The following is a 143,303-nucleotide window of genomic DNA, read 5'->3' as shown; positions in this document are numbered from 1 at the left end:
CACAGATGTAGATTTTTAAACCATCAGAATCTGAAGACGACGACCGAGCCGTCGAAACGTCAAAACAACATATTGTGAGTGTCCTTTCTTTGTGTCTCTATGGTTTAAAAATCTACATCTGTGTTTATATATATATATATATATAAACACAGATGTATATATATATATATCTATATATATATATATATATATATATATATATATATATATATATATATATATATATATATATATATATATATATATATATATATATATATATATAGATAGATATATATATATATATACGGCGCGGAACCGTGGTCATTGAAGCAGGAGGATAGACGTAGACTGGAGGCTTTTGAAATGTGGGTGTGGAGAAGAATGGAGAAGGTAAAATGGACCGAGAAGAAAACAAATGAGAAAGTACTTGGTATGGTGGGCGAAGGGATAGATAGATAGATAGATAGTGGTCTTTATTTGGGCGAAATTGAGACCAAATGGTCCCTAGGGAGGGGTTTGTTGGGAGAAATCCTATGGAGGCAGAAAAAATGGATGAAGGGCGTATTGGTCGGCAGTGGGATGTTGAAGACTGTAATAGAGGGGAGAATGCTTGCCAAAAGAGGAAAGGGCAGGAACAGGACAGGGATGTTGGACGCGATGAAGGGAGGAAGGAAGTACTCAGAGATGAAGATGGACCCTGATGTAGACTAGGTTACTGGATTTTGTTTTGTTAGGAGTCACAAAATATTTATTTGGTAGTTGTGTCCATCCAAAAACCTACCTTACTATTAGGTAATCTACCGATTACCTAATAGTAGGGTAGGTTTTTCGATGGATCTACCGATTGCCTAGTAATAATAATTATTAATATGTGTGTTTGAATATATATATATATATATATATATATATATATATATATATATATATATATATATATATATATATATATAGTCTGAAAATAAACAGCTATTTACTTGTTGGATACGTGAGTTATTCCTATCGGTATGACTAGAATGGCATCACATCTCACTTAAATAGAGGTATTTATTACCTCAAAACACTAGCTTCTACATTTTAATGCTGTAAAATGTTAATATGTACTTTGCAATTTAAAATTAATATGGCATTCAAAGTTCCCCTCAGTGCACCGTTAAACCATGATGATAGATATAATAAATAAAACAAAAATAACAACAAAAGGTTTTCGGCTCCCTTACGGCCCAACTTTATAGCAATGAAAAATTATATTCTATTATGTTAGTACAATATACTTTTTGCAAAGATACAAAGGTTATTGTATACATGATTCAGTGCGTAAACTTATGAAGGCAGGGGAAGGTAACTGCTTCAATACACTGATGTGAGAATTTAACGTACCGTAGGAATTAGCACAAGGTAAGCTCTATCAATAGTACTTGTCAATCAATCTTTTCGAGCTGTTCTACTGTGGTATATTTTCTGGTGAACGTTTGAAAATAGATGCGATGAAGAGGAGGTAGTTGGCCGTTCAAGAAGGCTCTAAACATGCAAGTTCGCATTTTATTATTCACAGTTTGTTAATAATATTCCTTTTTTTGGTCTTAATGTTATCATTAGCGGCGAGAGAGAGAGAGAAAAATAAAACAAATCTTTATTGATTCTAAAGTAAAAATCAAGATCATACCTAAGACGTCAAACTAGAATAGAGATCAAATTTGAAGGATCTATGAGACGTTTTATCTTCAAGTCGTGTGTCGAGGTTACTTACAGGTTTTCTAAGGGATGAGCCCTGAGTTCAGCGTGTAAATGCCTATAATAAGTATATATCCAGTTTGATCGCATGCCGGCGTGAAGAGAAAACTATATGCGTCAAGGATTAAAAAATATCGGCTTTGTAGCTATTATTTTTCAACTGCACGAAAATATAAATCTTACGTAACGTAATGCAGAAAGCCTTAAGTGAATGTAAGTATGGATAATCATCGGCTAATCTGATTCCTCGCAAAGCATTAGATTTATTTCTCATCTTTGAAAATATTAATATTTAATCCATCAAAGTTAATGATTTTTTCAAATAGAAGGAAAATTGAAGAAGTATTAACTTAGGGAAAAACGTTTTGTGGAATTTATGGCAGGTCTCAATTTCCTCTTCCAACCAATATCCGAATATTGTTATTAAACATTTAATTGCAAATGATGCCATAAAATTGCGGATATACGTCCTACCAATGAAATAAATAGGTCCCTATCATATTGTGCCCATTTTGGGGTATGAATAAGTGTAATTACCATGATATCTTTCATCAAGTTGTGATGTTTAACCATTCTTTGATTTTTTGAGTCTTAGTTATTACGTTCCAGCTACGAATTTCCGTTCCATTATGTTTTGGAGCCAGATATTTTTTTATTTCGGAATTCTATTTAATGTCCTCTCTTATTTATCGAAATCTTCAGTTTAGTCAGTTAGTTAAGTTTTCTGCAGACCACGAAATTGAGTATCGCCTCAATGTATATTGTAAATATACATTGAGCGCCTCATTTAACCTTCTCTTATCGCATTATCTTTTTTGGTGATGTTCAGTGTCATTGAGAACCCAATAAAATCTCAAAGAATTAGCATTATTTACACTGAGAAATTCCAAAGAAACCGCGGGAGATGCCGCAACAGTAACTTTTAACGGAGTCATCCGCTAATGTGTATTTCAATGCAACAATTTCAGAGTGTAAAAATCATTCGCCTTGACTGGGATCCCAGTCAAGGCGAATGATTTTTACACTCTGAAATTGTTGGATTTACACTGAGTGTCTTCAACAAGCTAATGGCATTTAAAATTGAAATACCCTTATACTTTCAAACTTAATCGATTTAAATAATGATTTCCGAGGCAGCTTCAGTGGAGTATTAATTATTTTTTTGGGAAATATAAGGCGGTTTTCATTATTATTATTTCAACAGAGCTCTTGGATACTCAGAATCCTTATTTTTAACTTAGCCACGAGGAATTGCAAGATTAACTGCAAGATTTCTCTGAAATATAATTATCAAATGAAGGGTTACTCAGATTAAATTTGACAAGTCGACTAACCTTTGAGGCAACTCTGAATTTTTTGGGTAAAAAAAATCAAATACTTATTATATCAGGCAACATTTTTTGACGGAAAATATCGCAAATTTATCAATTATTTTTATCCCTGAATGAGAAAGCATATATCCCGAAAACCCCATATCCCATTGTTCAAGAAAGTAATGAATCAACCAATGTGCGTGTGTGTGTGTATTTATATATATATATATATATATATATATATATATATATATATATATAGAGAGAGAGAGAGAGAGAGTACAATATGTATGCATACAAATTTCTTTCATTCATTCTTTTAAAAATATTTTCCATTGGTCGCGCCCAAATCCGGTCCCTTGGTGGCTCTTGCTACGATTATTCAGATAAAAATAACCTCATTTCACTCATAGGGGAACAGTTAGTCATGGTTCATGTGCCGATCTGTCGACATTGCATGTCGTAACTGAAAACCTCCCCTTCGAAAGACGACGATGGGCGCGGTCAGGACGAACCGCTCTGGGCACGTGGGTGGGTTTAGGGCTTAAGAGGTGTGGGGCCTTCATATGAATGGCTGCAGTCTTTGTTTTGGGTTCATCCAAGCGGCTCGGCGAAGAAACCATAGAGTAAATACCTCAATCCTTGTCTTGGCCATTTGCCTAGGGGTGTAAAGTGATGAGTTCTATTTTACGCATATGATTGACTGGTCCATAAAAATGCTGAAATTTTTATTAGAGACAGGACCCGAGTATTTTTCCCTTTTTGATCTTTGAAGTCACACGAATAGATTCTATTGCTTCCTTCTTGGCTAACGCCTATAACAAATCTGCTATCATAGTTTATCAAACTCCTCTATGCACAAACAGAAATTCATCTCCTAAACGGTATTCAGTTGAAAATAATAATCATCCAATAATTTAAAAACCATTATAATAAGTCATTTAGACCAAGGGTAAAATTGAGTTGGGAAAAAAGGCAATAAATTGTTGCAGTGAAAAATTAAAAATTGTCATACAGCACCCTTCCACTATGTACAAGTATATACAAATTCAAAGAGCAGATTTTTAGAGGAATGCTGCATTAACTCAGGCATATCTCACAGATGCCACATCTTTTATTTTCAACGGAAAACATAAGATAATTGAGGTAGTTCATGACTCCTCACCATCGCCCACGCGAAATCCTTTCACAACAACAATTTTTGTGATCTAAGAATTTTTCTAAAAATAGGCGAAGATGCCGAAGTCAATGACCAACTGAAATCGTTAAATACTTCGATTCACTGATAGATGCAATGCTCGTGATTAAAATTTGATACGCCTTCCCATTTTAGTAATGATTTATTGTATTCATTTTTCAGCAAGTTGCGTCAAGTTTCCTCTGTTCGCGTTGGAGAACTCTCAAAACTTTCTATCATGAGTTTATCATCTGCATCTCTTCATCGTTTCCCTCAGGGAAGGCATTTTTAATTAATTATCAGTTCACGTCAGAACTCGGAATGTGCGATAAAATCCATTCGTAGTGCTTCGGAAATCGCACAATCAGTGTCTACCTATTTCAATGGATTACAGCCGAAGAAATTTTGTTCATAAGATGAAATTTCCCAAGACCGACCTTTTTCCAGCCCAAAGCTCAATAAGCTACACAGTTAACAGGCCAGACTCACCTTTAGAGCTCACGATGACGAACCTTTCAGTCCTTCCTGCGGAAGAAAATCGCTCCCCTTCCACTGAAAACAGTAAAATATAATCCTCTCCGGCCAGGAAGCTCCGGGCGTAACCTTCCAAACCCTTGGTAATCAACTACTGAAACACACGAACTAACACCACCTGTTCACACGGTATGGCGGCTAACGGGGGCTAAAGGGAGCGTATCTCGGTTCAAGAGGCGATTCCTTTCAGGGGTTGGCGAGGCGACCGCGGAGAGTCGGGTACGGTGAGTGAGCGTCTGAGGGAGGGCCTCAAAAGAGTCTCTCTTCGTCGCAGGGAACTGCCGCCAGAGGAAAGTTAACATCTGGGAGGGCTTTGTAGGAGGGGAAGGGGGTAGGCGGAGAGTGGCAAGAAGTGAGCATCGGGCGGCGGCCAGTGAAAGTTTTCATCCCCCACACCCTTCCCTCGGAGGCCTTCTATTGCCTTTCACTAGAACCCCCTCTCGACCCCGTCCCCACGCTACCTTACTGACTGCTTTCTATCGAGAAATGCCTGCGCTGAAGGTCGAAAAACTGCGGAACCTAAGACGAATGGGTTCGTCCAGCCGGCGTCGAGGGCTTCTATGACGCCCGACTGTACTCGAAAAAAATGAAGGTTTTATTCTAATAAAATAAATCTCTTCAAAGATGAGAAACGGAAAAAATCGGCGTGCACATGTTCTCATTCCTTGACCGGAATCATCTGATGGCCCCATACCTCCTTAGCGGCATTCAGGAAAGCCATTTATGGCACGTCATATATCTACGAGCAATTGCTACAATTGCTAGCAGTGAAGGAGATCAAGTCAACCTAAGGTCGTTGACGGTCTTGCATCCAAAGTTAATTTTTACCTGGAAATCTCCACTTTTGAGTCGACAGGGGTGGGAGTGAAGTTTTCTAGACGGAGAGGCGGAGTAAATTCAGGACCATTTACTCATGGGGGAGAACTATTTTAGTAACGGGCTTACTTAGTCAAAACCATTGGCACTTAGATTAGTTAATCACTGATATTGCATTATCACATGATTTCATGTTAACATTCAACAACATGGCCCACTCTCTGAATCATTTTGCTTGACCCGGAAAATCACAGCTTGAGTGAAGCTGAAGGTATTCCGAGTCGTCCCGGGAACTGAAATCGGACCCTCCGGTTGGTACATTCAGCGCCCTACGCACTGAACTACCGCGTCCTTATTTATTGTATACTAGCTGAATACCCAGCTTTGCACGGGTTAGGGAGAAACAATAATATAAATATACTACATAAATAAAAACAACAAATTATAAAGTACAATAGTACAATACTTCATACAAATTTAAAAATCTTTTTTATTTAACACCTGTTTATAAACTACATTTTTTGTTTCATATCCACGAGAAAGAATACATAAATTTTTAGGCGAACCTACTCTGGAGCAAGCAACATAACGTTGCCCGTGGCTAAAACATGGCGATCTTAGATCAACACCACAAAACTTTAAAGACTGTCCCTGTGATTTATTAATGGTAATTGAAAAAGCTAGCCGGACTGGAAACTGTAATCTTTTAAAGTTGAAGGGAAGATCAGTTGGGATTAGAGGTATCCGTGGAATAAAAATTATTTCACCTTTTCCTTTTCCAGTTAAAATGACTGCCTGGATTATATTTTTCATTAATTTTGTCACACACAATCATGTCCCATTGCAGAGTTTTGGTGGATCTAAATTTCGCAATAAAATGATTGGAGATCCTACTTTAAGTATAAGGCGTTGTTGTGGCAATCCAGCTGGATCAAGTGAATTTAGGAATTCCGTTGGATAATGGACGGCTTCGTCAGCATCCACTACGGTATCAACCGATTTATATTCAATCACGTCTCCTGGCAGCATGGCTAGTATCTCCTTGTTAATTTCATTAACATCATCGTTCTTAGGAGCAAGAATGGCTCTTTCTCGCAACCATTCTAAATTTTTATAATTTTGATTAACGTTAGGATAGACTGCTTGTATCATATCGCGGACAGTTTTCACCGATACACATCAATCTGATGACAATTTTATCATACCAGATGCTTCAATAACTAATCTATCTTCTCCAATCTCCAAAAGTTTATTTGCAAAATTTTGAGCATTCCCATCTCTTAAGAGAATTCGCATGTTTTGTTTAAGGCTAATTTCTTGGACATGATTCCATAGAACAGAATGTTTTAAACAGGCATAAATTTCATCGGCTGGGGTCGATTTTGGAATGGCAGGTAGAGTTTGACGGAAGTCTCCACACAGGAGTACCAGAGCTCCTCCCATTAAACTGCAGTTTCCTCTAAGATCTTGAGGTGTTGCGTTGAGGGCCTCAAGAGATTTTTTATGAGCCATCGTGCACTCATCTCATACTATCAATTTACATTCTATAAGAACTTGTGCCTGGCCGCTTGTTTTATTTATATGACATGTGGGATTTTCTTGTCGGGAAATATTAAGTGGCAACTTAAGGGCAGAGTGGGCTGTTCTTCCTCCTTCCATTAATGTCGCTGCAATACCTGAAGATGCAACGGCTAGAGCAATTTCTCCATGAACCCTGATTTCAGCGAGAACTAAATTAAATAAAAATGTTTTTCCCGTGCCACCAGCAGCATCAAGAAAAATGATACCTCCTTCTTGTTTATCTACTTGATCCATTATTGTTTCGTACACGAATTTCTGATCTTCATTAAGAAGTGGCTTTTTATCCGCGATGTATGCTTCTAAGTCTAAGACATTGCAGCTAGTTTCACGTATATAATCTGGATAAAATACACCCTGTTGATCTTGTATAGGTGCAAAAAGACCGAGTTCCACTAAAGTTTTGTTAACCTTGGTGATACACTTTCCCTCCAAAATAATCAAAGTTTTATTAAAAATGTCGGAGTTAAACGTAATATCCAATGATTTTCACTTCGAACTTTAGTCAGTATATCCTCACTCATTGATTCTTTATATTTTTCCCATAATGTTTTTGGGTTAGATGGATTACAGGAGGCTATTATGATGGCAAACAAAATTCGGATTTGTCCTGGAAGAAATCAAACTGGCCTCTCGCAATGAGTCATCCCAGTGTTGATCTCCTTCTAGCAACCCTAAATTCTGGCAAGCTTCTCTGAATGTCTCACATATTTCTCCGTTTACCGTTCTTAATTCTGCAAATGAGCGAGGTCCCCTAATGGTATGTAGAAGCATTCTTAAAAAATAACGTTCGGCGTTGTTAGGATGGACTGTGTAGACTTGGCCCAATGCGTCACATGAATAAATATTATTCTCAGGATCAAAGTTGCCCATTTTTCTTCTACAAAAGACTTTCCTTGATGTATTCCACGTATGATATCTCGGCAATTCTGAATACAATAGTGTTCTTGCAAAAGTATCCTGTGGCATAGTTGGAAAAATGCTGTTAAAGTTGTGTTTGGTGGCTGATCAATCACTCTTGCGGCACTATCAGTTGAGAAGTATACTCGTTGAACGTTTTCTAAATGAATGCTAAGGTGAACTACAGTAGGATACCGTTCATGAATGGAAAATCCGAAGATTTGCCAAACAGCCTCGTTGCTACTGACGTAACTTCCCAACTGATAACGCTTTACTTTATGGTTGGTGTCTTCATTGCCTACACCAAAAACTGCCATATCAGAACCTTTATTAACATATATACTTAATAGATTTGACACTATTGCAGTATTCTACGTTAATATGTGCGCTAAAAGTTTTTGATAATAATGGAGAATATGGTACAATCCAACTGTTATCCACGTCTATTTCCATGTTGCTTCGAGTCTTCAGTATTGCCGTAAAACCTCCATTTTCTCTAGCTCACCGTCTATATAAAGGATAGTCGTCGTTTCCTGTTTGTGTATCTTTAATTAATTTTCGAGGATAGTTTTTGGTGCATTTCCCATCTTTCATACATGGCGAGTTCCGATTTATATTTCCACATGGTCCATGGATCATATTTTTAGTTACCACAGCGTATAAATCAGGATCTTCTTCTTGGTTAGGAAGATCAGCTGATATAATAGCGTCGATTTCTGGTGGTTGAATCTTCCTTTTCAACCAAAATAAATTATGTGAATGTGGTAAACCTCATTTCTGCCATTCAATGGTGAACATCCAGCATCTCACCTCTCCAAAGATGTGACCTTTTGTTATAATATTAATGAGTTTTTGTTGCTTTTGTTTAAAAACTCTCGCGATTAAATCGTGGCGATCACTGGACGACTGACCGTTGATTAGCATTTCTTTAATATCTGACCAAATCGGGTTGCAGGTAAACGTAATAAACAAATCTGGTCTCCCGTATGTCCTTACATAGGTCATTGCATCTTGTGTGTACTCATGCATGTGTCTAGGACTGCCTGTAAACGTCGCTGGCAAAATAACTAAAGTGCCCAGATTCTTAATATTTCCGTCATTTGCTACCGCAAATCTTAGGTGAATATATTGGTCCACTGTTAATTTTTTTTTATTCGAACGAATAAACTGAAGACGTTCACTTTCAATCTTTACATACATATCCACGATAAATTGATGGAATAATTATCTGCAATTTATCACGTGGTTCTGTTTAGTACCTCGTATCATTAGACGGTAAGCATAATAATCCATAGCAGATACCTTTGCACTTGTTGGAATACCTGTTTTTGGATTAACTTGCCTCAGATTGAAATGATACCATCTTCACCATAGGGAAATAAAATAGGATATTGTAGAGCATCATACGACCGGTGAGTTTCGCAAATTCGCTGCAATGATCCACTACTTAATTGAAGCACGATATCTCGCTTTTCAAATTCATTACCCGATATCACAACTGCAACTTCATCCACTACAGGATGTGTGTTCATGCTCTCCTGCTGGTTTTCGATCTGCTTTTATAATAATTTTATATGCATCTGTGGGCATATGATCAATTGAAGTTTCAAACGTTTTAATGTAAATATTGTGTGCATGGAACATTTGTTGTAAATCAGATACAATCTCACGTCTTGTTCCTGAATTGTTGGCGCATCTTTGGTCGGTCTCAACTTGGTCGTTTCCAATAAAATATGATTGTAAAAATTTTGGTTGCTGATTAGGCAACGGCAACAACGATCCTGCTTTATGGTATATCTGCCCTTGTACTGTGAAAGTGGATTGAAATCCAGGCTGATTAATAACAGATGAGGCTCCAAATGAGGTCATTTGAAAACATGAGTTGTATTTTCGGATATTACTTAAAAAATGTCTTGACTGTGGTGTATCACCAGTTGTATATTTTAAGAGTTCTTGTGGTAATGGGTCCAGTTGGTTAAGTTTTAATTTACCATTATTGCAGCAAAGACCGGGAGGTTCTGATTTAAACTTTTTGGCTTGGCAATTGCGGAAAATTAAATCCATTTTTCCTATGTTGATACTGGCGTGATGTGCGTAATCTATGTGAGGATCATAGAATAATGCTTCACACTGTAAATCGGAGTATTCATCAGTTCGTGAACGTCTCGTTCTATCTCTGATTTGTTGCAGCCTGACCTCTCGTTGTTGTTGTGTTTCAGAGGCTCTGGATGTTGTAGCTCGGTTTCGTTGATCGTTTAGTCTGGCCTCACGTTGTTGTTGTGTTTCAGAGGCTCTGGATGTTACAGCTCGGATTCGTAGATCATGAAGCCTGGCCTCACGTTGTTGTTGTGTTTCAGAGGCTCTGGTTTTTGCAGCCCTGTTTCTCATTTCTTGGAGTCTGGCTTCACGGTGTTCTGCTGTTTCTGAATTTCTAGATCTTGTAACTCTTTCACGTATCGTTGCTAATCTTTTATCTCTTTCTTCATTACTTTAATTAGCTTTACGTTTTTTTGGAGGCATTGTTAAGCAATTATAATCTAAAAAATAAAAAGCAAATATAATCAAAAAACAGTTTTTTTATTAATATTGATTTGATTTTCAAATTTTTATTAATATTGATTTGATGTTCAATTGTTTTTGTTTAAAGTGTTAAATTACCAAGTGTCGGTTAAGTGAGAAATTTTTTTTGATGTTCAATTGTTTTTGTTTATAATTCTAAATTATCAAGTGTCGGTTAAGTAAGAAATTTCTTTTTTTTGTTTCTATGACAGCAAAAAAGTAAACAAATTACATACATACAAACAAACACTCTCCTTTATGTATATAGATGTTTGTATGTATGTATGAAGGGATTCAAGATAAAATACGAGATCATGTGTAACCCTATTTATTATTTTATTTTGACGCTGATATTTCATCTTTCACCTAGGTATCCAACGTTCTACCATTAGATTTATAATTTATTGCAAATGTTGGTATGCTACGGAGATGACATTTCGTCTTGGAAAAATCTGGGCGTATCATTCACTTTATCAAACAGTTGTTGACCTTGAAATTTAAAACACTACTTTTCGTGTGTCCTTTACTCTTGCCTAGGAATTCATATACGGTGAAGATATAGAGATCAAGCAACGGAAATGGTTAACAAATGCAAGAATGATCAAGGCCCTGATAGTGATTCTGCAACCTTAGTTTATGGTGGCTAGGGGTTTGTTGGAAATTTTGTGTGCAACTTCTCTCAAATTTCTAATGCTGTAGCAATTGTAATTTGAGTAGAAACAGACTTTAAGCTTTTCTTTTTACTTTGAGTTTAACAAACTTTTAGCGCCACCTCCACGCCTTCCGCATCCTCCACGATACTGGACCGACGTCCTCCGTGTCGTGGAAGCTCCCTCCCTCACTACAGTGAGTTCAGCGAAACTGGAAAGGGCGATTTCTTAGCAGACGCCACACTTTCGCGCACATTGCTTCGTTCTTAGAGATCATTACTGGTTAACCTTCGACATTCACGTTTTCATAAGTTTTACTTCAGTGTTTCCGTTCTGCTCAGATCGATAAATTGTAGCAGGACTTGAATAGAAAGATTTTTCAGGAGCCCTACTTCGACGGTAGCATTGAATAAATAAAAAATTACGACAACCTTAGAACCACAAGGGTAGAGAGGCTAGTTTTGTAAAATGCCCAAATTGTCAATTTATTCCAACTGTTGGCACGCAAAAAACAACTAAATTGTTGCTTTTCTTCGGGGCTTGATATTTAGTACAAGTTATTTCGAGTGATTAACTACAGTGAAGACATGTTTTATAAACCAGATGATGGCGCGTGTTAAGGTTTATTTATTTTTACGTAAACCTAAGCTAATTGACATATTTCTGAGTGCATTCCATGGGCTCACTTTCACTTCCTGGAAGCCTCTCCAGGCATTATTTCTCAAAGGGCTGAGGAAATATTTTTTTAATGATAAGCGTGAGTGAGGAATATTATCAGTTTTTTTCTGTGAAGGAGAAGGATGCTTTTTATTGAGGAAGGCGATCAGCGATTGGTGAGTTTGGAAAATAACGGGTTCAGCCCGGGAGGGTGGAATGACGTTGGAGGAAATGCAGGGGCCCAGCGATGAGTACGGTTATCTCGTAGTGCGTGTAAGAAAGAGATGCCTTCCGGTTTCACTTCCTCGAGCAGGAAGCACTGGAACTGTCCTGAGAATGCGATAGATATTTTGTCAAATTTTCAACAATAAAATGTAGTTTATTGTCGGGATACATATGAAGTGAAATAAAGAACGGTATTTACTGTGAAAAAGAAAATATAGGGAACTGCAAAGTTAAGTTATTGTTCGGGATTCAATATTTCACCAATAAAAGAGTATGTTTGAGTACAATAAGCGGACGAGAAGGAATAAGTAGGTTAAGTAACGGGTTTGATATGGGATTGGTTAACTCGCAAGTAACATAAAACAGTTTCTGACGTCACTTGGTGGAAAATCTTCATGTTGGAATTGAATGTGAACAACGTGGCTTTTCCTCACAGAAATTTTTATATTTACTACCCAGGTTTCGTTATGGTATAACATCATCACACCTGATGATGTTATACCATAATAAAACCTATGTAGTTCATTAAAAAAAATTCTGTGTGGAAAAGCCAAGCCGATCCTATTCCATTTCAATTCACAAGGTACATTTTAATGACTAAGTGTATCGAAGGGGATACTCATCGGAAATGGACCATTACATCGCTCGTTCCTAATGTCATCATTATAATTATTGGTGAGGAAGGCTGATAGTGAACTTAAAGGAGGTGTGGGTTGCGGTAGTCAAGGGGGTAGATCCTTGGACTTCTGACCGGAGGGTCCCAGGTTCGATTCCCGGGCAAGTCTCTGGGCACCTGCAACTCCACCCAAGCTATGTGATTTTTCGGGTACCAGATCTTCCTGAGAAATCATAACCGGCACAGGGAAAGGAACTGGCCCCCTTACCTTGATGTGTGAATTTCAAACGCCGAGGGGATCGAGATGGTGCGGGGGATAACATACTGGCTTCCCACCCTGAGGGCGCGGGTTCAAATCCCGGCGGTGTTGAATATTTTTCAGTGATATCTCGATCCCTACTTGAAGTGCTTTGTGGAGGGCACTTTGAGTGAGTACGCCGTCCGTCGGATGGGACGTTAAACTGCGGACCTCTTGGCGCCTTTCGTAAAGAGTAGGCTAATGCCGACGCCGGGTTTCTCTCCACCCTTCATCCTTTCCTGTCCATCCCCTATGGCGCAAATGACCTCAGCTGTCGGTCGCCTCCCCTAAAAACTACTACTACTCAAACGCCGTGGGGCTAGTGGGTGAACTCTACCGTCACCCACCAAACGACCTTCGGGTTGATTGCTGTGTTTATGATTTTTTATAATTATGATTAAATAAATTCATAAGAGGTTTTGAATAAACAAATCTTACAGTTACCCGGGAAGGAATTTCCAACTTAATGGTCAGAGCTTTCGGCTATTGGCCGGAAGGTCCTGAGTTTGAATCCAGGTAGTTCCTCTGGGAACTTCTGACAATGTGGTTTTCTGGAAAACGGATCTTCATGGTAATGAGGGAGAGGAACTGGTCCACATCTCCTACTGTGTGAATTTCAACTCCATTGTGCATCACAAAAAGTTTCGGATTGGTGGCTGTGATCTATTTATCTAGTGACGGACATCCGATATCCTTTGAGACCAGTAGTGAGGTATAGGCGTTTGGGGTCTATTTGGATTTTAATGGAGTAGAGGAAGTGCGAAGAGAAACTTGGTGTTTGATGTAGCCCACTTCGTAAGGGCACACCCAAAGGGGTCCGCTGTTTGACCTTTCCACCAATTGAACTCCATGCCGGGTGGTAAACTGGACTTGGAAGTGCTCTCGTCGCGTTAACAAAGTTGCGAACAGAAATATGTTGAAAAATCCTTCATCACTGAAATTCAACCCAAGCTCTCGTCGTGGAGCATGATCAAGTGTTAATTATTTATAATATATCATGATTTAATTAAAGACATATATTTAATGCTAATTTCACACACCAAGTTTTTACGGATTAACTAATAGTTTTAGGAAAGAAATTGAAACAAATCATTCGAGAAAATGAAATCTCCTTTTGGTTTTGTAAAGATTAATAACGGAAAGATATTTTTGAAAATCCCAATTACGAGACGTGAGGAGTGCTTACAACACGGTAGGTGTTGGCCGGGGTAGCGGTCGAAAAAGGAGAGCAGGGACGGGAAGTTGGTTTGAGAATGCCGAAGGAGAGGAGAAAGGCTTTCACCCGCCAGCGATAACGGTGGAAAGTGCAAGTGATACGCACGTCGGTTGAATTTTTGGTCGTCCGCCGGTGTCATGTGGGGCTTCTGTCGGGGAGGTTCGTGACGACAAAGAGCTAAAAAATCGTGAGCCATAGCACGTATCGACTATTGCGAAAGAAGCTGTGGCTTGCAGAGGCTTTCGAAGTTTTGTAACGGCTCATTCCGCGTAACTCTATGCTACTGAGAAGAATGAAATTTCCATTCCGTGATGAGGATATTTGATAATAGTACCAAATCATAAAAAATAGTTATAGAGTAAACTAATTCCCTACTGTCTGCCTTTCAAACCTGTTATGAAGTGTTCTCACCTACCCATGCGTCGGGATTAGAGAGAAAGTTTGAATATTTTGTCAAACCCAACCGTGAAAATAGTAAAATGCACAATTATTTATACTAATGGGTTTTTTTAACCTGCAATCGCTCAGATTTTATTTTATTGATAAAGCATTGAACTCAGACAGAGGCATCTTTTGATTTGTGAATGACCTTCGTTCAAGGTAACTTATTGAGATTTTTACTATTCGAAAGCTTAAGGTTTGCAATATTAATTTCCTGCTGACTGTCAAGTATGTTCAAGGAACTTCGTGTCAAGGTAGAAAATTATAATTGAAAGTGATAATATTACAACTTCTCCCAATAATTCGTTTGCCTCCTTCCTGTGGTGGTGATCGGATTGCAGGTTCTCCTAAATGAAACCTACGTAACTTGGCTATAATTTCTCCGATATATATCCGTAATACTAACTTTAGATAATTATAGGTATGCGGAGTGATTTGGGGGTTCATATTAAACTGAAATGGAAAGTTCGTTGAAATTATATTATAAGATAAATCCCTAGATAGGGTACATTTTAATTGATTTATAAATATTGACATATTTTCAAACAAATTCAAAATTATTTTAAAGGTGCCAAGGAGGAGAAATAATGTCTGCTATTATAGATAAAGTTAGAGTTAATCAACCAAACGTATTAATATTTGGATTTCTTGACCGCTGTGTTTTTGAAGATGAAAAATCGGCAATTTTGTTTTACTAAATGAGCATAATTTGTTTTAAAAGGAATCATAGTCACATAAGTATTTATAATTTATGATTTAAAAATTAACAATAATCATTATTACATCCCCGTTGCATATGAATGGGTATTTAAACTAGTTAATGATTGATAATTCAAAACATCAGATGTTGTTGACCAATAAATTCAATCCATCGTTTAAAAATCACCAATCTAACGGTGAATCTCTGGCGTATCCGTTGGAAAACTGGATTTATTTTTGTCGCTTACAATTGCTAAGTGCTCCTTGAACTACACCAATTAGATTATACATATATTTTTCCTACTGGTTTAGTAACATACGATGGTGTAGAAGCATCCTATTTATTTTGAATATCGTGGGTCACAACCAAAGTTTGGGTTGATAACTGTGGAATGGTAAGAATATGCTCCTTCCAGCGTCTTTTTTAATTCACTCGCGTTTGATTAGATATATTTTTTTAGCTGTGTCCTTAGACCACTTCCTTCTATTTGAATGTTACCCATCACGATGTCAGTTCATCAGTGCTTACAATCGGGAAGACTTGTTTATTTCGAGAAAAAAAGATAATCGAGAGAATTGTTTTTTTCTTGCCATTAAACTCTCGAAACAGATGTTTTCATTAAAGTATGATTATTTTCAACACACTCTAGCATCTACGAGTCTATATGTCTAGGACCTAGAAGATGTGTGCATTTTTATTACGACATGTAAATGTGATTAGAATTTCTATTCGTTTGCATTTCCTTCACTATAGTATGCAATAATGCTCGACGATATTTTCATTAGAGTTTAACGACTTTCTCTTTTTAATTTTGATAACTAAGGAAATTATATCAGGCAAACGTTTTAACAAAAAATGCATACCAATAATATTTAGTCATATGATAATATTCGACCAGCATTCTAGCATATAAAGTACTTCAAGCGCTACAGGCGCGTGTAATGTCTTATCAATTTAGAGAATATTCGGTTTGCAATTAATAGTACCCTTTTTCTAATTCGGAGAGAGTGAATGCTTTTTCAATCTCCAATATAATCATAATTTCAAAAAGAAAGTATTTGGGAAAATCCCAACAGTTTTGGTTAATATTGAAATTAAATTTAAAACACTTCGCTTGTCCACATAAAAAACTTTTATTTACGACCTAGGTTTCGCTATGGTATAACATCATCAGGTAAAAATACAAGTCCTGTATTTTTACCTGATGATGTTATACCACAACGAAACCTTGGTCGTAAATAAAAGTTTTTTATGTGGAAAAGTGAAGTGTTTTAAATTTAATTTCAATGTGAAGAATTTCCACCAAGTGACGCCAGAAACTGTTTTATTTAGTTTTGGTTTAGTTGAATTTACCTTTTCAGTTAATCTTTCGACTGAATCTATCAACCATGCCCTGCTGATGTGTTAATTGATTCGTCAAAGCAATCATTAATGACGTATATCGTGCGGTCTCTCTTGGGCTATAAAATTCGAAACAGCATATACCCTCTAAGGAGAAAGATTGCCATGCTTACGAGCTTTATCTATACTGCCACCTATCGACGGAATAGAAATTAATATAAAATTGGTCCGATCGCACCCGTACATAAATAATATTGATTACCCTTAGATGGTGAATGCGCTATCGTGAATACACTATCTATGGATAGTTAAGGCTGGAGTCGAGTCTTGAGATGAAATCCCGCCAAATAGACGTCTGATGTGTTATTTTTATTTGTGATGCTCTTTTTCTTTTGGCTTGGTGAAACCTTTTGAGGATTAAAGCTACCGTGTGCGTCCACTGGGTCGTCGGATATTTCGTCGTTCTTTCTCTATGTAGGTTAGCTACCAAATAAGCGAGTGTGCTCGATGAATAAGCAGTCGTGGACAATGAAGAGCAGCATTCTGAAAGCGTAGTTGTCCCTCGTTGAGTTAGGTGGCCTAAAAATACGACGAAATCCTATGACAGGGTCGTGACTTGGCAGACAACTGACGCGAAACAATAGGTGGTCAAACCCGAGGTAGGGGGTGGAGGCGATCCTTCGTTATGAGTGAAGGTGGAAACCACAATGGTCGGTACGGCAGAGTTTATGTACACTGCATGTATGGTTATCGGATACATTTATATCTGTAATACTACTATAGCGATATGTAATAATTTCTGCTAGGAAACATTACATTGTTATTCTAAGGACTCACCAAATCTTTTTTTATTATTTTTTGAGTGTACAGTAGATGGAATCCTCTCGAGTTATTCCGTAGATTATTCCCATTCGGAAACCCAAGAGGAATTTAGCACTGCAATCTTAGACGTTAGACAGCTTCGTCTCTATGGAAGTATGGTAAAGTCGGCGGTAGAAATGTGTAAAATGGGCTTACATATCTTTAGCACTATTGAAACAAATGGCCCGAAAAAGAGACTTGTGGGACTGTTTCAGTATCATACTTGTACATGTTGGGTCTGTTAATCGTAACGCAATAAAGTGGGGATAATATTCGATAAAATTGCCGGAATTGAAATCTGAAGGGCGTTCTGTGGCTTGCGAAAATACCGCCATGGCATAGGCAGTAAGAAATCCCGCGGACACCATAGTGAAATGACATAATTCGCTGCGACAAACCGCGAAGGTTGGAAAGTAGAAGAAATAAGTAGTCTGTGAAAGTGTCGAGAAAAAAATGTTGAAATAGAAGGGAAGCTAATAATATTATTTGGCTACTCCTCCTTAGTCGGAGAAGTAGAGTAAGTCACTGAAAAATATGAATTGAAAAACCAGAATGAATAAAAGAGAACCAGTGGGCTCCTGTAGAAATGGAAGTACGCATTTTGCAGCACATTGTTTGAAAATGTTTCCCTGTAGAAGATATGTTTTAAGAATTCCAATACACAAGATTTACACTTGACTACGTTCTAATGAGAAGAATTTTCAGGAACCAAGTTAAAAATGCACAAACTGCGAGGTTCAGAATTCGATAATGGCCATAACAGTGACTATAATGGTGTGAACTTAGCCCTTATGTGATGGTAAAGGTGCGGTTGGTAAGTTAAAGTGTCATTGTATATAAGAGCATTTTGTCTTATATCTGTTCTTCTTGTATATATATGTGCATTGTAAGAGTGACCGTTGACCAGGCATGACCGTTGTCACCAGGACAATTGCGTAATTGCAACGATATAAATTCTTAAATAAATACATGAATAATAACTTAGTGTTGATGAAGTGCTAGCTTACATTCAAGAAGTTTAGAGCAAGTAGACAAATTTAGAGGAGCTAAGCAGAGGCTCGCATTCCAATGGACTTCAAAAACATCAGGAAATTAGAATTGAGCATTCATGTTCATGAAATTACATACGAAACCGTTTATTAAAAATGAATACTTGCTATAGGGAAATGCTATGCAATCGTAATGTGTTTTGGCGATTGGAATGTTGAGGTGGCTAACGTACTGGCTTCCCATCTGGAGGCACCTGGCTCGAATCCCGGCGACGATAGATATTTTTAGTGGTGTCCCGATCCCTACTTGAGCTTCTTTGTCGAGGACACTTGGAGTGAGTGCACCGTCCGTCGGATGGGACGTTAAGCTGCGGACCCCTTGGCGCCTTTCGTTAAGAGTAGGCTAATGCAGACGCGGGGTTTCCCTCCACCCTTCATCCTTTTTTATCCATCCCTATGGTGCGGATGACCTCAGCTGTCGGTCGCCTCTCATAAATACTACTACTACTCGTGCTGTGTTATTATTATTATTATCGTTTATGAACGATGACGTGAATGCCTTATCGCTGAATTTCGCACGAAAAGATTTCAATCGCTCCCAATTTTAAAGTTGTCACTGTTTTTCTCTCATGAAAACAATCACCAAAGAAGTATGGTCACCATGTTACGTATACTCATTGTAAATTCCATAAATTAGCATGCTGTATTGCTACCGAGAGTTAAAACATTTGCTGAAATTTAATCGGCTGTAACACAAACTTCATGGCTAAATTTGGGAAACCAAACCCAAGTGTGTTCACGTACAGGTATTTTAATAATAGTCGAAAATTTCAGGATTTTAATAATGTTAACAAAGTTGAGTATAAACAAAGAAAAACAAATAGGCGAGCCCGTAAACTTGATTGGCTCTAGGCTTGTGTAAAGGGGGGGAGGTAAAAACGAAGTTACAAGTAAGGGGAAAGATAGGGAACACACACTAGGTCACTTGGGTGTGTTTGGGAAACAGTGACTCATGTGTACCTCGATCACAAACACACCCCAGTGACCTAGTGTGTCTTCCCTATCTTTTCCCTTATTTGCAACTTTGTTTCCCTCCTCCCTTTATACAAACCTAGTGCCAATCAATTTTATGGTCTCGGCTATTTGGTTTTTCATTGCTTCACGACCGTAGGTACGTTCATTTTAAATTAACCTAATTATAAACACTTTGAAGATGAGGAAATCTCAATTTTCAAAATTCCCAGAACTACGTGATCTAGTAACATAAATTTACCGTGTTTACAAGATAAATTAGGTACGTCTCATGCATTGTAATAACGTACTTGTATATTTTAATCGGGAAATTATTTTTCCCATGCCTTTAAGATTTTCAAGTTATGAAGTACTTTAGTAGCATTGAATGTTTTTCTCAGTTCTCCGCGGTCTGACATAAAATCGCTTATTGGCTCTCTAAAGCATATATTTAATTCTTTGTAAGTCATTATTATTAAAATATTAATAGGTTTGATAGGCAATGAAAGCAGAAGGATAATAGCATGGTTGATTAAATGAATTTAAAGAATCACGTTCTGTAAACTGTGATGGAATTTTGCATGTCTGGTAACGTCTTTGGTATCTAAATATTAATTTTCATTCACGTTTATTTTTCCAATAGAGTGAGCACTTTCCATTTTCCACAACTACGATAAGCTTCCTCTTTCGGGTGCTTCCCATGCCAGGAAAGGTTTCCGCGCTTATAGTCGCGCTCTCCTCTTTGGAATGACCTTTATGTATTTCCCGAGTCGTATTTCTTTGAACCGTTTTCATTTTTTCCGTATACCTTTTTTAAAAGTGATCCCACATGCTTTCAGTCCAGTTCAGCTTTCGCCCTGTTTTTACAAGCTGACGCCTTCACTGGCTCGGTGCTCTATTTAAGTATTTTCATTACAAAATGTACATGATTGCATGATTCACTATGTGATTTTACGCTTAAAAACCCCATGAAAAGTACGAAGCCGTATTTGCAACGATCCCTTTCATAAGCCCTACCCACCCACAAAGGATCAAATGCCCATTTTAGTGTACCACTGTACACTAGGCTGGCATATGATCCCTGAAACATAATATCGATATTTGTTTTCAGTATCTAGTACTCAAACTCTTTATTAGTAGAGGATTTTTCTTTCTGCCGAGAGAAAATAGAGATACACATAAGTCTATCTCAATTTACATTTAAAAGCTGCGGCAGGAAGAGCCATAAAGCTCAGTTGAATAAACGGAAGTACCTGCTTGTGATAGAATGTTTATGTTGTTGAAATGGAGGGCCTCTCTTCTTTATTTATGCGAATATTACGTCAAACTGTTTCTAACCAATGGGAAGAGTACTATCGCTGGAAAGTCGGGTATTTCGCTGGATCATGATGAGGAGTGTGTGTAAGATTTCAAATCATGAACTTAAACGTTTTATAAAGGTGTTGAAAGCCGTCAAAATGTTCAATTTACGTTCTCAACGTAGAGGCTCAGCCAAAAATGGTGGGTAGGGCTTATGCAGTGAAAAACCTTTTGGTGTGTTTCACATTTATTTTGCTAATGATGACGAATTTTTATTAAATTGTGATTATTATTATATTTTTGATGTTGCAGTGGTATATTTGATGCCGTGTGCTACCCCCTTAAATTGTCCTAGTGGAATCACCCCGCTATTAATAAAAAAATTTCACAATCCTTGGGTGTCTAGTTAGTTCTTCTAAATGTGGGTTTACGAAAAGTTTTTATTTAGATTAATGATACTAAAGTACACTTCAGGAAGCATGGTTATCAATGCCTTCTTATGTGACCAATTAGCACGAAAATATTGCATTTAAAAATAACAACTACAATTTTAGCATATTATTTTCTGGTTCGTCCGCATCAAAATATGTTGCTCTTTTTGTAAAACATTATTTTCCCCTGGGAAAGTTTGCTACAGAACGCGATTGATTTCGAATAACAGGTATTGTCATTGCTAGAAATTAAGAAAGAAATATTCCTCACAAAATATTTTATAATGATATTCCACAGTGTTACTGCATCATTAGTAGGTATTAATCATTTACCTGCACTAACGTGTAGCCACTAACTAAACCCTGATTGCATCGTCATTGAGATTGACTGCTTTTTGGACGCCAATTGCATTTTTAAGACATCCATACCCCAAAGGGACAATTTGGGCTGGTCTATCTTTTCGCTCGTGCGAGTTGTGCGTTAGGATTCATATGTGGACACCAATGGTGTGCCCTCTGATTCTCCAAAAGTTTCATTTAGACTAAACTTGCACGTCCAGAAGTAAAGTAGAGTAAATTACGAAGTTTTTCCTCATGAATTCTTTAGTTTCTCTATTAATTTCCGAGCTGTGTTTTGTTGTATTTGAGTTGGTATGCAAAATATTCGAATTTGGTGGTTAAGTGTCCCTTTGCTCGGTATCTGTGAACAATGAAATTATCGCCTCGATTTCGTGTTCATCTTAAAAATATTGTATACAAATTTATTACTCATGGAAATCAAAGTCTCCGTAGTGTGCACCTTTGTCGCTTTGTTCAACCTCTTCTTTTAGAATATTTTATCCCGCCAAAAAATTGACGAATAATTGTGAGTTTTATGTCAAGAAAGTCGTTGTAGTATAGCAGTGGGAAAATGTCAACAAAAATGAGAAAAATTGTTTGGGAAGCGCCATAGCAGAACGGTTCCTTCCGTCAATCATCATTAAGTGTTTGAATGTGTGTCTCTTGATGGTTCATTTATGATGTCGTTTAAAGACTTTCACTAACGAGAATAAGAATGCAGTGGATTGCTTTTTCCGCTGGAATTCTACAACGAGTCATTATTTCCAAAGAAATGAAAGCATAAAAGGAGAAATTAGAGAGAAAGCGGACTTCTTTAACTTTCAAAGATCAGTAATGAGGGAGATTCAAACCGAGAGCAGCATAAGCCCAAAACTATTTTGTTTTTATCTTAAGAACTTCTATTCAAATTGATGACAGGGCTATACTTTCTGCTTCGTCACACTTCTTAATTGAAATTTGATTGAGCATCATCACTGCTCATTGAGATACTCACGGCTCTGCAGAGTTTACCTTTTGAATTATCCCTCACAAATGCGTAATTTCATGCTTTGAAAATCCTCTACTTTTCCCATTCAAATCCACAAGACGATTTTTTGGCGGCCATAGGAACCGCCGTTATATCACATGAGGTGTTTTTGCTCTTTTCTATCCCTTTTCCGCTTTCAAAGGGTTATGATCCCCTCAACCCATTTACGTAACTATCGACGCTATCATGAATACATCAAGCAGGCACTTTCTGCAAAAAAAACGCATTTAGATTTGACGGAAGCGTTTTTCACTAATATTACACATGCTCACATTAGTTGCGTATCTGTACAGAAAAAAGCACACAGCCATGAATGACAACTTCTTTTTTATGCTAGTGGTGTCAAAATATATTCAGAATAATGGAACGAACCTTTTGAAATATTTAATAGGCCCATAAATACTTAAACAATTCATTAGCGACAGTTGCATTAATGATTATTAGCACAACAGATCATTTTCTGGTCAAGGATAATTAAAATTCTTTCTTCGTCAACAATGGCTGAAATAATATAATAATACATCTCACGTAAGGTTGACTCAACTCTCACCCCCGTACCCCATGCTAAAGAAACGCAATGGCACAACCCCCTACCAATCAATAGTTTTTTGTCCGCCTGCTGACCTTAAAGTCGCTTGGTCTAATGTAAACGATGTCGTGGATACTTACCAGCTTAACCAAAGCTTGAGATTTTTAAGAGACAAAAATTGGTGGAAAACCACTGTTTCACAGTGAACTAACGTGATTGCTATCCCTTATGTGCGAATTCTACACGCCACAGGACTGACAAACCAACCTTTGAGCTGACAACTGTGTTTTCCAAAAATCTCTTTGGGCAATTACGTTCATTGACTCTCAAGGAAAATCCCATCATAGTTGGCGTGTCGTGAAAAATCGGTTGGACGAGCTCGGCGTGCGGTTTAATCGCCGAAGCATCATGAATCACATTTACAAAACTTCCTCTCACTTCACTCTCCCGTTTACAAACGTCCCATCCCTAATACAAGCTCAGTAATACTGTTCTTCCTTGCCGTACACTCAGCATTTAATTTACTGCAACGTTTCTCAGGAAATCCACGTAAATCTCACCAGCAAGACCTGTGAATGAACTAGTACAAAATCAGTTTATCGCAAATTTGCTTCTACTTCTGGCCGTGCTCCATATTCTGCGGAACCTCCTCTGCAAATCCTGTTTCGCTATTCCAATTATCTGGCGGCCACCGGTCATACCTATTCTAGAATTCACACTTAGAGAGTTGGCTTGAATCACCATAATTCCCTTATACGAGGGTCATCCGGAAAGTAGTACCCGTTCGTGCCGCATGAAGTGCTGACGACGTGAGTAGCCGCTGGACGAGGTCAGATAGCTTCAGTGGCTTGTCTGCCTTCTCTGAGCCAAGTTGCGTGACGCTAGCATTGCCTGTGTTGTTTCTGTGATTGTTTACAATGTTTAAAAAAATTGAGAACGCCGCCAGTTGTGAAGTGAGGGCAGTGATTAAATTCCTCAATGCAAGAAACGTTCGCCCATGTGATATTCATCGCCAATTAAAGGAGGTGTATGGAGACAATGTAATGGACGAGTCGTCTGTTCGGCGGTGGTGTCGCAACTTCAACATGGGGAGGGGGAACACACACGACGATGAGCGTTCGGGGAGACCGTCTGTCATTACAGACCAACTGGTGAGCTCAGTTGACGAATTCGTGAGGAACGATCGGCGCGTCACAATTGATGACATCTGTGAGCATTTTCCCAATGTTTCTCGAACAATTGTTCATGAAATTGTTAAACACCATCTGCATTATGCAAAAATTTGTGCAAGATGGGTCCCTCGCGTATCTCAATGAGCTGGCGGCGAAGGACTATGCAGCAGGAATACAGAAACTTGTCACACGTTATGACAAATGCCTTAATTTGCTTGGAGATTATGTTGAGAAGTAGTTTAAAGTATCCTCTTTCAAATAAAATTTTTTATGTTTGTTAATATTTACTTTTGTGTCTTTATTTCACGAACGGGTACTACTTTCCGGATGACCCTCGTATGTTAATCGTGAAGTCAAAGTCTTACCTCTAACAGAAAAACGTCTCCAAAACCGAGACCTCTAAAACCGCTGCGGTCATCGATTTCGTTGCATTCGCATCAATTGGCAAGAGCCTGGTTGCCATAAATCATATTAAAGTTTTCCTATTCGTGACACTGTTTCAATCGCATTGTTACCGTTTAGAATTTGATGAAGAATTCTGTTGCAAATGGTGAAGGGTTTTAAGATTTTTAAGTACGGGGGCCTAAATGAATGGCCTAAATTCTTTCTATAAACGGCATGCTTTGTATGTTTCCACTTTTCGCATGTAACCTGTAATTTCAGCATAACTCCAATTTTTGACGCTCAAACCTGTTTAAGCCGTCATATCGTAATTATCTTCCTGAGATCTGCTAGAAACACATATATGCTGAGCATGGTCTTTACCCCAACCACTTCCGGACCGGTCGTACCATTTGGTGAGAAACACTTTCTAATCCACTTTTGTTTTCTCAGCTGAATAATCAATTTCACTCTTATCTCAACGAGTCCCCCGGTCCACAAAAAGTAAATCTTTGGCCCACTTTCCTATCCTTTTATATTTACATAATATATTTTCATTGTTATTTACATTTATTCAAAAATGCACGAAAGTCTCACGGATGTGAATAATACCAGTAGGAACGTAATCCGAAATTTTCAGGGGCTAGACCACACTCTCCGGAAAGAAAGAGACTCCTTTCCGCGGAGGAAGGTGTTCTTGCCACCGAATAAAATATATATATACGTATATATACAAATAAATAAATAAATATATATATATATGTACTTCTATATATACTTCTATATCTTCCGATGAAGACGGAGTGTTTCCGTCGAAATATCAAGAAATAACGTGTGAGTGTTCTTCTTTTTTTGTGTTTCTATATTGTGTGTTGTGTTACTGTGTATTGTACTATTCGGCACTTCCGTGTTACGTCTACAAAAGCATATATATATATATATATATATATATATATATATATATATATAGATGATTTCGTCGAAGTAACACGGAAGTGTTGAATAACAAACTTGGACAGCAACAAACAAATAAGAACGCATAAAAAGATCACTCACACGTCATTTCTTGATCATTTCGACGGAATTCAGCTCCGTATTCATCGGAAGAAATAGAAGTGAAATAGAAATAGAAAAATTGCTGTCAAGGCTAGCTTATATATATATATATATATATATATATATATATATATATAAGCTAGCCATATATATATATGTGTGTACATAACATATATATATGTGTATATATATATATATATATATATATATATATATATCACGATTGTACGGAAAAACTCACACGAGCGGCACAATAATGGGCTGACACAATATAACACACACACACACACTCATATAAAATATATATACACATACAACATAATAAAAACTTACTTGAAAACAGGTTTTTTCCTCCACCTGGATACGGCGGCATGACCGCCAAAACGTTGCATTCTGTATTGTATTTTTTATCTACGTCTTTCTGCTTTTATAACAATCTTGGTTACCGTGAAAGAGCGTAAATTCTCCTGTTGTGCCAGAAATTTAGAGGATTCGATGAACATTCTGCACGGTGCAGTTTGTTACTGCCTTCAATTGGTATTGATGGGGTCTTTATCTAGCCACAGTAAAATAAAAGCATGGCATCGTGCTAAACTAGCCACGTACCTACATATTATTAACACAGGCAAAGAAATAACGGCAGATACCGCAAAAGTAACTTTTAACGGAGTCATCCGCTGATTTGTATTACAATGCAGCAATTTTCAAAGTGCAAAAATCATTCGTCCTCACCGAAATTCGAAGCCTGGCAAAGGATTTTTGCGCTTTGAAAATTGTTTCTCTGCATAAAATTTTACAGATATCAGCATTCTTATCACATCGCTTCTCTATTTATCAACTGGGGTTTTATATAATTTCACAATTCTTAAAAAAATTAATGAGAATGGCCTTTCACCGTGTTCTCAATGTGTGTTTGTTATTTTTTAATGCTGTGTTTGTAATTGGGTAATTGTTCACATCAAGTAAAAACGATAAAATTTGGTTGATAACGAAAATGACGTCTGAAAAAGAATCAGGAGCTTAATTTTAAATGTTCATTATTTGATTCAAACGAAGTATTTGTGATTGAATTAAGAAAGGAGCCAGAAAAACAGTGGAAAAAAGAAAGTAGCACATTATGACATAGAAAAACAGAGTAAATGAGTCGAATCATAGTTTATTATATCATTTTCAATTTCCTCACGCGTTAAATATTAAGTGAATCGAGATGTATAAAAAATTTAAATAAACTTTGAGGAGGCTACCAATCGAAAATACGTATTTATTTCGACTTTCCGGTCGGTTCTTTCTTGGTGTTGGAGTTAGTTCTTTTCATGTATCATCCCGCTCGGCACAGTAATTTTTCATCGTCAGTATTTTCTGTATTGGAATCAGAATTCCTTAACTATGCGGAAAATTTCGTCGGTTATTCTTCCGGAACGTTTCGAATGACCGTTTCACTGCTGTAATATAGCTTTTACATCAGTTGCCACCTAAGCCATCATTACATCGCTCAGATCTTAATTATTTTTAGCTTGCCTGAGGTCTGACCTTTGGAAAGCCGGAAATGAGAAACTTCCTGATTGGGAAGTGATGATCATGTATAATTTTCCTGGCACGATGATGGCGGAAATTGAGACACTTATGTAAAAAACCCAATCAAAGGATTAAAGAGCCAGTTAGTCCACTATGTGTGGCACAGTCATTCCTGAAACCAAAGCTCATCAAGTCGAATGCGCCTTGGGGCTTTCACTTGTGTATGAACTATGTACTTGAACTACCTTTTATGTACTTCTCCTGACTTTTCACTGTGTGAAACTTCGAGCACTATCTGAGAACACAAGCAGCAATTCCATTATTACAAAAACATCCTGACAACCTATGAAGGAAGCATTCACTTTGGCTTGCTCACATGTGATATGGATGCTGAACTAAATATTAAATTTTGTTGTGTTTTTAGTTGCATGACGTCGTTGTTGCAGTTGAGCGTGATTAAAAGATATTCACTTCATGCCAGTGTAAGGACTTGATCCAATCTCGGAAGTTCGAATTGATGCAGTTGTATTCTGTCTATGATTTGGTGCGATTCCCGGAGTTAGAAGAAGTTTTCATGGTACTCATTTCCCCACCTGAATTTTGAAAAGGTAGAAGTATTCTCCCAGCCTTTGTACTCAAATGGTCGTCATCTTAGTAACAACATTAAGCATACAAGAAGTGATATGCGCATTAGTACCATTAACTGTAAACGCTAGCGTTACACGATCGTTCTTTCCATGATTTGGACCTGAATTTATTTTGGAACCATTGACATTTTGAGCTGAAATGCGTTATAATCCGTAGTATTAGTAATATTTAGGGGAGACGACCGACTGCTGAGGCCATTTGCGCTATAGGAGATGGACAGGAAAGGATGAAGGGTGGAGAGAAACCCGGCGTCGGCATTAGCCTACTCTTTACGAAAGGGTCCGCAGCTTAACGTCCCATCCGACGGATGGCGTACTCACTCAAAGTGCCCTCCACAAAGCACCTCAAGTAGGGATCGAGATACATCTGAAATATATTCAACACCGCCGGGATTTGAACCCGGGCTCTCTGGGTGGGAAGCCAGTACGTTAGCCCACGCACCATCTCGATCCCCGTTATAATCCGCATCGTCTACAGAGGGTGCAGAATTTTCGAAATGATACCAATTAGTTTCCTCTCGGTGTCGATGGCACCCTTAATCGAAGAAGTTTCTTTCAACCTCTGTGTGACTTGTGTGGCAAATTAGGGAGTAACCAGGGACGGTGAAATAGATCTCTATGCGCGAATTTTATGAATACCCGGATTTGCCGCTCATTTACGTTTGGCTACGTAGTTTGACTGGAGGCCACTTGGGGAGCTTCCTCTTCTCACCGCCGCCGAATATGACCCACTTAATCATGGAACTACAAGAGCCTCTAGGAAGTTTTTCTCTTAGTTATTGTGATCACGCATTCACTCTCTCCTTGGTTCCTGAGCGGCTACGCACTAGTAAAAACACTCCCGTAACAACCAAGATCTAGTACATGTATTCCAAGGGCTCTCACAGGGGCGGATAACATGAAACCTTCCCTCCCCAGGTATACTGTTCTTCCATAATCAGCAAAAAAGATTTAATTTGCTCAACTATTCATTTAAACAGACCAATAAATTATTATTGGAGAGAATGGTTGCCCTGCAAAAGGAATACGGGAAAATTAGGACAATATTTAATGATGAAGCAAGGTATGTTTTTCGCCTTTCTCCCAAATTTCGACCTACCATCGATATGGATATGAAGTCTTGCCATTGAAAAATGCCCTACATTTACGTGGTCAACATTTGAGTTTTAATGTTCTCGAATAGTTGAGACAATAGCTTACGAAAACTTAATATAAAAAATCTGATGATGCCTACGCGTTACTGCCTCCGTACGACTTCCCTTTTAAGTACTAGAGATAAGAGCAACGTTACTAATGGACGGTAATTTATTACATTAAAAAGTTCTATAAATAGTTTTCCCTAGGACATTTGCGAGTTCTAAAATAAAGGGACAGCCTTAAAATCGTCCCTCTTACGGTTTATTCGTAAAAGCGAAGTTTGATATAAAATTTGATAAATATTTCATGCGAGGTATGACAAATGGGGAACATATTATTCAAATTCAATCTTTTATCCGTCAAATGGATCAAGACCCATGATAAGAACTCAAAATTTCAGTGCTACGCGTTTATTCTTATCAGTTCAATAAAAATATGTCTGAGACTTCTCCTTTAAAAACAGTTATTGTTTTTCAAAAATTGTTTCGTGGCGGCGCCACTGGTCAAAGTTGAAGCAAGGGTGAAATAGTCACTTCTTGTGGCCAAATTTATGCCAATATCTAATCAGCTCATCTGCTTTTGAAAACAATGGCATGTGTTAAATGTGTTGATGCTCACATAAATAGTTTTCCTGTAGTCCCACCGACAAAAACGTATCACCTACCCACGGAGTACTAACTCCATTCGGAAAATGGTCGACCCTTGTTCAAGGGATCACAAAATATATGTTTCTGTTAGAATCCTGAAGTCAACTTTGTTTCATGAAAACATCACTTTTCCCTAAACTACGCATGAGGAAAGTTACAGTAATCGCATGCATAAAATCAGAGAATTCATTGATAGGTAGGCATTAGAGTCTACAACCGTGTTATCTGTAAAGCATGCGTCAGCGGCTTGGTTTCTGATTCACATGAGAAAATAAGAACCAATCATGTGAAAATGTATTATACCGTCTGCATCATGTTAGAAGAAATGTTTCCAAGCACTGTTCACTGAACACTTGAGTTCCCTCGGATGAACGTTTGTATTGATCAAGAAATCACTCCCTCGAATATTTTGGAGCGATGTTGCTTTTTCCAGCAAAAAATAAGAGAAAACATCTCAATGCTTGAGAATGTTTTACTTTCAATGCCAAATGGTGACCTCGTATCGGTAATGATCTTAAAGTATACCCAAAGATTTGCCCACGGCGGCTCCGGTTAGCCCTTCTCTCCAAGAATTAATGGTTTGAAATAAAGAAAAAAGTAAAGTCGTCGCCTGAATTTGCACAAGGTTTACTCTCTTGGATTCCTTTTTTCAAACTTTCCCTTGGATTCTCATTTAAACATACGAGGGTCATCCGGAAAGTAGTACCCGTTCGTGAAATAAAGACACAAAAGTAAATATTAACAAACATAAAAAATTTTATTTGAAAGAGGATACTTTAAACTACTTCTCAACATAATCTCCAAGCAAATTAAGGCATTTGTCATAACGTGTGACAAGTTTCTGTATTCCTGCTGCATAGTCCTTCACCGCCAGCTCATTGAGATACGCGAGGGACCCATCTTGCACAAATTTTTGCATAATGCAGATGGTGTTTAACAATTTCATGAACAATTGTTCGAGAAACATTGGGAAAATGCTCACAGATGTCATCAATTGTGACGCGCCGATCGTTCCTCACGAATTCGTCAACTGAGCTCACCAGTTGGTCTGTAATGACAGACGGTCTCCCCGAACGCTCATCGTCGTGTGTGTTCCCCCTCCCCATGTTGAAGTTGCGACACCACCGCCGAAGAGACGACTCGTCCATTACATTGTCTCCATACACCTCCTTTAATTGGCGATGAATATCACATGGGCGAACGTTTCTTGCATTGAGGAATTTAATCACTGCCCTCACTTCACAACTGGCGGCGTTCTCAATTTTTTTAAACATTGTAAACAATCACAGAAACAACACAGGCAATGCTAGCGTCACGCAACTTGGCTCAGAGAAGGCAGACAAGCCACTGAAGCTATCTGACCTCGTCCAGCGGCTACTCGCGTCGTCAGCACTTCATGCGGCACGAACGGGTACTACTTTCCGGATGACCCTCGTATATCTCAGGATATAAGGTAATGGAATAGCATGAATTAATATGGATTCGAGTAAATGCAGTTACCTTATGAGTAATGTGCAGTGACTTGCGCTCATTCCAGAAATATATGTACTTTCGGTATTGTTTTACTATCACTCAAAATTGATAAAATATTATTTTCGTCATTTTCCTATCAGTTATTTCTTCATTTTTATACTTTTTTGCTACGAATTGCTGGCGTACATTTATCTTGCTTTGCCAACAACCAAATTAAGATTAATGAAAAAGTGGCGAATAAGAAAAAACTTACATCGTAGTTATTTCCTAAGTTATTTGAAGACCAAAATTCCATGCCCTCTGCCGTTCAAATTTGAGAGACTGGAGGTATACTTATGATGATTGCATTTGTCCATTTATCATGGATCCATCTTTGTTTGGCTTCGGGAGATGAGAAAGTTAATTAAGAAAAATGTATGGTTAAAAGTCCGTGACGGATTTTCCTTCGAAACTGTGTTCCCATGAGGATAATTTTGAAGACTTAGTTTCTTATGAGGATTTTGACATATATTTTAGATTCAAGCACTTTTCTGATCGACCTTCGTTTGAATGCGGATGTCCCAGGATTGAATTTCCATTTCACAGCCAATTTCATGTGCTAGAACCGCATGTTCTTCCGCAACTGACTATTATTTTGCTCAGATGACCTCTGGTTTTGACGAAACTCCGTTTGTCTGCGCTCATTCCAGAAATAATTTTATAAACTCTTTTGACTTGTAATAGAATTCCGACCTTCAGGTTTTAAATAAGGTATATCGCGTGTGCGTGCAGCGTTTAGATCGTCATTATTTTCAAATCTTCTGAGGTAATTTTTTATTCTGTCAGTTTTTCGTCAATGCATAGAAGGAATGCTTTCATCATTACGCAGATTTATTAAACCGATATTTCTGTGAATTGATGGGATTGCCTCTCTAAAAAAATGCTCTAAAGAGGTGTTAAGATACGTTCGTTATCAAACCCGATACAGAAAAGTTTCAGAAAATGCCCAGTCTACCCATCGTTCAGTGTTTTCGCTTAATTTTCAGTGAAAGATACGGAGTACTTAGGATAGGGCCAAAATTACATGAGTTGACTTACTACTTTGTTGTCAGCATTAGCAACACCTCGATTTGTATCCATCATCTATCCTATTTCGGCAACATGGTCACAAATTATGTTTCGGAAGTGAAAATTTTGATGCGCGGAATAAAGCGTGCCCCGAATATTTATGAAAGTTTTTAATAATTTGTAGACATAATTTCGGTCGTTTATGATTTTTATTGATTATCCACTTTTCGAAATAAAAACTTTGTGGATTCCAGAAAAACAATTTCATTTTAAAATGAGAGCATCTTTCACGTACATAATTTTCAGGTAAATTTGGATATCTTTTATTTCGAATACTAAAATCAAAAGGGGGCTTTCTTTTTAGAGATACCTTGTTTTTCCATGTCACTTGATTTCTGGCTCAAGTCGTAAGAAGACGTTTTCTACTAAAATGTGAAAAACTGGGGAATGTTCACGACAGTAGAAATGGCCATACGGACTAGTTGATGGAAAAGAAGGATATGAGCGTTGAGAGCACCCTGCAGTGCAACGCATTCATTTGCGACAAAATTGAAGGGAATTTTCTATAAGAAAGCCTTAGGGACAAATGCGTAGATTGAGTAAAGAGAAATCCGAGGGAAATTAGCTATCGTTTTGTGTATTTTAGGTATGTGAGAAATAGAGAACTCCATCCAACTAAATTTCTGATTGAAAGGCCAATGAAGTGATGTAGTAGAAAACTAGAGACGCTCTGTAGTTTAAAACCGTTACAGTTGTAAATATTGGTATGCTGGAGTATCACTTCAATCAGGAGAGTATATAGAGGGGCCTTGGGAGACGATTCTGTTCCCCATAAAAATATCCTCCAATGGAAATACTTAGCGCACGCTGCGGCCGGCGCGCTGTCTAGATAGATTAGACAGAACTGGAGCCCGTTTTGTAATTTTACTCTCGTATGTGATGTCTCTGGGAAACAGCAAATGAGAATTTTGTTTTGAAACGTCTGCAATTTTTTACTTGTAAATTCTCTCACCCTTCTGATTTGCAGTATATTTTCCCTTTTCTCCCAAATTGGTAGTCGAAATTCGTGACCGCCAGTATTTTATGTGATAAATACCAACCACATCCGCTCTTAGATGCTCTCAGGGAAGACTTCTCAATTGAAAAAGTGCTTCATTAGTAATTTTTACAGCCGGTTCACTGAGACACTTTCGCTTTCCAAATTCCCTTCCGAGCATTCAAATTATAATTAGATTACAATTTCGTCCGATATGCACAATGATCCTAAATGTGGTGCAGTACATTCTTACTAACAGTTTCTTATTCTTATTAGAGTGATCCATTGGTTGTACTATTTCAATCATTTGGTACTATTTTATCAATCACTCTTATCGTTTTGTAAATTAGAATTACAGTAATTATACTTATACATATTAAATTTTTTTACTCATTCAAAAACCCAAAGTAATCCAGTTAGCGTTATGTTTTGGCTGTTTCCCCTTTTCAGATCTTGATTTTAGCAAGTCGATGATTCTTGACGGTCCCCTTTTGACGATGCCTTCACCTCTCAATCATCTTCTTGAAAGCTGGCATTAATACGTGTGCTCCAGAGTTACTTCTTGAGTAACTTCTACCATTTCAGTCATCTTCAATCTGAAAACCCAGTTTGTGAGAGACACTTTCCAATCCGCTTTTGTTTCTTTAGCTGAATAACCAATTTCACTATTATCGAAATGAGGTCGAGTATATTTTGTTGCAAGATTTAGTACTTGCATATATTCGATATTGTGACATGTTCTAATTAACTTCGATTGGCGTTAATTCTCGATGGTCTCAAATACTTACCCTACATGGAAGAAAAACTCAGGAATTGTTTCGGATATATGAGGCTCCGGCAAGAACTTACTCTTGGTTGACCAATTTTCCCCAATGCTCGTAATCCGCCTGGACTGTCTTTTTAATCAGGAACAGAGATCATTTAAAAGGATTAGGTGAACCTTGTTGTACCTAAATTATTTAAAAAAGAAGGTGTACGATTAGTAATTACGGCACTTAATAAATGCGATGGCTACAGATAATCATTATGCTGTTGATAAGGAACCGCCTTGTTGATATTCATGCCTAAATATGCCCGTTAACAACTGAAAAATTCTTTTCACTCATGCAGTTTTGAATTTTCGAATGGATTTCCTCTTTCGCCGGCTTCCTTTTGCTCTAAAATTCATCGTTTATTCATATCTAAATCACTATTATTTAATAGGGAAATTGATATTGATTGAATTTATTAGCCAAAATAAAACAAGATCCACAGAGTTTTATTCTTCGTTATAATATATAGTTTTCAGTTTTAATCAAAATGTGACCTACTCTGAATATTTTCCATATCCGCGATTCTCATGATATGAAGTATGATATGACTAAATAGCTTGCTAACAAACACCTCCGACAGCGGAATTCTACGCTGTTTTTAAAATATAACGGCTTAATCAGAAACAATTTCTTATAATGCCTGGCATTTTATTGCTTCAGTTGACTGACGTTGCATTGTTGCAATTCAACGCGGAATTCTGCCATAGTCATGCGTGATGTTATTTTTTATTATCATCATGAGTGGCACATTGTTATAATACCGTCGTGTCGTTCGTGAATATAAGAACTTAAGAGGCCGTGACATCCATCCCAGTGTTGTAGTTTTTACATCTGACTGCGAAAGGAGAGATGATTGGTTGTGTAGGGGAATGGAAATCCCTTTCGTTAGGATGTCGTTCTTGACGTGGGACGTCGAAAGGAATTCTTTCGAAATGAGAGTCAGCTCGACTCTTACTTTCATTTCACGTTTGGTTCGACAAAAATCTCCCCTTGTCGGTGAACTTTTTCATCGTAGTCATGCGCTCATCCTTCAGGGAAAACCAATTCGCAATAGAACGTGGGACGCGACCCACGCTCCCTCTCGTGCTATTCACCCCATTCGATCCCCTAGCCTGAGATTACCAAAGGCAGCAGCGAGAACTTCGTGCGTTTAAGCGGGAGGTGAATGCAAATCTAAACGCTCTTCCGCATTGCGGCACTTGGGAACTCTCTCAAGAATGTGTGGCTAACCGGACTACAGTGCATTCAATAATCAGCGTCCGGTATTGGTCAATCGCAACAATATGACCTGCTATCGGAACGTTTACGTAGAACCTGGCTAACTGTAAAGCGTAGAGGTAAACGGGAAGTCATACTTTTAAGTTCGTTTGAAAACCAATGTTAACTGGTGGCTATAAAATTATTTTAATATATTTCCTGCGTGAGACCTGCAAGGACTTGTGAAAGGAAGCTAAGGTATTGTGAACGATTTTGTTACGTTAATTGTTAGGCATTATTTACGTTGAAATGTAATGAAATAATTGACTTTGTAATTCCACACAAGTGTGTGGAATTACAAAGTCAATTATTTCATTACATTTCAATATGTTATGCAAATTCCACAAAGTTACGCCTGAGACAACAAAAAAAAAAATTATTTACGTTATTGTTGGCAATGAGTTTGAGGTCATCCTCGATTCTTATAAAGCGTATGTAAGTGACGTTTTTCGTGAATCGAGTTCCTTCCTTATCGATGGCTTACCTCCTACCGTTTAGGAGGTAAGATTTTATGCCTTTGCGTAGTACGATCACCATGCAGTGGATGTGTGTGACTTGAAATGGAAGGCATCAGCATATTATTAGATTTTAAACCTAGACCACGCAGCTCGATATTTTGATGAAACATTTCATATCAATACGTTATTTTTCGAATTATTGCTGTCTTCAATTTTCCTTCCGTCTTGTCTCCCATTTCTGTGTGCAACACATTTTGTGGAGGCACTCGTAGTCCTTTCTGAAATGATGCTTAATACAGTGAAAACTCCCAAAGATAGAATAGTTATTAGGCTTAAACCTCTCAAAAGTTGAGATATTGGAATCGTAATGTATGATGTCTTTACCCTCAAGTTACTCTTCCTGATAGGCAGAAACTTACGAGGACGGGAATAAGATTTTCAGGCTGAAATTTTTTAGAGGATCCGCCTCGAACTTAGAACTGATCACACGCCACCCGGGGCGATAGATCATTTTCCTTTAAAATGTTTGCATTCTCTTTTTGTGACGTTTTGTGAAGTTTTTTACGGAATTTATTCTTTTGCAACGAACATAGTTTTTGTTTTTCACGAAAACTTCAATGCCTATTCTTTTAACTTATACCTACGAGGTGGATAACTTCCTATTCTATATATACTTGTACATCACTTAGCCCCCTGTGACTCCATCTGTCATAGGTTTTACCGTACCTCTATGCGAAATCCCAATTCGCGGAAGGAGTTGCTCGAGCGAGAATGTGTGAGTGAAATCGGTTGCTCGCTCCGGTGACGTCACTCGGCTCATAGTTACTCTTTCCCGAGCGAAGCAAGTCCTTGGACGGTCGCAGGCGAGTGCGTGTGAATCTGCCCACGCACCACCGATCACGCACGCGTCGTTCGCACTTTCTCCCGCCTTCCTCCCTCTCGCTTAGCGGTCAACTACCTTCGGAAGGACGCTGCCGGTTGATGTTGTCCTCATCTCCTGGAAACTCAAGTCATTCCTTCCGCGACTAAAATTTTCCACCCTCGATTTCCATCAAAATTAGTGAACGAAGAATTGGAGCGAGCGGAAGAAATTTTCTTGATGCAATTCAGTATCACCGGCGACGGAAGACACAGGTGATCGATGAAACACCAAACACCGAATTTCATTAGTGAAAAAGGCTCACTACCAAAATAAATGCTAGCAACAAATAGGAAATGGATTAATATCTGGGAACAGCTTGTAAAAAATTGTAAATGGAGTTCACTTTTTCAATGTCAAGGGGTTTAGAAATAGACATGGAAATTGTCTGTGGATGGGACGGGGTTGACTCTTAATTTATCAAAATGAGCTGAAAAATTATAATTTACAAAAGTGGTTGTCAGCCGGTCATTTTTAATATCTACAAAATAATGAGAAACATGCAAATTAGCAGCAGGTCTGTGAAAAGATGATCTTCCCGAAAATTGATGAAGTTCTGCTTCATTCATTTAATAATATGTGAAAACTCTTTAAAAATGTTTCAACCGAATGTCTAATTTTGAAATCCTTTCACTAGATACTGTCGTGTTGCTACTGACCGAATTTTCATTCTTTTTTCATCAGATTACCACAGAAGAGTCCTCCCCACGATTGTATCTAATTAATTGAATATTCGGTTGAAGTTGACTTCACTCTGCCTTTCTTTGTGAAGGAGAAAGCTGGCATTAAATGTTGGAAACATTTACTTTTATGCTAAGACTATTCTATTAGACGCGAAAACTACTTGGTCAAGTCTGAGTACAGATGTTAATTTACGACTTTATACCGTGGCAGCATTTTGGAAGAGATAAGTTAATTTGATGTAAAATCTGTAGGATATATCGTTTCGGAAAGCTATGTGTTTTTCAATTTATTTAAACACTGCTTATACAAATTTTTGATCAACCGACATCTGGAATTTCTAGCCATCAACCTTGTGCAGGCACCCCCAAATGATCTGAGATTTTGTATGATTATGTGTCGTTTAATGAAAATTACTGAAAAACTTGGTTACATGTTAATTTTAATGCTCTAAATAAATATTTACATGGTTTTTAAATATACTGTCACTGAAGAATCCACAATAAATTCCGTAGAATTAGCTAGGAAACCTAGATTTATCTTCTATATTAATGCGTCATCCATTCTTGCATTATAACCAATGAGAAAATGATAGTAATTAATGTTACTTACTTGTTTGTCTATGTATGGAAAAGTGGGTAAATATTATTATAATTTTGATTTTCAAGTGAATTAAGTGTGATAACGAAAAATCTAACCACAAATTGCATTTGCTTGTATTGCATTCGTTTTCAATTTCCAGAGATACGAGGTTCGTCGCAACTAATGTAATGAAAAAATAATAATTTTTATTTGTTGTTAGTGTTGTCATCCGCTTAATTAGCCGGAAGTGTCTGGTATAAGATCCGTATATGGTTCTGCAGGCTAACTTTTCATCAAACTGTCATTGGCTATGAGCATCCCTTGACGTATTCACCTGCAGATTCACATGATTAGATTGCTCACCACATCTCAGTACTCCGATAACCAAATACATTTTCTTAGTCTTCTTACCTGCAATCCTAGTTGAATGGTCAAACCTCATTGGGCAGTTACAGTTCACACCTGAGGACCTTCTCCCATAAAATTATAATTTTTAGGTAATATTAGTTTCAAAGTCTCCTTCGGTTTCACTTATTGGAATTCCTTCATGATTCAATTTATAAGTAACACAAAATTCCAGTTTAAAATTTTATTTTTCACGACAATGGTTTCAGTCATCGTCGGGTGAAATGTACAATTCCAGAATTATTTAGGAATTTGTCCAGCCTTCCTCTCATTGGACAGAAATTACTGCGTGTATTCCTAACTTTTAAGGTAGGCTGAATATAACATCACCTTGTACGATTCTCAAAATTGAGGCCATGGCTGTAGGAAATGAAGTAAAAATAAATTGTATTACCTTTTCTAATCGATTTAGCATCTAATTCGAAGCTTCTGCTATTTCACGTTTATGCGAGAACATTTCGGAGTTTTTTATGGCCCCGCGGTGATTTTCTATGTAAGTAGGATGAGTATTTCTAGCGTTCTGAATTAACTGGGTCGCAGGGGCTGATTCCAGGGGGAAATCTCTCCACCCACCGATGTTACGTTCTGGGTCAAACCATTGGTTGCCATGCTAGAATACAAGTAATTATGTTATCAAAGTCTTTTCCCTATGGTTAAATATTTAAGAGACAAGGAATACTCTCTTTACAAAAATATTTTGAGCAAATATAAGGTATATTATTCCCCTTTCTTGAGGTTGCAGTTCATTAACTTAATCCAAGAGGAGTTTCTAATTCCGCTTCTCCTGAGTCGATAGTATCGGTACAATTAATATTTATACCTTATCGACTGGCGTCATTGTTAATTTAGTTTATTTATACGTTCAATTTATCTTTCCATCAAAAACATGTATAATTGCAATGAAAACAACGAATTTGTTATTTGAAGATAAATGTATAATTTTATCGTAGAACTCGCCTGGTGTTGAGCCATACGGCTTATCTATCAAGAAAGGAGGCCACTTCGTTTCTAACCTGTAGTTTCTGGTACAGTTCTAGCACTCAGAAAAGCACATACTTTGGCTTTTTCTGAAGGTTTCCAGGGGCTTCAACCGGATGAACCCAGGACCCTCCGGGCAATCGTAAAACATCCCGAGTCCATATCCATAAATAAGATAGCATCGATAAACTTCAAAGTCATTAATGTTGGCCAAGTGGACTAGTACTTTCTCCTCAGAGTGAATTGATAAACTCAACTTGCTATAATATTTAACACGTGTATTTGAACCCAATTTTTGGGTTACAAGGAAAGAATGGGAAATTGAAACATAAAGAGACTAAATAGAGAAGTACATACCTAGTTATTATTTACCTTTAGCTATTGAACTATTATTTTTATTATATATTCCCCCTCCGCCTCGACATTTCAGGGCCATTCCACCATCTTTAGAAGTTAAGCTGCAGTGAGTATACGGTTATAGAAATCTATTTTTCAAATGGATTCAAAGTTTAATTTCCTTAGCTGTTTATAAGAGAGAAACTTTAGAATTTCACCAACTACGGGCAACATAACTTACCATGACATATGGCGTTCGACAAATCGACTTATTTGAACTTCACGGCTGAGGGACGTTATAACTCCTTCAGCTCCTCTTCCTCGGTGACTTTTTGTGCGAAAGTGGTTCGCTCAACTTTCGTGTGACCTAATTTAGTCGTTATATGATCTTCAATATGTTTTAGTTATATGTGGTCACAGTAGGAAGATCGACCCAGATTCGGACAAAAGTTTGCAATTCGATGAAAATTTATCCATATTATCCTGAGATTGACTCCACCATTTTCTACAGAATACATTTATTTATGTAATGTTCATGAAAATACTGGCGATGTACTTTTTGAATGCGTGATATTTTAACGGTCAAAATTTTCTGCCATCTTCCTGAGCGTCTCGGGTTAAAATATGGATTTTAGCCTCTGCAAACCCTTAATTAAAATAAAAGCCTTTTCGCTGAGTTCTAGGATTTCGTGAGAAACCGCATGCACCACGAGGAAAGGAACTGAACCCCCAACCCCCGCCTTCCCTGAATTTGTATATTTATTACGTTTTAAGGCTTAGTGCGAGGTGAACTCTGTCCACACTTAATAAAAAACTATTGATTCCTATGTTGTGTTACTAATCTCATTAATGTGATTACGCATCATTTCGCATGGATTTCATGGACTGCGTGAAAGTGTGAACGAGAAATGAAGGCATCAGGCTTTATTTGGCTATGTGGTCATTTAATGTCATCTAGTCTGAGTCGCGAGTGATATTGCGCTGGGTAATTTTCACTGCAGCGTGATTAAATTAAATTATACGTTTCGTATTAAAATTTAAATAAAATTATAATGTAATATAGAGGAAAAGTTAATGAAGCCATGGAAACTCCTCGTACACGTCTCGTGTATTGAAAACATGAATGAGACAGGTTCCTGTATTTTATGTATACATATTATTCCTCGATACACGGATCGGATACAGATCATTTATTATACAGATTTTGGCATGAGTTAGATATAAAGGAAAACTTTACTTTGAGACTAAACCTTACAAAATAAGAATATTATTTTGTCTATCTGGAAATTACTTATAAGCGAATTTTTAGGAACGCATTCGAGGTCCCGCGGGCAATTTTAAAAACGTTTTTGGGGTCGTACGCAAACTACAGGTTACGTATGACTGTAGTTAGCAGACCAATGAGCTATGCACCGTGACGTGCAACTTTAGTTGGGGTAGTGAATCGTGAACCACTTCTTTCGTCGTGATTATCCTACGTCTTTAAGAAGACTTTTCCCCTGGTACTCGCTCTAACCGTTTGATGATGCAAGTTGACCTAAGCATTCGAGGCTCCTGTAAAGGGCTTTTCTCATGACCTGGCATTGGTGATTGCCGGGACATCCCATGTGCGCAGCGCTAATTCATTCTTGCTGATATTTCTTTGCGAAATATGCCACATTTTAGCCCTTTTTTCTTTGCCAATGAACTCAATTCGATGGCTACCATCCTCCTGTATATACTTGCCACTTACAAATTTAACAAAAGAAATAAATCAATTTAAGGAAAATCTTCTCCTTTGAGCATTAATCCTCGAGTTTGCTAACCTTGGGGCATTGAAAGGGCACGCGTTTAAATGTAATTTGAAATAGATACATTAGAATAGATTTGAATTAAATTTACGTATCGCCATTAAAGTCTTCGGAATCACAATAAGATGAAGGCTAGAAACTGAAATAAAATGTGATTTTAAAATACCCCATGAAAATGTTTTCTGTTGATTCGATAATTTTAAGAGAATGAGTATAACATGCAAATGACCAGCCAATCCTAATAGTAAAGTTATTTTCATTTTTTTAGGGGAGTCCAAATTAAATCTCATTTCCCGATCAGATTTCAAGGACTGATTATTCTGTTATATATATATATATATATATATATATATATATATATATATATATATATATATATATATATATATATATATTTATATTTATATATTATTGTTAGATTCTTAAAAATGTTTGTTTGTAATATTGCCCCCTGCTTCACAAGTAAGTATCAGAGTATCTTAAGCGTCTACTATTGTACCGAGGCCTTGAAGTTCTGCAGCAAAACTGGAGAAATGTGAAGTAATACAGACCGCCCTAACAAAAAAAAACGATTTTCGAATGAGAAACGTTTTTTAAACGGTGTGATATATAAGATGTTTTGACTTTTGTAAATGTAAATAGGATGGAATTGCCTCTGGTAATGTGATAGCTAAACGTATGGCATGTTGTTTGCTGAGGGAAAACGGCAAATTTAACTAATTTTATGAGACCTTTCTTGAAATGTTATTTGCTTTTTAAAAGTTCTTTTACCGATCTCGCATCTTTTTGGCCGGATTATTTAAAGATTTCAAATCTTCATTTGAAGCCAAGTACAGTATATTTGCCTATACTTTTCTAATATTATTTCATCTTATTTTCAGTTTAACAACAGTGATGATGTGCTGTGGTAATTTATCTACATAATTTTCCCTTATCGAAACGGAAATGAGATTAATTATTTTTTATCATAGAGTATTCCGGTAAAACAGCACACAATTTCTGTCCTTTTATTATCATAGTTGTTGGAATACCCCGAATTGAAGACGGAAGGAAAGATCATAAACTGCGAAAGTTTGTAGATTTTCCTTCCATGCTCCATAACTTCTTTTTCTGAAACGCTTTATGTAAATAATCATCTTCACTATTGTATTGTTCTTTGAGAATAATGTCTTTTTTTATGTTACGAAACATCGTAATAGTTGACTGTTACATTTCCAGTTATTTGATTTACCAATTGGATTGAAGGATTCACATAAAAAGTGATTGCTTTCAAATGCAAAGGTTCGTAATGATGAATGGTTAATCATGGGATTAACTCACCCTCTCGCCCTAAGAGGATGCGGAAAAAGATCTCTTTGGCATAATTCGGCCCAAAAGAGCCTGTAGATCAAGTACAGCAATGGATTGATCAAAGGAAAATTTCCTTGGGCTGCTAAAACTTAAGGTACAGAATCTCTTCAACACCTGGCATGAAATACTTTCCATGTCCAAAAGAATTAAGCATAATATCGAATTATCGTTTAGGCCACAAAGCGGTTAAGGATAAAAACATAACGAACCTTGTTATAGTGAATGAATATTAAGAACGACCGTTTCGTGTCAATATGTAGGTTTGCCATTCTTCATTGAAATTCATTGCACTTATTTGGTTTCCTTGGTCATCTTAGGGGCAGATGTTGTCAGATCGGTGAATTTTTTGTCTTGATGAATTTTGGCGTATCCCATTTCCTTGTGGTGGGAGATGCCCTCAATAATGACAGCACTAAAAATCGATAGTTTTCACACTGATTATCAACATGCAATAGAAGCAAAGGGGTATTAAGGAAACCTACATACGATACTACTGACCTACTCCATAAGGGATAATTCCAGCTCTCGCGCTCGAGCCATCTACGTGTGTAGACAGGTAACGGTGTCGGGCGTAAAGCAAGAATATTTGTCTTGCTGGGAGTCAAACCGGGGGCGTCTTGGTGCAGTTTACAATGAGTCATCTCATTGTGCTATTTCCCGAAAAAGTCAACAACCTCTCTTTCGCTTCGGCGTCCTCGATGACGGATTCCGTCGTCGGGATCCTGCGTCGAAGTCGCGTGGGTCCAGGATGTGAGGGGCCTGCTGCGTCACAAAGAGGTCTTCGACGTCTCCCGAACGATTTCTGCCTCGCGGCGAGAGGGGGGCGAGCAGGGGACAGGTGGGACGAGAGGGAGCCGGGGAGGCCTACATTTCCGCGCGAGGGGGCGGACTCCCAATCTCCTGGGAGGAGATACTTTTCACCCGGGTGGAGGACGCCCACCTCGATCGACGCCCACGCACCCACGACGAAGGGGCCGACGCACCCAACAGCACCACAAAGCGCTAACTCTCCCCACCACGTAGAAACTGTTCTGACGCCGGTGAAAACAGTCGTCGATCCCTGTACTAGTGCTCGCGACGACGACGCCCTTCCACGGACGAACGGGCCCGTCACGCGCCCGCCCTCACGCTAGGAGACCTGGGCTGCGGAAGTGTCTTCTTCGCCAAGACGAAAACGTGCCGGCTCAATCGGGCTCTTTCCGTCTTCCGAGTCCTCACGAGACGGAGACCCTCCATCAGACCGTCGAAATCATATCGAAGGTAGTCGCAGATTCAGCTCTTTAGGCATTGCTGCATCAAAAGACGGCTTTGTCCCCCTGGAGGACGGGCGTGTGCCCAGCGAGAAGGAACTGTTTTTCGATACGGAATCGCTGAGGTGCGTATCTGCAACCAGTTAACTCTACTGTATCGCATGGCGAATGCAGTTTTGGCTTCCGATCTATCTCATGCACGAAATTCTGTTTGTTTCCAGTACATTAAAATCATTGCGAATCGCCAAAGAGAATTAGGGGATGTGAAGCGGGCCAATGTCTATCATAGAGCGGCATAAATATTGACGTATCCTTGAACTTATAGGATGTGAGGGGTACCTAGAAATATTATCCATTGAATTCAATTTGTGCAATCTCTAATTCAATGTGGTCAATGGTTTAAATTAATTTTTTGTCTATTTCCATTGCAAAATATTTTTATTTTTGCATTAATTTCTTCCACTATTTTCACTTCCTGTGTTTACTTGGAAATCTTAATCCGGACATCAAATGTTGCAACCATTGCTCTCGGTGACTTAGTTGTCCTAGTCATTTGAATGGGTACCCGCAGTTATGTAGGTACTTACGTGAAATAAATTTTAACTTGTGCTATCTTAAAATAAATCTGTTGCTACAGCATTATTATTCGAGAAAATATATTGTTTTATGCTTTAGTCACGTAAGCATCAACTATTCATCTTACCTGGTAATTGAATGACTTAGCTTACAAGGTATTGCATATCTGAAGAGTATATAGGAACTCATTACTAGTCTTTGACATGACTTCTTAAATTTACCAGATTCCATCGAATCCTCCGAGCATTCAATGTGAACTTTATCTTTTATGAATGCATATTGATTCCCTTTTCAATAGCCAAAATAGGTAAAATTTTTCTGGAAGAGTTAATTTAGATTTGCTTTTGTAATAAAAAAAGAGATTTATATAGTATATGCTAAGCATTAGTTCTCTTTCCATTAAACGCTAGACCCTTTGGGAATGTGATCATAAATTATATTCAATCGACCCCTGAAAGCTCTGATGATTTTATCCTTTTAAACATGACGATAAAACTAGCCATTCAAACAGTTTAAATTTAATTTTGTTTCAATCCAAAAACAAAATCTGGAGTATATTGAAAGGGATTACAATTGCTATCTTCCTCAAGTTATGCTGCTTATTAATGTATTCAAAGTATTCTTCTCTCTAGAGGTTATAGTTTTAAAATTGCCTTAGCAATCACCAGATATCGTAATGTATATTTAGTTGATGTTCGAGGTCAAGATTCTTAATGCATTAAATCGAAATCGAAAAGAAAAGACTTTTTCCCCATGTATAGTTCGATTCAGAAAATGTTTTTATGAATTTAATTTCCTCTCCTTTGCTCTAATTCGTGATGCCTCATCCAATTTCCATTTTATATTAATTTTAAATTTAGTATTTGACGAAATAAACTATTTACGACTCAGATACTTATTCTTAATTGTCTCTAGTTAAAATAAGTCTTCTATTCCATTTCTCGCTTTTTAACTTCTTAATTCTTACGTACGTGTACTAATATGTGATTTTTGATTATGCTAGTGATTCACTTATGAGGACCTCCAATGAGAATCACTAGGGCGCGAAAATTCTCTCCAATTTGTAGGTTTATTATGCAATAATGTTTTGCTATATCAAAATTAGATTTTAAATGATGAATTTTTTAGCCTACACCACAGCTGTCAACCCGAAGTTTGGTTTGACAGGTGAGGGTAGAACTCACCTAATACTAAACCCAACGGTGTGTGAGATTCACACATCAGGGTAGGGGTTCGCCATATCTTTTCCTTCTGCCTTCCCAGGAGTAGTTGGTACCCGATAAATGAACCAGCTTTGGTAAAGCTAAGGGTTCACCGAGGCGTTAGCCGAAAGCGAACCTGCGCCCTCCGGTCCGAAGGCCAGTGCTTTCAGTCACCTTGACTGCCACCCCCCCTGTATTTGGCAACAATTATTTTAAACTCGAAACACTGTACCATAAGTTGTAAGGAGTTCTTGAGCAACCTCAATAAGAGCTTCCGCCGGTAGTAATGCTGTTCAGCAATGGTGATGGGTTAAAATTTCTTGTTATCAGTTATGCGACAAATTTTCATTGAATTCATTATTGTAATCTCACTGAATTATCACCTAAAGGTAATTTTTTCCTTATTCCCTTGATTTATTTTCCATTATAGTAGTTTAATGCCCGAGTATCGTTGACATCTGTCTCCAGTATTTATTACAAAGTGTTCCCATTACATTCTTTAGAGACTCATCTGGATGATTTCAAAGCATCTGTAACAATGAAGTCTACGGCCTTCTTTGTCGCATTGGCGCTCCTACTCGTCACAATCTGTAGGACGTGTTTATCCGAGGAGCAGGTTAACGCACAGAGCCGAGGCATCCTGGAGAATCAAGAGGCTTCTTCTGTTACAGGGTGAGTATATAATATATATATATATATATATATATATATATATATATATATATATATATATCAGACTCCATAATGTAATATTTTTACTAACGTAGTGCCCGTACAAGTTTCCTCCAAACACTAATGAATTGAAGTCGCATTATATGACCACAGTTAGAACTTGTTAAAAGAGACAAATTTAAATTCTGTAGTCTCGTGATCTCCGCTGGTGTATTTTCTATCGTGAATTATTTGTTTGGGAGTTGCCATAGGTAGCCATGCTGGTAGCCATGATATTATTTGCCGTATTGGATTATTGTTAGCAGTAGTCTGTCGGCTAGGGTAGGTTTTTGATAGACATATACGCTACCGCCCTTCTAGTTTCAACACGACCGAAAGTATCCTTAAAGGCCTCAATAAATAATAAAATATAAAAAATGAATTTTGGCAAAAAATATTAACCTGATATTGTACATTTTACTTTCATAATTCATGTATGCCGTAAATAGTAATAGTGTTCTTTTCTAAGATGTACAATATAGCCTATTCTCAGTAGATCCAGGTACTCACTACTTTTGATATTATTGTATATAACTTTCTTTTCTCTTGGCTCTTGTATTTAAGAGTAAGTGGTGTAAATAGTTCAATTTATCATAGATTGATTTTTATTTCTTTTTGTTTTATGTATTTTCCTATTATTTGGGAATTGCTGTGATTTTTTGGGCATACTAAGTTTCTTAAAACTATGGACATTTTACTTACCAAAACATGACTTCAGTGCTAATATTTTGGCAAGTTAAGCATACCATTTCTTTATTTGTTTATGTTTTAATGCACGATATGCAGGGTTCGCTGCATTCATTGGCTTATTATCCACGGTGTGCATATGTCTCACTTTTCTGGCATTTTCTGTCATCCTGCTCATCCTTACACACCGATTTTAATGAACCTTTGACGGTATTTTATTAAATTAAACTTTTTGTCTTGTAGATGAATTATAAATTGTATTACCGCTAGTAATTAATGCCGTGCGGAAGCGAGCGTCACCCTTTTTTCTCACTGAACCAACAAAATCAATTGCAACTCCAAAAAAAAGTAGTGTGTAGAGAGGTGTATAAAAAAAGTCGAACATTATAAATAAAAGTAACGGAGTGAAGTTTAAAATCAGGTTCTTTAGATTCGGTTAGTTATGAAGCAAAATTTTCCTCAATGAAGGTAGTCGTGTGATTTCCAGAAAGCGAATGTGTTTCCACTCGAAGTCCCTATTTTCTAGGGATTACTATAAATCGTGTCAGGCATTGAAGAGATATTGTAAATTTAGATGCCTGTTGGAGTGATGACTTCCACGGAATGGATCTGAATATGAATCAAGTCAGAGTTTCTATTCCGAAGTATCTGGCTGGAATCACTACGTAACTGGTCTCTAGCAAGATGAACCAAAGTATAAGAAACCTGTAAAAACCATCTTCAAAAATATTCATACTTCATTGCATAAGAAAAATTTGAATGAACACAGTATGTTATTCATACAATTTCAAAGTAGCACAGAAAAAATAATTACATATACTTAATCAATTGCATTATATAAAATGTATCGATACTTTGCAATGGGGAAAATTCGTAAACGTTTTTGTATTGCTTTTTCTCAGTCGTAATGCTCCAGTTATCCCTATTTCCCAGCAATACGTATAAATCTCTAACTTTTGCCCTTGCAGTCACTTTGCAGAGGCATTAATAGTCAAGTTCAGGCGCCATTTCTGAGCGCTTTGACAGGGATGAAGAGGTGTTTCTGCCTGGCTTGTGAGGTTTCTAAAGCACTAACGGACTTTGTGACTTCACTCTCTTGAACTCTTTCGCGACTTTCACGAAACAAGGTCCATTCAAATGAGCTGGTTTATATAGTCCGCACTTAGCAATTTTAATTCTCTAGATTAATTAGTAGCATTTAACAACAGCTACCGTTGTTGTCCTACATGTTGGTTTGAAAAAAATTTAGTGTAAATAAATGGGAGTCATCTGGTTTCCAACTTTATCACATATTCGGTTCAGTGATGAGTATCATCTTAGACCTCGCTTCGAAATTACTTGCGATAAAAGCACATTTAAATGATTTCTTAATGACTGTATGTATCTTATCGGTTAGGCCTTTCTTATTTCATATCAGTAATCAAATTTTATTGCGCCATTTTGAATACCTTCGAGACTTTCTCTTTTGTATAAAAACCAAATCATTCGTATTCCGGGCCATACTCTTTTATTTTTTCTTCCGGTATGTAAACAATAATAAGAAATAGGCCATAGAAAACTTTGGCATTTTTGCCCCATTATTTTTTTTCCTTTTCTCTTTTATCGCCTAAGCGTGTTCTGGATGTGGATGTATGAATGTATGTACTTGCCGTTCATTTGATGGAAAGAGTTTCTTCAGCAGATGATTATTTGAGAGGGGAAAGAGAATTTTCAGTCATAGGTCACTCTATTTTGATGTTAATATGAAAAATTTGCGTCTGAACTATCAGTAAATGAAAAAAGTCCAAATAAAAATGTCCTCTTCATATGGGATGGCTTCGTCGGGTATGCCTCTTGGAGTGTTTGTAATGTGTAGAACTTAGCAGTTAAAATAAGCTATCCTCGGCACTTCCAATGCGTAGACTCGGAAAAGAGAATGCAAAATTATTTTACGCCACAACCGTATATTTTCAATTAGTATTACTTTGAGAGATCATTTTACCCTTCCCACTTAAATTGAGCCCCGTCTGATACTCGTTCCGGAATACCTTCCTGTAAATTATGGAAATTTGGTAATTACGTTTGGTGGGCCTACCGAGCTCTATGCGATCTTCCCTCCTGTACTGAAAGACGTTCTTGGTACCCCTCTGAAAAATTTAGGTCATTGGTCGCTCTTTTAGTTTCTGTTAAAGGTAAACTTAAATTTTACAACCTCTTATTTTGGACTGTTGCTTGGAAAGCATACTTAAAATGGCAGAGGAGGTGAATCAGTTCGGCGACATTCTCTCTGAAGCAAGATGAGTTATCACTCTTGGAAACATTAGATTTAATCTGAAATTCTCTCGCATGTGGCCCACACTTTTTCAGGTATTAAATTAATTCCGCTAAATTCCTTTTTGCATTGAAAGTTATGGCATGTAATCCGAAACGTGTCGTTTGATAGCGTCGTGGTCATTTTAGCCCTATTCGTCTGACAATGAGAGTATTAATTTTCAATGAAGGCAAATATAACCGTATGAGAAACATGTCGGTTTGCAAAACGAATGCACGTAATTCGTTGTGGCTTAAAAAATAAAAGTGTAGGTACATGCCAAAGAAACCATTGCTCAATAAAAAAACGTTAAGGCTTCGGAAAATGAAATCAGTTTTTTCATGATTAAAAAAAATTTTGTTAAGTTAGCTTATACTATGGCGATCTAATTGAAAAGTGTATCAGATGACTTGAAGTAAAAGATAGGAGCCTTTCATTTAATTATGGGTCTCGCGTTTCAAGCGGTGGACACTTGGGCAATCGAATCTCCTCACTCTTGATAATACCCCCTCTCTGTTAGCTAAATAGCATTCGAAATCTCTCCAAATCGAAATTTTGATGCGCACAATCCCCGTAAATTTTCGTGGAAGGAAAAGGCTCGATTTCTTTAAGTTTTCTCCTCCTGTCCCAAGTAGGCCTACGGCCGAAATAGACGGGGGTTCCGTGGGCGTCGCCACCGGTGAAAGCAGAGGGAGCCGGGACGTGGGCGTCCCCGCAGCTGAGCCGGAGCCGAAGCAGCTCCCACCCAGTGGCTTCCCGCCTCGAATCGTCGTACCCGGATCCCCGCGACCACCCCCAGGCCAGTTCCCTTTCCCCGCCTTCCCTCCTCAGGGTGCCTACGAAGACTCCCTTCCACCGCCCGGGGCGTACCCTGGACCCTTTCCGGGGCAGTTCCCATCCAGGCCCAGACCCGGACCTCCGTCTCCCAGTGGTCCTTATCCGTCGGTCCCTTTCCCCCAACGGCCCTTCCCCGGCCAGAGACCTCCACGGCCACCCCCACCTCCGTCCTTCGGCGATCCTTTCCCCTCTATTTTCAACCCCTTCCCCTTCGCACCCCTGCCTCCACCAACGGCAATCGTCAACAGAGCTGTCGCCGCCGTTGCTGAGTTTGATGACCAGAAGTGCGTACCTCGGTTGCTGTGTGAGCTGACTTCTGGCTCAATGCCGGGAGTTTACAGCGGGGGTTACAGGCCATACAGACCATACAGACCAGCCTCGCAGGGTGAATCATTCGTAGGGCAGGAACAACTGCTGCAGTAAGTATTGCCCGTGAATAAAATACTGCGTACGTTTACTCATACAATAATGAATACACCTTAAGGATGTCATCGAGCGGCATAGTCCTTTTCTGAGAACTATTTCCTCTGTACACTTACTAGTTCTGTTTCAAAGCCCTAATACCCAATCCATTACTGTTAGCAATAATGGCACCATGAGCTAGATAAAGTCTAATTGTAGTGGGAAAATGGTATTATTTCAAACAATATTGTTCCACTATATGAATCCTTATTCTTCATACTTAGTCCCTCACTAAATTTTCCCATAAGCATTGGATGTGATTTGTTAAACGCCCATTTTCTTTATGAGTGCACAGTCTTTGATTTTGCCAAAGATATTGGATAATATTCTGTGGGTATTTTGATTTATTTTGTATCTCTTATTATTCCTTTGGGGATTCCTCCAGCTCATTTGTTTGGGACATTACCCCTTAGTGGAATTCTGCATCAACGACTATCCTTGGGGGTTTTTCTCATACTCCCTACAATGGCGTGTAATAATGTTTAGGGATCGTCATAAGCTACCCTTTCAACATAGTCTACCGAAAATGAAAATTCACGATGCAATAGAAGTTGAATGAGGTTTATAATGAATGCACATTTTCTAAGCGGACTGTTGAATATGTTTTGAATCATTTAATGGTATACCTTGAATTCGTGGAAACTGAAGTGAAGAAAAGCTGGCGGGTTTAAAGCACTTACTAATTTCAGTAAATGATTTGTTTACCCACTATCTTCACTGGGCACAATTATCACAATTTTGCAATAATAAAATTATATTCACACCCACTCTTGAAGTTTTATCAGCTATTAAATTGGATTCCTGAGGAAACTGTAGCGGTTAACATGTTTTTTGAAACCAAAGAAATTTTTTGCCGACTGATTGTTGAAGTCTCGAGAATATTCGTACAAAAAGTATTGTATCTCTGCATTTGCATGCAGTGTATCTAACCATATTACCATTATAATAAAATCCACAACAGTGGCGGAGGGGTAACGTCCTCGTCAACCCACAGGTCTCGGGTTGGATACCCCTCCTGGGTGGGTTTTCCGCCACCTTGGGTGTTTGTTACTGTGTCCATTGTTAATAGTCCGATATAAACGCCAAAATATGCTGTGGACTAATGCTAAATAAGTAAATAACTTTATTATTTTGGCCAATTGCTTTTTATGATTGCCAACATTTATAAATTTATTTTACTTCTTCTCTTCACGATAACTTCAAAAAAAAGTATTTTTTCGATATTCTATTATTCTTTAGGCTCTTGGCAGCATTGACGCTGGGCAACCCTCAAGGATCGCCGCTTTCGTTTTTCGGCGGTGCAGCACTTCTGGGAATATCTTCCAGAGGACGTCCTGAGCATTGTTACAAAGCCTTTCCCGAATGTCCCCAGGATTCAGATAGTCTTTTGCGGTACTTGAATAACCACAGAGGAGGATTCTTCAAAGCTGTTGGCGAGCCCCTCAGGTCCTCCTTCCCTGGTTCTCAAACACCTGATGGTCCAATCCCAAGACCCCCTCGTCCACCTCCGAGGCCTTATCCTCTTGAACCTCAGCAGCCTTATCCATCGCGACCTCAAGGCCAGTTGACCCCGAGACCCCTCAATTATTATGCCAAAGCCAACGGGGAAGGTCTGTTCAACAGTACTGATAGCGAATACCCGGACGTGGATAATGTGCTCGCAGCCAGCGGGGATTCAGAAGCTCGTATACAAGTTCATCCTGACCGCATTGTGGGGCTGATCAACAAAAATCAGCCGTTGGTAGGGGAAAACTATTGGCGATTTCCTCTGCACAATCCAGGGGAAAATATTGGCGGGAAGAAAGCTATTTTTCCTCCCGCTCAAAATGTTCTGGACCCAAGTGTCACTCGCCAAGGTTTGAGGAAGGGTAAAAGAGTCGGCCAGCTCCCAACCAATCCTAAAGGTAGCCTTCCGCCCTTTGTCACACCTGTACAAATGGTGTTTCCCGATAGGACTGGGACTGGTGATTTGCGACTGGACAATTGGGAATTGTTTGGGACCAATAAACGACCCCATCAGGACACCGGTGTCAACAGTGGTGGTACTAGATATGGTCGAATTTATTTCCCGAGAGAGGTTGAAACTGTGTCCAACAGACCTGGAGAAATTAATACCAGGCATTATATCATATTTCCCGGCCCGGCGAGCTGATTCTGGTACTTCATGCTACAGTAATTTTGTAATGCGCTCGCGTAATATAACCTTATCCTTCAAATTGCACACAAAGTGATGGAATGGTAGGCATTCCCACCTGTTTTCGGAGATCACTTTCTAGTGCTTAAGTTGGGTCATAGATCGATCGTTATATCGCGATCTTCGAGATATATTTCGTCCAAGTTTCTACCAGGAATACGTACTAAAAATGTCAAGGGGAACGAGGAAAGTGTAAAAGTGGTGTCAAAGCCTACGATTTCGCATGGTATTGTGCGTATTATTGAATTTTGCCCTCCTTTGCGAATTGATTACGTCGTTCAACTTTTTAAAAACATTTGATTTCGTGGATTTCAGCTTTTTTGACTTGTCTCCACCGTATTTAGTTTGAATATGATAGCCCTATTTTAAATGGCATCTATTAAAAGATCATGTTTAATTTAAACTCCTATTTTTCGGCATTTCATCGTCTAATTCCAATATGTTTATCGCTGTTACTGGTGGCCTTAAACTCCTGGCTTCCAGAAAACAATAATTTTTCGCAGAAATTTGATTTAATTTCTTTCTTTCATGTATCATTTGATAGGAAAGGTTATTTACCTGTTGAAAAAATTTACTAACCGTCCTATAGATATGAAGAAGCTAAAATTGAGAGTGATTTCATGGCAAAAAATACATCAGTCATTGAAAACAGAATTATTATTATAATAGAGTGAAAGTGAATTGCTCAAATTCGAATGGTCACGGCTGTTTTAAAGGCCTTTTATTTTCAGAACTATTTCAGTGCTTCATTTCTCACATGCACCAAATTTTCATGTAAGCTTGGATGAAGCAAAGGAAATTGCTGTTTGATTGAAGACTGACGAACTTATTAAGGTTATCAGGTTAGAAAGTTAAGTGTTTCAACTCTTGATATTAGTGAGGGTGAAATAATGTTAACTTCATACATTGTAAATGATAAGTTTCAAAGGGAAATTGGCCAAAAGTACGGTATGGTTTTAAGAAAAGTAATTTGTGTGTACATATGTAAATGTAGTCTTAATTTTTGAATTCTTGGATATGCATTAAATTATTTTTAATATAAGTTATGTGTGCACTGTCGGTAATTTATTACTCCCTGTTTCTTCCCTACTGCCAGCATCTACGAGTATCTCTTTGATCTAATTATTTCATAATGAAATTTTGACGGTAAGATAAATAGCATTAGCTTTCTTGCCTATAAAAATGTTTTGAGATACAAGCTATTCATCGTATAATTACAAGAAAACTTTAGCCATGGAAGTCGAAAAATGAAATAATGTAACTACGCGTAGGAACTACATGAATGTAATACTTTAAATGAGGTTTTCCTGGGGAAAGACTTGCCTGAAATGAAAACTTCTTCAAAAGAGCTTTTGTTTGTAGATGAAAATGAGATGTGGTCACAGAAGAGTAACCAAGTTTTCAACTACAATAAATTTTACTTTAATCAATCCACTACATATTCATGCAAGGTCATATTTTACCATGAATGTTATTACATTCTCTTCGGTTAATTCTGATGCTTTCTGTAATCTCTAGATATTGTCAGTGGGCCTCTAGCGACAGCCGAATGCACACATCCAGAAACACTTGGCGATTGCATCCGCTGTCCTATCTGCTGGAATGCGTAATAGTTTTCAGTGAATTATATTGGGCTAGCATGTCTTCTGAGATTGCCCCAAGCATGCCTTATGATGAATTCAAACTTTCATAATTATTAAAAATAACATTTATAGAAATTTTGGGACAAAAGGGCCTTAAATTATGTGGTCAGGTCGTTCCGTTTTTATGGTATGTGAATTATATGATTGAATCTTGGTACTATCTGAAATACAGCAAACGAGGAGTCAAATCTAATTATTATTCTCGATTTTGGGTCAATAATTAGCAATTACCAATGATGACATCGTGCCAATAATTTTCATTTTATTGAAAATTAGTCAGTATCATAAGTTCATTCCCAAGATAATCAACTTATGCTTGTTTTTTTTCATGGATCATCGTCCTTTAATCATTAAGATGTAATTAGAAAACCATCAGGTACGGAATTGTATTTTGTATATCAATGGAATATAATGCCCTTAATATTATGCAATTCATTTCTTCTCTTCCCAATAAATATGTCACACGTGATTTCATATAAGAGAGAATATTTTGAGGTCTTAATAGTTAACTATTATATCTCGGAATGGCAAAAGGGATTTAAGATTAATAGTAAATAGGATGTTATCACTGGCTACCAATGGTAAAGTAGGAATACAGAAGGAGAAAAGTAAGGCTCAAGAAGAAATGGTAAGTCATAGGCTTTGGTCGCTCACTAGAGAATCCATTGACAATGGGTGGTTGTTGGATCAGTTTCATGTTAAAAACAAATTGTTGTGCGGTCGGGCGGTCACAGGGGAGAATATCAAGAAAGATAAATATAGGGGGAGGTGTGTGTACCAGGTACAAAGATTTCTAAGAGAAAGGATCAAAGGATAGAGAAAATAAGTGAGGAAGATTAGAAGACGCAACGAGGTTTCAATTCAATGCCAGCTTTATCATACCAGGCATTACGTGTTACTAAATGATTGCACAACTGATCGCTAGGAAATGGAAGGGGTTGAAGAACTGTGAGAAAAGGACGGAGGAAGAAGAGAATCGCTAGTAGATTGTGTGATGGTGACTGGGAGAATGTGGGAGGAAAATTGGGCCCTAGTCAGAATTAAAACTATTGAATATTTTATGATTAAAATGCAATTATAGGGATCTTGGAGGCTGTCAGGGACTTTTTTAAATTCATAAGTCTGCTAGAGATTTGACGTCCTTGGGCCCATTTGTGTCGTGCGATGTGGATTTTTTCCATTTGATTTGTTGCACATCGGGTCCCTGAAGGGTATTGTGTAACACCTTTTACATAGGAGAGGAGATATTTGCTGAAGAAAGGGATTGATCTGTGAAGGTGCTTGAAAATAGAGGGAAGGTCTTTAGGTGAAAATGGGAGTTTCATGTTTTTTGAGGGGATAGGATAAATAGTGAAATGAATTCTTTTTTAAATATTTGTTTCCTGAGGATGCAGTGGCTCAAATTGGTGCTGTTACCTCGGTTCATGGCGGAGGTGTTTTTTGGAAAAGTATATGCATCAAATGGAATTGATGAAGTTAAAAGGGAAAAGGTTTTAGAAAAATTGAAAGTATAATTTTTGTTGGTGCGGGGGTTAACGTACTGGCTTCCCACCCTGAGGGCGCGGGTTCAAATCCCGGCGGTGTTGAATGTTTTTCAGAGGTATCTCGATCCCTACTTGAGGTGCATTGTGGAGGGCACTTTGAGTGAATCTTATATAAGTCACGCCGTCCGTCGGATGGGACGTTAAACTGCGGACCCCTTGGCGCCTTTCGTAAAGAGTAGGCTAATGCCGGGTTTCTCTCCACCCTTCATCCTTTCCTATCCATCCCCTGTGGCGCAAATGACCTTAGCTGTCGGTCGCCTCCCATAAAAACTACTACTACCATATCGCATTCCTACCCCGCTGGCCAACCGTTATCTTGTGTCGCTTAAAATTGGGTAAAAGTTTTATCCACATCAAACTGTTCCAGCAGGCACCCATTGTCAACGGAGTCCACAGCAGCGACAGATCCTCGTGACTTACCAACCCCAACTCTTTGTCTCTCCCTGGCTCACAATGGGTGGGCGTTGACAACCCCCCTATCTAATCTTGGCGATATATTATAATAATGAATAACATATAATTCAGAATTATTATTATTAATTTTTCAACTTACTCTTTCTCTGATTTAACTCCTTCCTCATTGTCCCTGATGGGAAGACATAAATTTTCTCTGATGAAAAGGCAAGAGGTAATTCTGGAAACAATAAAATATAAGTTTAATTGAATAAATTTTGTGGTTCTTATGAGCTTCCTCCATACTTTATTCTCATTTCAAAGAACATCATTGAGTAAAAATAGCTTTAAACTGCCAAATTACATTAATATATTTTTTTAAAGTCCTTTGAGGATTATTCATCTGGGACAAACTATTTATGAGTTGAATGAGTGCGCGGAGTACTAAAAATGTCGTTCCACCGATTTTTTGTTACGTGCGAGTGCTGTGCTTACGTAGAAATAAAGTAAACTAGTCGTGTAACTATTATATTCTCTCAAATTGGTACGGTGGACTTTTACGAAGTTTTTCAATCGATGAATGAAAAATTTTAATCTAAATTAGTATTAGTGATATTTCGACTACAGCAGTTTCAACCAGTCCTTTTTGACGGAATTCGAATTTCGATGTTTAGCTACCAAGTCAGTTGATTGAATTCTTGTCCAAAGTTGAAACACTTAAAATTGGTCTCATTTTTCAGACCGTTGTAATAAGTTGAAGTCTACATGCAAGTCTAAAAGCTTTTTATTTAGTAGCCTCATGCGCGTTGTAACTAGCTGTTGTCAAACGGCGGATCTAAGACCTAAGTGAGCATCAAACTAGAGTTCAATTCACCTCTTCCCCGTGAGGTAAACATGGCGTCATTTATCTTTAAATCGAGAAATAAAGTCATCTATTTTGTTGGTAAGCGGATTAGTCAAAAAATTCACATCTGCCCAGGGTAAATCTATAAAAATCTCTGATTGTTTACCTAATTTAATGATACCATTTATATTTTACACCAGAAAACTTATTTTGCCTCTGTTAATAATGGGATATTTTTTATTCAATCATTCGTACTTTGGGAATTACATATAGTATGTGAAGGGCACAACAAATCAACTTTCTCAAGATGTGAACTTTCGGAATTTATATATCGTATTTTTCGTTTGAATTGGGCAGTAAAAATGTAGACTAAAATGCTCTTGAATTGGAAATAATAAATTAAATCGCACCCTTATTAGTGTCGCGTGGTTTGTTATGGTGATTAGCTCTGCTCTGGCCATTTTCTTTTAAGAGTTCGTCCGTAACCATTCTGCCTTCAGCATTAAGACTATCATCTGTCGCTGTGCAGTCCACGATCGTCTCACTTAGCCTTGCATCACAGCGACTGTTGAGGACGACATAGGATCTGTTCTCGTCACCACGCTGAGCCATCGCAGTACTCTTTTGCTCTGGCAAAATGGAGACGTAAATTAGCTACTATTGTCGAAATATTCATATTCATTCGCCTTATTCGCATAGCCTTCATGTGAAAACGTATTTGTCCTGAGAGAAGATAATAATTGTGTAAAGCTTATAGTATAGGTTTATAATGGCTAGGATGTCTATTATTGACTGGAAAGTTTTTCTGAATTTCAGTATTGTTTCCATAAGGGCCACTCAGGTTGAACGTACACAACCGATTAGCGAAATTTATGTAGCCTCGCGGTAGGAATATGGATGAATGCGATTTTATGTTGGCACCATAGTTGCAAATTCATATACGAGTGTGTGTGTGTATATATATATATATATATATATATATACATAGTGTATAATTCATATATATAAAGGTCGGTTTGGTAGGTGATGGTAGAGTTCACCCAGTACTAAGCTCGACGGCGTGTGAAATTCACACATCCGGGTAGGGGGACCGGTTATGGTTTCCCAGGAAGACCTGGTTCCCTAAAAATCACATAGCTGACATATATATATATATATATATACATACATGAAAGCAGAATTGTATCGGAAGATATCATCTAGTTCGTGGAAACTCGAGCTCACTCACTTCCTTCTCGCGCCCCGATGCTATTTTTAATATTCATTGAGAAAACCGGTCAATATTGTTTGTGGAATCACTGGCATGGATTAGTTCCAACATTTGGCACAATTATAGATGGGATTAGTTATGTTTTAGGATAATTTTCCATATGTCTACTGCTAAGGTGGCTTTCAAGCGTGACGTCGTGTGGGTTGCATTCTGCGGCTCATTTCTCTCACGTTGCAGCTAGTCTTTAAAAGCAAACACTGGTTGACCCGAGTGTACCAAAAGATTATTTTTTGAATTTATTAGTATTCCATAAAGTTAAGTATTCCCTGAGAATCACTCATTATCAAGACTGTTTCATACCCGAATATGTTTTCATGTATTTCAATAGAGCCCCGGTACTTGTTCTTTGTTTTAATATTCTGGAAGTATGTCAGATGCCCACAATTTGCAATTTTTCTTCAAAGGCTCTTGAATGTTAAGCTAGAGTAGTTATCCAACTAGAGATTAACGAAATCGTTAATGCAAGTCGTTGATATGTTCTACTACCAAGGCATTCTGAAAGATGATAGAATAGCATGCAGCAAATCCTGCTTAGTTGCAAAAATACCTTGTTGATAATGTGCCAATCACATATCTCAATATGAAAACGATAATTGGCAATTTGAAGTGTGAATTAATGACATCGATTAATTTTATAATGGAAATGATAAATCTAGAATGCCGGAATAAGTATCCCTATAAGCAAATATTGTACTGTAAGACTATAAGGCAAGTGGAAAAATGAAACCAGTGAGTGGATTAAGCCACATCGAATATTTTGAACCTGCGATTAAATCAAGGAGTCACGCTTGTAGACTTGTGCATCAAGATTCTACTCAGTGGGCTGTCGTTCTTCGACCAATTTATCCCGGTCACCCAAACAGAGCTCTCCCAATATCTCTTCGAATACTCTGCAGAGTCAGATCGAATAGGATAGTCGATAAGAATACTTAGTATATGCTTTCTAAGACATATTCCATCCTTAACCTGAAAGTAAAGCCAATAATTTGGCTGGTATGAATGTTAAAATCAAAATGATGAACTGGAGTCTTCTTATTATTGAGAAAAGCACCTGCCGGCCTTTATAAATCAAATTTTCGTATAGTTATTAAAATAATCGGTGTAAGCATATTTCAAGGAGAATGCCAGAGTATACGTATTTTCTACACTTATTAGTGTTTAATTTCGAAAAATTTTTAATGGAAATTTTGAGTTGAACTAAATTTCTTCGAAAACATCACGTCGGCAATGATTTGTCCACAACACAAAATTAAGCTATGCGCGGAAAGTTCTTGTTTTTTAATTCAAGAATCTTCAAGGACGGAATTATTTTTTTAGTATGGAAAATGGGTAACATACCAAAGCCTGAGTTCAATTCATAGGAATTAATATTTTCATTTATTTATATTTCATTGTTTAAAACTAGCGGCAATTGCGTTGCTAAGGCTATTCTATTAAATGCCCGGCTTATATTGTAGAAGTTCGAGACACCTAATGTCTATGGAGCAACCGCTGTGGTAACGTTATTCTGAGGTAAGAGGAAAGTGAACGTCTTTTTTATTTCCATCTCTCCACTCCTCCCCACCTCTTTTCCGCTGGCCTCATTTTTCGCACAACAGTAGGTATAACCGATCTCTCTCAAGCTCTCGTCTGCAGCACCACCTAGGAAGTGCATTATGGGCTTCCCTGTTTTCGGTAAGTGGAACTTTGTATGCGTAAAATTTTGCTAGCACACATTTCACGCATAGGATTATATTATGATTTTGAGTTTTCATTACTATCGGAGCCTAGCCGTCACAAACTAGTAGCCTGCGTGTCTTCAATTGAAAAGAACTGAGTGCAAAGAAATCCGTGTGCCGGAATGTACACCTTGAAATTTTGCTGTAAACCAAATTGAATCCGGGAAAATTACATTGATCGCGCAACATAAACGAAAATCGAGACTCCTCATAAGTTTTAATGACATGTTTCATGCAATGGATGGAACGTTCTGGGGTGTCATTGTATTTTTGGGGTAGTATATGTAGCGATGGTATTGCAATACCTCTGTTTGAAATTCCCTCGCACCTCTCCCATCCAGATAATATTTTTCTTAGAACACGCCAGTAATGATCTCTAATCCAAATACATGCGATATAAATATGAAATGGATATGGTAATTTTATTTCTTCATTTTGGCATATTTATGCGTTTCTGCTAAATATTTCATTTTTCTGAAAATGTGAATTTATGATTTATTCCAGTTTTATCATTACTATTCCTCTCTTGTGGAGATGCTTTTGGCCGGGAATCAGCGCCAAACAGCGCTTTCGAGGTTATGAAATTCAGTAATGGTTTTACGGTGGAACTATTCCAGGTGAGGCAAAAATTAAATGTATGTGATTGCAACCAGTGCTTTTTCAGTGCTGTGGAAAATATGGGGAGAACATTAACTAGCAGGGCGCATTTTCAAAAAGGATTATGATAATGTAAGCGTGATGTACCAAATCATTTTTACAATGCTAGGCGGCAATTCAAAAACATCTAGCTTAAATTTATTTATCTAGTAAAATTTTATTATTTTATAGTGAAGTTCATTCATTTATTTTCGATTATTTATTACCTGTAATATTCTCTATTTTAAAAAGATATTGTCCGTAATCGACCTGGTTTCTCTGCATGCATCAAGCATTCCTCAGAGTAAAGAAAACAATCCATAGTTACTATTTTGATGCTTTGAATTTATAAAGCTCGTATTTCTGTGAAATACAGGCAATATCATTATGTGGTCGAATGATCATAGCACTCATAATAAATTAAGAAGTCTTCTTCTCCTTTCAGAATTTCAAATCAATTTCAGCAAGGTATTCTGTCTCAAATCAGGGCTCTAATTAGGGTAAAGTACTGAGAAGGAAAATTCCTTGTTCTTCTCCTGCATGAAGCATTTACAGCTTATTGTTGCAATTTTCTGAATATAATTCTGCTACTCCAGTGTGACTGCCTCAGTGGTGGAGGGATTTTATTCCCTTCTGCTCCATTAGTCATGTGTTTGATTCCCACTTTGGTGGGTCTTCCTCTACCCAAGGCTTGGATGTTTGTAATGGTGTAATGTCTACTCTGAAATTTTTGGGGTGGACTTCAAATAAATCAATGGAGGAGGTTAGAATACATGTATGTTACTATTGCATGTGTGCTCTATGTTTCTCTCATAGAATTGCATTTTCATATTTCAGGCCCTTTCCCATGAAAGATGGTTGGGGATTTTCCATGTTATGATTATTTTATGTGTATGAAAAAACGATATAGGGTGCTATACAGTAGGGATGAAAATACAAGATAACTGTAAATGTGAGTTAAACAATAATACTCCTGCAGCAAAAGAGGAAATTGGGCCTAAAGCCTCTTGGTACTACTAATATACTGCCTAATGCCAGGGAAACCATGAAATGTTATTTTTATTGTCAGCATCTTGCAATGTGTATCCCAAAAATTAAAATCCTACACTAGAGTTCTTAGAAATATACAGAATAGTTGATCTGTAATGTGCTAATTTCATAGATCTAGTCACTTTATCTCTGGTTTTGTGTATTGGAATGCATATGTACTGAATTCCTATAAGAATATACATGGGAATTTAATGTTGAAATCCTATGTTATTTATTAGTAGATTTTTCAATAAAATAGCATATTGTCACAAAAAATTGAAACTGTCTGAAATGAAAAAATAATTCTTGTGCCATATTAGTTAATATTTCAAGGGTTTACTTTAAAATGATAATTTCAGCAATAAAATCCTTAATTTGGTCATTAAGTCATATTTTAAATACAAATTTATGTATTTTATGGGGAAGATTTTGAAATTTCAAAGTATGAAATTGCCATAAATTATTAAGCATATAATTGTTGGTCATATTATAGTGAAGTTGTAACCAGCATTGTTATAATTATATATTTTACTGGTAATGTCTCATTCAGAATAGCAGCCCTGGAGCATTCACAATATTGATTTTTTTTAATAAACAATGATTCCTGCACCTGAGATTCCAAAAAATGGAGCAAACATACTCCACTCATCTAAAGTCCAAAACCTTGGTCCAACACTGTTATTACCATAGTTGCCAATTGGTTCCTCCATTTCATATTTCCAATACCACATGGTACTCTCAGTGGAAGTCCCATGGATAGAAAAATATAAAAAACAATTTGGTGAAAGTTATCACTTTTGTCGACATTCATTCTGTTCCGATATCTCATCTTGCTTCTCTATTTTCTTTCTCATTCCATCTTGACTCCCAATCCCCTGCCCTACATATAAAGTTCCCCCGGAAGCACTTTTATTTCATGTGATTTCTTACTTCTTGATATTGAAAATGAGAACTTTTGAGAAAAGAATCATGGATTTTGGGGATGTCTTTCCCAGTAACACTTAAATCCAGCTTGCATTACCTTGTAATATTAAAAAAAATGTCTGTTGGCTTTATTGCCTGCTTAATATGAGGCCCCAAAATAAAACTTTTATTTTGGGGCCTCATATTAAGCAGGCAACAACTTTATAATAAGGTTATAATTATAATAATAATTAAAACTGTTTAATCTAAGGTTATCTTAACAATTTTTGATTGAATATCTCAGCTGCACATATTTGAGCAACAAGATATATTGTTATGAACTTTTTAAATTCTACACCTGAGGCTCTCTCCACTTCTCAGGGGTAACTCTGTGTTTCCATATTCCAGTCTCCTTGGTCATTGCAAATTTCCTCTTCCAAGCATTTATCCCTCATCATTAATGCTATTTATACTCTCCATGTTTTTCTAGGCCATTCAAATTTCCTACTTCCTAAAGTAAACATTCTCAGTTCTTGACCATCTTCCCTCATTCATACTTCGAGCCTGGCCATAACGTAGGAGAGTTTGACTCTAAATTCCTCATACCACTGATTATTTCATGTCGATTACTAGTCTTTTATCTTCATTTTTTTCCTTTCCAAGTCAGATATCCTGGCTCCTCTTCTTATCCCCTCCATCTCCACCACTTGTATTTAATTTTCAGGCATTCACACAAATTCCAGCTCTCTACCCCATAAGGCAATATGCTCCCTAGTATTGTTTAAAGGCTCTCTTCATTATTTCCATAGCTATTACTTTGCTCCATAGAGTCCCATTGAACATAGAACATTATAATTGCTCCACACGTCTGAAGAACTCTGTATGCTACCTCATATTCACATCTTGCAGACTCATGTATACGGAATGTAAATATTTAAACTTTTTTACTGCCTTGATAGTTCCTTGCAGCAAATTAATATCATTTTCAACTCCTCCTATTGCTAGAGTTTTATTCATGTTGACTAAATGATCTCCTCCTTCAGATGCTTTGAGTAAATTTCTTGTCACAAAGTTAGCATCCTGCCGACTTTGAGCAATCAATACCTAGTCATCTGCCAACAGGAGAAAGTATATTTTTCCCTGTTTTAAGGCATTCCCATATCTTCACAGGGTCTACTCAATTTTTCCAACACATTCTGCATGCTGAATAAGGGTGGGGGACATGCGGCTTGCTTTTCCGTTTCTCACATTCCTGTTTCCTGTGAGGGCCTCTTTCACTTCTCTTTCTAAAATGGGCTCCACACCCTGACTTCCACCACTATCCTAACAATTACTCTTTTAATCTATTCTCAACTAACAATTCTTCAAAGTGCTGCTTCCATTGCACTACAGGTGCAGGCAGTTCAAGAATGTTTGTCATTTTCATTTTTGATATCATTCTTCAGGATTCTACTAGAGTATGATCTGTTTCTCCATAAATTATTTTCCATTTATCCTCCTTACTTTTCCAATAAGTTCTTTTGTCCATCTTATTTCATACCTTGTATCTATATAAATTTTCAGCATTCCTTCAGGCCAACCATTTCAAATAGTCACTCTTTTACGTCACAACTTCTCATGCTTCTATGGTCAACCCTTCTGTTCTTTTATTTCTTCTCTCTTTTTCTAAAGCTTCTTCAACTTCTTCTACGATCTTTTGTTTCTTGAAATCATATAATTCTTCAGTATTCTAATCCTTATTCACCTCCAGCAGTCTCTGCTTGAGTATTTTTTTAAATAAAAATGTCCCACTTTCTTCTTATAAGATGTGCATTATACATTTTGAATTATCATTAATAGCAGTTTCATGACCCTGCTTTTTTTCATCGCATTGTATTTTTGCCTTTAATTGAAAAGCAAAATTTGAAATAACTGGAAGATGATCTAATCCTCCAAAATAGTATGGATAAATGGGCAACTTTCTGTTGACACATGTGTAACCAAGGAATATCAAATGCTAGAAAAAATCTTACCAAGGGTAAGGATGGGGAAATCTTCTAATACTGTGCCAAAATTCTGGACATTATCTAAATGTAAGGAATTCCTCCTGGGCTGTCCATCATAATCAGAAAAAGAGGATTGGGAAGGTTGGCTGTCCTAATCTATCATTTTAGCAATGTTTTAGCATAAATAAGGTGGAGTCCAGCACTAAGTGCCTTGTATGATATACCGGTGATGGTTTTTGAATATACTTATACTCCCTTCTGCCATTCATGGCCTTTCAAAAAAATATCCACCATGTTTCAACTATTTTGTAGAAACCTCCGGTTCATGAACTTTGTTTTACAAACACTAATTGATTATGCCATAATTATGATGTTTAGATGGATCAAAGTTCCATGATTTAATATGCTTTAAGCCTTAACCCAATAATAATGATCTTTTGCTCCTAAATAGTCTCTCAGATAGATCACGCACTAACATAAGATTTTATCTGTCTCATAATCTTTATCTCAATGAGTTTTACAGGTTTTTCAAATTTCTTTTTCCTGTGACCCCAATAATTCTGTTTCTTTTTAGGATGCTAGTCTAAAGTCATTGTGTAAATTCCATGAATGTAAAAATCTTTTGAATTATGTATTTTTTCCTATAAATATTTTGTCTAGCATTAAAAACGTTATGCTCCTGCCCAAATGGAACAAATAAAAACTCTGTAGATATTGAAACTCTGGCTAGACAGCAGAAGGTACTGCAGTCTTAGTATGGTCCAATTAAGATCAAACTTTTTATAATCAGTCAATACAATATTTTTATAATCAATGCAATAATATTTTTGTATACTATACATTGGCCATTGGTTACAATATACATGGTATACTTAGTATATTGCACCCAATGTCACCCAGGGAAACATCACCAATGAATTCACAAAGTATATCAAGTGGCTGTGAAGGAATTTTTCATCAATGCATGCACATAGATATTCAAGAACCAAAGTAATGACTCATACTTACCTACATATTTCATTTTGTGCTTTAATGAGATGGGTAAAGTCCATTAAAACAAAAATGCAGCACTGTCTACAGCACAAAATACAGCACTCTCTAAACCTCAATGAAAGTATCCTTTATAGTTAACTCTTAATTAATCAAAACTGATTTTTTTCATGTCTCTACTAAACATCTTCAACTTCAGGTACTCAATGAAGAACATGAAAACCTAGTGTTTTCCCCATTTGGCTTTGCAAGCAATATCTTCATGCTCCTTGAAGGTGCCTCAGGGGAAACAGCCACCCAGATACAGGAAACATTTCAGTTTAACAATGAGTCTCTAGGCAAAATGAGGAATGGCTTTGCTTATTATTATGATATTTTTGAGGTAAATAAATTTATATTTAAAAATTGCATATTCGATAGCACTCATTAATTTCCAAATCTATATTTAGAAGTCAGATGCATGTCTAAATAAAATATTTTTATTTCACCAGGCAAATAAAAAAGACAGTGAGGCAGCAGGTTCCTACAACAAAATTGTTGTGAAAAAGGATGTCCTTTTGCTACCAGAATACAAAGATCTTATGACAATGATATATCGAGCAAATATAACAGAAGCATCAGATAATAGAACAGGTATGCGATGATAATCACTCTCCTTGCTGTCAATGGTTGAACCTTCAATTGGTAGTTCTTTACAATCTTTCCATGTGAAAATGCATTTAAATAACTGTCAGTAAAATCTACACATAGTTTTAATTTTAAATTTAATGGTGCATTCATAAGGTATCTACAAGTGATCCCCTCATGGGGGTACCGACAGGTAATAATTTGAAATCATAAATTTGAAGTGAAATATTTCTTCAGTGATGATGACCCTATCATGCCTAATTGACCAATTCTACTCTCAAATTTTTTGTAATTTTTTGTAACTTATAGGCCTGGAATTACACAGTGATGTGGGAATATTAAGCCACTGGCAGGATTATGAGCGGCTGCCTGTTTATGTGTTTTTATCCCATGAAACAGCTGCTCCCTTCTATTTACGAACTTCCAGTGGCTCATCAACCTCAAGAAAAGAAATACTTGTTCCAATGATACCTCAAGTTGGTGTTTTCAGAAATGGATATGACGAAAAATTGGGTTGTTCTGCTGTGGAACTTCTTTTTGAGGTATTTGACAGGATTTATTTACTCTACAAAATTAACCAATGCATTAGCGACCATTACACAAGCATTATTTTGTACCTACATTTTAAGTGCTTATGGAGAAAGTTCACAAGTAAAAGGGATCTGTGAGATAGAATTTGCCATATTGCAGGTTTCGATTAACCCAATCATCCAAAACAAATGTGAACTGCTAGCAGTAGGATGAAAAAGGAAAGAGAGTAGGTTAGAGTGTTGGTTTTCCAAATTTTCAAAAAACATTCAAACTATATGCATTAAAATGCCCACCTCTTGGTTCTTAGGTAGTAACTTTTCCTTTCATAGAATAACCTATGTTGTGCAGAGAAAGGTAAGCCAGAGGAATTCAGATGTTTTATATAATAGATATCAGTCCCATGTCTTTTCCTTCATAAACCTCTCTAAAATTAGTCAGAGTTAAATAGAGAAGAGTTAAAAATCATGAACATCTTAATGAGAGACTTCGTGCTCATACTTTCCAAAATAATTATTACTAGCAGTAGGTTTTAATCTTTAATAGTTATCTAAACACAGGTCCAGAGCAATTAATTAGCTATAGAACAGAAATTTGAGTCAAAATATGAAAAATGCTATGATGACTAATGTTTGGGTACATATGCATTGTCTATGAGTTTTATTATCTGAAGGTTTCGAATCATTCGTACTCTAATCATTTGGTGTTGACTATTCTGGTAATGTTGGTATTCTGGTAATGTTTTGATTTGCTGATACTCTTCTGATAATTTCATTAATGTTTTCGTATCGAGTTGCCGGGTTATAACCTATTTTCTTCATCCAAAATTTTACACTGTGTATATTTTTTATAATGTTGGAAAGCTTTAAATTTGTCTGCGTTTCAATTGTGAAAAAGTACGTTAATTGAATGAGCATCATGTTCCATGGGAATTCATTTCCCTAAACGATAAACTTGTCTCAATACTATTATTATCATCAGTATTAATATTCCAAAGATCATTTTGCTGCATCTCTCTTCACTCTTTTCTAACCTAACCGGTTAATCTTTATGCAATTTACTACGATCACCTCTCATTATATTCCTGATGTATTGATTTATGTAATTCCTCAGTTACTACTTCACTCAATGAATACCTAATACACAGTAAGGCGTTTAAAAATATATTTTCCAAGAATCAGTATTTGCAAGGAATGGTGAATGCTGTCCTTCAAAACAAAAAGCAATCCAAAAATGTGCACTTCAATCAAACGAGATCTTCAATGGGGACCAATGTCAAAGAGTGTGTGGAAGAGGCACTGTAACTCTCAGGCAACTTCAGAGTAGTGATGCTGATGGCCAAAAACATTTTAGGAAGAGTTTATTGTCAAATATAGTACGACACAATGCTTCCAAGTAACTCTTTTAATTTCAACTGGAAATATGAAAATCATGTTGTTCAGGTTTTAATGATTCCATCTCAACTTAACATCTACTTCATCCTACAATAATTTTGGGTTGATGGAACCCATCTCAAAGAGTGTAAATTAAGGAATTAGTTAGACTCCATGCAATGCCAATGTACATACATACGTGTCAACTGTTACTAGGAGAAGGGAAGTATTACTAGTTTATAGATATATATTTGGTTAACAAAAGGTGGTTACTCTCATCATTGGGTTTCCTTTCTTAAAATCCATGCCAAATTGTACTGAAGCCCCAAGGGTCGCCAGATATTACAATGTGTACGTATGATATTTAGCATTCATAGTTCTCTTTTTGGAACTTGACAATGCATTGAGTTTTTATACAAGTGGGAGTCAAGAAAGTCATTCTGTCTCAAAATTTGTAATTATTTCAGGCCAAAACAGTCAGCCTTCTTCTTCTCATACCAGATCAGCCTGATGGAGTTCACTCAGTCATTGAAAAATTACCTAGGGTATCCATACCTTACTTATTGGAAAGTCTTACCGAATCAGAAGTTGAAGTATCAATGCCACAGGTGGCATTTGTGAATCCAATGCTTGATTTTACTCCATTTCTTAAAAAGGTAAGAAGACAGATAATGCATTTTTGATGCATTCTCTATTGTCATATTTTTAGTGAACTGGGTAAGAAGATTATAGAGGGTTGAATATTCATCTGCCTGTTACTTAACTTTATACATTCATACTACTTCTACTTATTTGGGTACAAAGTTGAACTAATGCAAGAACAATTATAAAATTATATTTATCAGAAAGGTATCAAGAAAGCTTTTGATCCAGAGACAGCTGATTTTTCTCAAGCATCAAGTGAAAGAGAATTGTATTTGAAGTCACTGACTCAAAGCTCATACTTTACCTCCTCATTTTCATCAATAAAATCTGTTGCTGAAGGACTACCAAAACTTGGTAAGTTGGATAGTTTCTCAAGCAACTAATATTGCATAGTAGTTCATAAAATTATTGGATTAATTTCATATTTTAAAATTCAATCGCATTATTCTGCTTAACTCTACTTGTGGACCACAACCTTGACTTGGTGGAAGGGCTTGTGTGTTCTGATGACCCTTAGAGTTTTGCTGGTTGGAGCAATAATAATTTCACCTGCCAGCAAAACTCTTAAGGATTGGAGGCAACAAAAGGTAATCTACTCAGCTTCCATTCTTTAGTGAGGTAGCTAAGGCCCCAGGGGGACATTTTCAGTGATGCTGTCACACTAAAAGTACTATTGAGGTAGACAACAGAAAACCACCTCCATTATTAATCCTAGGAAAATATGATGAAACCAAATAAGAAAATGATTCCTGGCAACTATAGGACTTGGTTCATGGGACAGTGTTATGCTCAGCTGTGGAAGAGTCACAGCCTCTGCAGTCATCATAATATGAAATCCTTGCACAGCTGAGCAGATGGTAAGAGAGTAGAAGAGACAGAAGATTACTATCACTGTGAGAGCAGGGACTTTGAATGATAGAATGATGCTGAGGACAAGGATGCTAGAAAACATCAAGTTAGAAATGGAGAAGAAATATAGACAAGTTAGACCAATTGAGGTGAGATGGAAGGATAGCAGTGATTAATAGGGCAATATTAATGAGTAATATTAAGGGTAGGGGAAGGGAATCAATATGGAGTATCATATAATTAAAAAGAAATATAATGAATTAAAAGGAATGGTAACTACAGCATATGAATATTATGGGAAGAATCAACCCCAGCTGTACTCATAATTGTGGGCAAAGGATATGTTGGGGGAAATTAGAGAGGATAAATAAATTAAAAAATAAAATGATGTAGGGGGGTTAGAACACAGCAAATCATAAAACCAAAATACGATTAAAAGAACACTCTGGCTAAGCCTTGCAAATCTCACACAAAATCGAAGCGAGTCCTTTAGTTAGTCTGGGGTGCAAAGTTAATTCTAGGTATTTCTTTTCATCAGTCAGTAATAATATGGTGCTATCTTGAATTAGTTTTTTGTGTTGTTTTGTGGGTGTTTTTTGAATTCCATGGAAGATCTGTTTGGGTGAGTGAGATTTGCAAGGGTCAAGGCGTTTACACATAACCAAGCGAGTGATTGGTGGGCCACTGGCACAGGGAGAAATCTGTAGCAAGCCCTGGGTGTGTGAGTGCTTGAGACTAGTAAGGATCAATACTATTTAGTACATCCAAGCTAGAGAGTGCATGATTAATTTGCATTTATTTTATTACGTGTGATTGGTGGGCCGCTGGTTGAGGGAGATATCTCTTGCAAGCCCTGCCTGGGTGAAGATGGTCAATGCTACCTTAGCCGGTACATTTTTGATATTGTATTTTGGTTTAACCATTTGCTCTGTTCTAACCCCCGTTTTATTTATGTTGTAATTTATTTTTCCTCTCTAATTTGCCTTGCCATATCCTTTGCCCACTATTACGAGTACGGCTGGGGTTGATTCTTCCCATAATACAAAAATATAAGAAGAAGGGAGAGAGAAGAAGAAATGAATTCAAAGAAAAAGAAATTCATAGTGGTAGTAAGTTACAGAATAAGTGGAGATAAAAATCTGATTCATCAAAATTGATCTCAATTTAGGTGCAAATGCCCACTTGTTATCACAGAGTAAAAGAAGAAACCAGTGTAAATGATGAACTGGGAGAAATGATTGTAGGTATTCCTGGACTGATAAGAATATGAAAATCAATTTGAATTTCCAATGATTTTTCTCTTTACAGGGCCAAAGGAATTAAGGAGGAAACGTAACATAAACCGTCTGTCAGCAAACCACCCATTTCTCTTCTTCGTCATCTTCAGGGAAACAGGCCTCATCCTCCTAGCTGGAAAAGTAGAAAGTCCAACCCAGACTCCATAAATATTGAGAAAATATATATGAATACAGATTATTTTTTCAAATTTAAGCTACCATTTAGTTTGGTTGATCAAGTATCTAATGATAAGTAATGACAATTCATTCACATATTGGATAAATAAAAACTATGTACTTGGAAAATAAACCAAATGAAGATACTTAAATTCAAAAGAAATTGCTGAAGTTAAGAAAAATACTTTTAACTTCTGAATGAAAGAGGCATGTTGAAAAATTTCACATGGTTCAAAGAAAATGCAGTTGTGGACATCCAAGTACTTCAAAAACACAGGAGGGACAGCATGCCACACTGCCACGAGCAAACCAAGATGATTATGCCCATTTAATAATGCATATATTGTGTCTCTAAGGCTACAATATAAACCATTATGCCTTTAGTATTTTTAACCAACAATTCATCATTATATCTGGTCTGTTACTGCAGATTTCAGGTATCTTTAGCCCTCTATGTCATCTGCTACCCTCTTCTTGTTGATGCATAGATTTACTTTATAACCAAGAATTTCCCTGGTAAAAATAATAATTGTCTTGAGGTGATAAAAGTTCTTATTTATTGAAAACTAGGAGTCATGAAAATCTTTCAAGTTTCCTATCAGTCCCAAAATCATATAATATACATCCTAAAACTGTTGACTCTGCTGTCACTAAGCCATCCATCCCTGATATAATGCTGTTTCCTACCCTATTTTCCTCACACACCGCATCGGACACCCGACGACCGCTCAAACATGCTCAGGTGGCCAAAGTGAAAAAAGTTTTGGACTCTGACAGGTATTTGACCATTGCCCTTATCAGTGAGGAGACCAGCCTTTCAGGTGGAACCGTCCACACCATTGTAACCGAGGATCTTGCGATGAGGAAAGTGTGCGGGAAGCTGGTGCCATAAGTCTTGAGTGAGGAACAAAAACTGTCACGGGTGGAAATTTTGCAAGAAATTTTGGACTGCATCCAGGAAGATGAAGATTTTCACGACAGCATTATTACCTCAAAGGATAGCTCAAAAGCAGCTCAAAGGATATCGGTTAGACCCAATTGAGGTGGTTCAAGCAGCGACGACAAAGACTCTCAACAGTATTCCGGAAACCGACTTCCAGCAGGCTTTTGACGAGTGGCAGACGCGCTGAACTAAGTGTTTCGATGCACGAGGAATGTAATTTGAAGATTATTAAGTAATTTTAATGATAACTGCAATAAATATTGATTTTTGGAACCAGTCTTGATACTTATTGTACGGACCCTGTATAAGGTAGGTTTTGGATGGACACACACTAACCAACACTACATTTCTAAGCCTCATATAACAAGAAGCAATCAAACACCATACAATACGATAAACCTTTCTTAAATTCTGCATACTTTCTATCTGCCTTCATTCCATCCAACTTGCCAATCCTTTTCCTTTCTCTCCTTCATTTGCATAATGCTCTCCCCTTTATCACAGTCTTCAACATTCCATCACCAATCAATATGCTGTGTACCCACTTTTGTTATCTTCTTTAGATTTCTCCTAACAACCTTCTCTTTCCCCTACCATGCCTATTACTTTGTTTGTTTTCCTTTTTCTATCCTACTCCACATGTATCATAAGTCTAATCTATAACTACCATCTTGTCTCAGCATACAAAACTATGCTCCTATTAACAGTTTTCACTAATGTTTTACTAACATTTGTACTTAAGGTCCCTGTCATCAACTTCCTCCTTTTAAAAGTTCCTTTGTCTTATGCAATCCTTCCTATCATTCCCCTATTACTGTGATCATTTTTCTCCAAAACACTTCCAAGATAGATAAACTGCTCCACCGGCTGTATTTTATGTTCTTTAGTCTTATGTTTAACTTGATATTCCTCTTTATTGGAAACCTCTTAACCACTGATTTTCATTCCATAACTATCACACTGATTTTCTAAAGTGCTCAGCAATGATTGTAACCCTCTGGCTGACTGAAGCTTAACCATCCACAAATCTAATTGATTCTCTGATTTCTCTCATGACTTACATTCTCCAGCTCTCCCCATGACTATTTTACCATTCTGTCCATATATGCATTGAAAAGCTTGGGGATAATGAACAGCCCCATCTCACTCTTGTTCATAAAACATAACTCTACCTTCTTCTACCCAACATCATAACACAGTCACTTCTATTATCACCTTCCACCAGCATTCACGCATCCCACTACCTCTCAATATTTCTCCGACCCATTTTTCTGCTTGGTTTGGATTTTATCAACTCCCTTCCTCTCTTCTCTTAAATATTGAGCCTTAGAAGCAAAAAAATATTATATGAAAATTTTTGAGTAATTTCTAAGATTTTTCTGTTATACTCTTCACCTACAATGGAAGCATGAGGTTTATATTAGACATGGTATTCTACTTTATGAATTGCTGTAGAAGGGAATTTATTTATTTATTTTTATTTTATTTATTTATTCAGTATTAGTCCGAAAACAGCACATTTTGGCCTTTACATCGAACTATTAACAATGGTCACATTTACAAACACCCAAGCCCTAGATGGAGGGAAACTCACCCAGGCGGGAATCGAACCCGCGACCCTAGGAATGGCAGACGAGGACGTTACCCCGCCGCCACCTGGGTCGGCGGGGTAAGAGAGGTATTTAAGGTTTTATTTACGCGAATACTACCTCAAAAATGGGTTTTTGCTGCTTTCAGCATCTATGCTGTTCAACTACTTACCTAAGTAGACATGGGCAGATGTTTGATCACTACCTCTGAACAGAAAAACATGTTGAGCAACAATAGTTGAAAATTATGAAAAAGTATTTATTATTATTATTTATTATATTATTAAAAGTATTATGTAAGCAGATTGATGTTACTAAGCATAAAATATACATCTTGATAAGACAGGTTGAATTAACAAGGTTAATATTCAAACTATTTTATTCAGAGTAAGCTCATTTTGAGTTTGAATTTAATGGATTATTTAACTGAGATTGTAATTCTTTCTCATGAGTGTCTCTTTTCATTTTGAGTAAATCTTTGAAGTCTATTGTGATTTCATCCATTTATGGGTTATTATTTTCCTCCTGAAAATTTTATCATTCATCATTGGGTTAAGAAAAACATCCACTCACCATCATTAAAGTAAGAAAATTTCTTTGTACAATGTTAAATCTTACCAGAGAACCATGAAAATTCAGATCACACAAAAAGTGTTATGTGAAGTACTGTTAGTGGCAGGAAGGCCACATGGTACAAGCATAATTTTTAGAAGTAATTGTGGGAAAAGGAATCATTGATTATTTTTTTCTTACATAGACTTGCCAGCCCATTACATATATCATTCAAGAAACCGGAGAAATGCTTTGCAGCCATTTCAATGAATAACCAGGTAAAGCTGTTTGAGTTCATTTTTATTCTGTTAGGCCTTGTTTTATAAACAAATCAATTGAGCTCCCTGAAGAATTTTCATCATAGACTTTTTAATTTTCCTCAAACCGTATCTAACCCCAACTTCATTTCAGAAATTGATAGGGAAGCAAACCTAATGCTGCTAAATTTAAAGAAAGGAATTCAAAATACTGGTATTAATGATATTTAATGAAAGGAATTTTTCCAATGTCACAATATTACAGCTGGGTACAAAATAGTTTTAATTTCATCATTCACATGAAAACATATGAAATTGCAATTCTTAAATAAATTTATTCTTGGTGATCTTCAAATAAATCACAATGATATTTTGTTCTTTTCCTCAAAAATGAGTCAGTATTATCTGCACTAGTGAATATAAGATGATACATGTCAACTCTAATGGAGGAAAAAAAGAAAGACTACCACACATTCATTTACCATTGTCACACACACAACAAAAAATCATTTTATCCATTCATTCAAATCTCATTCTAACTCCATAAAATGTACATGTTTTTGCAAATGATTCAGCCCAAAGTCCCATCAATATTTGTTTTTGATTTCAATGGTATTCTCATTGATAAGTAGGTGACAGCTGTACAGATGGTAAAATACTTGTCTCCATCAAGATGCAGAAATGTGGACAGAATCTGGTCCTGTGGTATAAATGAAAAATAAAGAAATAACAAAGATAAATATGCATTTCCATTATAAACAATAAATAATTACACACACTTTATTAATATGAAGTACTAACAATCATCTTTCATATTTATATAGAAGATTTATATTTATGCATGCATAAAATAAGTGTTTCAAGATTAAAAATTGCAGTATAAATTTTTATTCTGATCCAAATTCATTTTCATCAATGGCATATAAAGTAATCATATATTATCTCAGACAATTTGGCTATATCCACAATTGTTGAGTACTTAATTGTCATCTTTAGCGATACGTCTGTTTAGTTCTTTTATTCCTGATTCTAACAGTTCTTGAGGTAAGAACCAAAACTGAAGGGAAAAACAACAGCCCCTGGACCACTTTTTCTACTAAGTTATGTCATTTACATCCACTAAACCTCATACAAGTTTGTAATATCAAGGTTATCAAGAGCATAGAAAAAATGTCAACCTTTAAATTCAAAGTGAGGGACTTTTTCATGCTACACTTATTCTACACTATTGATGAGTTTCTGAATATGTAACAATGTATTGTATTTTATGTTAAGATCTTTGACAAGCCGTATATCTTGGAACATGAATGTACCCAGATCCTCAGGCAAATAAATAAATAAATATTTAATATTTATTATCAAAGATCCCAAGATATCTATTTAGATAAAAATATATATAAATCTGTGGTGCCCTTCATGAATAGATTACTCTTAATTACCTGGGATGCCCTGAAAAAAAGCTTCTCTAGCAAAACTATGCAAAAATGTCAACTTGGAAATGGTGGTCCCTGTAAAATGATTCAGAAAGCCAGTCATAAATATTTTCATTTACCCTGTGTATGATGATGGTGCATATTAATGTTTATTATTGTATTTACTTCAAACATAATAAAATATCAGTCCCACCAAAACCATCACCCATCCTTCTACACACCCTTACTTGAGTGGTGACTGCACTACAATATAGTACCGTAGGAATCTCCTTCTCTCCCACTCCCATCCATTTCTCCACCATTATCCTCCCCAAATGCCACCCTATCTTCTTGTCCCTACCACTTGGTATATACTAAGATGGAGGTGGCAAGCATATTGCAAGCATGCCCAAAGTGGCAAACAGAGCAATTATTTTGGCATACAGAGCTGGGAGGGTGCTACGAGCAATTTAACGGTGATTACTCTATTGGTTGGTACATGAGCAATTATTATGTAAATAAATGTTGGCACTCAAAAAACCGAGAGGTTCACCGTCACTGTACTACGACAAAATTTATTCTATACTTTTCACCTGAAAATGACTCATGAGTTAAAAAAAAAGGTCATGAAATTTTGACGTCTATTCATAAATACAAAGTGGTTTACCTAAGAAATGTTTCCAACATGTGGAGCCAATAACACAGTATACACAGCACTACTTCATCCTCATTATGCTTAGTTATTACACAAGTGAACTAGCTGTATTATTATATAATACATTAATAGTTTTTGAATTTAGATATGAGATTGTAAAAAATGTTAGGGAAATAGCATCAACAAATATATACCAAATGAAACAGTTTCTGGTGTCACTTGGAGGAAATGCTTCATACTGAAATTAAATTTAAATACATACCATTTCCCATCAATAACACACACATTATCTACACAAAAATGTTTAGATGATCAAAAAATATGATGATGCGCGTTATGTAATGAAAATTAAAATAATCCAAACATTTACATACCTATGTACACAATAATTTAAAGAAGAGTCTCGCAAAAACAAATTGGTCTGGAAGCATGCCTTTCTAATTGTATCCTATTTCATACAGATCTGCTACTTTTACAGCTATTTCATATCATAAATCCATGAGAAAAAGAAGAAACATAATATTTCTATGCCTCATTAAACCTAATATGTAGTACTTCTTTATTCAAATACATAGTACTTCACGTACCTGTATACCTAGAGTACGTCATATTATATGCATGTACATATATATGACAGGATAGGTAGATCACTCGAATCTAAGAAATTCGTCTCCAGAATCACAATTAAATTAATTAAGTGCATTTATCATCTCTTCAGGCACATCACTGAGTTCACTCTTCGAAGTTAACTCTTCCTCATCTTCTAGCACTGGCGTTGAAATATTACCTTAAGCTTTTTCAAATCCATTTTTTACACAAGTCACTCTGACAACCTGCCAACTTTCCAGGATCCACTGACTTATTTCTTCATTAGACACTCTTTTAATGTTTCTTGATTCTGTGTAGTCTTTCATACCAGACATCATCCACTTTTCCCAACTAGAACGTAACTTTGATATAAAAGATTCATTAGTGGATAAATCCTGGCAGCCATGCAATTTCATTTTTCTTTTGTGAAATTGATGACTTCTAGCTTAAACATCGCTGCATATGATTTTCTTCTCCACAGATAATTTTCTTGAGAAAATTCTAAATTATAAAAGCTTAACTCAAATCAGGTTTGAAACAATCACCATGTAGGCGACACTTTCATAGAACTTGGGAGGGTGTCTAGAACAGCTGAACGCTGATACAAACAAAGGAAGTAAAGCAAACAAAACAAGAAAATTCTATTTAATTCACTCTCTCATTTTTTTTATATTTGATTTGCAGAATGTTAATTTATATAGCAAATAAGAAGGCACACAAACTTATGTCTCATTTTGACTTACGAGTCATAGCAAAAAAGCAATAAGGTGGCATATAGTGCTGGCTTGTAAATATTGTTTATTTTTTCATCCTTCTCTTGTTTGGAATTAATTTCAATCACCTGGCTCTAATCAGTATACTTACGGTAGATATAGCCACAGGCAATTTTGATTTCATGTATTCATTGGTTGTATATGTATATCGATGGGAAAATATGGTAATATACTTCTAAGCATTTAATAACAAAATTTTACCTTAAACTTGCTTTACTGCTGAGCTCCTTGTGCAGGCTTTTTCCTCCTTGCCAAAACTGATGGTCTCTCAAATGATTGTTTCATACCAGCTGCTTGTGTACTGTGGAATTTAAGGTTCTGCGCAGTGTCAGACACCCAAGGGGAATCAAAAGCTGTGGTGTCCTGGTCAACTAAGTGAGTATACTTCGTTCGACCACTCCTGCCAAAGTTCTTAACCTAATTTAAGAAAAATACAGGTATTAACAAGTGATACAGAATACTGTACGGGCACAACTAAAAACAAAAATACGAAGTACATAAAGAGAGGAAATGAAGAAAATGGCACAGGAAGACTTACCTGCATAACCTTAGGCAGAATAGTCTTGTCAAAGTGGTCATCCAAAGTTGCAGCTGAGAAATCTCTCTTGTATAGCTCATCATCTTCATCCTGAAGATTATACATTTATTTTGAACAAGAGACAAATCACACACAAAACTTAAAGAAGATTACAATAAAAACTAATATAGTTTGACTGTTCATCATCACCATTGAATGAACTATGTATACTGGTCCTGAATGCAGTAAAGTATGGAAATTGTCAATAAATCACTGATAGAAAAACTTTCACTTGAGCCACAGTAGTGAGATTTTGTATTTTGAGAGATCATGAGAAAACATTTTGACACACGTGGGAAAAAAAATACATTTTTTCTCATTCCATATCCTAATTACACAACAAAAAGATAGCTTACATAACCTCAAGTCATATCTTTGTATAAATGAAGAAAATATGATTGATAATGCAAAATAGGGTATGCTTATGTATGTCTACATATTTCACAGCATCCCAAAACAAAACTTTAGTTCAGGACGAGTAACCTTGGTTATTTTATAAAACAATAATTAGAAGTATAGATGACACTAAAAAATATGACGATAAAAGTAACATCTTAAATTATAAGATGGCTTTCTATTCTATGTACTTATAAAAATGACTATTTTTTATCATTACTTTTAAGACTGCGCATAAGAGCAAAAAGATAAAACACTAACCAAATAGAACACTCCTCTGTGATAGTACTTTTGCAAAAATTTGTATTTTCCTTTGGAAGCTTTGTTGGTTATGAGCTTTGGATTTAGACGAGCCTCCTGCCTTCTTTCTTCCTCTGTCATGTTGCGCAACCTTTCCACTTCCAATTTTTCCTTTTCCATTCTGAAAAATTAAGGAAAAATTTGTTATTTTAGCACTGATATGTGAATTATCATTTTTGAAAAATAAATTCATTCCATAAAAATTACTAAAAGGTTAAAGAGTAGCTAAACCTAGGAATACAATTTTATGACCACATTAAATGTTAAGTTTCTCAAGTTGAAATTTAAAGGACATTAAAATTAAAAGAAATAGGAAACACTCACTGTTCACGTTCATCGCGGTCTCTCTTGATTCTCTTTAACTCCCGTAGCTTCCAGGATTCATACTCAGCCTCTTCATCAGCTCCATCATCTGTATCAACATCTGCCAATGATGCTAATATTTGATCTTCACCAGTTGTGACTGTCCCTACTCCAACAGTAACCCCACCACCAACTCCAGGAGCCAGACCAAGGGCACCAAGCCCCACTGCCCCCAAACTGAGGTTACCTGCTGCTGCTGTGCCCAGCATACCAACTCCAGATGCCACCTTTTCATTGACTTCCTTGCGTATTTCCTCTTCAACCAGCTATTAAGAAAGACAGGAGAAAGAAATTTATTTTTAACCATTAATCATGTAAAATTTAAATCCAACTCAAAAGAAATAAATTTAAATTTGGAATTCCAGCTATTTCTTTGCCTCCATATAAATAACACAGTTCATACTTTAATGCTTTAAAAATATTTGCCAGTGTACATTAAGTTATCCAGTAGGCTACCGCCAAGTAATTACTTTAAAAGCTTCTAAGAGGTACCTATCACTTCTATTTTTTTAAAGTAATAGCATTTAATGAAACTATATTACAATAATGCATCATGTTAGAAATGGTGATAACCAAGTAAAGGGCAAATGGAAAATATATGCCCCTAGATAATTCTATTGATTCCTCAGTTTGTAAAAAATTTTAAAATTACACCAGAAAGGTGGATCAAAGGGGAAAAATGAACACTGGCTCCATCTGATCTTCAAAAGATTTTATCCCAATGAAAATCAAAGAAATCTGTAAAGGGAGAAGAAAGAGTAAGAAAGCTTAGGAAGCCTGTAGTACTAGAAATCCAGCCTCAATGAGACAAATACAAATACAACTACTCATTATCATTAATTTTTGGACATGGTTGTAAGGATTATATGTATTCATCTATTCATCATCATCATTATTTCATCCTTATGATTAGTTCAATGTAATCCTCCACTTTGTAACTAGTGCAATTCCCTTACCCATACCTTTTCTGTTTGATTCCTTAATTTTTCAAATACACTTACCTCTTGGTCTTCTATGTGGGATCTTTCATTTAATTTTCCCTTCCATCATGTTTATAAAAAACCTATTGTGCCTCAAGGTGTATCCAATCCATCTAGTTCTTCTTTTCTATGGGGTTCTTCATATGGTCCTTCCCTCTTCTGCTCTTATATATACTTCCTCATTCCCCATATTGTCTGTCCAATTAATCTCCTGCATTCTCTGACAGCACCATGTTTCAAAGGCTTTTTTTCTTCAATGGTGCACTTTTACAATGTTTCATGCCTCTGATTCATGGAGTGCCATATTCAATATGAACAATTTGAAAAAATGGTTCCTTGCCTACAACCTAAGGTTCTTTGAACAAAGTAGTGGCCCCTTCTTCATGACCATCTACTTAGCTTGAGCTATTCTTTGTCTGATGTAGGTCAAAATTCATCCAACCCAAGCTATACTGCTGCCCAGGTAAATGAAGTATTCTACTTGCCCTGGTTTCACACCTCAAATTGTAATATCTGCCTGCAGATATCACATTTTACCATGCATTCATGAGTTATAATGTCCTTGAGAAAAGGTTCATGAATGGCAAAATATGTATTGGTACACAAAATAGAAAAATTAGAAAGTCCTTTATTCTTGTGTCCCTACAAGACGATTCTAATCCATGACCTACTTAATACACTACCTGATAACCCAGGATAAAATGAGCAGGTAAAATCACACTAATAATATGCATTTATAAGTTTTCTGCCCTAGTCCAGTGAGTACTATACTGGATATTCACCTAAGACCCAGATGAGTCTGCCAGGGCCATGTTATGAGGATAAATATTGGGTGCTTAAATGATAGAAGTCAATACAACTGTAAGCTATTATGTAAAAAATCACCACAATTACAGCTCTCACCTTGAGTGTACTTTTTCTCCTCTCCTCAGCTGCCTTCTTTGCTTCTGCTTCTGCAGCCCTCTGGCGTCCAGCCTCTCTCTCTCGCTCCAGAATTGTGATACGATCTCGTTTACGGACAAAAACAGGTTTAAGCCGTGGGCCAGTTTCTTCTTCTTCAGAGTCTGAAATTATAGCGGCATGTCTAATTTATAATGAGTTCAACACATGGTAACTTATTCTACGAAAGAAAGAAAGTGACATACATGCAAGTATATCTTTGTGCATTAAAATTTGAGAATAAAGGGTCTGATTTAACTTATCCTCATCATTATGTTTAACAGTTTCATATTATACGACTTATGCTGAAAGCTTTCAATCGTATGCAAATCATTAGAAGTCGTCCACATAGAAATGTCAAAGAATAAGCACAGAAATCCAATTGCAAGTATAGTCCTATGAACTTCCCGCTAAATTGAGATATAAAATGAAACTATTATATATATATATATATATATATATATATATATATATATATGTATATATAATGTGTCAGTAGTCCAACGCTCTACCCCCTGGACTACCACGACCCACTATATATATATATAAAAAAAGCACTCAAATCTTCTTCATTTCAAAATTACACTAACATTATAACTCCCAATGGTCCTATGAGGCTCCTTTGAATATTTTCATTTCAGAATAAAACCACAATTCTTTTATCATATTAGTATTTTTCTTGAGCATAAATATGGAAACTGTAAATGTGTAGGTTATAAGCATATAATCAAACAGAACTGCATATTTATGTTGGGTTAGATACTAATCAGATTATTGATTGATGATACGCATCACATTATTTGAACTTGGATCAACTAGGTTATCATAATTATGTAATTAGGCCTGATAATGATGAAATTAGGACCCTTTCAGATTCACCAACTAACCTGTACATTCTTCATACTCTGAGGACTCGGCTTCTGAACCCTCTGATATTTGTCCATCTTCTTCTTTGTCCAAAACTTCTGGTTCCTTAAACATAAACACAAAATTTTATCAATGCATCCATCTTTGGAACAATACTTTATCCAGAGTTAGCTTAGCTTAAATGTTTTGTAGAAATGACACATGTTATTTTTGCTAGAATTCAGAAATGCAGCCATATAATACGTATCAATTAAGGAAAAAGTAAAATGTAAAAATCACAGCCATTGCCACTAGGATTAGGCAAGGTTAATCCTAATAATAATAATAATAGGAAAAACAAAGCTTACTTTGAGGCAAGCTCTATCCTTGTTTATCAAGCATACCAAGCACTGTCATACTGAAGACTGGTGCAGTTACAAAATATCTTAACTTCATGCAAGACTGATTTTTTCTGGTTGCTTGCATTCTATTATGCTGTCCTGAATATTAATAGATTCTTACGCAGAGCCTTTAAAACGGCATTTAAAAATCCACAATATTTTCACGCAAACACCTTAGCTAATTCAACCCAAAGACTGCTGGCAATTAACTATAGTGCTTCATGGATAATTAGTTTAAGCCTTTTTTCAAACTCTTTAATTATGGTCTTTCCGAGCATAATTATGCCGTGGAACTTTATCAGAATACTACCCAAAAGAGTGATATTATGGTTTGGATGTCAATTTTAAGATAATAGAATCATTTCATAATATATGGCAAAGTCTTATCAGATTCACAAACAACAAATCAAAACTTACTTCCTGAACTTTTTTCTCATAGAGAAGTTTCTGCCTTAGAACCTGTCTCCTTCTTTCAATTTCATCGTCACTGAGTTCATCTTCTTCTTCCTCATCATCTTCATCTTCCACTTCCTTTCTTCGTCTGCTTTCCACCTCCACTTCTTCTTCAATGGCATCTTCTGGTTCCTCAACTTCCATTGCGTCTGCATCTTCTTGAACTTCTTCTCCTTCATCTACAACTTCCGGAGCATGAATATGCCTGAGCCAAGAAGATACAATTTAAGAATTTCATAAAATAGAGTACCACTAAAGCAACAGAATGACTCTTTCATTTTGCTGAAAACACCAATTAATAAAGTAAAATTTTATGCTAAAGGTGATAAAAATAAAAAGTTAATTGACACACCTTCATTTATGTCATCTAGAGATTACCCAAGAGTATTCAACCAAAGTAATGGTCATGTTAATCCAAAGAATATCTTTAAGCAGATGAATTAGTTATTTCGCTAGCTGTAATTATTATGGCAATTAATTTTTAATTCGCCAACAACTAAACGTTATGAAAAGATGATCAGATAAACATTTCGATGAATAGTCCCCAAGTACTCATGCCCCTTCTAATATACATTTTTATTCATAACTCAACAATAAGATTTCTCAGTCTGAAAATAAAAATAATTTACATGAATTTATCTCCTACTATACCTATGTCTTTCTATCCTGGCTTCCCCTTCGTCAGCTTCTTCAACATCTGTAATTGTGGGTTCCAACAAGCCCTCCTTCCTCTTCAGCCTCCTCAGTCTTCTGTCCTCCAATTCCTCATCCTCTTCTTCAGGTTCCACAACAGATTCAGTTTCTTCACCAACACCACCACGGGAGTGATGGTGATGATGTACATGTCTTCGCTGCTGCTCGATAAAATCCTCTTCCTCAGATTCTTCTTCACTGCTTGACATAGGTGCATAATCTGGTCGTTTTCCTGACACATACCTATGAACTTTGACTTTCTGCATAGACACCTCCCCTATGATAAAATTTAATATAAAATTTATATTTAAACACAGCATAATTAACACCTTAAGAATACTATATGCACAGGTAAAGCAGAACCCAACATGTTGTTTAACTTAAATGTTTACCTTTTTCATTTCTAACGGGAATGGCACCCGCTGTACTTTGTATACTGGGACCTGCTTTGGAACTCATGTTGTCTTAAAATGCAGAGTACACTTATACGGATAATAACGACGATAACGATATAAACACAGTTGTAAATATTGTTTTCTCCTCACATCAACTCAATGCGTTATTCGGCTATTTATATAATCGAGATTGTTTTGTTTCTACCTTGATGTCGTTCGTGTTTACATTTCAAATTTGTGTGTTGTAAGCATGTAAAAGAGGTGTGAAGTTAATAATTTATGTTTTAATTCGGTCGTGTGAGATTAATAAATTTTGTATTCTGTTGGAATTTAAGTATAATTTTACATGTTGCATTTAGAGCCCGGAAAATTCACCGAGGTGATTTAATGGTACGATCGTCAGTGTGAGTTCACTTCAATTTAGTATATTGTTTTGGCTGTTACCTCTCACGTGATAAATTTAATTTCACTGCGTGCTCTAACACCTTTTTGAAATATGGATTAGAGAAAATGTTGTCCTATGCTATCTTGTAGTATTTTATTAAATCAGGTGCATTAGTGGAAAGTTCTCACCACTGAGGTAACCCATACGAGTATACTTGTCTTAAATCGAAGGAAATCGAAAAGACGCAATAATATCTATTAGAGCGTCTCTAGTCATCATGATGATACTTGGACTTGCTAATATCTCTGAAAGCTGTGATTTTTTGGCGTGGAATTATATATCAGAGATGAATAGTTATTTATGAGTAAACATTTTGTTTTTGTTTCTCTGGTTAATGAAAGCATTATGATTCAACCTTTTGTCAATTTGCTAGTAAATATAATATTTATAATTCACTCGTAATGCAATTTTTTCTCAAAAATGCATTTAGGTCGTCAACCGTTATATTCTCTCTTGTAAGTTTTGGTGTTAAATGTGTTAGTAAAAACTATATGCTCTTACCTGGAAAACAGGGCGCATTAGATTACTTTCACCGAGAACATTCTCAAATTTTATTTATCTCCCAAAGTTATGGATAGTGTTGTTGCATGGGGGTCTGTTTTTCGGTGCATATTGTTTCTGCCATTTGTAAATTAAGCCTGAAAGGGTTGCATGTAAAAACGTTTCCCCTCTAAATTCTGCTGATGTTACAAACCCTATATATTCAGCTCTTGCGGGAGATGCAACAATAAGAGCTGGTATGCAATTAATTAGCAATTGTCAGTATCTGATGGTGAAATAGTATAACATGTAAGTATAGTTAAATTTCCTGGTGTGTATGGATCATGGGAAAACATTTTGATGAGCTACATACTGAGATAATCTAGTTCACTACTTTCTACTAGTTTGTGAGATTTATCTACCACACTTGTGTATTTTTGGTGTACATATCTTCAATGTAGAATTCATGCTGTTGGTTAGCATTATATTTTGGGTAATTATGTCATGCCTCCAAAGTATTTTTATGCATAGGCATGAAACATATACAACTTAAAATTGCCCAACATTAAACAGATTGAGAATAATCTTTCTTTTTTGTTTGTGTATTTTATCTATTGCAGTGTGGGAGTTGTGATTATTTTAAATCTTAGGAGGACAATGATTTACATAACTACAGAACTTGAGTTAAGAATGATTTTAACGTTCCAATTGTTGGAACCAGGGGTTCACATTTAGGGCATTATTCAATGGGAATGAGAGAATTAACAGCCTCACGGTCTTGAAATGGCTGAAACTGAAGCCCTATTCATGAAAGGGTTAAGCCTTTTGTATTGGAAAAGTTATATTGCTCAATTAATCACCTTTTAATGATCATTAATAGTATTTAATCTGTTATTGGTTCTTTACCTGTACACTTTCTATTTTCATTACTTTGTAATAATTTCATATAAGACAAATGAAACTTTTTTATTAATTGAAAAGTTATAAACAATCTGGGGGTATATTGCCTTGGTAATGGCAACGTTAATTGAAATGCTAAACTTTCAGGGTCTTGGATCTCACAGGTGATATAGTATAATGTTAATTGTCATTTTATTGAACCCAAAAAGAAAATTTCACATGTAAATGCTATGTGATTTTATTTTTGACTCTTGAATAGTTGAACGTATTGTTTCCTCAAGGTACTGAACATTCGAATCTTGTAATTCAAAATTATTCCTGTCAGAATCCTAATTTTTTAATAAGTATTCAAAACATACCTATTACAGTGAATCAAATAGGATAGACTTAATAGCTGCCTTCCTCGCCAATGCCAAAATCTCGTGGGGAAAATTCTGACCCTGTGAAACAAAGAGGAAATGGTAATTATTTTTCATTTTATTTTCATTCATTCAATCTTTTGTTTCCTGCATCATATTAATGAATATTTTTTTATTATATCGCTACAGATGTAGCCCTTCTTCACTTTTCATTCATTTGATAATAAATATTTATTCGCTTGAAGCAATGTTCACTGATTGGAAGACCCCCAGTGTACCCTGAAAGAGACTGCTAATTATTATTATTAAAAATACACATGTGCTGATAGACATTGTCAGGTGGCACACAAGTCCCAAATAATTGCAAAAGATAATACATAAAACTAGACTTCAAAACACAAATCTCTTTAACAAAACAAGTGAATCCCCATCCCATTTACAACCATTAACCCGCAAGAAAAAAAAAGATAAATTAAAAAAAAATTAAGCTATTACATCTAATACAATACACCACACATCAATCAAATTATTACATATATGCCTTACATCTATTCTTAAAAGTATACACTCTGTTAGGAAAGGGCTCGAATATTTTTGCAGGTTAGAATAGACTTAAGAAATTTCTGAATGAGACATTTAATTCTAAGCATCTGAAGTAGGTACCTTATTTTAAACTACTTTTATTGAATCAAAGAGCACAAACTATAAATGCCTGAAAAACTATAAATGGCAGTCATTCCTAGCTCTTAGCCTTATTTTTAGTTTGCGGGTTATAGTGATTCCTGAATTATCTGCCACATTTTTGAAGTTCATAATTGCAATGGGTAAAATTTGACACTCTTAAGCATAAGATAGAAAGGATTGGTCTTGTATTTTGAATGTTTGGGGGGCTTGTAGGGTGCGTCGACAGCTACGGTCATTTTGCTTATGAATGTTTATTTGATTAATGATGGGTACATGATATCTTACCAGGAATGTTTCAAATGAGTCACTTTCGTGAAATTTCATGTTTCCTTCTATTTATAATTGTAATTATATATTAAATTTCGCTTATATTTTGGCAAATCTCCAGTAGTCTCTCTTAGTCTGGTTTGCAAGGGATTAACAGTCATTAAAATTTCAATTTATATTGGCATGATGACCTGTTAGTGAGCAACATTTATTCTTTTAAAATTTAAAATTCTAATCTGGATATTTGATAAAATCATAATTTTGGATTGAATATCCTTTTTCAGAAGGCAAGGGCCAAGCCTTCTTTTGAAATATGTATGTCGTCCATTTTCAGCATCATAAACTGTGCATCCTACCTAATTTATTTTAATGGTAGATTAGCAGGGGAAAATTATCTTGAACTAGCAATTTAAGAACATTTTGTTTCCTATGAAAATGCTTGTGAACATTAAGTGAAACTAGGGTGTGTAATGTAATTTCTAATTACCCAATTTATGATGTTTTTAATAAAATCACGCATAGACAATGAGATATTCTAGGATTGAAAATTTGATGCCTATTAATTAAACCTACTGGGATTTGTTGTGGTTAGAGCACTAGCTGTTAACTATGGTATTAAAAGCTTGAATATGAGTGAAACCCTTGAGTGCCTAAAGCCAAAGATTGAGGGCAAAAGGAAATGTTAAAAGTGTGACCTTAGGGGAATATTTTAAAGTCATAATGCCAGTTAAATGGGAGGCATCTGGCCAATTACTACCTCATTTTTCTGATTGCCCATCCTTCATCAACTCAAAACAACTGCTTATCCTTCTGTTAAATGAGCCACCCTTCTGGCCCTTAATGCTTACCTAAACTTCCTCCTCTCCTGAAAAATTCTTAATTTCTTCAAACCCCCTTTTTCATGATGTGTTTAAAGGCTTGCCTCTGACAAATTTTGCTGATTTATTCGGTAGTCATTTGTTTAAAGTATGTTTTGGATAGTAGAAGACTGAATGCTGCTTAATTTCCTAGTTTTTCCTAACAAGAAACAACCTGACACCTAACTTGGCAATAAACCTTTCTTTAATTCTGCATGCATTCATTCCATTCAATATTCCTATCCTTTTCCTCCCCCTACCTCTAATGCCCGATATTCTTCCATACATGACCATCTTCAACAGTCCCATTACCAATGAGATGCCATGCGGCCAACGTGACTACATCCTTTGGATATCTCCTGACAATCTTCTCTACTCTCTCAACATGCCTAATGCTTGTTCATTTATGCTCCCTTACATCCAGTTAACATTTTTCAGCTTCAAGCTTTTCAGCTCAAAATCTATCATGATATATTAATGGTATCTGCCCCAATAATATGCAATGAAACCTCGTAATACAAGCATGAACCATTCCACGACCTTTCTCGTGAAAATGAAATGAATGAATTCCATGTCAAAAAAAAGATTTTTTTGTGCAAGGTTTATTCAAAGAAAATTATATAGACATCTGCGTAAATTCCTCTCGGGTCCTCCACCGGGTTATATCGTCCATTGGCCAATATGGACGATATAACACGGTGGAGGACCTGAGAGTAATTTACGCAGTTGATACGCCGGGAAAACACCAAATCTTTTATATAGACATCATTTAGAATCGTGGTTTACATTCCCCTTTTCTTCTATCGTGGAATGAAACCACTGGAAATACGAATTCAATTCATAGAAAACAAAAAAGATTCAAAATCATTAGTTAGTTTATGAAAAATTTATATTTCATTTTTCAAGAAACCTGTCGGGAGACATTTGTTTTCGCCAACTCTTCAAATTTTTTTGAAAATACAACATAGTATTATCACTGTGTAAATTTTGACTGTCATCTTGCAGCTTTTTCTTTGAGGACATTTTTAAAAATATTCATTAAATATGGTTGAATTGTGCATGAAAAGTCACAAATAGCATGCCTGAACACAAGTTTGGACAAATGTATGATCACTGCAATGTTAATCAAACTTGTTCTAAACACAAACACTGACAGCCTATGCAGTCACTCCAGGAATTCCCCTCTCCTTGTCACTCATTATTAGAAATGTTGCTTGCTAAGCAAGTTATTCTTGGGCACAATATTTTGGTTAGTTTTGTGAATTACTCCCTATCCAAGGTGCTCGTTAAGTGAGGTTCCACTGTATATGTTGTCATTTATGAGATATTAACTAACCAATATTAATGGAAGTAGAATGATATTAATTTTTCATACAAACAACTTCGATAGACACAAGAAATGCCATAAGAAACTCTCCATTTCAAAGGAAATTCATGCTTTCACTTAATCATTTAATACTTCATCGACAAGGTGCTAGGTCACCATAAGATGGTATTCTTGGTCTTCATCATGAGTTAAGTTAAAATGAACAAAGTCCAGAATTCATTGTGACATAGCTAATTATGAATGATATGAATAATATACTTATTGTCATAAAGCAAATCACATTAATGGAATCATTAAAGTTAATTGAAAATCTCACCTCTAGCTGCCATCCCACACCAGTCATCTTCTCCTCAACTGTATTTAGCTCTGTGACTATCACTCTAGTAATCCCTGCTATTCTACCATCTCACCACACACAGCCCTAAAATATCTATATTTCCTCTCCGTCTGCCACTTTATATTTTCTAATTTCAATCTCCTCAACATCATCATAACATTCCAAGACCCAAAACTCACTGGTTTGATCCTCTTCAGTAATATTCTCTGCGGCTTCTGTTGGATCCACTTTGCAAGGATTTAATGTGATAATAGCGACAGAAGCCCTGCCAGGCTCGACACATGAACCAGTGAGCCAAGTTTTGAGGGGATTTCCCAATGCCTTCCTCAATAGTTTTTAGCATGGCACTATGAAAAGGTTGACTAATTGGGGTCAGATGCCTTTACGGCCACCTTCTTGAGGAACAGACGCCCAAACTACCTTCTATGAATGGGTCCTATCCTTTGACCTATCTGACATCTTGGCTTTCTACTTGGAGCACTTATCATTGCTCCTGCCCACTTAGCCTTAAGGGTCATCAAAACATTCAAACCTTTTCCCCAAGTCAAGATTGTACTCATAGTCCTTTGGGATGGTTTTTTCTGTAAATAACATTCATGTTTAGAATGTTTTCACTTTTCTCTGCAACTTCATAGAATTCTGTAAAATTTTTGAGTTATTTTATGTTAATACATTATACTTTTCTTTATTCCTGTAAGCCTATTTCTTGTGTTTCTGAATATGCAAGTTGGCGATTTTGTGTTATAATAATTCCATGCATTATATCCCTTGTATAATTGATAATAAAATACTATAAATGCTGCTATGCAAATTCATTTTTTCTTTTGATATTTAAATGTTTGTGAAGTATATTGATGAAAGCTATAATTTTTATTGTATTCTAGGATATAGCCATAGTGTTACTGTATGTCTTGTCATCTTATGCCTGGGCTCTCTAATCATGTAATTAGGCTGTCAGATCATATATAAGTATGTATGGATATTATGACATAATGAGACTGATTATTGAAAAATAAATTTTATGAAAAGTGCAATGCTTTTCATATTTATTTAATCCTTCTATAAATCAAAATCAAATGAAATTATTCAGGTTAAGTGGTTTTTATGAGCATCAAATGTGTGAGAAACACAATACTATATATAGGACTGGAAAGGGACCAGATCCTTATATCCCCATAATATATCTTATAGATGGTGCATCAATGCATGGTGAAGTGTAAGTTATTACCCTACGTCTATCATGCCAACTGTTGCTGATAATGGTTTTTTGGTATAGAATTGATGGCAAACCTGGCAGACTTGAATTTCTAACTAATTTCAGTACATACAAAAAAGATGTTATTTCCAAAGGTTATAATTTATATTATATTGTAAGGGAAAAAATGGAACACTTATCCATTAAAATAAATGAGACTTGACCACTTTTACTCAGTTCTTTATCTTTAAAATAATGAAAGGCATTTTCCAGGAAACATTTGGGTTATTTTTATTGAAATTTGCAAAACAATTCTACATTTGCTGTCAAATGTGGTACCCCAAAAATGGCTGCAAAAGTAAAATCTCATTGAAGTATTTTTAGAGGGCTATCTCTAGCATTCTGTCAGTGCATACTGATGATTCCTGTATTTGACTGGAACTTATTTCTATCAGTTATTAAACAGTTAAATGATTATCAGTTATTAAACAGTTCAGTGATTTTTCAATTAAGCCACATGTCATAATGGTTGGATGCATTCTGGAACTAATAAACAAAATTTTCAATGTTCAATTTTGTCTTATTTAGTGGGAAAATTTTATGGCATAAACTATTTCGTGCTCAGAACCAAGGTTTAAGGAACGAAATGAAGGAAAATCTGAAATAGTAAAAAATTGATTGAAATGGTAAATGTTAATAGAAGTGTAAGGTTTATTTTAATATTTGTTTATATACAAGCAAAATTTTACGTGAAAATGATTATAAATCATTTCATTTGTATCAAAAATAGCTAATTAATAGCAAAATCTTTGTGGTAATTTGGTGCATATCAAAGCACTGCTATTTCAGCCAATACTGCTCACCAGAAATGTTGTCTGCCCCTCATGCACATTGCTAGCTATTGCTCAGCCATAGGATAATTGGCAGATTTTCCCTAAAGCTTCCCCTGCCCCCATTAGTTCTAAGTAGTGCAACTCTATCCTTCATCACTCCTTAAACAAGATTCTGCTCATTGCTTCTTTGGCATGATGTCCTATTTTCTATATCTTCCATAGCTCTGATTACTTTTCTCTGTGTACTGCGTTTCAACTAGCTAAGGTGACTGTTTCTCCAACTGTGCCATGGTTGAGCTGTGGATAATAGTTAATTGCATCATAATATTCTTAAGGTCAGCAAATGTCTTTTATGTATAGATGAAAACTGTTTTGAATGATGAAGTCTCTATCGTGAAATTACTTTTGGAAAATTTCAAGGATGCTGGTATATTTCTAGCTTTGTGATTGGTATGCTCAGGTCAAAGAAGTTGTTTAGCCTTCTTTAACAAAATATTAGAGAAGAAACACGACTCGGTGGTAGACTCATAAAAAGGACTGCCAGCATTAACATCTGCTTTTGCGGACTTTAAACTGAATGATGATTGATTAGCTCTAGCTCTTGAGTTACATTTTGGCTAAACCCTCGATAATTGTATCGATATTTGTCCATTGCGCATTCAATCTTGATTGCAACTTGCATATGAGATGGGGCCAACAAGTCATATGTATGAATTTGATTATTTCCAAAAGCTAGGTAAACAATGAAGTGAGAAGCACCAGAAGGGATTCACCAAAAAATGATAGCATTCATTATTTCATAAAAATTAAAAATATTTTCCTAGTAAAATTTGAAATGATATTCATAATACAGATACTGTGTGCTTTTTACAGCATTTGATTTCAAGGTCACATTTATCTTATTTGAGATTATATCTTATATATCTTCTTTAGTCTTATCTTTCAGTCTCTTAAATGATCCATGTTAGTAAAAAAACTATGAAGGCTTTATGGAGTATAGTTTTTTGTTTATTCATGTTTATGGTATTTATGCACCATATTTTTTTAGTCAGAATATTAATTTCATGAGTTTATCAAAATAAACCTTGAAATTACCACTTTTAAAAGAGAGTGTACTGTTCAAATAAGAGCTTTATATTTTTGTATTTCTATGAAGGATGCCAATGGAGATGATCTTCCTACATTGTATGAGTATTATACAGAAGGTGGAATTAGTAGTGGCCTAGATGCCACAGGTACAGAATTTAAACTAAATGGGAAAGATATTACCCTATATGGAGGAGCCATTCACTACTTTAGAGTACATCCAAAATATTGGCAAGATCGCTTGCGAAAAGCAAGAGCTGCTGGATTGAATTTTGTGGAAACGTAAGTGGATATAAAATCAGCATACTGATGCCATTATTTGATTTAAGTTTAAATGATTGGAAGGTGCAATTCACATTACTGCGATGCTAATCCATGGGTTTGCATTGTAGTAATGCAAGCATCTCCGCACTATATCATTATGATCCATAACAAAGGTTCAGGGAAGAAATAGTTGCCAAAAGTAAAGAAATTCTAATTTGTCAGAGTAGGCATCTGCATTTAAAATTTTTAATTATTACTTTCAAATGATAAACATGTACAAATGACATCATTATTTTTTTATTTTTCCTGTGTTGTTCATGTTTGGCTGGATGACCATTTGCAAGATGAAACAAAATAGGAGAATTCTGAAAATCCTGGTGTGATTTTCATAGTTTTGTCAAATTGATTTCTCTCTCCAAACAGGAGTTTTACATGAATTTTCTTATTCATGTAAATAAATGCCCCGTATGGTGCACAAGAATGAAGTTATTAAACATAATGTTTTAGTAAAATATCACTACAACACTAGAAGTGTTTTATAATACAAAATTAGGGTCTGAGAGTCTTATTGTATTTTCGTTATTGTATATATTTTCAGTTTGACTGGTGTGGTAATAGTATTTCTAGTGTTTGAGTGTGAATTAGTACACCATCCTACCTCTATTATGAGGGTATTTTGGAAATATAAAAATAGTGTTTATGTAAGTATGAATTACTTGCCTACTGATTCCTAAATGATACTGAAATTATGTAGGTAAAATTGTTTTTATGAGAATCAAATATATGAGGAACATAATGGGCAGCCTTGGGAAAGAACCAGGTCCCCATATCCTTCTAATATGTCATATAGGTAGTACATCAAAGCATGGTGAAGTGTAAGTTATTACCTGATGTCCATCATGCCAACTGTTGTTGATAATGGTTTTTGGTAAAAAATTGACTGCAAACCTAACTGCCTGAGATCTACATTATAATTTTTTCAGGAATCTCTTGAGGAATAAACGGGTTAAAGGAGAGAGTTTTGGTCAAGAAGAATTGATTGAAATAATTATCCAATATTGTAATAGTTCCACTAAAATGAATATGTTGGTGACTGTAATTTTAAGGTCTTCAGTATATGATTGAGGGAAATACCCCGGCTGTAGTGCTAGGGGTTTATGAAGGGCATCCATCCTAATCATCGATTTCACGGATGTAATAACCATCTGCCATCATATGTTCAGTATAATATTTATTTAAAATGTTTTCCAATAATAATAAGATAATATGAGGAATTTTGTGTGACCAGCATTTTGTGAGCTCATATTTTATATTCCTGTTTGTTTCTCTTTGATTAATCGTTTAAAATTTACAATTTAATTTTATTATTTTGGTGTTTTTCTTTCAGCATGTGATTAAATTTATAATATTTACAGGTTCCTCTCATGTCTTGTGTGAAGAAATCCAGTTTCAGGTTCCTAATTTATTACTTATTTGTTCATTTAATGTTCCCATGTTTCATTCACTAATTGTAAAGATAAACAAATGAAAATCTTCTGGAAACTTCATGTATATATTACGGATGCTCTTACCTTAAGACTTTACGCACTTTTCATGAAGAGCATTTTTTCATCCAAGAACCATGGTTCAAATAAATTCATATGAAAATGGTTTTTAGAAATGTGTATCATTATTTTTTCTCTTATATTTTCTTTGCCCTATAGATTTCTTGTTTTAACTCTAATGCATGAGCATTTCACATGGTTCTCAATTTTAGGGTGTTAACATCAGTGTAACATTATTGGCAATGTCCCCTAACTTGTATAGGGGACAATGCCAATTAGCATACAGGAATAAGTTTTTCATATTAAATTAGGTAGTTAATGTGATGTTAAGCTCTGCCTTGATTGATTGTTGATTGAAAATTCACAATTATTTCTTCCCATTTTTGAACATTTAATAATTAACAAATCGAATGAAAAAATTCCTTGTATGGCCAAAATGTTGTCAATTGACATTTTCAGGTATATTCCTTGGAACCTCCATGAGCCTGAGAAGGGAGTTTTTGATTTTGGAGATGGAAATCGAGATATGTCACCATATTTAAATGTTCGAAAATTTGTTCAACTGGCTCAAGACGAAGATTTGCTGGTGGTAATTCGCCCAGGACCATATATTTGCTCAGAATGGGAATTTGGAGGTCTTCCAAGGTATTAAATTTTCAAAATATATTTTTTTCATACATGTAGTAATTTTTTAGAATTTACAGCTGGATTGACATGTAGTTTTCCTCAAGCAGTGATCAGAAAGCTCAATATGCAGGAAGTTAATAAATTACATTGAATAAATATCTTTACAGTTGCAGATTAATTAAGACTGTGAACATATTTTGTGGTAAACCTATAAATTTACAGGATAATTAAGTATTTGTATATTGGCATCAATTTCCCAGGCATACTTTTGGACGAAAGTTCACCAAATGTGAATAGTTTGTAAGTCCCATCAAAAAAATATGCTTACCTGGAACTTAAAACCTGTGTATTGAAAATATGTAGTTACAATTAAGTTTGCTCGCTAGTCACATGAGAGTATCTGCCTGGAAAAACCAACTGTGCACTCACATAAGGTGGGAAAAAGTGTGAAAACCAAAGTTGCAGGGTCACCTACAATTTTCAGTTACCAGTTTGTTGTGTCTCAGGAAGTGTATTCCCATTTTACAGTCTGCTTATATCAGTTATGATTAATTGGGATAACTATTGCATATCACTCACTAATATTAAGTTCTACAAGCCTCGACACAATGTCATACTATCTCCTCTTTTTATCACATTACTCCCAGAATTCTCCTTTTGAGTGATTATAAAAAAAGCTTTTGTTTCAGTTGGCTACAAAGTGGAGCTAAAACGTTTTAGTAGCACTATTCAATGAATCTCACATGCGCATCATCTTTCAGTAACGCAAATTTCTTTACAAAATAGCTCTTTTAAAATACACCAGCATAAATTTTTCTTTAACTAGAAAAACTCATTAATGTAAATAAAATATTCTCTCAGCATGCACGGCATACATTTAATAATCAAGTCTTTACAAATAATTCCTTGAAAATATATGTAGGTTGCTATTTATATTTTGAGCCTTGACTACACTAAGTGCTTTAGGCGCCATCTGATTTATCCATCTGAAATTTTGACCCTTTTAGCGCTAACTTTCTTCAGAACATTTGGTTATTTGATCATAAATTGTGCTGTTTACAGTGACTCAAAAATTTTGTCTCAGCTAATGCAGTTTACCAGACTTACTCATTTCTTAAGTTCTAAATGATTTCAACTCATGATCCTTTCCATCTGGAAATTGATTTCTACTGTTTACTCTCCGTAATCTGGCATTGAGATATGTGGTGCCTCCTTGAAGAAGCTAATATTTGTTAAGTTCTGCCATGACAAATGTAGTGATTTAAAATTGGTAGGAAAATTTACAATTTTTTGTGTATTTATTTCAATGTATAATAGTAGTAGTTAATAGGTGAGAGGGAAACCAAAAACTAGGTCATTTGCACCATTAGTGATAGGTGGGTGATTTAGTAGGAGTGAGATAACATGGGAATGGAGACTGGTTGAGAGAAACCCAGCTTCAACATTAGTCTACTTTTGAAGAAAGGCAGTAAGGGTTCCTTAATTTAGCATCACATCCAAGGGTTGGGGCATACTCCACTTGAAGTGCACCCCACAAAGCACCCCTAATAGGATTTGGGATACCATTGAAAAATCCTGCTCCTACAGGATTGGAATCTGAGGCCATGGGGTGGGAAGCCAGTACATAGCCACTTCACTATCTGGATCTCCTTATTTGGCAGTCTACCTTTTAAGGTAGATTTTTGGTGGATATACACCCTGTAGACTGAACATCACTCCATTTCTAAGTTCCTAACAAGACAACCAGGCACCCCTCACTACAATAGGCACTTCTTCAATTACACACTTATTCTACCACCCTTCATTCTATACAACATTTCCTTCTCCTCCCCATTCTTCGCTTGCCCAACAATCTACCATCCTATCACAGTTTACAGCATTTCATTACCAATCAAAAGGCTCTGCATCTACCTCTCCTTCATCTTTTGGATTTCTCTCAAAGACCCTCTATCTTTCCCCACTATGTGTAGTACTACTTTGTTTATTTTCTTTTTCATCCATTTTATCTTTTCAATCCTTATTCACACCTTCATCCCAAAAGCCTCCAATCTACAACTATCATCTTGCATTATTGACCAAGGTTTCACATTCTGCTCAATATCAGAGTTTTCACTAATCTTTTCTTAACCCTTACACTGCATCTGCATCATCAATTCGATCCTCTTTGTGATAGCTTCTTTTCCCAATGCAATTATTATTCTTATGTCCCTTGTACTTTGACCATTTTGGTCCAAAATTCTTCCAAGAGAGGTGAACTATTCCACCAACCTATTTTATGCTCTCTAATTTTAATATTTATGGTAGCCTTCCTCTTTCTTGGAAATCTCATAACCTCAGCTTTGTGTACATTGATTATCATCCCATATCTATTGCAATGATTTTCCAATGCTCTCAGCGATGCTTGCAGTCCCCTGGATGATCTTGATGATCTGGATGAAAAGCTTGATCATCCGAAAACCTAAATGATTTTATAGATTTCTCACTTACTTTCATTCCATTTGTTCATTAGTTTACAGGTATCAAGTGAGCTTTTAGGATTCATTCCATGAAACATGGATTACATATTCCAGAAAAATAAAGAAAAAAGTAGTCCACTGTATGAAAAAATCCCCAGAAGTAGCTGCAAGCATTGAAAAAATGGCCTATTACGTGAACCATTACAGAGACAAATACTCAATCCTATGGATTATTTCAAACCTGACTTTGAATGGTCATGTGGCTGATCAAAATGCTTAATCATGTACTGGCTGGCTACATCCAGTTTCCAGAATGTTACTTATTGTAACTGCTTTACCTCCCGTAAGACCCTTCTTTCTCCTCCTTCCATATGCACTTTCACTACTCTCTTGGACTCTCACTCTCATGAGCTATGCATCTATTTCATTTGCGTAATTATTACAATGGTGACAACTGTGTAGTTGCCTGTGGCATTGATGAACTTATTCACATCCACCTTAACATTGACAGATAAGAAAATGATGGAAAAATTAGTGATTGAGGCTTTAAAATGGATTCAGTCTAGTAACAGTGTTTACTTTGTACAATTTGCAGACCTGAAAAAACAGTAAAATTTAGCTGTAAGTATTGCCTCTACGAGTCTATCCATTTTCTTCTACTTCTTCCATGTTGTAATGATACTATTGTTTGTTTATTTACATCTTGAATACATTTTTGGGCCAGAATATGCATTTTTATTCAATTACATATTGTATTAGCGATTAAAATTCTTCCTCGAATGGTTGTCTACCATGTAAGAAAAGCTAATTGATAGCCATTTTCTTTATTTATTTTTTCAGCTGGTTACTGAAAACCCCCGACATAAAAGTAAGAACCTCTGATCCCAATTTTACAAACAGAGTAAAGAGTTACTTTGACCAACTGCTACCACAATTACAAGATCTTCAGTTTGTTTTAGGAGGATCAATTATAGCTGTTCAGGTAATGAAAAAATATTTATTTAAAATACATAACTGTTCATATCTAAATTTTCAAAATGAATAAAAATTCTCCTATTGGAAAACATGTAAACCTAATCATATTACTTAGTGTTCCCTCATGAAAGTCAACTAATTTTAATCACCAACAGGTACAATTTGGAATAATGCAAAATTGCTTTAAATTATACAATATTAACCTCCCATCTGAGTGTAACCATTAAAACACTAATCTATGTCTATTGATCTGATTATTCTATGAGGTAATTGATATTGCATTATGTTCAGGAAAATTTGGCATAGTTATATTTCATAACCTATTTCTCAGTAGCACTTTTTAACCTGATATTCCTGAATCTTTCAAATTTCACAGTCACATTTGGCTTTCTGGGGATATTATCAAGGTTTTTTTTGAATGATGAATCTGGGTTTTAAACAGACCCTCATTTAGCCATTTATTTATGTGCCTAATTATAATACCTCTGAAAATAAAGGCATTCAATTTCTGTGACTCAAAATCCTCTCTTTTTTGAAAATCCTCTCTCAGTTCAGAGCTTGCTCAGTTAGTATACTTAGTTTGGTTCTATTTATCCTTCTGCAAGAATAAAGAAAGTTTTTTCCTAAACTGAACGTAAAAGGATACAGATCTTTACATAAATACTTTTAATGAGAATATTCTCTTGTATTGCATTGGCAAAAAGATTTCTCACCAAAGCATCACCTGGAATATTCTTAAAATTCATATCTCCTTTTTGTTTTGGCATCCTCACTGTGCATAGTACCTATATGTTTTGCTTCATATCTCACATTGTTTTCAATTTAAAAACACCATCAGCTAACGACATCTTCTGTTTCAGCTGCTCCTTTTAATACTGATAAAAGTACTTTGTTTTTATTTTTCTTCATTAATGGCTTGTTAAAACTGCAACAAATTTTACCATTTCTTGCCATATATTCATAATGTGACAACCTAAACTGTATATGTGGAGAACACAAAACATATGCATAGAAAATACATAGGAGGACACTCACATTGCAGATATTTTAAGCTTTCAGCATTTTCATTCAGGATAAATTTAAGATACATTTTATTAGCCCATGATATCAATGAATTTTTTCAACTTATTTAAAAAAAATATGGTAGTCGTACTTCCTCAATTATTATTCAGAAAATCTTATGTACAATTTTGGAGTTATTTTTTTCCCTTTTTTTACTAGCATTCTGTTTACATCAGTTACATCACTCAAGTCAAGGATGGGGTTAAATATTAAAGTAATTAAATAATTACTGAGATTAGGATTTGAGATGGCCTTAACGTATGAGACTACCTGTTTTCAGTTATAGTTGACCAATATAGATCTAATTGATTCCAAATTATCTGATCTCTACCTGATATATCCTTTCTCCCATCATTCCATCAAAGAAACAACCTTTGCATCTGATCTCCATGCACATGGGCTAAACATACATTATTGAATCAAGACAGACTCAAAATTCATTCGCCAGATAGAAGTACAGAGCCCAAAATGATTTTGAACTAGGAAATATCATTTGTTGTCTCGGACGTAACTTTATGGAATTTGCATAAAATATTGAAATGAAATAATTTACTTTGTAATTCCACAAACTTTATTAAAAAAAAAAACGCGAAACAGGGAACATGGAAAAATTGCCAACAAAATTTTGTATCCCTCCCACTCCCCACTCCTAGACCTACCACTCTTCCAAGTCAAAAAGATGTTATTCTCTTTTCTTCCCAGCTACATTGTAACCTTTTTACCCCCCAAACCTCCCTCTCTGTTCTTTGATCAGAAGGTCTATATACCAAGTTTGCTTCTATGAGGACCACCTGATGATGACGTTCAACGTTGAAACCTGGGTCGTGTTTTTTTAAATAAAGTGTGTGGAATTACCAAGTAAATTATTTCATTTCATTTTGATAGGAAATATTATATTCTGAACTAAAATTGAGTAAAAGGATTACATGATTTTATGTTCTAGGATTTATTTTTAATTACTCTTATGTTAGTATTGTATGTAACACAGGAAGAATTCCATAGGTCCTAATTTTTTTTGAATATTGGTAATTTGATTTTAATTTTGCAAAGAATGATTGTTAGCCAAATGTCATTTCGACACTCACAGAACAATAATACGTATTGCAACATGAATACGTGGACACGCACATGATTGCTAGTGAAGCCAAATTAACCCGTCACTCAGTACAAACTCAACATGAGGTTCCTACAGGCTTAAAAAAATGTGGAAAATTGAAAAAGTGTTGACATTTTTGTATTATTAAATAAGCTTGCAGCAACCATTTTTTATTTGTGCGATGGTTACCGCTGCATTGAATTGCTTGTCTTTGCATTTCCGGGTTCTCCATCCACGTTGGTTGTCTTTTAGTGGCGACAGTTTCACTGGCCATCGTGCCGGCATCTTCAGGTTAAAGGTATTTTTCAAAGTTTTCTTGTCCGCCTTTTTAAGGCTGGTGGTCAAGTACCGCGCTCTGATTGGACAGTCCTTTTACATGCTGTTTTATGAATATCCATTGTCCCTGTTGATATTTTGTGACTTTTTAGGATTTCAATTGCCTCGTGGATTTGCCAGGGGAAATAGCACTTTTCTTTCGCTATTGCTTTTGCTCCCTTGAAATCAATGGTGTGTCCAGGCTCACTCCAAGCATTCTTGGTGATGGCTGATAAGTTTGATTGTTTCTTTTCTGTCGCCCTGTGTTGTTCTTTAATCCTTTTTGTGAGTCATCTGCAGGTTACCCCAATGTAAGATCTACCACAGGAGCATGATGAGGTGTATATATGTATACTATATGCCTTCTGATAATTTCTTAGGGATGTCTTTCGGTCCATGCAAGAGGCTGCTTATTTTGTTCACGGTGTTTAACCTTGTCACCACGTCATGTTTGTTTAGGATCCTGGCTATCCTTTCAGAGGTTCTCACGAAATATTGAATGGTAAGTCACGCCCTTGGTTGTAATGCTTGGGGTGTGTTGAACGCAGGCTACATCTTCCCTTATTTCATCAGATTCTAATTTTGGGAGTGTCTGTACTGTGGCTTCCACCTCCATAATGATCCTCTCTAGCAGCATAGCTTTGGGGGCCATTGCAAAATTCTGACCTTTGGCTAGTACTGAGGTAGTGGTGTCAACCAGTGCATGTCTGTTAAGTTGATTATAAAACGGTTCTTAAAAGGATTATTGTCTAAAGCTGGATGTTGCCTCATGTGAGGTTTGTCGAATTCATTGATTTGAAGGATCAGCAAACAATATATGTTGAATGTAAAGGTAGCACTATAAAGTAATATAGTACATGTATTTGGATGTAAATTATGAGAATTTCAACATAAGAAAGTTTCACTTCACCTCTTATTTTTCTGGGTATGTACCCACCCCAATTATTAATTTACTGATGTGGTACCTTCCAATAATTAATATTTTATAGTACTTTCAGTTAGCTAAATTTTTTCTTTACATGTATTTTTAATGAAAAATTTGATTTTTTATTTTTTTTAAAGTTTACTTACTGCATGTTATGTAAATTGTGAAATTCAAATAGGTTGAAAATGAGTATGGAAATTTTGGTGAAAACAATACTCCACGGGATAAAAAATATTTGGAGTTCATAAAGCAAACCTATATAGATAATGGCTTGGTAGGCCTTTTCACCACTTGTGACACCCCTGGATATGTTGGGGATATTGGCTCATTGTCTGAAGGTATGCTGTGCTGTTACCATTTTATGAAAATACTACTTTTATGAAAACGATTTTATGAACTTAGAGAATTTTTCTCGACAGTGCTACAAACAGCTACCTTCAATAAGAATCCTGAATTTCAATTAAAAGCTTTAAAGAAGCTTCAGCCTTATCGACCACTAATGGTGATGGAGTATTGGAGTGGATGGTATGACCATTGGTTGGATGAAACCCATCAGACAGGGTTAACAACTAAGGGTGAGGCATATTTAAAAAAATAACTTTATTTAACATATTAATGAATTCTATTGTACTTACTTTACAAACAAGAGTTGGCCAAAGGAAAATATTATGAAATTGATGATAGGCATTTGATGATGTCCTCAGACCCAATCATTATATGCTGCTCCTGAATATTAAGTAATATAAAATCATTCCTCCAAAAAATATTTTTACAAATCCCAGGTTGATCAGAAAACATTTTCAGTGTTGTTACTACATATGGATATCAACTATTTCCATTAATTTGCCACTCTTTCAAAAAGTGCAGAAAATGTTCATTCTTCATTTAACTTCTATTTTCCATGTTGCTGAGAAGTTTATTTCATTCATATAGTTTAATATGAATGTATTCCACTAATCACTTTAGTAATATTTGGACGTGATTTTCCTGAGCATTTTCGGTTGCAAATTGGAGCACACTGAAAGAGTATGTTTTCATTTAACAATAATTATATTCATTTTTATAAATACATGCTTGGTTGCTCATTTTTTGTCAAATGTTCAGTCAGTCAAATTCGAGTATTTATGGAAGCATTCATAGACATATGTAATGAAAAATTAAAAATATACCCTATCAGATTTGAAACACTTGAATAAAAAAGGATGAAATGTTGTCTCTTGGAAATTGGAAAAAGTTCTGGAATTGGAATCTGAAAAATGAGTGGTAACCCTGTATCTGAAATGTTAAGAGACATGCTTGGAAAGAAACATGAGTTTGTGAATTAAATGATTATGAAACAAATGGATGTCCTGTGTGCTTTTGAAACCAAGTGGAAAGGGTGTGTAGTTATTTAAATTGATGATGGTGATTTGGAATTGTGGTCAGGAATGGATGGTAGTATACAAATATGCTTGTACTCAGTAGTCAGAGGTTGGGCTTAATTACAAATGAAAGGGCTCAGATGGGCATAAGGAACTACAAACTAATAGCTAATATCCTGTAACAATTTGAGTAGCTTCAGACGTGATGTAGTGGAAGTCGAACATAATGAAAAATTGATCGTAGCACTTTTCCACATATCAAGTGGAAAAGTGCTATGATCAGTTATTCATTAATATCCTCTAGTTTGCTCAGGGATCATATAAAAGTTTACACTAGAAGAGTTGTGATGGCTATGGTCCAGTGAGAGCATTAATGGGTATGCTAAATGTCACAAAACAGTTCCGTTTATTTTAAGAGAGAGCATATTTGCTAAAAAAAGTCTTTTTTCTTTTATTATAAGTCAATTATTGCCTAATCAATAATCTGTGTTACCCTTAGAAATCAGTAAAACACCTTTCACACTTCCTTCACAAAATAAATATTAGCAAACCAAGCATAATTGATGAAATTATCCAACACCCAGGTCATTGTAATTCTATATTTATATGTGTGAATACTATTACATCTATTTCTGGCACTTTAAATTTGATTGTGAATTTGTAAACAGTAGAATACAAGTCACATCGATAAATGATATGTGATATTCAGCTCTCAGCACTTATTAATGACATTATTAATATAAATCATCTGTCTCTGAAATTTCAGAGTTTGAAGATAACTTGGAAGTAATTTTGAATTACAATTCATCAGTGAACATTTATATGTTCCATGGTGGGACAGATTTTGGTTTTATGAATGGAGCAGATCCTTTGTCATCTAGTCCTTTCTATCAATTTGATGTTTCCAGTTATGGTAAGTATGTTTTAAAAGTTACTATACAATTTTGCAGAACCTTAATTGTTGGGACTCTTAAAAAAATGTATGAATAATCTGAATGCAAGGATAAACACTGTCAGGACCATATTTTCTAGTACTTCGAGCATGAGAGTTACTTTGTTATCAGAATATGCTTTGGAAGTTTTAGTTATCATGGAGTATTAGCCAAAAATTAGTGAAAGCGTGCGCTATTGCCTGAGCAAGTGCAAGTTTTTTACATGTAAATTTTGAACTCTGTGTAAGATTAACATCAAAATGTGTAACTAAACCTCTTTTTAATATTTCAGGAGATTCTTTGCAAAAAATATGGCGAATATTTATGAACATACAGTGAAAGTGTCGTAAAGACAAGGTTTTTTATGTAGATTTTTGTAAATAATCTTTTTTCACTGCTTTATTTTTAGATTATGATGCACCTTTAAGTGAAGCCGGAGACTATAATGAAAAATATAATATTGTTGAACGGGTGGTAGCTAAGTTCAATAAAATCAAAACTAAACTGCCTCAGAAACCAGACGAGAGCAAAAAGGTTGCTTATCCACCAGTTGTGATGACTCAGTATTTGAATTTTGATGACATTCTTGAAAAAATTGTAAGGAAAAAAAATTGAAGGAAGTATAAGGACATTTCCGATTTATTTGTGGATAACTTTTCTTTGGAAATAACAAATGTGTATTTCATTTGTTTTAGGATGCGAGTTATAAAGTCAAGAGCACGGATTTAGTATCGATGGAAATGATAGATATAAATGGGGGTAACGGTCAAAGTTATGGCTACATAAATTATCAAAAAAAAGTGAATCTATCAGCAAATTCAGTGATGACAATAGGTGGGCATATCAGAGACACTGTGATGCTATTACTTGATGGTGTTCAAAAAACTAAAATAATTACTGGGCCATCTGATCTAACAGGATTTGGTTACTGGGTTAGCAGGTAAGCTTTATGATTTAGTTTCGTGTTTTCATTTTAAATTATATACAATGATTTAAAAATACATGCTCAAAAATGGTTATCAAAATAATTTATGCATGCATACTTTTTTTTGAAAAACAGATCTAAGAGCTTCAAAAGAAAACTAAAGTGATAAGATTCCCATTTAAAAAACCTCATTCATCTATATGTTGAATTCATCTTAATGATCAGTTACTTAACATAATTATGCAATTGCCTGAATTGACCATCTTCCTTGTGGCTGTACATAGTTCTGTATTATGCTTGTCTCAGGTTGAAAAATCCAGTTTTCTTTCCTTAATTCTCTCTCAATATTACATCTACCACAAAAAATATCCCAAATATAAATCAATAGAATTTTGTGTACCATATAGGCATTAGGCTTATCTTGAACAGTGAAACATTTTATATTCAAGACTAGAGGAGTTTATTTGATTGTCTCTCCAAATTTCAGTGATTCTGAATTCTCCTTTGATGAGGATGATATTGGTGAGCATACACTTGATCTTCTGGTTGAAAATTGGGGACGCTGCAATTATGGAGACCCAGAAAACTTTCACCAAAGGAAAGGGTTATGGGAAGGACCCATAAGTATAGATAAACAAGAATTAACAGATTGGGAAATAACAGCTTTAGAATTCAAATCTGATTGGATTAAGAGGCAAGTCATTATTGAAATTTGAAAATATTTTATTGTTGTTTTTAGAGATTATTATTCTGATACTACCCCCAAATACAGTACTTACAGCAGTCATTATTTACTTAAAAGATGGAGAAGTTTTCTCGGCTAATAGTTAGTACTAACTAGTAGTTATTTAACATCTGAAATTTCTCAATATGTAATTGGAAAATTATAGTTTGTATGGTTATTATTATAACAAATAGTTGTGCTCAAGAATATACATGCTTGTCTGGATATCAATTTGATAGCCTACAATGGCACTGGCAGTATTAAATATTTTTCAGAGGTATCTCAATCCCTACTTGAGGTGCCGTGTGGAGGGCACTTTGAGTGAGTACGCCGTCCGTCAGATGGGACATTAAGCTGCGGACCCCTTGGCACCTTTTGTAAAGAGTAGGCTTATGCCGACGCAGGGTTTCTCTCCACTCTTCATCCTTTCCTGTCCATCCCCTATGGCGCAAATGACCTTAGATGTCGTTCATCTCCCCTAAATACTACCACTACAATGGCACTGAAGCAAGCCAAATATGTGTGTGATATTAGACATACTATTTAAATGGGAAGTGACTTTCACAAGTAGGTGCTTGCTCAGAAAATTTTTAATTAATTTATATTTATGTATTCATTCAAGGAGGTTACTTGAAATAGAATTTAAAACCTCCATCCAGGTATATTAATGTGTTGGTACATTTATATTTTTTGCTGTAATAGGGCAATGGATTTTAGATTCCTTTGAATACTAAAACTGAACAGGTAGGAGCAATGATTTCTCCAGGTATGGTTGCCCATTCTGGGTTAATTGATGAATATGAACTAAATGAAAGATAATATGTCTATCATCTACTAATCATTAAGGTAGATTGGTTGGGAAAAAAGGTAGTAGGAATTAGCAAACAGTACTGCAAATTGAATTATAATTGCACTCATGAAGGATAATAAAATTGTAGAAAAAGACTTTATAAACTCTGCCATAGAAATTATTTAGGAATTTGTTCAAATAATTTCACATCAATTTTAAATCCAGTCATAATAAATATGGAAACATTTGAATTTAATTCCATTGAACCAACAGTTTTATTTTATTTTTGTAAAAGATGGTGTATGATATGGTACTAAAAGGTTATTAGTTAGCATCAGTTTGGTTTTTGAAAGGAGAGAGAAATACTTGATTTAATTGAGATTATTAGAACCCTAGTTAAAGGTAATCATGATGCCTATAGTTTCCCTTTAAAAACACTTTTAACTGTGGCTTTATAAGAAAAAATAATGGAGATATTAAAAAAATGTGGACATTAGAGGTTAGATGTCTTAGAAATCTGAATGAGCCTGAATGCATGAGGAATGTAAGTTACAGTCTATAAGTAGTGGTCTTTAATAAACCTTTTTCATTACCTTCATGATCAAAATCCAATAGTCTGAGAACATTAATTTTAAAAAAATTAGCTTTGATATTTTTTTTTTCAAATCAGATTTTCATATTCTGCACAATACTGTTGTCCATTGTGAATTTGTTTTCTACAAATTATTCCATGCCAGCCTAGGTGGTGACAGGATAAAATTCTCACCTGCTAACCCAGAGGTCATGGGTTTGATTCCTGCCTAGTTGGGTTATCCTCCACTTTAGATGCTTGCAAATGTCTTCAATGCTTAAGGGATAAGTGGTAGAAGGGACTATAAAGTCTGAATCTAACCCTAATAAAAAAAGAGAATACATAAAAAAAGGCAAACTGCTGTGATTATATCATCACATGATAAAACCCTTACCTAAGGCTATGGGGCAAACCCATTTGATTGTTGGGATGGCTGATCTCCTTGAGAAATTCAGGGGACGAAAAATTGTCATTTTGGTAGCACCACTGTTAAATTAGCATTTTGAGAGGTTTTCCTTGTTGGACAAAATTAACCTTTAAAAGCCTGTTATGAAGGAGAAAAGTGCTAATTCTTATCCATGACATATATTAACGTGATTACTGAGATTCATCTCACTTAACAATTATTTCTTGGAAGGTTTTTAATGGCCAATGAAAACCTTCCAAGTAATTCTATTCTCATTTGGCCAAAATTAGAGGTCCATATGACACAATTATAAATATTAAAGTCCTCTCCTGGTAAAGTTGTATGCCAATGTGTCCCACAGGGTTCAGTTCTGGGTCCTATCCTGTTTCTCCTCTACATTAATGACTTACCTGAGAATATAAGAACCAACCAAAGGGGTGATCCACTCTTATTTGCAGACGATACCAGTATCATACTCACTGCCTCTACAGTCCAAAGTTTAACAAACAATGCTAAACAAACCGTTCAACATCTGAACTCATGGTGTAGCAGGAATCAGCTGAATTTAAATGTGGAAAAGTCCCAACTACTTTACTTTGCAAATAAAAACAAAAACATGGCCACTTTTGCAATTGAATCAAGTGGAAAACTAATTCCCCAAGTGCCCCATGCAAAATTCCTAGGAATAGTTCTAGACGGGCGGTTGTCCTGGTGGGAGCATATATGTCACCTGGGCAAAAAACTGAATACCATTTGCTTCCTTATTAGAAGCATCAGGTTTACCGTAACAATGGATGTCCTCATGTCAATATATTATGCAAATATCTACTCCTGTATAGTATATAGTATCCTTTTCTGGGGTTCTTCTCCGCTTGCAGACACAATATTTAAAATTCAAAAGCGAGCCGTACGGCTAATTGTCAAAGCAGAGCATAATGCTCCTTGTCGTCCATTATTCCATAAATTGAACATTCTACCTTCGCCATGTATTTATATCTATACTGGTGTACACCTTTGTAAACCTTTCAATGTATGACACAAATTGTGGTATTCACCACTATGGGACCAGGTCTAAAAATGATCTGCACCGAACTTACGTAAGAACTAGAACCACCGCACTAGGCCCTAAATCTATGGGTCTCCTTATGTTTAATAAGCTAAATGAGGACCTGAAATCCAGCTCAAACATTTGTCTATTTAAAAGGAAATTGAGAGCTTTTCTTCAAAGGAATTTGTTCTATTCTATTAGGAATTTCATGGAACATGAAACTTAGAATAGGTTTATGTATTACATTGTGTATTATTGTATATATTGACGTGTCCTATACTATGTGTACAATTTTTTGTATGATGCAGTCTCTGGACAAATAAACTTATTATTATTATTATCATTTAGAGATTTTATTTCCAGGGAGGTAAAAGTGTGTTAAAAATGAAGGCTAAAATTTCTGTATTTTATATGAAGTCTCCTAGGGTTTTCCACCAGGTCAGGTATTTTACTGCTGTTTCAAAAGCTAATTTGGCCATGAATAATTGACAAATAAAACTTGACCTGAGCACTCAGTGCCCTGAGAAGGAAGGCAGAGAAAGACTGAAATGTTGGCAGAATAATACCTGACCTGTTAGAAAATCCAAGAAGGTCCCAAAGTGATAATGCCAGGTAATCAATCTAAGGGTAATCAATAATTTATCTATAATGGAGGAGGAAGATGGCCCTATTCAAGTTTCTTCTTGACTGCTGCTCTCATTTGAGTCTTTATACTTCATTTCAGTTTTGATATAGTTATTTCTTATCCATACTTATTCAAGACCTTATCTGTAAATATTCTCTTTATATTCTGCTGTTTCAGGCTTCACTTTGTGGAAGTAATTATTTATACCTTCATTATCTATTTGTAGTAGGAAGTGTTTATTTATTTGTACCTAAAATAAAAATCTGTGGAAAAGTACCAAGTCTTCTTCATATGGATATTCTCTATAAAATTGTTAACATTATTATTATCCAAGTAAAGGTTTTGAATATATGCAAAATTTAAATTAAAATTTCACGATATAATTTGACAACAATTCTATTCGACTATCGTAGGTGATTTTTCATTTCATCGTTTCAAATCTGGAAAAAACTTATTCGTTATGATCCCTAGAAGTCCAATTCTCCTAGGTTAAAAATCAATTTGATTGTGTAAGTATAAACTATAAAATATTTATTCATCATTGAATTGAATGACTGTTGACAGATTAAATGGCTGGAGGGCTATGAAGAAAGGTGTACTTGAAAATGGACCCATTCTTCTGAGAGGAGAATTTGAAATAAATGATGAGCCCTCAGACACATGGATAGATTTAAGCAATTGGGGAAAGGGTGTGGTGTTTATAAATGGATTCAACATTGGAAGATATCTGTACCTTGGGCCGCCTACATCTTTATTTATCCCAGCTCCTTTGCTTCATAGAGGAATGAACGAGGTAAAATATTATTAGTCTAATAAGTGGTACCTATGTTTAATGGTCGCCAAGAGGGTCCAGGTTTAAATTTGAGTGTTAACTTAAATACATTTGCAAACTCAAGGTGTTTTATAGTTTTTTTGGCCACAGGTCTTAAAATGGAATTTGCAGGTGACTAGGGGATTAGAACTAGTTTTAACTGACTGTAATGAGTGAATGTTACATAGGAAAGATATTTTCATAGCTTAAGACACTCCAGATGCATTAGGGAGTGATGCAAATAGGGATAGTATTCATAGAAAGAGTTAAAGAAAGAGACTTAGAGGACGTAAAGGTTAGTGACCATGAGAGGTATTAACCAGAGAATATTTGCTGGCCCTCATGACCATTTGGTCTCCATATTTGGATGTCTAGTCCCTACAGTAAACTACCGATGGTCAGTTCCTATTCTCCGAGAATGAGACCACAAAATGTTTTTAAATTGTTTAGGGAGCATCCGGAAGGGATTTGTACACATCAGATTATCCTGCACCTATTTTAAGAACTTAGGATCTTCCTTCCAAACCCTCTTTCACTGGTGTCATACTATAAATGGTCATTGAAAACATTTTGTATAGAAGAAGCTGATACATACACAGCATTAACAATTAAAATGATTTTGACGATGTTAACAATTCAAAATGATGAAAATTGAGAAATGTACAAATTCGACAGCGGTGAATATTTTCCATGCTTTCAAAGAAGGCTGAGCTCATGAGAAATCATTAAGTATTGGCACTAATGACATATCTTTCTTGTTTCAGATCATAGTATTTGAGCATCACCAACCTTCCAATGAAGTATCATTTGCAGACAAACCTGTTTTCATTAAGTCGGGAGGGCTTTAAAACAGCAGGAAAAAAAGAAATCTTCATTATCGGTTATCATTTCTAGGAATGGTATGATTTAGTTCTTTTCCTAGCTATATATTTGCTTAGTGTTCTTGAGTATTCTCAAATGACATGCATATCTATATTGTACAAGTATATGCCTTTTATAATTGATTAGGTACTTCAGGGGTAACTAAAGCATATTGGAGAATTACCAATGTTATTGCCTATCTCCTCATACAGTCATATTTAATAAGTGCATACATGTAAACATATGGCATTGTTTATTGAGAAATGAAAACCTTTGAGGAGTCTTTTTGCGACCAAAGTTATGCTTAAATATGTTATTACTTGATAAAGTGATATGGGAAAGAACGTATAAGTTTTTTAATGAGTTATATTGTACTATCTTGAACTGTAGTGTTTTACCTAAGTCATTTAGTCACTATTTTTAATGGCCATAAAATAAACAGAGTGAAAAGTACCCTGGGTGACTTATCAATTTTCAACATACTTCCTGATACCTCCATGAAAGGTGTTCCTCTTCAATGGGGTGTTAAGTAGAATGTATGTATAAATGCCTAAATGCATATTTCTTTTTACTTTTTTCCTACTCCCAGGAATGCTATATCAGAAAAGGAGTTTTATTAGTATTGTGATTATTTTCAAAAGCAGTTTTAAGTTTACTGTAGCAAGTGATCCCTTAAGGTGCAACCTTATTTAAGGGATACCAGCCTACCTTGGTGCTATTCTGTTGTCTTCCGCCAAGAAAAAGTCTAATTGAAGCTCTTTTTTAGTTGAGAATAGCAAAAGAAACTGTATTTCAATAAAAATCCACCCAGTAAATAAATATATAATTTATTTATTGGGTATCAAATATATTAATATGTATGCACCATCAGCATTCATTTAAATTAATGCACTTATATGGTACCTTATACCAAAATACCTCAAATTATATTCCAATATTCAATTTTTGAAATAGTAATTCAATTTTGAATGTGAAAATGAATGAAATAAAAGTAATCATATAATTTAATCTCAATGTTTATAACAGTTTATTTGCACAATTTATTTTCTGTAAAGTATGTCCTGAAGTCCCTAGAAGAACATGGCAGTCTATATGCCCAGAGAGTTAAGGTCATATTATAATTGTATCATTTGATATGAATTTATTATAATATTACTTTAACTGATAATTTGAAGATAAGATATTTAGTAATAGATTGCATTTATCAATGTAATAGTTAGAGTGTAAAAATCATTCGCCTTGCCCGGGATTCAAACTCCCTCGATGTCCAGAGTTTAAGAGTATGGATAGCTGAAGCACTTGACCGGATATCTAGCTTCAAATCCCGGTCAAGAAAAATGATTTTTATTCTCTTAAATTGCTGCATTGAAATGCTTATTAGTGGATGACCCCATTAAAAGTTACTGTTGTGGCATCTCCTGCAGTTTCTTGGAATTCATTTATTTCTTCTTTGCTGTGGAATTCTCCATATGGTCCTATCCTCTTCTGTTCCTCATTCCTAATTTTCTCTGTCCATTTAATCTTAAGCATTCTCCTCCAGCACCATGTTTCGAAGGCATCTATTCTCTGCTGGTCCACTTTTCTAATGTTCCAAGCCTCGGGACCATATAGCTCCATGCTCTACACGAAAGTCTTGATGAATTGCTTCCTTGTTTCCAATCTTAGGTTCTTTGAACTTAGTAATTGCCTCTTCTTCATGAATGCGTTCTTAGCTTGAGCTATTTTTTGCTTGATGTTGGTCGAACTTCTTCCATCCCATGTTATACTGCTGCCCAGGTAGTTAAAGGATTCCACTTGCTCTAGTTTCACCCCTCGTATTCTAATATTTGCGTTCACCTTCTCTCTTCCGCACCCAAGAAATTTAGTTTTCTTCTTGTTGATGCTCATATTATATTCCCCTGGGACTTGATCCAAGGCACTTAGAATTGCTTGCAGGTCCTCTTACATTTTCACCTCTACTACGATGTCATCTGCAAACTGGAGCATATTGGTTTCTTCTCCATTTAACTTGACTCCTTTGAAACCAAATTCTTTTGTTTTTTTTATTGCCTCTTCCAGTCATACATTTAATATTGCTGGTGAGAGGTTGCATCCTTGTCTTACTCCTTTGTTCATTTTGCCTTCTATTTTTCTTCCATTTTTCGTTTGCATTGTTATAACCTGATTCTTGTAGAGTTTATGGTTAATTCTTCTGTTGTCGTAGTCCAATCCAAGCACTTCTAGTATATTGAACATCTTGTTCCATTCAACGTTGTCAAAGGCCTTCTCCAAGTCCATGAATGCCACATATGATGGCTTATTTATGTGTCTAATTTTTTTGGCGAGAACTCTCAAGCTGAGGATTACCTCTCTTGCTCCTCGATTTTTTTCTGAATCTAAATTGGTTTTCTAAGAGGTTTCCTTCTATTCTTCGGCTAATTATCCTAGTAAGGATTTTTGATGCTTGAGTCACCAGGCTCAATGTTCTCTGTCCTTTTCGGTAATCTGGTTTTGGTTTCTTTGGTATTGCATTCATTATACTTCTCTTGAAATGTTCTGGTATCTTTCTGCTGTCGTAGTTATCTTTGATTGTTCCATTGAGGGTATCCTTCGTTTTGACCCTGAGTGCCTTGATTATTTCTCCGTTTATTTTATCAACTCCTGGTGCCTTGTTTCTAAGGTCTGCCATGGCCCCCTGGAATTCACTTCTTAATGTCTACAGGCCCTGATCATCTTTACCCATCATGCTTTCATCTTTAATTGAGCCATATTCTAGTGGTTTGGGAGCTTGATAACATAGTACTATTTCATTTACTGCTATGAATTCAGAATTGGTCAAAGGAAAAAGGTTTGTTTGTTTGGTATTATTCTTGCTGTAGTCGTATCCTGGTAATGCAGTTTATGTTCATAGAGTAGATCCCATGATGGTCAATTATTTTATATTTTCCTTTGTCTATTTCAAGGTCAGGTTAAAAATTTTACTAATAAATCATTTAAAAATCATTGTATTGGCCCTAACCTTTAGCCATCAACAGTAGAAAAAGTACAATGAATTGTCGACTGAATGTTTTACACATCAAATGATAATTGTTTTATGGTTCCAGCAAAAGCATATGGGGTGGAAATAAGAGCATCTTTGGCTGATGTACATGCAGATGGAAAATTCAGGGTTAATAATATGAAATGTTTGAATCAGTGGCTTAACCAGGGTGATAGGATTGGTGAGGGGGTGGAAAATCAAATTGATTTTGTGATTTATCTGTCAAAAGTAACTCTGCAAAAAGGGTTTACTTTAGCTTATGCAGGCACAAGTCCAATGAAATAAATAATGAATCCTATTTTCCGTGAAATGCAGTATTTAGTTGTAAAGGTTGTTTTGACCTTTTTATTCTGATTGTATAATGTAAATTGGTCATAGGTCTCTATGTAAAATGGTAAGGTTGATGATATTGTTTTATTCTTGACTAGGCCAGAACATCAAGCTTCCTCAATTTTAATGCATAAAGTCAGCTGTTTATGGTGATATACAAGCTGCCGATTCACGAGAGTTGAACTCTGAAGGTCGGAGAGAAATTGCCCTCTCAAACCTATGCCACTAGTGTAAGTGTGATGAAGAAGAGAGGAATGTAATTAATGAAATTTGAAGATGGTAGAAAAATTAGTTGAAAAGATATTGAAAAGATGAAGGATGTTCAAAGCAACAATAAAAGGGAAACATTAAGTGATCAGGAGAAAGGAAGAAAGAATAGACTTTGTGGATGATATTGATGCAAGAACAAAGTATGAAAAACTGAAGAAGAAAATAATATAGAGAAAAGTATAAAAGATGTGTTATATGTGAAAGGTGTTGGGCGCATCCAAAACCTATCTTTAATAGATATGTATATTGCTTTGATGATAACATTTTATTATCCATTTGGTAATATACAAGACACTCAGATCATCAGAAACTACCATACATAAAAGGAGCATTTCATAGGTACATTAACAGTTTTCTGGAGTAGGTTAGACTGATTTCAATAAGTTCATTCATAAAATAGATAAAAATGTTGGGAAAACTATCACTCTACACATTTGTAGAGTGATAGTATTACCTTTGAATGTTGAATAGGTTTATTTATGACTGAAATGGTATAATGATACACCAAAGTGATATTATCCTTTTTTGAAGAATTCACATCTTTGAGGGAGGAGTTGATGTTGAATCCAATGAGTGTTAATTGATTATTTATACAAATATGTCCAAGACCTACTTAGTTATGCCTCCTCCTGGCCATCTTGTGTTCCAAATATAAAGTAATATGGCATAAGCAAATCTGTTACCCATTTATTATTGGAGTTTTTTTCTGCTGTTTGTTAAATTAAAATATTGTGACTGAATGTATAAAACATCAGAGAAAATATTGTAAATAGCTATCCAATCTTGATGCTAAAAAACATTTGCACTTGATGAATATTGGTAGTTATGAAAAATATGGTACCAAATAAATTGTTTTCAAAATACAATTTTTAGCTGTAGGAAAATTGCACCAAGTAAAATGATTTTAAGTCAAATATTTATTTAATTAATTTAAATTCGAATAATGTGAAACAATCATAAACTTGTCCTCTATGAAGAGAGGGTGTTTTAGGGTGAACTGGTTTAATAATGATTGGAAATTACAGTGGTCAAACTTTAATGAAACCAAATTTCAAATTGATTGAATGAAAATTTAAATACTCTATGAATGTCAAATCGGTTTTTAAGCCTCATTGTTAACTTTCATAGTGAACTGTTAGAAGGATTTAGTTTTTCAAGATTGGACATACTGATATCATTTGCGAATAATATGTGCATATTTACTCGTAATACCTACTTATTTTTTCTAGTTAAAACCTTTAAGAATACTTTGGTTGACATTTAAAGCCATGTGTTTGCTATAATATATCCTTGTATGTTGTTTCCTTGATTACGTTGTTTGCGTGATACGCGCCCATTCCCCTGTTTGCAGCGGTTCAGGGAGTTTCACATAGATGGCAGAAAAAGTGAAGTTTGAGGTCAACGTCCATCTTTTCACCTGTTGCGTGGAATTTGTGGCTGGAGAGTTCAACGAGGTGTTTGAAACTTTCTTCTGAATATTTACTCAACGCCAAGGAACAATATCAGGTCTATGATTCCTATTGCGAACTGATTCATATATTTGTGCCTTATTCTTGTGTACCTCCTTCGGTGATGACAGCTTAGCCGTTTGGTTCTTTCCGGACGCATGCAAACCGCCGCTCGGAAAGGTGGGTGAGTATCTGACTTGAGGGCATGTCTTTGTTATTGTTGGGCTCGGCGGCCCACCCAAATAGAGGCTGTGGGATGGTGAGACCGGTAGGAGACGAAGTCAATGGTTAGGTATTTATCACCCATTGCTTCGAAATTGGTTAATAGCAAGGCCCCTGTGTTTTTAGGGTCGCTTGACGCATCAAATTCTGTCAAATGTCATGTATTCCTTGGGAATTACAATTTAACGAACTTCTTGTTAAAACTTTCCTTGGAAAAGGTTTACAAATGTTGCCCCTCCAATCTCTTAAACCGTAAAAATTGCCTATCAAGGAAGACGACCGATTTATTCGGTGCAAAATAATGAATTTCTCGTCATAAATTATCACAATATTTCATTGTGTATCATATTGTGTATCATATATTAGTGAATGCTCACGGAATTGATGCTAAAGGCCATTGCATACTTACTCACTGCTGACAATTGAGCTCTGAAAAATTCTTGTTTGAGATTTTTTGTGAATCTAGTACTTTCAGGAAATAAATAGGTCTGAAACATTTCTGATGGCAGAAATGTTAATCCCGGCGTAGTATCACTAAATAATTCTTGTCGGAACATTGATCTTTTGATTTAGTTGCTTCAACATGAAAAATATGAGCGCAAGTTCTATAGCTGGTACCTTCGCTTGTTATTTACAGCTCGTTAGCTTTTAGCCCCATTAATGCTAAAACAAAAAAAGAGATAAATCTTGGAAAGGACCATACCCTAATATGGCTTTAGAATGCAAAACCACAAGAAGCTGTAATTAGGCTTAATTTGACATGCCACCACTTTTAAATCCACCCTTGTATCTAATGCGTTTGAAGCAAATTCTAGGGGTGTTCGATGTGGGAATCCTGTGATGTTAGGAAGATAACGTAGGTAGGAACGATTCTTTGTCTCTCATAGCAATTAAATGAGATGGGAACTGTTTTGGTGTGATTCAATCGTCACAATAGATAGCGTGATAAATGACAACGTATTAGTGGTGACCGTGAAGTGGAGGTAGATGTTTTAATTGATCTTTTTCGGCATACGCGTTTTTATCATAGGCTTCATTGTGAGAGTACCCATGGATGTAGTAATCTCGTATTAATCATCCGCGCATTCATGTCTCTTGAAGTTATAATCTTTAAAGAACATATACTTCATTATGATGTGTGGTTACCGGGTAAAATTATGGTGAATATCGGATCGCCAATTCTTCATTTGATGCGGGCTTTCTTCAATTTAAGCTATCATTAACGAGATGAGATTATTCGCTCAAAACGTCATGCCACATCAAGACTCATTAATTTTCACATAAAATCATGTTTGCTTGCGGGACAAATATTTTACGATACTAGCTTTATTTTTATTTATGTCACTTTCGTAAGTTGGAATCGAAATTTCAAGAATTCATTTTATGAAACTAAAAATAAAATTTTCGAACAATAGTATATGCCCAAAACCAGCATCAGTGACGTTTCCGGACGAATGGCCTTTTAAGGGGAATGTACATTTAACCGGATCTTGCCACTTTTTAAATGATTACCCTTTCAGCTACCATTGTACATAGAATGAGACATACATAGTCAGCCGTCACATTCGAAAGGCTACCTTGGAGATGAGCATCCGTCGGTAAAAAATCGTTTTAAAGTAATTGTGTATTTTTAATATCAAAATTAGTTGAATTGAAGTGTTTATACTTTGAATATCCCTGGTAAACAGCTTTTATTCTTATTTGTAGTGAGGGAATTAAAAAATAATCATAAATATCTTTATTCCTCAGGAATTAAGACCATCAGGCCTCAAAAGGCCGTGAGAATATTGTGAGCAGGTTAAGTTTGTATTGATGCAAACAAAACTTGTGGTTTCATAAAAATATGATTATGATGAAACACTTGAAGTCTTCCATAACTGCATTTACACTACTTATCTATTTAAATTCGGCATATTTAAATATTAAATGCCCAGGATTTGTCAAATAGATTCCATTGTTATCTCTTTAATGGATGTTGCCAACTTACTAGTATGTTTTGCGACCGAATGATGACCATTCTAATAGTCTGTATGATAATTTCAAATTGTGCCCTATATTCTCCAACCTCACGCAGAACGCCAAGCCTTATCGTTTAGGATCGTATTTAAGTTGAGAGGGAATGAGAATGGAGGACAATCACTCCCAGACACACCACTGCGTTCGATCGTAATGGACATCACCCAACCTCCGGGCAGTTCCTACTTCCTAAGTCACGCCGCCCGTTACTGTTGATGCCAATTGACCTTTTACCTTTCGGGTCCACCTCATGCTTGACGTGAGAAGCACTCTGAGGTGGTCGTGGTCAGTTCGCCACGAAAGATGTAACTTCCTGGTTGGCCAAAATCTGGAAGAGTAGCCTGATCGGTTAATTAAACTCTAGAATATACCGTTGAAGGGTTCACATTTAATGGCATTCTCCTGCAAAGATGAAACCACCAAGGGTCATGGATGAATGGTGCCCTATCATTGATGGTGACGGATAATTCTTACCATGAAGAAGGAGGACAGTTATATCCGATGTTCATAACCATGGCCACCTGCAACGTGCATTGCCCTCGTCGGCCTCGTGCCTGTGGTCTTGTCCTCAGGAGCTGTTACCACACCATGGTGTGTGCTAAGGAAGAGAAAGAAGTTACATGCGAGGCAGTCTTAGACAATTCGGTGGCCTATATTAACTTACCTTTTGATGCACCTATTTATTAGGTAATTATTTATTTTGATACCATTATTTTAAACAATTTCGTCGAAAATGGCACATTTTCAACGCAATGTGTAGATTTATTATTTATATGAATTATTAGCTTAGAAAAGTGTTACAAGTTGACAGTTTGCCAGGTGGTGATATAAATCCTTAACTATAGCGTATTAGAATAAAATGCTCTGACAAAGTTGCTATGATATAAGGTAATTGTGCGATTATCACCATTGTTTAAAGTTTCTCCGCCAAAATCAATATTTTCTTGATCTCAGTGCCTATTTCAGAAATGCTATTTTACATTTAAATAATCTCATCGTTCATGGTAACGTTCAAAAGTCGTTTATTTTCCTCTTTCTCTCCATTGAAATATTTTTGCCGGAGGAATTTTCGGTGTTAATGGTTTTACTGCTTCATTTATTTCGGCAGCCAAATGTCTTTTCGCTTCGCGCGTGTCTCGTTTTCTCCTTTCTTATGCCTGTCCCGCGACCTTGGCGCTATGTAGTAAGGTTCCGAAATTGTCGTTACTCGGCAAAACCGAGGTTGTGATGTTTCAGCGTAAAAATTCAGTACTCGACTCTATAACGCCAACATTTTGCCATTGTCGAGACTCTCCCATGCCATCCATGCCCATTTTTATCGCGATGTTATATCCATCAGTCGTGTTTTACTTTACGGTCATTTTCGTCTGAGTGCTGTTAATGGCGGTTGCTGGTGGTCTTTGATCGCCAGATGCATATATACATGTTATTAGGGTTGGGGAATACGGGTGGGGGGAAGGGAAACTTTCGGTCTCTGGTGAGTAAACGGTATCTCGTGATTCCTATTGGTTTTTGATAAGCCGGTTGTTCATATGAGGTAGATTTTCCGCGAATTTGATAAGTGATTCTATGATGGAGTGAGGGATGGGTTCAAAGTTCAGATCTTCGGATATTTCCCATTCTGATGAACCAGGACGCGGAAAGTTATTTTTGATGATGTCGCGACTCCCCGATTACGAGAATCTCTCCCGGGCCTTCGTGATGCGCAGTCGTAGAATGATTAAGGGCTTTCGTTATTTCGAAATTTTTGAGATCCCGCGTTTGACAGTTTTTATGAGTCGTTCAGACAAACATCAATGGAAAACCGTTATAAGAAGATCGGGATTTGCTGACGGTTAGTTCAGAGTTGGAATTCTAAGCACCCCGGAAAACCAAATGACATTGTCTGGTTAGAATCCTCGTCAAAGGTTAGAATCATCTTTAAAGATTACTTTTTGCACCGCTTTAGCTATGACATCATAACGTTATGTCGCTATAGTTATTACAAGCTCTTCCTGCCTTAATATTATTCTTCAAGGATGGGCCCTTCAATATTTAATTGCCTTCTGACAGACGGTTTTACTCCCAAACCTTTGCTCTCTCTTTCTCTGTAACTAAAATTAATTTCCGCTGCAGTAGAACTTGCTATCAGGGGAGGAGTAAGAAAGCGGACCAGATAACCCGGTATGTAAAACATGTATACTCCGAGCTAGGCCGAAGGTTGCAGGTTTGAATCCCGTATAGTTCATAGAAGTGATTCTGAAATTCTTTGTCGGATGTCCAGTTATGAATTGACCTCAGAACTGGGACCAACTTAATAACTCAGTAAAGAACTAGAAATTAACCGCTGTCTTCATCCAGGATTATTAATCCTTCGATTGGCTATGCGAATTTAACCTCTCGGATGAACTCTTCATGTCTATATACAAGTACGTCTTCTTTTTCACTTCCTCAATTATTTCCCTTGCATATAATCTCATATGGACATCCAAAGAAGAATTAATGTTAGACAAAGAGGCTTTCACTAATAGAGTGGATAAAGGAGAGGATGCAATTCTCATGAGATTTCTTTTTAATTTTACCATTTAAATTATGCTTGTTCTGTCCATATCAAAATCAGGGTGGCACTTATTGGATATCATTCATTCATCTTGGGTGCACCAGTAAAAGTGAGACAACATCCCAAAATCATATTAATGATTTACCTCTCCGAAAGGAATGTTCATCTTTCCGAGATGTAAACATTTTTCTCGCACTGCATGCATTCTTCGAGCTAACTCGCATAAGACCCCGCCCATTGACTCTCCATTTCCATCAGAATCACAGCCTAACTGACGCCATGGTGGCTGTTTTAAAGGACAGCCGTCACTCTCGGTCATAAATCTTCATATAGAAAAACGCAAATGATTTCTCTTCTGATTAGGAGTGGAGCGAATTGTCCCCTGGGTGCATCACTCGCTAGGAAAAGAAAAATTCTCCTGGCCCACGTTCTCATGAGTGATGCCCGGAATATGTAAGAAGAAAGTTAAGAAAGGCTTTCTCCGAAGCAGAATATTTTCCCTTCATTTGGGTTGAGGGAGCTGATTGACAAGTACTGGAATTGCTGCAGTTGAAAGTTTGGCCGTGGATATTTTTTCCCTAATTATTCAGGGTTTTGAATGGGACAAGTTAAAGATTAATTCCTAATGGATTTTTGTAAAAATATTAAAACTAAAACTAGGTTTCTGGTTATAGCACGTTAAACTGGAATCTATGATAAATTGCGCCAGAAGTGAAAAAAATAATATTTTTAGTATTCTATTGAACAAGGATTCCTTCTTATTTGATGCAAAGCGATAAGGGTACCCTATAAATCCTACTACCCATGATTCTGGTGTGTACTTATGAGTTGCGAGTTCGTAATTCCTGCGAGGTAGGACTCCCATGCTGTAATGTGATAGAAACAAATTTTCATAGTTATAAGATTAGTTATAAAAATCTTTTCTCTTTTCTTGAAAGGAACTTAAATCAAGTCAACTTGAAATTACTGCTCTCATAAGTAAGAGAAAATTACAGTTTTTGGTGAAAATGTGTTCGACATTATTTGTTGCTACATAATTATGTTGTGTAAAAATGTTCTTGACGTTATTTCATCGAGATGTTTGTTTGAAATAAATCAAGTGCGCTAAATCTTTCTTAGCCTCTCTACTCGCTATCTTTGAGTTGGAGTTACATGCTATGGGAGATCGTCTTTCGACCGAGATTTCGCAACATTTATGTCCCCATTGTTGAAGGAAGCGGGCAAACGGTCTTTGCACCGCCGTTGTTCACGTACGGAAGGTATCTACGAGTATTTATTTTTACCTTCGGGCAAGGTGCATTACGGGATCATCTGTTTACTTGCATTCCGTGACAAGCTATCGTATAACGGTGATGGAGTACTCGGAAAGGCTTTTAGTGTAGATTTCCAAGCCCATAATTTCCTACGTTCGTTTCCTTACCGCTTTGACACGTTCGTATTTCTTTCTAACCTGTTCCATTTTGAATATGAACACTGCTCGAGCGGTAAGTTTTGTATTGAACCGCAGTTTTAACGCTTGAAAGTTTCAATTCTTAATTCGAATGAAATATTGTCTAATTTCACGCGATTTTTCTGACAATCAGACATTCGTAGAAACACATTCGCAGTCATTAACTATTACTACACACTGAAGGAACACTGGCATTTCGTTGTACCGATTTGAGCATTCTTATGACCAAATGTTCGCTACTCTTAGGTATTACAGTCAGATTACTTACCCTATAACTTTAAGATTCAAAAATCGGAGAAAAGATCGTCCCTGCGCATTTGCAAAGGAGAAACCACATGCATATTTGAATTTGAATGGACTTGGTAACGTTGTCCCAAGCACATGGTTTGTCTATCGTATGCATGAAACGAAAGCTACATCATCGGAAATAGCTGCATATATGAATATTAATGTTATTGGTCAATATATTCTGCCCCATCATTTCGGAAAGTTATTAACTATTACCGAAGTAGAAGAATTGTTCTCTATTTTTTAGATGGATAGCTTAAGCTTGGATGCCTATTACTTATGACTGGCTGCTTCCCGGTCCTTAATTCCTTATCTTCCGACTGGTGAATAGAGAGCGAGAGAGGTGAAAAATCTTTGGTGTTGGTTCTCGATCTTACTACTCAATAATTACGCAGTCGCAAATCCCGTGTCGCTTGTATTTTTAATCCATCAATTCTATGAGGACAGTGGAAGCTGAAATCGGGTGCTATAAAATCCAATTAAGTCCAACTAAGTATGATATTAAGTCTTTTAAGAGGTGGTATTCAACATTGCATCACAGTATGCAGTATGCAAGTGTTTTTTTATCCCTCTATTTCTCGGAGTGAAACGAACGGATACGAATATTTCTCCTAATCCCATTGTCCTCAAAGATATTTATGGAAAAATATATTACATCATGCCATGTGAGTAAATTAGCTTAAAGTTGACTGAATAGCGAAGATGAAACAAGAGATTCTGCAGTTTGGATATTACGACATGTGGACCTTATTCACTTCTATTGAATGTCAGAAAGTCAAATAGTGTATCACTTTTCAGGAATGAAAACTTAACGCTTCTGTCTGCGCATGATTAATGCTAACTTCAGGCGGGAATGTGAAGATTAAGTGTTCCATTTCGCAGACTATACTCGAAACTCTAATGAGCAAAGGTCTGCGAATCAAAAAACCGCAAATTATTGACTTCGTTCGAGTGAATTGAGTCAATCCTTCAATTATTGTTAAATAAAGCAGAGACGAAGACTATGAAAATTTTCCACTTATTAAGTGGAAAAATGTTCAGGTCTTCGTCTCTGTTATTATGGAACAGTTCCACCACGTTGAACCGGAATCTGTAAATTATTTATCAGTCGATAATTACAATATAAACTGATGAGTCTCTTAATTACCAAAAAAATAATGTCGCCCTTTATCATTAGTGTTGACCTAATCTTGAGTTGAGTCATCATGTACTCTGTTCATTACATGACGTTCCCGTGTTAAACGGGATATATATTTTAATTTTTTTATTTCTATTAATTTTTCAATGGTTGTGGAATCGGCCTGCTTCCAAACGTGTAAAAAGTATCTATTCTGCTCTAAAATCCTCAGTCTGGATTCACGGAGATTACTTTTCACCTTTCTTGGAGCTTATTTAACTTGCACATGTGTTACTTGTTAATAGCCAGTCACGGATGCACAATTTCTCTCCGCCAAATTTCGTTCCGTGGAGAATCTTTCATGTTATTAATAGGAGCACATCTCCGTGAAACTTTAAGAATAAAACTTTGGGTGGTCTGTGTAGTAATTAAGAAAAAAACGGTTTCCGTGAAAATCACTTAATGCCGTCGATGAATTTTAAGGTTTCTTCAAAAGATTATGTGGTCACGTTTAACTTATTTTACGATTAAAAAAAATCAAATTTAATGTCTCTTATTCATTGTATGTAATTTTCTGATGGGTGTTGCTGCCAAAGTTGAAATGAACTTTGAAACATTTCACTTGTATAACGTACTAACATTCGTACGAACGTGACTTAGATATGCATTCCGCTGACGAAATTTATTTATTGACAAAATTTATTATCCACGTTAACTCCAGATGTCGTGAAGAAGAAAAATTAGAGCAAAATTTCATGTATTTCGAGAGAACAAGAGTCCGTGGAAAGTTTAATTTTGGCTATAATTATTATATTATGTAATAAATATATTATATAATAAATATATTGCATAATAAATATATTATATAATTATTATATATATAATATAATTTTCTATATTATTATTTGGTATTATAACCAAAATTCAACTTTCCACAAACTCTTGTTCTCTCGAAATGCATGATATTTTGCTCTAATTTTTCTACGAGTCTGAATTTAATATATAAAATGCCGTGCGGAAATATTTGTTCAAGGAAGAAAAAGTTAAGTGCCATAATAGAGAGCATAGATTGAATTAGATAGAACACCACTCTTAATTGGGCAGTAGGTATGTAAGACAAAAGGAGAACACCAGAAGTGCATTGAAAAAATAATTGTATTAGCGATACAAGTATTTATGAAAGTTGTTGGTTATAGGGTCCTGAGTAAAAATGTTACGAAAGTATTAGTGAGAACTAATGTATGTTGGGCAGTGGGGAATTTTATGGCTCCTAAATAAAGTCGTTGAGGATAGAAGATGAGCATTAATTGGAGGCTTTTAAGATGTGATATGGAGGAAAACGGAGGAACGGAAATGGACGGATAGGAAGGCAAACGAAGAACTGTTGGGTATGGTTGGGGGACTTCAAAGAAGGAATAGACATTCGAAGGCAATGGAATGTTAAAGACTGTGATAAAAGGGAGAAAGCTGGGGAACCAGAATAGGCGGAAAATAGCAGGCATTGTAGACGGCATGAAGATAAAATGATAGCATGCGAAACTGAAGAATGATTTAGTGCAAGGCAGGTGGTATTTATTATACTGCGTTGAGTACTATGAATAAGTGATATGCAGTATGTGTACACATTTAAATGGCCGAAAAACATGTGCGATTGGTAGACTATTAATGTTAATTCTGGGGATTTCTGGCATGCAACAATTAGATTTGAACTTGTGGATGGTCGCCTCGATATGTTATTTTGACGCTACCTTTCTTCAATAAGTATGTTTATTAAAATTAACAATATTCCTAGATTTCTAAATTATTTCTAAGGAGGATGAAAATAGAATAGTTAATCTTTTGGATATTTTTTCCTGGGCATTTTTCTCATCCGATTCCGTTGAGTTTCTGTTTACAAATTGGATTACTGATACTGTTTGGTATTTTGGATATGAAGACTCGAAAATGACACGAAAGACCGTGTCAATTTGTACTCCATAATCCATCGACATGCTAATCTCTTAACAATGTGTCAGGCTCCTGGCTCTAACCTCGCAGCACTCATTTTAGTATAATCCTGGATGTATTACAATTCTCCTAGTCAGGAATAAGATATAGCCAAAGGTGTCGTATGTTTGACGTAGTCATTGGACAACATCAAAGGGATATAACGAGTAGGCATGGCAATTAGGATATATCAAGGGGAAGTGATGAGGCGACCGACGCTGATGTTACAACGAAGTATGACTGCATTTAATTCACTTCCTGGTCACACGTAAGGTTTTTAGGTTAAAGATATCCTGGGTCAGATTCAGGCAATGGAACTCGACCTTTCTTCTTTCCTCGTACAAACTATGTACGGACATTATAATTAGTGCATCAGCCCTGCCCCTCGGCAGTCAAGTCGTGTGCAAAGAGCACCCACTCCACGCCCCTCAACGCTCCCCTCCCTTTTGACATCCTCAACTCCCTCTTGCGTCTCTTAAGGTGAGTGACTCGGTAACGGGATACCTGCGCTCGCCTGTGAACACTCGGAGCGTGTTGGAAACTTAACACCCGGAGCCAAAGCGAAAGGGTGACGACCCCTCTCCCGTCAGCGGGAGTGGTTTTTGGTGTCCCCGCCTGTGAAATCCATGTCATCATATTGGACGCGGCGCACTCCCGAAGTCGCCACATATGACATCGAGACGGAGCGCGTTCCCTTAGCCCTACTCAAAACCTTCCATAGAAACCGTCGCAGATCTCAAGGAAATTAGTGCAATTCCTTGAAACTGTGACATATTTCTAATAGCGATGAACATGGCAATGCACCTTGCAATGAAGTCATCAAATGCGAATCAGCGATACGGTCCCAAAGTCACTGTCGTATATCACCCATATCAGAATGATTGTGATAGAGATCTACCCTATCATCTTCACGGTTGAAACCGCAGGGAAGAGTGCAAATCTTGATCGGAAAATTGTTTGCGTGAAGTATCGTCCATATCGATGGTGTTCATCTCCTCTCGACACATCGGCTCCTTCACGTTCTCCTCGTCGACCGTTTTGTTCTGAACCATCAATCGACGGAATGCCGATGACGAATGAATTCCCTCTAACCCCATTCCATCCTCGCAGCCTCCGTAAATCTGGAGTTCCAACCGCCCGGCGCTGCGGTAGGGTCTGTGTTGCATGCGGAATCCTTCGTTCAATTTCCGCGTGCGCATCTGCCGGAAGACGCTCGGTGAAGAATTCGCATGCACTGCCTACCCGTGGAGTGAATCAACTGAATGATGTGGGATGAGTATATGGGTGAGGTTGGAGGAAGGGGGAGAGAGTTGGAGCCTTACTCCGATGGCGGCGGGGCATATTCGTCGCCTTCTTTGGTCGCGGGCACCAATCCTGCCTGCGTGGGGATTTTCGCCATTTTCCGTACAGTGGGAGTTTGCATTTTCCCGTTCGATCAGTTTTAATTTAATATGTCATGGGCTCAAAAATAGATTCCCTGACCATTATTCCCAAAATGGAGCATTCGTTAAACCTATTAATTTTTCAAAAGTATTGGGCAGCTTGGGAGAAATCGAGAGGGAAACAGATCTCAGGGTGTAGAAAAACTCGTACGCAGAACGTACTTCACTTTATTCAAGAGCACATTGCTGTTTACTTTAATTTTTGTGGGTAGGCCCTAGGAATACAGCCTACAGCCAGATACTTTTAACCCCCGTTTCGATTAAAATCAACTTTGTATTTTGTGTTTCATCTATGCCGAATGCAATTATTCCGAGCTGCAAATCGTTGAGGGTGGCAATTTGTAAGAAGTTGGCGTTTTTATTGTCAAGACCCCACGAGTTAACACAATTCTTTCATATATAATCATTGATATAAATAGCTATTCCTAGAAGCCAGATGAATAGCCAAGCAATCTAATCAGTTCAGGAAAAGATTGGTTGTCAAATCACTGGGCAGTGTAATTTACTTCTCATTTCGATAGAGACTTCAGTCATAAGGGCGTAGCTTACTAATGGAATTGCTTATAATCTATGGAGAAATAAACTAAAATTAGAAATAAAAAATTAATTTTATTTTTAAATTTCAAATTATAATTTATGTTGATCAATGAAAGTGTTACTATTAAACGATAATATTACTCTTAATAATAAGCAATCAAGGAATGCTCGGAGAAATTGAAGCGATCGAAGGTTCACATTGATTTAAAAAGTGTTACATCTGCACGTTTGGACTCATTCACCTGTCTTGAATGAAATTTTCTATCATCAATGCCCTTATTTTTAATGGAATCGAATGTAATGATGCTTGAAGTAAAACGACAATTGTGGTTACGTTTTAATACTTATGCTTGCTACGTAAATGTAAGTCTTCATAATATTTTTTACTGTATCAATGCCCAAAGTTTATTAGCCTTCTGTTGCATTTGATTTTTCCTTAAGTCAGCTATACGTTCTCATGTGATTAATACTCAACACAATTATAAAGCATTACTAATTACTGGGATAAATGAGTTGAATATGCATTAATTGTGATAAATATTTACAAGCATTGCGTACAATGCATCTGCTCGACTGTTATAACAATTGGAGAAGTATTGTGTGATTTCAACGTACAAGTGTGGATTAAATTATACCTAATATTTACCAAGTATATCAGCATGCTTGGCACTATATATTTCAAATGAAAACTTAAATAATACTTGTATCGTTTGGTTAGGTTTCAGTGCCACCTTTCGCTAACTTATTTTCTAAGCGATATTTTGTTTTGGATAGTAAGTAGAACGTAAAACGAAACCGATAAGTAAGATTAAGCACTTATGTGTTGCGACTTATTTGTCTTCGCAAAAATTAAGGTTTGCTTATAAATACTAATAAAAGCTGCTGTTAATGTATTAAATAGCACTGGACAATCGACCCAGCCCCAGCTCCTTAGATTCCTGAAGAATTACTCGTCTGTCACAGCATTACTCGTACTTCAGTAGTGTCCCGTAGCGGTTCCTATGACGATTGATGTTCCCGAGTGATAACTCAAAGCTGCTGATTTTAATTTCGCTTTCCGTCATGGCGTTCTGTTTCGATATTGAATTTAAGGTAATTTCATTCTTTGGTACGAATTCTTCTCTACTTTTGAGTCAAATAAGAACCATACACTCTTTATAGCCCTCTTTTGATTTCCTTTGAAATCGTCTCCGGACTAGTTCTCGGCGTCGGAGGTCGTTGAACCAATCAGAAAGTTGGATGGAAGACATTGAATTGACTTTTTCTGAGGTTGGGGTAGAACCTGAGCTATTCTAACAGTTCACGACTCATAAGCTGTGTAAGTTCTTCGAAAAATTGTGGAGAGGAATTCGATCTATTCCCCGTAAAAGCTGAAAAAACAGCTAAAATTTCCTCGTGCATGCGCCTTTCACAACTCCTGCAAACGATCGATAGTTTGCGCTATTCTGTTGATCCTAAGAAAAGTTATTTGGTAGACGTAATTGAATAATGAAAAGAGGACGGGGAGATTCCATTATTTTACGAGCCATATTTTAAAAATTACCTTCTTGTCGAACTTTATAAATACTTCAATCGGTAAACCTAAGTTGCTGAATTTGTGAAAATTAAATAATAATGGACAACTAAGGAGTTCCAGGAAAACATTTTTGTCAAATATACTATCTTAGGCGTTACTCGGTGGAAGTCTTTCATACTGGGCGTAAATGAAGGAAGACTAGCTGATCAGATTCCGCTAGAATTTCTATTTTTCACGACCATGGTTTCGTCGCAAGGCAACGTCATCAGAGGATGTTGCCTTGTAACGCCTTGTATCATGATTTTGCCCCAAAAAAACATCCTTGTGAAAAATAAAAATTCTGGTGAAATCTGCCAAGTTAGTCTTCCTTCATCTACGCCTAGCACTTTTGTCGAAATTCATTCAATTGTCCAAATGATAATTATTCCTAAATTATAAAGATCGGAAATTGTGAAGTGAACATATAAGAAATGAAATACCAAGGTTGGTCACCCAGGGCTACCCAAACTAGAGGTAGGATCTGACTCTTGACCCGCTAGTGATTTGTTCACTCTAATTCGATTGGGAATTGAATTTTAAATTGAGGGCCAAGAGAAATACGCCTAAGTGTAGCTTACATGTCGATCGAGTTCACAGACACTTGGACACTTAGACAGCCTTCTTTACAATTTTTAGTTTTCGAATTGGCATGACTTTTGAAAGTCCCTCCTGCTCGTAAAAAAGCTGAGTGTTAAAGTGCCCTATATTCTTCGTGTTTCAGCGTACAGCTTAACTTTGAACAATTTTATATCCATCAATACGATGTGATATTATCATGACGGCAATGTTTCTATTAGCTAGAGGATGAATTCAGATTTTGATGTGAACGTTCTTGCTTTTCCAGCAGAATTGCTATTTTTCATACCAATTCCTCGCCTTTCTAAGTCCGTTCTCGTAGACACGCTCTACCGTTCAAGTATTTTCCTGGGAACGTGAGCCACATTTCAAGTTTCGGCTAAAAACACTGTCTGCAGTTGGATTTCTGAAGGTCCCCAGCCTCAAGCGCTGAGCGCTAGCCCCGTTGAATGGCGGGGGCAGTAGGGCGACCCCCGAAGGATAGTTTTTTTAATCGCGTAAATATTTCTCCGGAAACGAGACACTGGCCTCTTGCCCTCCGGAGATTTTTCTTTCCCACTCGCGAGAAAGAGAAAGTTTCCGAGGTTTTACAACGATGGGGATAGGGCGGCCTTTCCATTCTGAATGGACCGCTGAACCACTTAGGGTGGTGGAGGCTGTTTTCACATTGCGCGGGTGATGTGGTTCACGCTCGTTTTTCCCTGTACACTGCCGTCGCAGTCTCAATTCAGTTCGCCAAAATAAAGCCGTTTACAAATCTCTCACGCTCTCTTTGCTTTTTATTAGTTGAGGTCAAAGCAGGTCGTGGAGTGGGCCGTCTATACGCGGTGGTTTCAAAGGAATTCAAAACCGCTTCCACAGATCCTGTTTTTTACTGGCGTGCTTATTGGCATTACACTGTTTGAGTATTGGGTTTTAAATTTATAACTTGGCGAAGTTATCAAAAGGTAGAAAAATTAGAGTCCGAAAATACAAAATTTCAACGTAGCTTGTGAACCTAAAAGGGTAATAATTGAGAAAACCTGTAGTGGTCACTTCTCAGCTGCTACTGTAAGTGATGTTATATGCAAAATTTAATTTTATAAATATATGCCAGTGAAATACAAGGTGGCGATTTTCCTTATCAATACATTTTAAAGTCGTGGTGTAAGAATATATCAAAAGTGACATAAAATTCAATGTATTTTCAATTAATCATTTCATGCTGAAGCAGTTATATGGCCATAATATTTATGTCGTTCTTGTAAACAGTAATTGTTCTAAGTTTCAACATTTTTACGGCACACTTCCGAAGAAACCTTTCCCTTTATGAACAGGGTCATAAAATAGGAAGGATGAGATTTTCTTACGAGTGATTTAGTTTTTTAAATTTAGTGAAGTTGAATGCATTTTTATGGCTGGGGGATTTTATTGCTGAAGATTAACCATGTCCCCTTCTTTTCCTCTCTGGCAAATTGATCATCAAAGTAGCCATCTTTCCCTGCAAAAAGAACGTAGAATTTGCCAACAGAGTGCTCCGAGTTGGGGTCTAGGAATAGGAGGTTCGTAAGGAAAACCTAGTCTAGAGAATATATTCTGGAAATTATTTTCCCGCTCATTTGTATGTTTAAGTGATTTCGAATCAAGATATGGTTGTCCGTTCTCCTCGATAACAGCTGCTGGATATGTATAATCCATTAACTTACTGAAATGAAACAAAATTTATGAAAATTTGAAATTTAAATCTGTCAAATGCGATTCATTCTTCATTTAGGCCTTGTAATTTACGTGAAAATGTGGCTTCGTGGCTTTTGTATTAGTCGCAAACCAATTGTATGAGTTTTCAAAGGCAAAAACATAATATAAATTCGCGTCTTGGAGGTGGAATTGTCAGCCGGTATCCCGTAAGTCATGCCGAATTGAAAAACCTGGATGGTCACCATAAGAGATTTGTTCACCAATATGGTAAAATGGTATGGTAAAATATTAGGCACAAATTTTAAGCATGTTTCAAGTAACATGCTTTTCATTAAGATGTTGCTCCCCTTGACGATACCTCGCATCAAACGCCAAAGATTCATCTCACGTTGAGGAACTTCGTTCCCACTTCTCGTTGAATCCTTAATAAATTTGGAATATGAATGGAAATGAAAAGAAATAATAACAAAGAATTGCGCTGTGGCGTTTTAAATGCCTTAGCATAGAAATGGTTCCTCCCACTCTAGAACCAAAGACTAACTCTTTAATGAAAGGTCTGAGCCACTTCAATACACTTGTGGACACATAATACTACAAATGGTGATTTGGAAGAATACCACTCGTACCAAATACCTCATCTTGCCTCCGCAAGGGCTTGTGACGGGGATACTACTAGAACAAAAGATGAAATGAAGTTAAAACGAGACCCTCCATTGAGTATGACACCATTGCGCATGCGTACAAGTATTTCTCTGGTCTCCTCTTTTTCTCATGCAATGAAAGCCCTGGACGAACACATAATTAGTAGTTTCGTTTTTATTGATGCATTAGATTCTCAGCACAAAAATTAACATGAGTGTTAAATGGATACGTTGGTACACTTACTGAAAAATATATGCAGAATATTAAGTTAAAGATCACTAAATTAATTTGATAGCTTACCGAATTAATATTCAAGTTAACATTCTCTCACACGAACGAAAAACTGGATGGTATTGGATAAGGAGAAGGAAACAGACGTTTAAGGACAACTCTTATGTTTGTTTTCTCAGGACGAAAGTTGTTCACATTTGTGTGACGACTTGCAAGAGAAGGCCATGGGCACGTCAAACAAGACCACGTAAATACAGTAGCTCAAAATGTGATGCGGGTTTAATAGCTAGATAACGGCGAGTTTCTTGTGACTAATAATGAAATCAGATAGGGATAAATGCGGAGAATAGATATTCCAAGGAATTCAAAAGTTGTTTGTCAGATCGCTCTTTCGCTCTCTCTTGCACACTTATCTACTGATACGCAATCCGGTTCGGTACAAAATCTCATCATGATCACGTCATACATATTCTTTGCAAGAATAACTGATCTGTATGGTTGCTAAGTATCTTCATTTAATCCTGGTAAGTATCAATTCTTTGTCGCTTCTTTTAGATTCATTAAAAAGGAAATTTGAAGAAAAGGAAAGCGAGATAATTTTGAAGTATTCCTATTAATGTCGGAGCTAGGAAATCCCAACTTGGTTGTCTAGTTTAAAATAATATTTTTATAGTTCAACACGCATTAATGATATGGTCGTATTTAAATCTGGCATAAACAGTATTACCAACAGAACTATTGGAAATATGATTTGATAAGTGTCCAATTTCAGATCAGGTTTGGTGATCGATTGTCAGCTATCCGACGTGCTTATCCAACTCTGTTTGCAGATCCGCAGCCTTTTATATATGTTACTTGCTTACCGCTATCAATGTATGAACTGATGCTAACAGAAAGCAAGTCGTATAACAAAGTGAAGATTTAAAAAATGCATGAATTTGTCGGAAGGAGTTTGGTTGAGCCTCATGTAAACTTGAATTAATTTACAGCTCGAACATAGCTCGCGATCGCCGTGTTTGAAGCGTCACCTCAAACCCTGCAACTCGAAAAACTTCGAAAAATTATACCATAAACTCTTTTTTGCATTTATGAACAATTCACTCGCTGTAGCCACCCAGGTTTTTTGATGAATCGTGACTTTGCAGCAAATTTTTAATTCCGACTCTTGAAAGCCAAATTCCGAAATTCTTCCTCTCTTTATAAAGTCATGACGCACTTGCTAGTATTGGTACTCATTATCCTCTCTTAAATGGCTTTTTCTAATATCATCTCCAATTTCATCTTATTAGCCGTCATGTGTAGCTTCTGGATACTTTTTTCTACTTACTTTGCCCTTTCGAAACGTATCCATGTCAATGGCTTGACCGTAGAATTTTTTCTCACATTTTATGATATCTGATTTTTTCATCTTGCCTACCCCCGTGAGCTAGGTTGAAAAATACTTCTTTAGCTTTCTTCGTTGCACTGCGCATGTCCCCCCTTCACACTCCTTTACTTGTTCCCTGTCGAGAATTTTCTCTTCCACCGCACTTGTTAGCGTTTTTTCATCTTTCTACCCTTCAAATCTTTCCTATTACTCCCTTTAAGCTGCAAGCTGAACTGTTTCCATTCAATTGAATTTTATTTTTAATAACTTTGCACGTCTCTTACACTTGAAGAGATAAAAAACATTTCGTCGATGGTAGTGCGATCACAAATTTTGATGTGGAACTTTCTGAGTCGCGTAGTCTTCAGTTCGCTCCTATGTCATTGTGGTACGTTTTTGTGAATCATTTCCCTGTGTCATAATTATTGCCATTTTTTCCGTGAATGTGGAAGATCGTGCAGTAAAAGTGAATATTAAATATTCGAAGCCTTTGTGGGAGCAAAAAATAGAAATCCGTTTCCAGCAATTAGATTAAGATAATGTGAAATAGTACAATGCCTTTCTGTGATCGTGTTTTTACCTTTCCTCGATTTAACGGATTGAGAAGTCGAAATTGAGTGATTTATGACTACATAATTGCATGGCTTGTATTTTGAGAGATTTAGGTAGCAATGTCGATACCACCTCCCAGTGGAATTGGACTAAAGGCGGTGGGAAATGTTACCAAATTCTCGTGCGTTCTGATATGTTTGCCAGTTGTCTTTTCCGATGGCGGCAGGGTAACGTCCTCTCATGTGAACCCACAGGTCGCGGGTTCTAATCCCGCCTAGGTTGGTTTTCCTCCACCTCGGACCTGGGTGTATGTAATTGTCTTTAATGTATGTATGTATAGGGCTTAGGTGCAGGAAGGTACTATTAAGTTTCAATCTCCCTCAGATAAAAACTTGATCTTGCTTGGCTAATGATTTTCCGTTATTATCAATAATGAAATATTTAACATTAACATCCATCGTATCTGGTGTTCAGGCCGAAGATTGGTTGCTGTTGGTCTCAACTCTTTCCAATGAGACTTATTTCCCGAAAATATCATATTCCATTGCATTTATACCATTAATCTTTCTTTGTTTCAAGCCTTAATACTTCATTCTTCTTCCTCTAGTAGACCCAATGGCGTTTTCCTGAAATCTTGCTTCTCTTGATTTAATGAGCTTAAACGTGCGCCCAATTTAATGCTGTGTTGCCAATCACTTTTTCATTTTCTTATGTTTTTCATAATTAACTTCAATTAGTTATGAAGTACATTTTCATTTGTTTCTAATAAATGTTTCTCTTGAGCTCTAAATGAGACCTATGCCTTCTCCACTGACCTGTTTATTAAGATCCAACAGCGGATCACGACTTTCGTTATTCTTCACCCCAAGGCTTTTCTTTAATCGAGAAGCCGCTTTTGTTGTTTGGTTTGAGGCCAGGAAGTGTGGCGAAACTTGCTGAAAGCATTCCCACGGCCAGCAAGGAAAGCGGTGCTCGCCGTCTAACGGTGGAAAGATGAGTGAGGCGGCACGTGGGGACGAGGTGCATCTATTTTTAATTCGCCATTTTCAATGCTATCGTATTTTGCTTGATTTGATGGTTAGTTGAACTTGGCAATGCCAAACATGAGTAATTAATCCAACAGATATCAGAGATTCCCTCGGCCATAATGTGAGATCAGGGACATGGTGGAAATTGACTCGTGGAACGAAATGTTTTCTCTTTTTCCACAATAAAACCCGAATAATGATGCCATATTACAGTTGACATTTGTATTCGAGGACCCATATAGATTTAAAAAATATTAGAGAAATCAGTCTGTATTGCGTGGAGGTAATGGTTTGAGTCGGCCAACGTTTGTGTGGAAAAATATGTTAAGTTTACTCGTGCTTTGCAATATTTTCATCGATTCATTCCATGTATGCGACCATTCGTTTGCAAATTCTATCAAAAAAATGACAATATCTTTATTTTTTAAACATCAACTATCTTTTATTGACTGATTTCAAGTTTGATATCCGATTTATTTTTATTTCCCAATTTAAAAAAATGATAAAATGATATTTTATTATTGCTTGAGTATTCCCCTTCTCAGGGTTCTAACACATTATTTAATGGCACCGAAAGAAGTCATGTATCATCTACTACTTAATTACCCAGGATGTGATACAAATTTAATTTCGCGTAAATAGCGAATTTTCAGGAACACAGGTAATTTATGAAATATAAATTTCAAATGTAAAAACGCGTCACTCTAAAAGAATGATAGATACCAAAAAAGTACTGAAAACGGGGATCGGAACGGTGCGGTGGCTAATGCTTCCCATTCCGAAGGGCCGGGTTCGAATCCTTTAGTAGCAAGATTTTTGAGAGGCATCCCGATTCTTACTCGGCCACCCTTGTGCAGAACACTTTGAATGAGTATGACCGTCGGATGGGACGTAAAGCTTGTGGACCTCTTGGTACCAGTCGTTAAGAGTAGGCTAAAACCGACGCTGAGTTTTTCTCCAATCTTCCTCGATTCCCTGGAAATCCTACCGTAACCAGATTTTCCACGAACCCCTTATGGTGCAAATGACCGTAGCTGTCAATTACCTCCAAAAATAGTGAATACTAATTCTGAAATACTGAAAACATCACAAAAGTATATTCGGATGAAAACCTAAAACAACTGATAATTACCCATAATAACGTTCTCAGCCATAATATTTTAATATCGATTTCCTCTTAAATGATAATTGAGGCTTAAGATCTTCATTTCCTCCCTTTCCGCTGTTGAAATCAGTTTTAATTACTCTTCTTACGGAATCGGATTAATAATCAATTACTTTAGCTAACGTTGGGAAGACATAATTGAATTATTTGCCCACGGAATTTCCAACACGCACTCCATTCTCTTTCATTCAAATGTTTGGTTTCTCTATTTTTTTGTTTTCTAGTATATTCTTTACATGTGCAAGCAACAGTTAAAGAGAAATTGTCTCGATTAATCCAGTTGGATCGTCTCACAGCTCACAAACACTCATGCACTCTCCCGACTTTCTTCCCCATTTAAAGAACAAGGCCTCGACAGAAAGAAAGCCGGCTGCCGCTAAACAGCGATGGACTTTTTTTTACGAGAAGAGGAAAAAATCTCGTTTGCCCTCAATTGACCCAGCTTTACTCCCATGCAGTGGTTTAGGACTGGACATACTCCGCTACTTCCGCTAAATATTCTTTTAAGAAGTACAGCAGGCTGCTCTGATTTCTTCTGCTGGCCATTTGCGAGAAGGACGACACATCGAAAGGTTTGAATGTGACCAGAGGCAGATTTGGACCTTTTAAGGTTCGATGGAAATCCGACTTTGGCCTCCTTCTAAGGTTAAATAGGTCACCATAGCCGGGTGACTCAAATGATTGAAAAAAATCGCACGCTTTAAAATGCAATCGAATGCAGTATTTGATTCGAACGTGTTGGTTGAAATATTTTACTTCAGATTAAAGCCAAGTACTTGAAGACAGGAACGTGCTTGGGGAATCATAGGGAACTATCAGTCTTTGCCTAGAAAATTTAATACAATATTTTAACTGGAGTACTTTCATAGCGTGACTTTCCTTGCATATATTTCTGTGACTCAGTCGCCCTCTCTGCTGAAGTATCTCTTCAATATCCAAGCTATGTCTAGTTTATGTACCCATTGCTTACGATTAAAGATGCTGTAGAATATGGATAACTATCTATAAATGCCGCACAGTCCTCAGTGGAACCATTTAGACCCTGTGCTTACAACATTTTACGTTTAGGTATTCACAAGAGACCACGTAAAAGGTTCCACCTTTCAAGTCAGTTTTATTCCAAGTATTTTCTCGTTGCGTTCTTGACATTTCTCCCGTGATATGTGGACACAGAAAACCAAAAGCTTTATGTGTAGTACAAAATTTTTAAAATAGTCCTAGTAAAATTTACGGGTAATATAAATCATTCTAATTCAGGAGTGAAGGCTCGCCAGTTTTTACGGTTCAATTCAGCTAGCGGATCGAATATCGCGAAAATTCTCTTTCTGATTCAAAATCTATAGCACCACTCCTATGAAACTAACACGGAACGTTCCAGGTGTACATTACTGAGTGCCTATAGTAGAATGCCTACTTTTGATTGGTTGGAAACATCTCCCATTTCATCTGTCCCCCCCCACTCTTGCCCTCCAAAACGTTTTGAGAAAACTACAAATTTTCCAGAAAACGTCTGGTCCTGTGAAGCGATAGTTAGTCGTTTGCCCTCACACCATTTGCGGCGTGGCAGAATTATAACTTGTTCTTTATTCTGCTTCCCTCCTGATAAAAAGGAGACCGATTCGCTCATGGAATTAAATTTTCATTAAACGATACTTCTTGCCCTTCAGCAGCTTTTGTCTTCCTCTTTGTCGTCCACTTATTTCTCAAGCGGTACTCTCCCTTGAAAGCCATTAGGTATTTTGTTTAACTCTGAGTGATGAAGTGAATATTCATTAAATCTCTCACAGGTGGCAAAATTAGTCGATGACGTCCCCTAATTAATGTATTTCGTGAAGGTCCAAATCGAGGTAGAAATTTTATCCATGTCCAAATAATTAAGCGATCTATATAACAGGGATGCCTCTCTTATCCAACTTTTAAATCGCCCCCTTGGGGACAGAATCTGAAGCCAGCGGGTTTCAGGTATATTTTCTCACCCAGTTATGTTTGCCGCACGGCTCCTGTCGACGAGTGTTTCTGACGTCAATTTTAGCACCCAACATTGCCACCCTTGAAAACGCATTCAAGTCGCGAGGCCGCATGTCATGCACGCTCGGTTGAATCGAGCCCCCCCGCGGAAACCTGTTGAGCGGTGATATGCATTACTGTTCTCCATTGCTATACATGCTCTCAAGTCCCTCTTACTTTCTAGACTTTTTGTGCGTGTACACTCAAGCGTGTTGATGTGTTAGAGTGTGCGTGTATGTACGTGTGCGGATCCCGTAGGGCGTATATGCCCTGTGCTTCCATCTGGCGGGTGTCTGTCGAAGACTCCCGAGTAAGTGAGCTTCCTCCGTGGCCTCTGGCAGTTTGAATTCCGACCTTCCCCTACCGCCCCATCAAACCTCCCCCACCCCTCTCTCCCTTTCTCGAATCCCTCCCTTCCTCTCCGCATCCTTTGGGATGCTCTACCTCCAATTACTCCTTCTCATCCTCCTCCCTTCGTCTCATCTTCCAATCTCCCGCCGTTGCCTCCCAGTTCTCCATTTTTTCCTCCCTCCTCAACTCCACCTCTCCCGTTGAAATCTCCGCTCTCCCTCATTTTCTGCGCTCCTTTGGAAGTCTGGATTCCATCGGCCGCCGCCGGATTCTCTTCCTGCTCTCTCGCAGAGCCGCCGCCCGTTGCATGCGTCTTCACGTTCCAACTACGCCATTCTCTTGAGGCATCCCAGATTTCCTTCTCAATCTTCCTCTTCCTCCCCCCCCTCCCCAGTCACTTCTTCCTCCGACCCCAGCACCTCAGCGGTTCCACGAGTCTTGGTAATTGGTGGAGCTCCTGTCCGCAAACGTAACCAATACAATTTTTTTTTGTCCGAAGGGTCTTTTTAAGAGTATTCGTGTTCGTTTCGGTATCCTCTCTGTTTTTCCGTTTCCGAGCGAAAGGTAAGCCCTCGTAAAAATGTACGCGTCTTCTTGGAATAATTTGTGCGTTCTTCGCTACCACATATTTCTCGGCAGTCAGCCTCACGGTCGGAAGGTTTTTTGGTGTGCGAATTCCCTCGTTTGTAATATGTACTCGTAATAGATAAATATCTTTGGAAGATAGGCTGTTGATTGTGAACATGGTGACCGATCCAGAATTCGCATTCAACGTCTTTTCACTTGTGTTCCTGTTCAAATTGAATATTGCCATCAAACTGGTCTAAAACCTTGAATAGATGTGCTGCAGCTTTTAACTCAGTTCTTTTATCCGCTAAAAGATTCATGTCTATTTCCTCTCCAATTTGAACGTTGAACTTACCCTTCTTCCCTTTTGAAAACCTTAGTACCGTTGCTTTGTTCACATTGATTCTCATCCCATGCTTATAACACTGATTTTTGATGCGCTCATCTATGATTGTTACCCCTTGGTTCACTGCCTAACTAAAGCCTGATCATCCGCAACTTTTAACGGGTGTTATGAATTCCCCGCCTACTTTCATTCCAGCCTCTAGTCTTTCCTATGCCTCTTATACCATAATCTCAGCATGTATGTATATTGGGCAGAATGGGTGTTGGTGGGCATCCCTGTCTCACTCCCTTGCCTAGCACTGCCCATACCCTCTCTCCATCCGCCACACACCTGAGAATTCTGAGATATGTACAGGTTATGGAGAAGCCCTTTTTCCTCCAACGCACTACTTCTTCTGCAACGCATCCATTAACTATATCCAATTTACTCTGTGAATCCGTTTCTCGCAATCCACAAAACAAACAAATACATCCAGATTATACTCTATGTTTCATTCTGTTAGTGATCTCATTACTACTGTGAAATCACGCGTACCTCTCACCTTCCTGGAACCAATTTGGTGATTAAGTAATTATTTGCCCTCCTTACCTCTTTGTTGATGGTCGTAAGTGACACCTTAGCAGTTTGTGAAATGAAACTATTTGTTCATTTACTGGACTCGGCCAATGAGTCTACTCTCATTGTTATGAGGACTCATTTCTATACTTGTATCTATCATTACATATAAAGGTAGTTTCCTATTGCCTTCCTCAGTAGTTTTTTTTTAAACTTGCTAGACATGCATGTATAAGCCGAGAACGCGAAGAGAAAAGTATGAGAAACAGTTTGTATAGGTATTATACTCGTACAAGTAACATATTTTATATTACATGTTCAATTAAAAGTGTTATCATGTGCATTTCAGGGGGTAAAAATTGTTCCCTATACTGTTGCTGAAATTTGAAAGTAAAAACTTTGTGAGTTCCTTTGAATTATATTGAAAACGACCGATTTCCTAAAACAGGCGGCATTATTAGTTCTCTGTTGTCTGAGTTACTGATTTGGAGCTAAAAAAACTGATAATAAATTGTATTGTGGTATAGTTTTCTGGGGGAATTGTGTACTTTATAGGACCCTCTAGGTTGTTTTAAGTGTCTCTTATTTCGGTGGTTCTGATTTTACGTCCATCTGCTCTCCGTCCAGCTCGGAAACCTTCTTTACAATTGTAACTATATTTATATGATTAAATATTAGGTAGTCTAGTGATTCTTAAAGGTCCAGCTGTCAGCCATGCGTTAGATATTTTATCATATTGGAGTAACACGAGAGAAATTTGAAGGTTCCGAAGGAAAACATTTACAAGGCTTGCATATAATTTTAATGAGAATTTTATTGTAGTATTTCTCTGTAGATTACCTGCACTAGTAAAGAATCAACAGTTTGCATGATAACTGTGATGAAACAGCCGTTTAAAAAACTATGCACCAATATCTCGTCGTATTGATGCTTGAAATGAGAATTCATGTCGAAGCGGGAACAATAGTCAGAGATGGGCTGTTAAACTTGAGAGCTGGGTATCGTCAATTCCAGGGCATCGTGCCAGGTGTGCTCCTCGAGGAAAAAAGCATAAAAGGGCCTCAAAGTTAATTTTAAGTGTTATTAGCAATTCTGATATCCCGTAAAGGTGCGCGTAAATGGACCTTGGATACCATGGATGGCTGCCACCTAATCGAAAAGAAAGCTCAAAAGGTTCTAAGTTTACATCCCACGCGTAAGTTTTCAAGGGCATAAGTCATAAGGCATTTTTTCGTTTCCAATCTTTACTGCTCAGTTAGTGGCGTGGTAGACGATTAGAGTTTCAATTTGTGAAGAGAAGGCTCAGATGTGAATGGTGCGGGTTAACTAGAAAGTGTTCCTGAATTTACGTATATACATGGCCTGTGCAATAAATGCGCGAACTGGTGCAATCTGGCGTCCATGACGCGGACTATAGCCCCGTCCACTAGCGGCGCTAGGTGGCTGAGACCCAATAAGCCGTTTGTGCTTGGCCGATCGTCGAGCTGTACGTATGGTGTCAGTTCTGTTGTCCTTGTTTTTGTTGTTTGCCGAAAATGGAAATTGACGGAATCAAGGAGCAACAAATCAACATCAAGTTTTTGGTGCGGTAAAAGTTTTCAAGAAATTACTGAAATAGTAACAGCTGTTTACGGTGATAATACTCTGAAGAAAACACCCGCTGTCAAGTGGATAAAAGCAAACCAAAAAATCAATAAAAAGCCGATCGAAAATCGAAGTCATTCTCCTGTCTTTCTTTAATGTCGAAGGTAACAGTTCTCAAGCCTTTGAGAGATCGCGTGCGTCGTGTGCGACGAAATTTGACTCAATTCGATGGATGGATCCTTCACCATGACTATGCACCTACACATTCAGCATTGATTGTTCGCCATTTTCTGGCTAAAAACTCAATCACCACCGTTGATCATCCCCCATATTCCCCTGATCTCGCCCCCTGTGACTTGTTCCTATTCCCAAAATGCAAAAATGTGATGATGGGACATCACTGGGAAGATGTGGACACAATAAAGCAAGAAACGACGAGAAAAATAAAAATCCTAACAGCCGAAGACTTCCACTGGTACTTCAAACAGTGTAAAAGAAGATGGAATAAGCGCATAGCAACGAATGGAGAGTACTTTGAAGGGGACAAAATCGATGTAGACTAAAGTTTGCAATATAAAGTTTTTAATGGCCTCAGTTCGCGAATTTATTGGACAGGTTAATATAGGCACACACACACATACGTGTGTGTGTTAAATATAGGAGTACAGTTTGACCCTAAGAAGGCCTCTGAGAAGACC

At 36.5% G+C, this 143,303-nt stretch overlaps 3 protein-coding genes across 8 annotated transcripts; 2 read left to right on the top strand and 1 right to left on the bottom strand.

Moving 5' to 3' along the window:
- The first annotated feature begins 60,411 nt into the window (after nt 1-60,411).
- On the top strand, nt 60,412-72,755 carry LOC139698484 (serpin B8-like). Its single transcript, XM_071597366.1, has 8 exons — nt 60,412-60,476; nt 61,025-61,137; nt 66,263-66,445; nt 66,555-66,696; nt 67,000-67,232; nt 69,059-69,247; nt 69,437-69,590; nt 71,394-72,755. Exons 1-8 carry the CDS (start codon nt 60,458-60,460, stop codon nt 71,528-71,530), a joined length of 1,170 nt encoding a protein of 389 aa, XP_071453467.1. The 5' UTR covers nt 60,412-60,457; the 3' UTR covers nt 71,531-72,755.
- Nucleotides 72,756-75,103: 2,348 nt separating this feature from the next.
- Nucleotides 75,104-84,872, bottom strand: Mfap1 (Microfibril-associated protein 1). Its single transcript, XM_071598518.1, has 10 exons — nt 84,649-84,872; nt 84,215-84,533; nt 83,528-83,768; nt 82,751-82,835; nt 81,828-81,988; nt 79,906-80,210; nt 79,543-79,702; nt 78,847-78,936; nt 78,510-78,725; nt 75,104-75,580 (listed from the first exon to the last, which is right to left on the bottom strand). The coding sequence occupies exons 1-9, from the start codon at nt 84,713-84,715 to the stop codon at nt 78,522-78,524; spliced, it is 1,632 nt and encodes a 543-aa protein (XP_071454619.1). The 5' UTR covers nt 84,716-84,872; the 3' UTR covers nt 75,104-75,580; nt 78,510-78,521.
- LOC139700048 (beta-galactosidase-1-like protein 2) lies at nt 84,859-116,503 on the top strand. Of its 6 annotated transcripts, XR_011703654.1 has the most exons (15): nt 84,859-84,912; nt 85,011-85,055; nt 86,845-86,937; nt 93,492-93,703; nt 95,689-95,874; nt 99,153-99,294; nt 102,864-103,023; nt 103,105-103,260; nt 104,813-104,959; nt 105,388-105,575; nt 105,674-105,918; nt 106,391-106,597; nt 110,632-110,860; nt 111,643-111,777; nt 115,187-116,498. XR_011703654.1 is itself a non-coding variant. In XM_071598516.1 (14 exons), the coding sequence occupies exons 3-14, from the start codon at nt 86,935-86,937 to the stop codon at nt 115,220-115,222; spliced, it is 1,911 nt and encodes a 636-aa protein (XP_071454617.1). In that variant the 5' UTR covers nt 84,859-84,912; nt 85,011-85,055; nt 86,845-86,934; the 3' UTR covers nt 115,223-116,503. The 6 variants fall into 6 exon arrangements, 2 of the variants coding, with proteins under 2 accessions (XP_071454617.1, XP_071454616.1); XM_071598516.1 differs by lacking the exon at nt 111,643-111,777 and having other exon boundaries at nt 115,187-116,503; XM_071598515.1 differs by lacking the exon at nt 115,187-116,498 and having other exon boundaries at nt 111,643-112,573.
- The last annotated feature ends 26,800 nt before the right edge of the window (nt 116,504-143,303 follow it).

Source organism: Hetaerina americana, unplaced genomic scaffold (genome assembly GCF_022747635.1).
Source record: "Hetaerina americana unplaced genomic scaffold, ioHetAmer1.1.p SCAF_10, whole genome shotgun sequence".
Taxonomy (NCBI): domain Eukaryota; kingdom Metazoa; phylum Arthropoda; class Insecta; order Odonata; family Calopterygidae; genus Hetaerina; species Hetaerina americana.
This window is presented reverse-complemented; position numbering and strand designations above follow the sequence as displayed.

Bases quoted from the DNA above. Each gene is read 5' to 3' on its own strand.
- Mfap1 (XM_071598518.1), bottom strand. From the start codon at position 84,715: ATGAGTTCCAAAGCAGGTCCCAGTATACAAAGTACAGCGGGTGCCATT. The intron at 81,989-82,750 runs GTTAGTTGGTGA...CTATAATTTCAG, and splicing joins AGAGTATGAAGAATGTACAG to ACTCTGAAGAAGAAGAAACT. The intron at 78,726-78,846 runs GTAAGTCTTCCT...TTCTTAAATTAG, and splicing joins TTCTGCCTAAGGTTATGCAG to GTTAAGAACTTTGGCAGGAG.
- LOC139698484 (XM_071597366.1), top strand. The intron at 66,446-66,554 runs GTAAATAAATTT...TTATTTCACCAG, and splicing joins ATTATTATGATATTTTTGAG to GCAAATAAAAAAGACAGTGA. The intron at 69,248-69,436 runs GTAAGAAGACAG...TATATTTATCAG, and splicing joins TTACTCCATTTCTTAAAAAG to AAAGGTATCAAGAAAGCTTT.
- LOC139700048 (XM_071598515.1), top strand. The intron at 95,875-99,152 runs GTATTAAATTTT...TTATTTTTTCAG, and splicing joins GAATTTGGAGGTCTTCCAAG to CTGGTTACTGAAAACCCCCG. The intron at 106,598-110,631 runs GCAAGTCATTAT...GACTGTTGACAG, and splicing joins AAATCTGATTGGATTAAGAG to ATTAAATGGCTGGAGGGCTA.